Source organism: Haliotis cracherodii, unplaced genomic scaffold (genome assembly GCF_022045235.1).
Source record: "Haliotis cracherodii isolate W230 unplaced genomic scaffold, xgHalCrac1.p SCAF_29, whole genome shotgun sequence".
NCBI classification, from domain to species: domain Eukaryota; kingdom Metazoa; phylum Mollusca; class Gastropoda; order Lepetellida; family Haliotidae; genus Haliotis; species Haliotis cracherodii.
The window spans coordinates 2,321,308-2,465,486 of NW_027266285.1; the positions used below are offsets into that span (position 1 = coordinate 2,321,308).

The 144,179-nt window shown below is 40.6% G+C and overlaps 6 protein-coding genes across 8 annotated transcripts; 4 read left to right on the forward strand and 2 right to left on the reverse strand.

Annotated features, from left to right (window-relative positions):
* Positions 1 to 30,563: 30,563 nt before the first annotated feature.
* On the forward strand, positions 30,564 to 31,226 carry LOC139473425 (autotransporter adhesin BtaF-like). Its single transcript, XM_071255994.1, has 2 exons — positions 30,564 to 30,908; positions 31,191 to 31,226. The coding sequence occupies exons 1-2, from the start codon at positions 30,564 to 30,566 to the stop codon at positions 31,224 to 31,226; spliced, it is 381 nt and encodes a 126-aa protein (XP_071112095.1).
* LOC139473514 (uncharacterized) lies at positions 31,167 to 33,571 on the forward strand. The gene is made up of 4 exons (XM_071256133.1): positions 31,167 to 31,371; positions 32,013 to 32,164; positions 32,443 to 32,500; positions 33,362 to 33,571. Exons 1-4 carry the CDS (start codon positions 31,320 to 31,322, stop codon positions 33,541 to 33,543), a joined length of 444 nt encoding a protein of 147 aa, XP_071112234.1. The 5' UTR covers positions 31,167 to 31,319; the 3' UTR covers positions 33,544 to 33,571.
* A 1,160-nt stretch (positions 33,572 to 34,731) lies between these two features.
* Positions 34,732 to 42,363, forward strand: LOC139473510 (uncharacterized). The gene is made up of 7 exons (XM_071256130.1): positions 34,732 to 34,878; positions 37,139 to 37,290; positions 38,467 to 38,536; positions 38,994 to 39,101; positions 39,926 to 40,045; positions 41,207 to 41,317; positions 41,679 to 42,363. The coding sequence occupies exons 1-7, from the start codon at positions 34,791 to 34,793 to the stop codon at positions 41,897 to 41,899; spliced, it is 870 nt and encodes a 289-aa protein (XP_071112231.1). The 5' UTR covers positions 34,732 to 34,790; the 3' UTR covers positions 41,900 to 42,363.
* A 7,892-nt stretch (positions 42,364 to 50,255) lies between these two features.
* LOC139473533 (cyclin-Y-like protein 1) lies at positions 50,256 to 69,227 on the reverse strand. Its single transcript, XM_071256152.1, has 8 exons — positions 68,598 to 69,227; positions 65,765 to 65,842; positions 63,238 to 63,293; positions 61,289 to 61,501; positions 60,953 to 61,072; positions 60,184 to 60,350; positions 59,716 to 59,878; positions 50,256 to 51,700 (listed from the first exon to the last, which is right to left on the reverse strand). Exons 1-8 carry the CDS (start codon positions 68,764 to 68,766, stop codon positions 51,578 to 51,580), a joined length of 1,089 nt encoding a protein of 362 aa, XP_071112253.1. The 5' UTR covers positions 68,767 to 69,227; the 3' UTR covers positions 50,256 to 51,577.
* A 3,401-nt stretch (positions 69,228 to 72,628) lies between these two features.
* Positions 72,629 to 76,530, reverse strand: LOC139473506 (dynein axonemal assembly factor 19-like). Its single transcript, XM_071256126.1, has 4 exons — positions 76,436 to 76,530; positions 74,401 to 74,552; positions 73,505 to 73,640; positions 72,629 to 73,000 (listed from the first exon to the last, which is right to left on the reverse strand). Exons 2-4 carry the CDS (start codon positions 74,550 to 74,552, stop codon positions 72,629 to 72,631), a joined length of 660 nt encoding a protein of 219 aa, XP_071112227.1. The 5' UTR covers positions 76,436 to 76,530.
* Positions 76,531 to 80,416: 3,886 nt separating this feature from the next.
* Positions 80,417 to 117,287, forward strand: LOC139473465 (ubiquitin carboxyl-terminal hydrolase 37-like). Of its 3 annotated transcripts, none has more exons than XM_071256055.1 (21): positions 80,417 to 80,591; positions 81,744 to 81,900; positions 82,237 to 82,348; positions 82,595 to 82,690; positions 91,107 to 91,250; positions 92,156 to 92,290; positions 92,942 to 93,076; positions 101,213 to 101,342; positions 101,503 to 101,672; positions 101,970 to 102,035; positions 102,289 to 102,420; positions 102,639 to 102,803; positions 103,830 to 103,910; positions 104,248 to 104,368; positions 104,968 to 105,042; positions 107,871 to 107,979; positions 112,498 to 113,127; positions 113,475 to 113,617; positions 113,882 to 113,951; positions 115,104 to 115,242; positions 117,110 to 117,287. In XM_071256055.1, the coding sequence occupies exons 1-21, from the start codon at positions 80,418 to 80,420 to the stop codon at positions 117,135 to 117,137; spliced, it is 3,012 nt and encodes a 1,003-aa protein (XP_071112156.1). In that variant the 5' UTR covers position 80,417; the 3' UTR covers positions 117,138 to 117,287. The 3 variants fall into 3 exon arrangements, with proteins under 3 accessions (XP_071112156.1, XP_071112158.1, XP_071112159.1); XM_071256057.1 differs by having other exon boundaries at positions 113,478 to 113,617; XM_071256058.1 differs by having other exon boundaries at positions 107,874 to 107,979.
* The last annotated feature ends 26,892 nt before the right edge of the window (positions 117,288 to 144,179 follow it).

A 144,179-nucleotide genomic window follows, 5' to 3' on the forward strand; every position in this document is an offset into this window, starting at 1 on the left:
GGCGCTCCGTGGAAAACCAGCTTCCCGTGTGCATCCCTGCCACATCATGTGCTATGTTTGGGCATGTTTACTTGTGCTTTGAATCGGAACACATGATCTGGTGTTGGATAGAGCATGCTGCATCTTCGTATTCTTCCACACAACTGCTTCTTTTTTAATAAGAAACTTATCGGCATATGAATAGGATTCGTCTTTAACATTCAGAATGAATCATATTTCTGTCAGCTTGGGAGTAATGAAGTGGGGTCTCAATTATAGTTTTAGTATATCGTTCTATCGTTCCCAATTTTAGGTATAGAGACACGCACAAACGAAGAAGTTTTAAACCGTTAATTTAGTCATTGCACTTGAGTGTGTGTGTGTGTGTGTGTGTGTGTGTGTGTGTGTGTGTGTGTGTGTGTGTGTGTGTGTGTGTGTGCGTGCGTGCGTGTGAGTGTGCGTGTTTGCGTGTGTGTGTGTGAGAGAGAGAGAGAGAGAATGTGTTGTTTAACTCTGCACTCAGCTACATTCCAGTTCTTTTATGGCGGCATCCTCTATGTGCACCTGACAATCAAGTGATTGATATTGTGAGCTACGATCCATCCACACCGCCGGGTGTAACCTGTCACGTTATCAGCCAAATCACCTGATCCATTGATCGCTTTCCGACCAGCTGAGGATGTAGATAATGTAGACAATTGAGATAATAAAACTTATTATTATTTCACGTCGGAACGAAAATTCAGGGCGGGTGGGAAATGGGAAACTAAGAATCAAATACGGACAGCCTTACAAAGATTTCATTTATTCGTATTTTTATTCACGGCTAGTGTGGGCCCATGATACAATTGATGGTCCACAGAAGACAGCATGGCCAAACAGCGATTCATTGCGTATTACACAAACTTAGCTATATTCCTAGGTAACGATTTGTATCGATAGTAGTATAGGTAATGATGGTTCTGCCGCAACCCCACTGGAGCTGGATTTATATACCTATACCGCTACTACAGAGGGAATTTTTTATGTGTAAATGACTATGCGATTCAACGATAGTCCTGAGTCGTATTAAAATAAACATCAATATTAATTAATAATGAATAAAATTTACTAAAGCCCACGAGGATATTGGAAAGGCTTAGGAGCAATACAAAAAATAGCCACCGCGGCTAAGGTATCTAAAGATGTGGCCATGGATTGGTTAAAGAAACCAAGCGATGTTGCAAATATACTTACCGGTGTCCCGGTATAAACTCTCCCCCGTACAAATTCTCCCCCCGGAGAGTTTATACCGGTACAGATTCTCCCCCGGAGAATCTGTTCTGAAATAAAATCTCCCCCGGGCGGATATGTTTCGCGCCCCCCTCAGTATAAAGTCTCCCCCCTGATTATTCGGTTTGTTGCAATGTCTTTCAGTACTATATTCTTTAAATAGTTATCTTTAATGTAAGGAGGGTTACTTCAAAAAATAGATTATGAAATATGGTCATAATGAATAGATATTTCAGCATATTTTATTTGGTAACTGTACCTTCCATCCTAAAATAATTATAAGACATAATCATACTAAAAAAAATTGAATGAAATGACTTAATGTAACAAATACATGTACGGTTACTGTTGTAACAGAATTCAGAAATCTTATTAATCCTCGCAAACATTCGGTTTTACCACTAACTACGTAAAAACTGTCAACATATCCACGCGCGCCTCCAGCTCAGGCTGTCCGTTATACTCTGATTTAAGATCTAAAATATATTCCTTAATACAGGCTACGATTTGAAAATGGTATGAGTGTAATATCAGTGGCTAGAATATCATGGTGCAAGCAGGCTTCTGTTAAACATACAACATCATAACTATCTAATTCAGTCTACTTTGTCTTTAAGACTGCGTACGTTTAGATATATAATCTTTAAATCTGGACTATGCAAAGGCCCTGGATTCGGATGGATATCACCGCAGCCGAAGAGAAAAAGTAAAACTAGGAATGATAATCGGAAATTAGATAAGCAAAGTAACCCAAAATATAGAGAAATGTGTATCATCTTCCCGAAATGATAAGCGTGTAGAATAAAAAAATTTAAAAACCACCGCAGCCTGTATTGAATAACATCAACCGGCATCGTCAAAGCAAAGTGTACATGTAATTGTTACAATCGGGCTGGCGGTGAATCTTAATGAAGGACACCTTGTTAAAAAGACACACCGAAACTGATTTGCATAACTGATGACCACAACCATCAAAATAGTAAAAATGATACTGTATAACCTCATACTGAAGAGAAAACAAGAAAAAACACAGAGAAGTAAAATAGCACGTCATATAGAAATGAGATAAAGTAATCTGAGAAGGGATTCATACGTTATATACAACTTAAAAAAATAATCTTATGAAAAACGAATGGAAAAGTGCCCCCCCCCCCCCCCCCCCCCAAGAAAAGGAAGAAAAATACCCCGCAAAATCAATAAAAATCAAAATTAACAAATAAAAGGAAACAACCACACACACACACACACACAAGTAACTAAATGTATATTTAGATAAATATATCACCCAGAACAAATAAAGGAGAGAAAAAAATAAATAAAAAAACATTTTTTTATTAAACAAATAAACATTCAAACCTTGAAGAATATGAAAAGCCAATGTGTAATACTAAAGCACGAAGACACGATAAACTGTACCAACATTATAATGTTCCCCGATGTGCATGCTTTACCTGGGCTACATACGGGTGATCTAAGTTAGAATTATATGAATGATATAAATTCTTTATACACGGTAATATCGAATATTCTTGGATTATCTTTTTTTTCAAATGTGCTCCATTCAAGAAAAGTTATATAGAATTATATATTAACTCTCCCCCATGTATTTTGCTCTTTTATGTAAAAGCTTTTTCACCTTACACATTTTAATTACAGATTCCTTTGTTTCGATCTTAATGCAAACAAACCAGGCTTTTGAAATGCTATACAAAAAGTATGCTCAAAAGTTCGGCGACTTTGTTTCCATAGCGCGCGGTTTGGCGCGGTTTCACCAACTGCAAACCGCTAGGGGCTAGCGGTTGGTAAAACCGCGACAAATCGAAACAGTTCATTTATGATGACGATGTAGTATTTCCATTGGCGCGGTTAGGACCGTTCGGCTAAAAAAAAAATCGAACAGTGCTCGATTATCTTGAACCGCGTGTTTAGCCCAGCGGTTCTACCCGAGCCAAGGGTAATTTTACAGAATAAGGCCTAATATCTTGGAAAAAAACCTTGCATAGCGGTTTGACTTAAGGTGCGCCGTTTGAATATATACAGAGTTTTGTATTACATTTCAACCGCCTCCCAAAACGGGCCCCAAACCGCGTGGCGAACTGACTGAATGAAAGTGTTTTTCATTCAAAAGAAACACGCCAGAAAGATATATTCTTAATTGAATAATGAATTTTAATATAGCTATTGTTGCTTGCATTATTTAAAAGTAAGCTTATAAACGTAATATTAATTTATGAATGTAGTACAAACCAACAAAATCATTTTCAAACGAACTATTCCAACGTGTCCGTAGATGACTAGCCGTCAGTTCATGTGGGTGTCACTGCTGGTGTCATCCTGAGAAAATGGGGCTGGCGTGTCACTCCGAGGTGTTTTCATGTAGGGAGGGCGGTTGTGGGCAACGGGCATGTCAAGTTGCTGCCCATCACAATAATACGTGTACAAATACCTAAAGGGTTAGAACAATTGCTATCATTTGCTTGTATCGTTCGTCAACACATTGCCATACAGTTCTTCAGTGTTACCAAATCTTCTCGTGATGGATGCCAGCGAAGTATCTCGCCTTGTAGACTACATCGCCTCTACTAAGTACCCAGAAGACTTCACCAAAGATCAAAGGAGACGTCTACGTGAGAAGGCCGCCTCTTTCACTGTTGCTGACAGAGTTCTCTACCATCTAGGCAATGGGGAGAAGAAGCAGAAGGTCGTCGTTGGTGAAGAAGAGAAGATGAAGATCATAGAGACTCTCCACAGCAGCATTGTCGGTGGTTGTCACTTCGGGCAGAATGCAACCATTACCAAGGTCACCGAGCGGTACTGGTGGCGCAGTATGAGTAATGACGTCCGTGAGTTCTGTAAGCGTTGCCCTGCTTGCCAGAAAGCGAACCCCAACAACAGACCCCAAGTGGCAAGCTTACACCCTGTCCCTGTTAAGGAACTTTTTCATCGATGGGGTATTGACCTTATTGGACCACTTAAAGAAACTGTAGATGGGTTCAGGTATATCATCGTTGCCACCGAGTACCTTACCAGATGGGTGGAGGTTGCTGCACTTCCAGACAAGAAGTCCATCAGCATTCACCAGTTTCTGATGCAGCTAGTGTACAGATACGGGGCCAGTCAAGTACTCCTGCACGACCAGGGAAGGGAATTTTGCAATTTTCTTGTGAAGGAACTCTGTGACATTTTAGCTACTGACCAAGCCACGACGTCCCCGTATCACCCCCAGTCCAATGGTCTCACCGAAAGATTTAACCAGACCATGATCACCCAGCTGATGAAGATGGTTAACAAGGACGCAGACGACTGGGACAAGTTCCTTCAAACCGTTGCGTTTGCCTACCGGACCAACATCCAGGCGTCTACTAAGACGTCTCCGTTTGAGCTCCTGTATGGCCAGAAAGCAAGACTTCCCATCGACCTTGAAGAAGTGAAGGATGACAAAGCTGTCTGGGATGTTGACGTCGAAGCCGTCGCTGACCGCATGACGAAACTTGCTGACGTTATGCCCTCAAGCCGTGCAACAGCTAGAGACAACATCGAGAAGGCACAGTCAAAACAGAAGAGGCGATACGATCTTAAACACAGCTCGCCCGTTTTCCAGGTAGGATTTTTAAGCTCTATTTCAAAACAATCATCTGTTAGTAGCAGTAGCAATTTGGGAGAAAGCATAGCGTGTGTAAAACTAATGGTTACAAACTGTTAAATTAACAAAATAAGTATGGGACTGCGTTATTTTAGAATAATCACTTTCTTAAGAAATATATTCTTTTTGAATGCAGATATATTCTTATGATATTAGGTTATTAGAAATCAGTGGTGCTGAAAGTTTCTTTGTGTTACAGGTCGGGCAAAGAGTCACCATCATCAACAGGAGACGAGAGACAAGGATGGGAGACAAGCTCGCTCCCCGGTACTTCGGCCCGTACGTCATTCACGAGTCCCTTGGCAAGGGGGTGTATCTACTTAGAAGCGGCGAGAAAGTCCTCAAGTCACGCTACAACTCCACTCACCTTAAGATATGGCATGATCCGCTCGTCACAGATGCCCCTGCCGAAGGCGACACAGTCCCCGTTACAACTGATGACGCTGCTACAGACGTTACAGCTAAGGAGGACTCTGCAGATACGTTCTGGGTGAAGGACTTAAACTTACGATTGTCAGACAGAGATGACATTGAGTCCGGGCAGTGGGTAAATGACCGAGTCATTGACGCTGCATCTAAACTTGTGACATCCAGCACCGGGCTAGTGAACCAGTCGTCTCTTCTCTCACAGACAGAATTTAAGCCCATCCATCGCGACGCCGTGCAGATCCTCCATGACAGTGACCACTGGGTGACGGTATCAAGCAACGACCGTGGCGTGATGTATGCTGACAGCACGAAGAGAGCTGTTAGCGACCACATCAATAAACAGTTGAAGCAGATCTTCCAAAATAAACGTGACAGTAGTGGTAACCATATAGTTGAACTGCTTCCTTGCCAGTTGCAGAACAAATGGTTCAGACTGTGGCATCTTTGCCATTGCTAATGCAGTTGAACTTTCCCTAGGTAACAGTTTGCACTCCTGCAGATACGACATTGCAAAGATGAGACCCCACCTAGTGCAGTGCCTGATCGCACACGACGTCCGTCCTTTTCCAAAGACTGTGACGCGTGGACGCCCGCCGAAGTCAAAGATCATCACGTTATAGTTGTGTAACCGAAAGTTGTACTGTAAATACAAACCTAACACTGACATATTTAAACTAGAAATTATGTCCAATGAACATGATGTATTGAAGCAATTGACCTTGAATTTGTTTTCCAAAATATGCTATCATGCTTATGAAAGTGCTATCCATAAATACAGAGTTTGTTGTTTCTAATACAGTTTTTGTTGTCTGTATACATTTTTTTAATATACCAGTTGGAGTCTACATGTGAACACAATCGATGGTTGAAATGTAAGTCTAAGAACAAAACATGAACTAATTCTCAAGAACTCCTTCATCTTTGACTGACTGATGTATTTTCAATCTTTATTCAGCACTGAAGAGGCACCATGTCTATAGTACGAAGCATTAAGTTTATGAAAAATCAGCATTGATTTTGACTCCATAAACTGTCATAAAGTATTCATAAAGTATCAGGGGTCATTTCAACTTGCAATATGATTGACATAGTCCTTTATAGAGCGAGGACTGGGCTGTTTTCCCACCCGATTGACTGATATTACATGGTTTAGAACGGTACAATGAATGGTTAAGCATGCATATTACACTAATACGCGATATTTCATAAGAAAATATCATATCTCCGTTAAAACATAAAACCAATATTTATGAGTCTACATATTGATATAAGACTTTATCACTGTATCCAATTCCAAAATTTTAGATATAAACTTAGGACAGTTCAGTTTAAAATTCTTCAACCTTTAATTCATCACAGGATGTGTAGCTAGACGACGGGAATCTATAATCTTGACTACCGTGTGTAGGGGTGTGATATCCTGGGCAGGAAATGACAGTGTTTTGACTACTCGTCTTTCATTAATTAACGTGTTGGGCATCCCTAATGAACCTTTACTAATTCATGTTAAACCAACACAGGATGTTTTCTGGAAGTGGACAATCGCGAATGGCATAGGGCTGACACGACACGTGTTAATAACTTCTAAAGTTACTAAACAATCTATAGGTGTGAGTCCATTTCATGTTACATCTGTGAGGTTTAAGTTGATCTTGACAGCCCGGGCCAAGTCGGACCGAACACTTGTGAGACAGTTGAGAGTATGGGGAGAAAAGGTCTACTTTAAATAACGTGTCTGCTTTAAATACGATGAACAGTGACATTATAAAGTGGTATTTACTTAGCAATAGTACGTTCCTATAACTATAAACGCCACGCCGACAGATGGAAATTTGTATCAGGATAGCTGGAAGTATTTGATACGTTTCAAATCTTATTTCGTTTAACGATTGATCTTTTACATGTTACCTAGATCAGCGACGCTTACATCTCATTTTTGGTTGGTGCTTGTTCATAAATCTCATGTGTCTATGTTGCATCAATGATATGTAGGTGATCACCGATAATGAAGAAATTAGCCAATAACACTTTGGTCCGTCTTGGCCCGGCTGGCCCGACTTTTAGGCAATACCCTCAACTATTAACTTACTTACTTACTTACTTTTGAGATTCAACGTGCGCATTCCGACTGATGCGTATTTCGCACACGGGCCCGGCCACGCCATTTAATGTGTTTTCGTCCTATGGAAACTCAAACAGCTAAACCTAATCTAACCGATGATGAAGATTTCTCCACTACTGAGGAAACAATAGACACTACTACAACTAAAACAAACCAAAATTCACACTCAGCCCTCAAAAGGAAGAAATAACTAAACCGCAAAACTCCCCAACCAGCTAACACCCAAAACCTAAATAACCTCCTAAATACTCCTAGTATACATGCATAGTCAAAACTCACCAAAAGCTAGCACGAAATCCTTCCACAAAGTAGCTTTCAATATAAAATTAACCGATCTTCCCTTCTTCCTCTTTAACCTCCACCTAAAAGAAGTCACCGAATAAAATAAAAACTAAAAATTAAATCACCAATCACCCGAACCCAATAATGGAAGGACTAAATATTTTTCAGTGGTACGCCTCCCGCGGCCATGAACTAAAAACTAAATTTAAACTAAATAAAGGCCCTCACATTGCTTGTATCCAGGAAACCAAATTCTAAAAAAAATCCAAATCCACACTACCTAACTACAACTAAGTTAGAACTGACAGAGCTAAACCAAAAACAAGAAGAGCCACAGGAGGACTAATCATATTTATCAGGGAAGATATAAATTACGAAGAAATAAAAATAGACACGCCAAACCTAGAAGCCAACTGCATTAAAATCACATTAAATAACCGAAAAATAAACATCATAAATATATACCACTTGGCGGAACAAAAAGTCCAACCTGAGGATCTAAACAAACTACTTCAAATAAGCGATAAATCTACTATATTCCTAGGAAACTTAACGCTCACCATCCTACATGGAGCATAGATGATAAAATAGATAATCATGGCAAATTAATCTCCGAATGGATAGAAACAAACGACCTAGTACTCCTAAATAACAACCAACCCACGAGTTACGATAAGATAAACCAAAAAATGTCGGCTATCGACCTAACCATATGCACTGCAGATCTATCTCAAAGTACTCAATGGGAAGTGCACGACGTCCCGCTAGGTAGTGACCACTTCCCGATAAACATAACCATAGTAAATACAAACGTACCAATCCAAACAGAAAACCAAGAACCAAAATTCTATTACAATAAAGCTAACTGGGACCAATTCCAAGATATCTGCAACGAAGCTAACTTAAACGAAATAGAAAATAATGACCCAGAAATCTATTGTAAAAACCTAACAGACTAATATATAATAAAGGCAGCCAAAACCTCCATCCCCTTCAAACCATCAGGCAAACCCACGGTACCATGGTGGAATGAGGAAATAGAACAGACTAGACGAAAACGTAAATCAGCCTTCAATAAAGCAAAACGCAACTACAAACATCTAAACATAGCCCACGAACTAAACCACCAGGTTCAAAAACTAGTCCAACTAGCCAAAAGTAGAGACTGGAAAAAATTCTGCGAAGGTATAAATAACCATACAGATGCCAGAACGGTCTGGCGCAAAATCCACGCCATTAGAGGCTTAAAACGACATAAAAAAAACTAACATTAACAACTCAACCAACCCCGCCCAAAAAGCAAATAATCTCGCCAACCACTTTTCGGCCGTTAGCAGTAACACCAACTTTAGCCAAAAATTCCAAGATAAACTTAAAACAAAAAACAAACCCACAAAAGAACCAAACAATAACAATCTAGAAATAAACCAACCCTACAAAATGGAGGAGCTCCTCTCCGTAATCCAAAACAGGAAAAAGGGCATAGCCCCAGGATTAGACCTAACTTCTTAACAAATAATTTAAAAAAACACCCTAAAACTATATCCTACTCCCTGGAAACAGGCCCTAGTCATACCAATCCCTAAACCTAATAAACCAGCTAATCAAGCTAACTCATATCGACCAATATCTCAACTTCAAACTTATGCAAAGTAATGGAATCAATGGCTAAAAATAGATTACAACATTACCTAACCCAAAATAACATCAACTATTGAACTGCATGGCAAGTATTTATAAAACGACCGGGGGTGGAAATATTCTGGGGGGAGATTTTATTTCGTAGGGTGGGGGAGAGTTTATTTCGAGAGGGGCGGAACTGTACCGGTATAAATTCGCCGGGTGGAGACTTTATTCAGGGGGGCGAATATATTTCGTGACACCGGCACCGCGTTATATACCGAGGAAGAAGTTTGATATTTTTACAACGAATGAAGTTCATCAGGCTGACCTCTTGTTTCCTCCCCACGATAAGGTAAGATGCAAAACGTATAAATATGCTTTAACAGTAGTGGATGTGGCTAGTCGATACAAAGAGGCAGGGCCAGCCATTAACCTCGAAAGATTCAACAGAAGTAGCAAATGCACTGAGTCGCATATATAAACGCGGACCACTAAAATGGCATAAGCTATTTCAAGTAGATCCCGTTCGCGAGTTTATGGGATCCATAACAAAACTGTTAACAAAGCACAATGTCGAAATCAGGCGTGGTGAAAGAGATGCCCACCGCAGTCAAGCTATCGTCGAAAGATTTAACCGGACATTAGCAGAACGTTTGTTTGGCTATCAGTATGGGATCGAAATGAAATCCGAGCGATTGAGATCAACCGAATGGGTGACACGATTATCAGCCGTTGCATCAGCGCTAAATAATGAAGTAACGAGATTAATAGGGAAGAAGCCATCCGATGCGTTTAAAATGAAATCCGTGACTTCCGAATCTTCAGCACCAAGGAGAGGCAAAGAACGAAAACTTCCGGATAGAGTAAGGGTAAGATATTTATACCAGCCCGGTGAACTCGAAGGAGGCCTACGTCGTGCAACCGATCCCATATGGTCCCTGAAGACGTATAACATTAGTCGATTGGTTACGAAAGAAGGAGAGCCTATTCTTTATTATGTTCAAGATGGACCGGGTAGGGCATTTGTACGAGAAGAGTTGTTCACAGTTCCGGACGGTACGGTATTACCACCATAACCATAAGCATAGGTAGTTACACCATCCTTATCAATCCATCTCTTTGTATCTAAGGGGGATAATGATGTCTTGTTCATTCTTAATCCATATATCCTATGATTGTAACTTCTTAAAGAGTTCATCTCATGTTTGAACGTTCTACCGTTGAATAATGCTTCTTTATACTGTTCGTGTTTGATATGCTTTTTTACAACATACTTCTTAATGCCCTTAGCTTTTCTAATCCCTCCATTATCCGTCTTCTTTATAGAATACATCTTAGGTCTTAATCCTACATACTCCGCTATAGGGGTCCCAGCACATTCATCCTTCATCTTACCTAACACCTTTTATATTACTCTTCTGCATATGCAACGCGGCTAAGTCGTTATCGAATATCTTGCTTCTGTTAAAAGCCGGACTGGCTATAAGTTTCCTGAGTCTTCCTTCCTCATTAGATCTGACTAATTTAACATCAACACGCTTCCTTAGATTCTCCATAGTTTTACCAAATACCGAGTTATTCATGAGCTTATACAGATTCTTTTTTGGAAATCGCTGGTAGCTATCTTTCTTAAATCTGTGTTCAACCTTATATAGGGCTCCATCCAAGGGCTTTGATCGAACTTTAGAACTCTGTGTATTTTCTTAAGTTTCATACCTAAGGATAGATATAACTGGAGATTTCTGTAGTGAACTATATATTTTGTCTTATCCATCAAATTTGGTACGAGTTTTTCTACGTTAGCTAACCTACTATTACCCATCAAGGAGTGTTGATTTTCCGACATCCAATCTTTATTAACCATTAATCTTTCGGGAGCTAGCGTATAACTGTTACTTGGATAAGCCAAGTCAACTTCTAGTATGTACCCTTTATTCTCATCATTATTATTCACATTGACATCATCGACCCACTCAAAACCACCCGTTGGTAAAGGTTGACTCATAGCCCATCCGTACAAATTGTTAGCGTCGAGATATAATATATGCGTGTCGGGTTTACTCAGATCGTATCCTTCCACTTATTTATTATTAGCCTTAGAATACCTTTTCGCTGCCGTCGATATACCACCTCTTAATCCTTTCTCAATAAACAAGTGCATATCGTAATCTGTGAGTAGTTTTAGTTCTACGCCGGTCTTCTTCAACAATGCATCCCACGATAGTCCGGGACTGGAATAGTACCATGCCGGGTCCAAGCCGTATTGTTTTAAACATGTCTTTCTAAATATCTCGAATATATCGGCGAGTAACAGTACATCGGTTTTTAAGTACAGATCGTGATAATCGCCTAAATTCTTACAACCGAAATGATCCCAGACCGTCAGGTTGGTTCATTATCGGCATCTGTTATTTTAGATTCTGTTAAGTTACTATAGAATGATTTGAGGGGTGGTAATTCAGTTTCTTCGAATCTAGACCAATCATCCATATATTCGTAAGGATATACACCTTTTCTCAGCAACAAATGACGAGTTATCTTATCGGTATATTTATTTGTTATCGCAAAGTCATCGGGATTGTTCGCATTAGCTAAATTGTCCAGGGAAGATAAAAGAAACTGTACGGAGTCTATGAATCTGAGCTCATTACTTTGCTTTATTCTAGATTTCCCATCCTTGTCCCTATAATGTATAGGTTTAGTCAACGAGAATGATGTGTATTTTTCCATATTATTAGGAATGCACGTTAAACCGCCGTCGGTCTTTGAGAAAGCTGCATAATGAGATGTGAATCATATCCCCTAAGGTTAAGAAACACAACGGGGATGGGTATTGTTTGAGAATTCATTTTTAGTTTCAAGTTACACTCTTATGGAATCCCCATTCAGGGGTTTATTACAAACATGACAACTAGTTGACTTCTTATGGGCCCTCCAATCATCCCTCGTCATACACATGGGTTTCTTACACGATAATTTTTCCCTGATTAATCTCTCTTCATTTTGTAGATATTCTAGGAATTTTCCCGCTGCATCGGGACCTCTGTAAATCACGGGAGTGTTTGTTTTCCCATCATACTTTACAACTATATATCCAAACCCACAAGGAATATGTTCTTGAGTTTTGTACGTAAAACTACTATCTTGATTATTATCTTGGTTGGTATTTTCTATGGGTTTGATAAGCGCTTCGAAGTCGGCGTAAATTACGTATGGTACTGGCATTTGATTACAGTAATGTTCAAATTTTAATATATTTTTTCCCTCTTTAGGCATATCGATCCTGATAACGGTCTGTCCAACACATCTTTAGTCTTCTTTATGCGCTTCTAATAGATCTTGTCTGCTGTACCCATGTAGGCATCTTTCACAGAAATATTTCTTTCTAGCATGTTTTGTTTGATCGTATAATAGCTTGTTTAAACTCTTTATCCACGTATAATGATATTTTCCATCTTTTTCGATCAGAAATGATTTGATTCTGGGAATATGTTCTGGAGCGGAGCTTATCCTGTGTTCCTTTAGAATGTCCGAAAACATTTATAGCTTTTCCACCTTATCAATTTGTGACATTGGTGTAGGTTCGTCTATACCCTCGTAGTTGAGTCCATCGTTTTGGGAATAGCTAGAAGGTCTATTTGCAATTTTAGAATCTACGGGGAACAATGCAGATCTTATCATCATTCTTAAACAGTCATGGGATTTATTTTTACGTTAATTATGGCTTTTTTCTTCTTATAATACGGGGGTAAATCTATATAAGATCCACCTTTGAAGGGCATATAATTTGCTATATCTAAATATAAACTATCAATTTTATCCACACCCCAACCCAAACCTCTATTAGTCCAGCGTTCTAAAGATTCCTGTATCATCTGAATTGATGTATCTAATGATGCGTTTATAGTATCGGATTCGGTTATAACTTCTTGATTGCTATGGAAATATGCTTTGGTATATTCGGTGCTATCGTCTGCGTAACTTTTACTCAATAACATTTTAATCGTCAGCTGGTATTTTATACTATGTAAATCATCTAATTCCTCGTTAATTTTACTCGATATGATGTGCTTAATATCGTTAACATCCATTTTGGAATTAATATCCATCTTCCAACCTCTTAGATATTTACCAATGCCGTCGGATGTGGGTACAAATATTAATTCTTGTTGTTTATTCTCAACATCATTATCATCATCATTATTATCAATATCTAGCAAAGCGATCAATTCAGCTCTTATCATTTGAGAATAACCTCTCAGCCCACTGTTTCTCGCTTGAGCTTTGAGTTCTCTAACAGTCTGGGGTTTGTTGTATTCCAAACGTAGTAAGGTAATCAATTCAGCTTTTCTCATTTGAGAATATTCACGTAGACCACGTTGCTTTGCCATAGCCTTCAACTCTCTGACAAAAACCATTGTGGTTGAATGGTATATGCAAAATAAGACAAATGTCTAATTGGTTGTTTTTCATATATCTAAATACGTATTCTCCCCCAACCTATTCCTCTCATTGATGTAATCGCTCTTCCTAGCATAAATAATCTGATTCCTGACCCTATCAGCACCGTGTTCCTTACATAAACAATAACGACCTTTGACCCCTATCCCGCATACAAAACACGTATAGTTTATGTTTCCGCGCCTGATGTAATAATTGTGAATACCGCAGTAAATTTCAACACAGCGTTGGTTACATAGAGTTTTTTTTCCAATGAGTGTAAATGTGCAATGATTCATGGTTTATACATCTATCATATCATTTGTCTAAATGCAAATCACATCTACTCTAGTGATTAGCCAACGCTATTTATAGATTAGCTGTCACTCTGACTCACCTAACTAGGTCATGGTTTATGCGTAGCCACAGCTGTCACTCTGTTTATGCGTAGTTATGGTATAGCTGAAAATCAATACAGCAGTCAATCCCAACATGATAAATTTTACCTCGCGGTTATTTTGAGCCTCTTACGGTGTATAAAACTGACTCATTGTTGGTCTCGGTATTGGGTCAAGTTTTTTCCCATAAACGAGGAAGTATTCGTGCATGGCAGATTCGACATCCTTAAACATTTGAATTGAATGTCCTTCCTTACGCATTTCTTCATGAATATAATCTAATCTCTTCATTCTCTGCCGCGTATATTGTGACTGGGCTGTTTGGAGTTGTTCTAAAGCATTGTTATGTCGTTTACGTTCCTCTTCAACTTCTTTAGCGTTTAATTCCTTCAAAGTAGAAAATAAATAATTACTCCCCGAAAAAGCTAGAGCATTAACAATAGCTCCACCGACCATCATCGCAATTGTTGCCATATGTTTAATAATATAAAATATTCAAATGTTTAATTACTTCATGATGTCTTCCGGGATAAGTCGTTGTTTGATGAGCATATCCTTTGTCGCCATTGCTAATCCAATATCCAGAACCATCATACCAATATCATAACTATTAAAATCTAGCTTGGGAGGTGTGGCTTTAGTAATCATTTTAGCTATACGGGCATAGCCAATGGTCAAGCAGGTGACCACCGCTGAATGATACGTTGCGTTTACCAACATTTTACCGTCTGTAACTGGAGTAGTCATGCTTCTTATAGGATTATATGGGGGCTAATCTCTAATTGAACTTGTTGTTGCATTGGGGGTGACGTTTTCTCTTCTCCGGTCTTATAAAAGAACCATACAGCCGCTATACCAGCAACTCCTACTAGTGCCCATGTTTTAATCTGATTAATATTTGAATAATTTATGAATTTCGCTTTGCGCGCCAGTCCTCCCTTCCTCCCAGCTGCTATTTTCAAAGGATTCTTAGTAACTCTGGCTTTTAGTATTTTCTCATTCACATGTTGTGTTTTCTCATTCACTGGTGGTGGTTCCTCATTCACTCATTGTTCCGCAATCTGTTGTGGTTGTGCAGTTATTTCCTCGTTCACAATCTGTGGTGTCTGTTGAGTCTCCATTATTTATTTAAACTTTGTTCTTTATATTATTAAGTGGGCACGTATGTTTAAATTGACAATACTAGCCATTATTAAAGCTGCGGTGAGTGGAGCTAAGAACATTCCATATATATTATAAAACTCACAGCTCAATGAGCTTATGGCGTGTTCGATGAATAGGTCTTTCTCGAGAGATTCGCATAAATACATGCGATGTTCTGCCGGGATAGGGAGAAACGTACTAGCTAAGACTGTGTATAGTTGTAATATAGCCGACCCTATCGTTTTAGTCATGGTAGCTCCCAGTCTAGACTCGTAACGTGCGTACAGTTTTTTAATCTCTTCGTCGGTCATGTTATCAATTTTTTCGATGGTATAATTTTCACCCAAATATTGGGAACATTTTCCGCCGGCTACCAAAGCGGCGAGTCTTTCTCTATGTTTATCTAAAGATTTATCTATATTTTTATCTGCATCAGATTATTTGAGCATTTGTTCGATGAGTTCGTCGCATTCCATAATGTAATACCTAAGGAGATATTTAAGTCTAACATAATATAATATGGCATATCCAATACAACCCGTAATAATGAACTGTTGCAAAAGAATGAGGATTTCGAACCACATTATGTCATATTAACCGCTAATGTTCAATTTATCGTAATTTTGCTATATTTACCACATTTTGCTATAATTTTGCTATAATTTTGCTACATTTTGCTACATTTTGCTACATTTGCTAAGCAATTGCATAAGCAGCTGGTTGATCGGTTTTTAATACGAGTTGACAGTGCTTCGTTGCCGATAACAGTTTTCTGACTTTATCTCGTTCGAGCTTGGTATAAATGACATCATTTTCGCGTAAACATTCCTCGAATGAATCTCGATCTTTGCAATGAAACAGTGCTACCCATTTGGTCTGCTCTCTGAGATCTTTCAGGACAGAGTTGTATTTTTGAGTAAGTACCCAAACGCTATGTTGAGTATGCTGTCCGGAGAATGCTAAATACGAAAGCATATCTTTCTTTTTTGTGAGTTCTTTACTCTCGCTGCAGTCGTCTATTACGAAAAGGGTTGATTCTCCTTTGTATTTTTCATGACATACTCGTAAACAGTCTTGTAAACGATCGCCCGGATCGACTCTGTGTACCCCGTCGTCATTCATTACCCAATCTCTCGATAGGTATGCTTTATTAACACTTATAGTCGGGCACAGAATAATAATATGATCGAAAACGTCCCTATAATGACTTTGTAAAATATCTAGAATAAAAGCTTTTTTTCCACAACCCGTTTGCCTGCATATGATAGCGCAGTGCGGATCTTTAGGTAAAAGATTATTAATAGATTGCATGCACGAATCTCCCATTCTGTATTTTAAGTTGCGCATCCATAATCACGTACAAATATATGTTTAATTTACCAGCTGATTCCTGAAGCTTCGTTATCTGTATGGTGACACCCTCACTAGCATTTTCTATTCTCCTCCCACTGCCGTGTAGTTGGTCATCGTCCGTTGTTCTCATGTCGAGCCATAGCGCGTACTTCGTGGTGAGGTATTCACCCATCGATACACTCCCGAGAGACAGATCTTTCACTACCGCGATAACTTCCGGGGAACGTTTTATAGAAGGAAGTTTTTTAATCTCATCCCACTGGTGATACGCTAGCATTCCTTGGCTATATAGTTGATTAGGAACGCCCTCGATAGTCAATTCTACTTTTGTAATCTTGGGATTGTAGAACTTCTCGGTATTTCTTTTAAACGCATCGGAGGGGTCCTCAAACAACATTAAAATACCCTTCAACGACCTCGTGGGAACGTTTAGATTGATATTCCACATCGTATCTTTTTTGTCCTTCGTGATCTTTTGGTGTCGCAGCACGCGATCGTACAAAATTGCTAAACTTCCCGAATACTGGTTACGAATTTGTCTGGCTAATTCAGGATCCGTTATCATATATTACTCCAGCTGACAAGATATTGTCAGTGGAATAGCTAGCATCTTGACCAGCTCTGATTACTCAACCGTAGTCATTAAAAGTGAGCTCGTATTCTAACCTATCGCCTAGGGATGCTTGATAAAAGGGCATGAGGGAATCTAGTAATTCAAAGTCTAGGGGAACATAGAATCGGTTACCTAATGCGTCGGCAACGGCCTTATCTTTTACGACGGTATCATCACCATTATCAGCGCCCACGCGCAGTCTGAATGTGTTCTTATTACAAATACCTTGGTACTGTAAGTTTCCCCGCTCTTTATCCGTTCTCCAGAGATCCATGTAACAATAGTATACATCGCAATCGTCGATACTCAAAACCTCATTACCGCTAATTTAATGGCGATTTTCTTAACGAAAGCATGATCTATGTTCTGAACGGGCTCCCTGTTAACGTCTGTAGAAGTCAAAATAATCGTAAATGCTAGTCGGACAGTTCCCGGAACTAACACATCGTGTGCGCAGAGATTAGGAAAGCGAACCAGAAGCGTTTGATTCTGATCGATGGTACTAGGGTTATTAGTTATAGTTACAGACTGACGAATTGCTTTGACCCCTAATGGTTCTCGAAGTCTACGTTGTGGGTTTAACTTGCGTCCGTATTGCGAAGACATTGTTATATTGAAAACATGTACCCTATGTTTAATATAAAAATGGATGATTTTGATCTAGATACCTTTGATGAATTTGATAACCAGAATCCAATCGAAGATACTAATGAAACCAGCTTTATGAATCTTAACGATGAACTTTTGAACCCAACCGTAAATGATGAACTTTTGAAACCAGCCGTTGATGATTATCACGATACCTTTAAAGATGATAGTCCTATTGGTCGTGACTATTCAAAGTTTGAGATAGATAGTAAAGGAATATTGCGACTGCATGGCGAACCGGATATTGATCTTATGCATTATCGTACTTGTAAGCCCCTAGCCTTGTCTACGATAGCCCGTAAACACGGTATCAGCACTGCTCATGATAAATTAGGTTTTAGACTACTTGCGGCTTTCCGCGAAAACTACTAAGGTTCTTAGGACTGTGCGTAATAAACTCGTTAACAACACAGATAATTTGGAAGCTTCCTCGATGGTGGCCTCGGACGGACTCGGAGAAATCTTAGATACCTATTACAATAATTCCATGTTACAGGTACCATCCTCGGAGTTTAGTATTAGGGAATTACGAATTACGAGGTCTTGACAAGGCAATGCGAACAATGCAGGGAGAACTCATGAATAATACAGCCAAGATATCCCAAATCGACAAGCATATAGATTACGAGAAAACAAAACTTGAACAGGCATGCGATGAGTTCAGTAGACGCCGCTTAGCGGAAAGATTGCATAACTTAGAAGACAAAAGATCAGCCCGCCTCGAAGCAGCTTCCAGTAATAGAAAGGCACTTTGTTCGCAAATCAGTCGAATTCGAGAAACTATCGATCAAGTCCTCAACGATGACACTACACTGACCAATAAAATTAAAACATTGTTCAGAGAACAGGGAATAACAATTGCCAGTATTTTTACCGCATTGGGATTTATTATATCGACTTTGACTCTCGCGTTAACGTGGTGGAGGATCACTGCCACTGTCGGATGGTATAAAAGAGTGGATAAAAAAGCATTTAAAAGCATTAGGTTCAGCACTGGGAAAGCTAGCTGAGAAAGCCACGGCCGCACTTCCCGGTATAATAGGGAGTGTTGTTTCCTGGCTGTTGAATTTATTAGCTAAGACCACCACTTGGCTTAGTCAAAACTTGTGGGGGCTGATCGTAGCAATTGCAGGGCTGTTGTACGTATCCGCTAAGAACTATTTAACCAAATCATGAGTAAACCAACCGCGACTCCGCCTAATACAAGTGCTGTTTTTTCATCGATATGTTGTTGATTTTTAGCCCCAATATGCGGTGACACTTGTGGTTGTGCGTTAGTAGATGGTTGAGTGATAGTTGGTATTTGTGGCTTGACTATTCCCTTTTCGCGTGTGATTGTTTGCGTTTATTAATTCGACGTTAATATCTGAATTAATACCTGTTTTTTGTTGATCGGTAGCAATAACAATTTTATTATTATAGCCTATCACTTGACCGATCTTAAGTTCCATATTGCTCGGAGACATGTATAGCCCTGGTGTTTAAACGTAGTCTACTTTGGATTGAGCGTACTGTAATACATCTTGAAAACTCTTTATAGACGATGGTATGTCAACTGGTGAATTAATGGTTTGCAACAAACTGTTTTTGCACACCGAGCGCCGTCCCAGAACCGATAATAGACCTTCGTGTTTGCGATTGTGCACCGAGAATTGCCCATACATAAGTTCTTATCGATTCATTAACTCTTACAAATCCTGGGTTAGTAAAATTATTTTCCGTTTTATCATTAAGAAATTCATTCCAAGCATTTGCGGTATCGTTCATTTGTATAAATTTTGTAACAATATAAATAGACCCACTCTTAAAACTCATAATATCCCCTCTCCAATCGTTACTCGAAAGTTCCCAGCCTTTATACCATTTATGTGTTTTTTCACATAAAGTTTGCTGGTACGCACCAACTTAAGAAAATCAACTTTATCTTTATTAAGTTCTTTATATACATAATCGCTTTCTTCTTTGACGGTTATTTTTTCCTCTGTGTAAGGAACACCTAGACCATGGTTTGCTCCTTTAACACGCCAATCTTTACTAGTAGAAACATTAAATTCATGACAAATACGTTCGAATGCCCACCTATCATAATTATTATTTGTGGAATTCCACGCTCGATCATGCGGTAACGGAGCACTAATTTCTTTAAGTATACGTCTAATCTGATAGTACACGTGAAATGTTATAACAGACTTATTTAGCATATATCCTGGGGAATAAAGAGATATGCCACATCCCGTTGTGGCACACCATATGGCAAAGTTTAACTGATTCTGCCAAAATTGCATCGGATTGTGAAACCAATCGTGCACCATTTTATCGCTAGTTGCCGTGACCCTGTAATTTATAGATATCGGGGAATTTAACGAAAAATTCAGCACCAGAGGCAGTTACTATAATCGATTGATTAGTAATGTAAGTTGATTTCATATTTAAGTTATGATATAGTATCATTGTATATTTAATATGTATGTTACACTCCCGGGAATAACAAATGGTCAGTCTATTGAACTGCTTCATACTATCGATAACTCGGATGGAAGTCGCCGTATGCGATGTAACGTATTACCCGCTGTGGACCAATATAAATGCTGCGAAAAGAAATAATAAGATGTTTATACCAGGTGAAAACAGTGGTATTAAAAAATTCATTATTATACCTGATGGGTATTACAGCGTATGCTCACTCAATGATGACATTTTTAAGCCTAATGGAATTAGTATCACACAAAATTAGTCGAATGGGATAGTGAAAATCAACACTGGAGAAACAGGTATAGTTATTGACGAGAACTTAGCAATTACACTTGGATTTGGACAGCCAGTAACATTACCACCCAACAAAACAGTGAATTTATATGCATTGCCCGATTTAGTTCCCTATAGAGAGTTGTGCATCCATCTTGATCAAATAAGCACGACGGATAATATTCAACTAGAAAGTCCTTCAACTCTGCTCAGATCTATTACAGATAAAAATGAAAAATATAATAGCGGTAGAACGGAATCTTTCTCAACATTACAATATAAAAAAATAAAGCGGGGTATTATTTCAGACCTTAAAATTTCTGTATTAGATGTAAAACACCAACCTGTACATATAGGATACTTAAGTGTAACATTCCATATTATAAATAATGGTTGATTCTATATTTAAGTTATGATATAGTATCATTGTATATTTAATATGTATGTTACACTCCCGGGAATAACAAATGGTCAGTCTATTCAACTGCTTCGTACTATCGATAACTCGAATGGTCAGCTCGAAGGCGCTATCTGTGACGTAACGTATTACCCGCTGTGGACCAATATAAATGCTGTGAAAAGAAATAATAAGATAGTGATAATAAATGAAAGAGGTAGTATTACTATACCTGATGGGTATTACAGCGTATGCTCACTCAATGATGAAATTTTTAAGCCTAATGGAATTAGTCTCACACAAAATGAGTCGAATGGGGCAGTGAATTTAAGCACTTACACTTGGATTTAGACAGCTAGTATTATTATCACCCAACAAAACAGTGAATGGAGAGACATTGTCCGATTTAGTTCCCTATAAAGAGTTGTGTATCCATCTTGATCAAATAAGCACGACAAATAATATTCAACTAGAAAGTCCTTCAACTCTGCTCAGATGTGTTCCAGTGAAAAATGAAAAATATAATAGCGGTAGAACGGTATATTTCTCATCATTACAATATAAAAAATTGAAGCGGGGTATTATTTCAGACCTTAAAATTTCTGTATTAGATGTAAAACACCAACCTGTACATATAGGATACTTAAGTGTAACACTCCATATTATAAATAATGGTTGATGCATCAGGCCCTGGAACGCTCAGACAATGTAATACAATTGCGCTTTCCGATCTTGGAGACACAGAAGGATTCGGTAAACCCGGTACCGATGGTAAGTTATACTTACACAATAATGTATACAAGCGGAAAGAAGTTACATTCATGGGTAATCTAGAAGATTTAAGTGATGTCAATGTTAGTAGACTCCTTAAAAACACTTCGTACAATATTACTCGCAACGGTGAGAATAAATGGACTATGGTCGAAGCAAACATCGAGTGGCTATTGAATATCGTGATTACCCAACCTTATGTTATGATGGGTAAGGGACATAATTTAACTAAGATAATAAATAGTGGTATCGTACTCGCGGCCTATATCCCGTCAAAACGAAAAAGTGTGTTAGTCTCTCCCCTGCCAGAAGACCTAGGTCATATGTAATATAGTCGTCCGGCAGTCCAAAATGTTAGATTAAATTTGGTTGCTGAATTCGATGATATTAAAGTTAACTTGAGTGCAATACCTAATATTTCTACTCTTATTAATGAAGTCTTGTTCGGAGATGCACCAGTAGATGCCTTCGAAATATTACCAGGTCTATCAATTAAGTGGCTCAAGAAACACGAGCGTCAACGTTGCAGTATTATTTATATCGGAGCATCGCCCGTTGCAACCCTCGAGGGGGTCCAAATTATTAAAAGTGGTAGTATTTCTCTTACTAAGATATTCTTGCAGTATAATATACATTTGATAAGGTTGATGTATACTCTCAAAACATTTAAGCAAGACAAATTAAAGACTATTATATATTCGTAATATACACTATGAGTTTATATCCAGCGCTCGATGAGGCAATTGAAAAGATGGAAACTGTTGATGGATTTCGATTACATCAAATAAGCGACATAAAACATCGAATAGAGAAGGATAGAGAGTTGAGACTTGGATTGTATAAAAAGTATCGCAGAGCCGTGAATGCTCTTGATGGAGTTGACACCGCGCTTGTAGCAGCTGGCATGGGACTCGGTGGAGCTGGTATCAGTTTACTATCAACTATAATCGCCGCGCCTATCGTGCTCGGCATTGAAATAGGGACTCGGGACTGGCAGGAATAGCGATAAAATTCATTTCTCGTAGGTTACAAAAGAAAGCGTTAAAACACGATAGTATTTGGATACTCGAGAAGCAAAGTTGAACAGCATTGAGGATCATATTTCGACAGCAATGGTCGATTGTACGATATCTGAGGATGAGTTTCGTTTAGTGCTGTCGGAACTCACCAAATACAGCGCAATGAAGCAGGAGATTCGATAAAAATCTCGTAAGACCAATGGTATTAGCGATGACGAGAAAAAAAAGTTCATTGAACTGGGGAGGCAACAAGCGCGTCAATTATTCCGTGCCAAAACCAAAGAACTGGTTGGAGATTAAAAATAGATTGCTTACTATCGTTTGATCACATTTAGACAAATGCTCACATAAATATATATATATAATAATGGAGATCCAAAAAGCTATTAAATGGAGAGAATTACCACAAGGTTTTTTATTGTATCAGTGATGTCAAACCAACCAAATACGGTTATCAATTGTTTCTTATCAATTTACAAGAAGAGTGCAGTTATATAGTCTGGTCTCCTAGTAAAATGAACGAAGAACTTAATATAAATGTTGAATATCGCTTTATTGATAAAAATAATAAAGAATATTTTTATTACCATTTAGGCTCATCTGAAGCAATGATTGGCCCCAGGTATTGGTGAGCTAGAGCCAATTTAACTTAATCTCATGACTATCGTTGAATCGCATAGTCATTTACACATAAAAAATTCCCTCTGTAGTAGCGTTATAGGTATATAACTCCAGCTCCAGTGGGGTTGCGACAGAACCATCATTACCTATACTACTCGGTTTGATATTAGAATACTGAACTTATATAATGCGAGATGGACATGAACCTTGCCTAGAACATACTGGTTTCGAAGGTCACCAAATGTGTTACAAATTAACCAGAAACTACTGGTATATTCATTCTTCACACAGCCCATGGTACACATCTTACACAATCTCAGTGGTGTTATTGTATCTACCGGTGTCAGTATGTAAAGAATGGGAGCTACAGCGGAATCGAGTCATTGTCCGTCTAAACAGATAAATATTATTTGACACAGAAGTTTGATTTATAAAGTGCATAGTGATGCATCTTTGAACTAACCACAGAATGCCGGTCCTTTTCAAAAGCTGATTTCAAAAGTATAACACGTTTAGAAATAAACTATTTAGGCACTCTGACCAAATATATAAAAGAGCAACTTAATTTCAGATGCACATTTACCATTGGCAGCCCCAAGATAAAGAATGTTTTAATATACCTATCAATGATGTGAGGCATTTTACATGTGCGATAAGCCAGCATAGAGACAGTCACATCACAGGAGTGTATTTCACCCACTGCAGGGCTTATATGGCTTGTCAATGCATTTTCAATGGGCGATCGATATCAGCCCTGTTCAAAATTGGGGTTATGTCCCTTAGTGCGTCGTCTGCTCGGCCATCTTTCCAGTGACAATGTCTTCCAAACAAGGTGAAAATGTATTGCATTCACTTGCAAACAGATACATTTTACAAATTGATGTGATATGATAAAAAGGTTAGTATTTGGCAGTATCAACCATCGACTCCCGCTTTAGCCTGCGTGCTGATATGGGGGTCTCGGGTAGATACGGGGTATGATCTGAAAACTGCCATATAATACCCACTAATTATAACCTTTTTCAGGGTAACGAGATTTAAGCATATTTAAAATCTTCACCATAATGAAACAGATCGCTAAAATACTGAGATATACAATGGGTGGCTTTGTCTTGACACTGATTTTTACACCGAAAAACTGCTTACATGCAAATAAATGGACATTCGATTTCTTTTTAAATAATAATAATAATGATAATAATAGTTTTATTAACGTATTACCAATAATATGTAGAGGGCGTCATGGAAAATGATAAATGCAAACTTCTGTGGAATAGGACCGTATACAGCCTCAGACCTTTCCACGCCAACAAACCTGATCTTGTCCCTTTTGATAAATCTAATGAAATCATTTATATCATTGAATTATCTGTCCCTTTTGATGCTGACAAGATTGAGGAAAAACATGGCAAATATGCGGACCTCACTTTCGAAATGTCACGCTTGCATCCCATGTACCAAGTTGTCCGATTCACCATGGTTCTCGTTGCCTTAGGTTTGGTACCTCCCAATCTGTTGACTGGCATTGGTACAGTACCCGGGTGTGCTACCAGGAATACAACCCTTCTGACAATCTGTGTAATGCTGAAGGCTGCAGTGTTGGAGGGTCTTCACATTCTCAGAAAAGTTCTGGGTGGGTTTGACAAGGCAGAGCTTCCTGGGAGAAGTCACATTCACTGTCTTGGCTGCGTGTAGAGGGGAAAGGGCCCTGACAGACGTTTGTGTCGCGCCATATCCACTCACGAATGCATGCGCACAGAGCGTCGTGAAAATAGGATAAAGCATTAGTAAAGCCTGAAAAGATGAGTTCTCAGAGTAGCTTTAAATGTTGTTGGAGATGGAGATTGGTGATGACCAAAGGTAGAGAATTCCACAGTGTTTCTGCTGAGTATGAAAATGCTCTGTAGCCAATGATTTTACTTTTCTCTTTTGGAATTGTAGGCTTCTGACTGTAGTGTACTCATTCATGAGCTCGGTCAGATATTCTACAGCTGTTCCGTTCTTGCAATTATGATTTGTGGAAATATTTTCTATTCAATTCTCGCCTTCACGGGTAAATCAGTGTAGTGTCCTTAGAACAGGTGTGATATGCTGCTTGTGTGAGGTGAGGCAGATGATAGAGTGTTTTGGGTGTTTTGCCGCTTCTGAATGTGTCTGTTGTCGACACCGAACAGAAAACTATTACAGTAGTTGAATCTTGATAAAACCTGACTTCCCACAAGAGTGTGAGCTAAATCCAATAGTATTGGATGCCGGATGTTTCCCATGGACCGTGGATGACAGGAATGCAGCTCCATATAATCAAATTGTATCAAAACTCTTAAAATATACATCATATTCATATGGTGTCACGTTTCTAAGGGACCTACGTGCGAATAAAACCTTCTTTGCCTGTACCGATACATTTGACGCATGTTGATTGCAACTTTTATTTTGTATCTCATTCGTTACATTCAGAATGTTTACTCCGTATTATGCTTAATGCACGGTCCAAAAGGCAGTATACACAATCACAAGGCAGCTTGTCCAGGACATCATTTACTGTGCTCTAATCCCCTTCTTCTCATTGATAGGAGTTACAGGCAATATAGTCACTGGGATAACGCTTCGTATCCAAGGTTTAAATGAATCGATAAACATTTTACTGTTCTCGCTAAATATAGTGGACACGATGTTTTTGAATTTCACAAGCATACGCAAAGTTAACTGTCTCATAGGAGAAATCGACAAAAACCTCGACAGGACATATTATAGTTACTCTTTGCCTCAGTTGCTGCCTCTGTGCAGGATTGGTGAAGCTCTGACTGTCGTTATATCCGCTGAGAGACGCATTGCTGTTACCTGACCCTTTCAGGTCAAACTCTGGTTCAGACCAAAGAAAACGGCATTCCTTGTCATCGCGGCGAACATCTTGGTACTCGTGCTACTTACCCCCATGTTCCTTACGATGACAGTTGTTTGGATAACGGACCCCATAGCAAATTCATCAATGGCAGTTGTCATCCCGACTGATTTCTACGAAAGGAACCGGGAAGCGGTTGATGGTTATCTTCATATCTTCTTGACTGTAACACTCAGGGTAGTTCCTATGCCCACAATATTCATATGCTCTGCCATCACCTTCTGTTCCATTAAACGATCTTCGTCTTTTAGAGAGACGATGATGGCTCACAGGAGCTCACATAGACGACCCATGACGTACAAAGTCACAAAGATGCTGCTTACGATTTGCACCACTGATCTCGTATGCAATATTCCTGGAACCAAGTGTCAGTGTTTATCTTCCCAGTACAGGCCGTACTTTCTTCAACACGATCTCTTTCTAGTCGTCAGCTCCATCGATACTTTGATCTCTACTATAAACGCGGGTTGTAATTTCGTCATTTACATGCTCATGCATGACACATTCTCGATGACCTTTAAAAAGATATTTTTAGGGAAGGTGCGGCAACATTCAACCTCTGTCGTATCGAAGCAGAACTATTAAATCAACCTCGTATACGAGATGACATGTTCTTTCAGGGGCGTGTCTGACAGATTTGTCGATACAGGGTATACATTCATCGACCTTGGCATACCTTTCATATGTGTCATTCATTTAAATAATATATGTTCCTTGATGAAAAAGTGAATACAAAGTACATGCAATTGGATGTGACTAAATATAGGAGCAGAGTGTAGACTAAATATAGGAGGGGAGTGTCGACTGAATGTAGGAGGAGAGTACAGACGGGATGTAGGAGGAGAGTGTAGACTAAATATAGAAGGAGAGTGTCGACTGAATATAGGAGGAGAGTACAGACGGGATGTAGGAGGAGAGTACAGACGGGATGTAGGAGGAGAGTAGAGACGGGATGTAGGAGGTGAGTGTAGACTAAATATAGGAGGGGAGAGTCGACTGAATGTAGGAGGAGAGTACAGACTGAATGTAGGAGGAGAGTGTAGACTAAATGTAGGAGGAGAGTACAGACGGGCTGTAGGAGGAAAGTACAGACGGGATGTAGGAGGAGAGTGTAGACTAAATATAGGAGGAGAGTGTCGACTGAATATAGGAGGAGAGTATAGACGGGATGTAGGAGGAGAGTGCAGACGGGATGTAGGAGGAGAGTACAGACGGAATGTAGGAGGATAGTACAGACGGAATGTAGGAGGAGAGCGTACACTGAATATAGGAGGAGAGTAGAGACGGGATGTAGGAGGAGAGTGTAGACTAAATATAGGAGGAGAGTGTCGACTGAATTTAGGAGGGAGTACAGACGGGATGTAGGAGGAGAGTACATACGGGATGTAGGAGGAGAAAACAGACGGGATGTAGGAGGAAAGTACAGACAGGATGTAGGAGGAGAGTGTAGACTAAATATAGGAGGAGAGTGTCGACTGAATATAGGAGGAGAGTATAGACGGGATGTAGGAGGAGAGTGCAGACGGGATGTAGGAGGAGAGTACAGACGGAATGTAGGAGGATAGTACAGACGGAATGTAGGAGGAGAGCGTACACTGAATATAGGAGGAGAGTAGAGACGGGATGTAGGAGGAGAGTGTAGACTAAATATAGGAGGAGAGTGTCGACTGAATTTAGGAGGGAGTACAGACGGGATGTAGGAGGAGAGTACATACGGGATGTAGGAGGAGAAAACAGACAGGATGTAGGAGGAGAGTACAGACAGGATGTAGGAGGAGAGTGTAGACTAAATATAGGAGGAGAGTGTCGACTGAATATAGGAGGAGAGTATAGACGGGCTGTAGGAGGAGAGTACAGACAGGATGTAGGAGGAGAGTGTAGACTAAATATAGGAGGAGAGTGTCGACTGAATATAGGAGGAGAGTATAGACGGGATGTAGGAGGAGAGCGCAGACGAGATGTAGGAGGAGAGTACAGACGGAATGTAGGAGGATAGTACAGACGGAATGTAGGAGGAGAGCGTACACTGAATATAGGAGGAGAGTAGAGACGGGATGTAGGAGGAGAGTGTAGACTAAATATAGGAGGAGAGTGTCGACTGAAGTTAGGAGGGAGTACAGACGGGATGTAGGAGGAGAGTACATACGGGATGTAGGAGGAGAAAACAGACGGGATGTAGGAGGAGAGTACAGACTGAATGTAGGAGGAGAGTACAGACGGGATGTAGGAGGTGAGTGTAGACTAAATATAGGAGGAGAGTACAGACGGGATGTAGGAGGAGAGTACAGGCGGGCTGTAGGAGGAGAGCGTACACTGAATGTAGGAGGTGAGTGTAGAATGAATGTAGGAGGAGAGTACAGACGTGACGTAGGAGGAGAGTACAGACGGAATGTAGGAGGAGAGTACAAACGGAATGTAGGAGGAGAGTACAAACGGAATGTAGGAGGAGAGTACAGACGGAATGTAGGAGGAGAGTACAGACTGAATGTAGGAGGAGAGTACAGACGGGATGTAGGAGGTGAGTGTAGACTAAATATAGGAGGAGAGTACAGACGGGATGTAGGAGGAGAGTACAGGCGGGATGTAGGAGGAGAGCGTACACTGAATGTAGGAGGTGAGTGTAGAATGAATGTAGGAGGAGAGTACAGACGTGATGTAGGAGGAGAGTACAGACGGAATGTAGGAGGAGAGTACAAACGGAATGTAGGAGGAGAGTACAGACGGAATGTAGGAGGAGAGTACAGACGGGATGTAGGAGGAGAGTACAGACTGAATATAGGAAAGAGCAAACTGAGTATAAGAGAGAGCAAAGTGAGTATAAGAGAAAACAGACTGCATTTAGTGGAGAACAGACTGTATATAGTGGAGAACAGAGTGAATATAAGAGAGAACAGAGTGGATATAAGAGAGAACAGAGTGGGTGTAGAAGAATACAATCTGCATATAGTAGAGAACAAACTTAATATATTAGAGAGAACAGAGTGGATATAAGAGAGAACAAACTGAATATAGGAGAGAACAACAAACTGAATATAGGAGAGAACAGACTTAATAGAGGAGAGAACAGACTTAATAGAGGAGAGAACAGACTAAATATAGGGGAGAACAGACTTAATATAGGAGAAAAAAACTTAATATAGGAGAGAACAAACTAAATATAGGAGAGAACGGACTGAATATAGGAGAGAACAAACTGAGTATAGAAGAGAACAAACTGAATATAGAAGAGAACAAACTGAATATAGGAGAGAACAGACTGAATTTAGGGGAGAACAGACTGAATATAGGAGAGAACGGACTGAATATTGGAGAGAACAAACTGAATATAAGAGAGAACAGACTGAATATAGGAGAGAACAGACTGAATATAGAGAGAACAGACTGAATATAGGAGAGAACAAACTGAATATAGGATATAACGGACTGAATATAGGAGAGAACGGACTGAATATAAGAGAGAACAAACTGAGCATAGAAGAGATCGAACTGAATAGAGGAGAGAACGGACTGAATATAGCAGAGAACAAACTGAATATAGAAAGGAACAAACTGAATATAGGAGAGAACAGACTTAATAGAGGAGAGAACAGACTCAATATAGGGGAGAACAGACTTAATATAGGAGAGAACAAACTGAAAATAGGAGAGAACAGATTGAATATAGGAGAGAACAAACAGAATATAGGAGAGAACAAACTGAATATTGGAGAGAACAGACTTAATATAGGAGAGAACAAACTGATTATAGGGGAGAACAGATTGAATATAGGAGAGAACAAACTGAATATAGGAGAGAACAAACTGAATATAGGAGAGAACAGATTGAATATAGGAGAGAACAAACAGAATATAAGAGAGAACAAACTGAATATTGGAGAGAACAAACTGATTATAGGGGAGAACAGATTGAATATAGGCGAGAACAAACTGAATATAAGAGAGAACAAACTGAATATAGGAGAGAACAAACTGAATATAGAGAGAACAAACTGAATATAGGAGAGAACAGACTGAATATAGGAGAGAACAAACTGAATGTAGGAGAGAACAAACTGAGTATAGAAGAGAACAAACTGAATATAGGAGAATATAAACTGAATATAAGAGAGAATAGACCGAGCATAGGAGAGAACAGAATGAATATACGAGAATTCAAACTTACTATGGGAGAGAACAAACTGAAAATAGGAGAAAGCAAACTGAATATAGGAGAGAACAAACTGAATATAGAAGAGAACAAACTGATTATAGGAGAGAACAAACTGAATAAAGGAGAGAACAGACTTAATATAGGAGAGAACAGAATGAATATAGGAGAGAACAAACTGATTATAGGAGAGAACAAACTGAATATAGGAGAGAACAAACTGATTATAGGAGAGAACAGACTTAATATAGGAGAGAACATACTTAATATAGGAGAGAACAGACTGAATATAGGAGAGAACAAACTGAATATAGGAGAGAACAAACTGAATATAGGAGAGAACAGACTGGGCATAGGAGGAGTGAGTGAGTATGGTTTTACGCCGCTTTTCGCAATATTCCAGCAATATCACGGCGGGGGACACCAGAAATGGGCTTCACACATGGTACCCATGTCGGGAATCGAACCCGGGTCTTCGGCGTGACGAGCGAACGCTTTAACCACTAGGCTACCCGACCGCCCCGAGCATAGGAGGAAGCAGATCCTGTTTATTTTGACATTACACTGGGAATGTTACTTTAACACCAGATTATGGGCTTGTGATCCTTATCACTGGGATGAACAAACGTTGACCGCATTTCAGGACACTATGCTTAGCAAGGGCATATCAAGAAAGTAAAACTGTCCGTACTGTGATCTTTAACAAGCCTGTTTGGCGTTTGGGCATTGAACGGCATCCGGACCACATCAGTGCAGCACACTGTCAGCAGAGATGTTTGTGGCTGTCTTTGTTTGCATTTCTATCCTCGTTGTGTGTGTACAAGGTGAGTGAACCTCCATTCCACGCGTGAGTTGGGTCAACAGGTGGTGTCTACCAAGATAAGACCTTTGTTTCATATTATAAATTATCCGTCACTTTTTCTTACAATATCTATAGTAATATTTCTAGGGGTGAGGGAAACTATTGTCCATTACATGTATGTACCGACCCTGGACAAAGAACCAATGCAATTTGGCATTCATAATGTCTTAAGAGTCCCGGACCTGTTACATTAATTAGTCATGCAAAGCTGATACCAGCAAATGTTTTAATTGTTTTTCCCGTCGGGGTTGTTTTCATCGGCCCATACAATATATTGATTTTTATCAACATTCAGTTAAGCAAGAGATATTTTCAGCCATACGTGTGCTTATTTATGGTGAAGTTAGGAACCATTCTAATCAAAACTGTGTTTATTGCTATGTACATATTTACTTATTCTGTCTTTTGTTTTTATTAAATTCATTGGGAATGAAGAATGTAAACGTTGGAACAAATACTTGATTGCACTGACACTCGGGGATTTTTCTCCAGATAAGTGTAATGTGTGAAGCCCATTTCCTGGTGTTGTTCAACGTGATACTACTTGAGTATTGCAAAAAGCGGCGGAAAAAACATACTCATTCACCTGTGTTACATTGGCAGGCTCACTGGAGTGCTTATGTGCAACTGTGGAACTTCAAATTACGTTTGATAAAGGTCCACCATTGCTACCAAAGGACAAATGTGCAGGAATTGTTGACGACGTTAAAGGGGTAGATGGGAGCGTGTGGTACAAGGTTAACTATAACAATCAGGTATGTACTGTTTGAGCATTTGCTGGAAGCGGCCGTCAGATATCCTAGTTCTTTCTGGGTGTAGGTCCTTTCTGCTAAATATCTATAGCGCAACATCAGACAACAAATATTTTATTCTACTCTCTCTCTCTCTCTCTCTCTCTCTCTCTCTCTCTCTCTCTCTCTCTCTCTCTCTCTCTCTCTCTCTCTCTCTCTCTCTCTCTAATATCCTCCTGTCATGGATGAAGACTAGTAATTCAGATTATAGAAAATAACACACAAATTGTGTTCTCTTTCAGAGTGGCTGGATACAAGCAGATACCAGCATGATGTCGATCTTGCATTGCACAGACATAAGTACTGATATTACTTCTTTTACACGACCGCTACATACCACGTTTAATACCTGATGCAGGAATACGGGTGATAACACCAGTAATACATACTGATACCAATCCGTTGTTCTATGTAGCAGTACATTCTCGTAATTAGAATATAAGTATTATTGAACAATTCTCAAAGATAAGATGACCATTCAGTCGGGGTGACCATTGTAAGTATTGTACTATGTGACCACTTGAGGACATCTGTATGCTATGACCTGGCTGACCCTGATGTTCGCACCAGCCACCACAGTTGTGCCTGAGCCTGTCACATACACTATTAAGTGCTCGTCTTTTTCGCATCTTTGTTTCTCTTCTCCCTGTGGTCCTGAACCACCTCAACACTGAAACAAATGAACAAAAGTTATTATTTCCACTGATTGGATGACCTTAATACATATTTCAATCTAAGAAAATAACAAATTTCTCGTTTCATGATAATTATCTCGTCTATAGCGTCGTATTTTCCTTCTTGTCAGCTCTTTTGACTCGCCCTTTTCAACACCGACCCAGCATTGGTTGCACTACGTAGAAATATAGAACATTAATGTCCCCATGTGTTTATGAGCACATTCATTTATATTTAAGGATTCAGTTTTGAACTTGTAAGACCAAATCCTCAAACAAATTTTATCTATCTATATTTAACAACCGTCCGTTCCCTCCGAGTAGGGCAAAGAGGAACGCACATTATATACAGTATATATGGATGATCTTAAACATTTATCCAGAAAACAAGCAGTCTTATGTATAAAGACAATGAACTATGTCTTTCTTACTTTAAATGATTTCTGCTGCGACTATCGTAGCTTAACAAGTTATGCTCTGTCTTCAGATATATCCACTACTACTGCCTTACCTACAACTACCTCTCCATGTAGAGACATGGACGGCATCAACTGCCAGTGGCTGGACGCCGGCAACAACATATGTAGCGACAAAGCATCCGCGCAACAATTTTGTCCTAAATATTGTAAAATATGTGATAAAGGGGTTACGAGTATATTGGGACGGTAGCCTCTCAGCATTTTAATTTATTCATAAATAAATTATTTCTTCATATTATTTTGGATTGTTTTTATGATTTAACAAGAATATCGACTTATAATATATAATCTAACCAGAAGATCAATGATGCTCGTACTACTGATTTTAATGCAGTGAAATTACATATTTATGGCGGCATCGGTCCCATCAACAACGCCCAGAATAACACATTGAATATAGTCTGTTCCATATGTGGCTGGGTGCCCAAACTTGATTGGTTTTAGGCCCAGAACAACTTCTGAACAAAAACACTCTGAAAACTGTTTTTAGTTACAAATTGATTAAATGGTGGTATAGTATGCTTTCACGAATATTCGATTTACTACATACACCGTGTTGTCAGTTTATTTTATCATTGAAATTCAATTACATTCTTAACCTATTATCTGTTCTCACACCTTTCTATAGTCCTCTTATACATGTTGAGAGGAAACTGGTATATCATCCACTTCTTCATTAATAATTCATTTTTTTATGTTTATCTGCGAACAAACTGTTCAAGACATTCTTTTCAACGAAACGCTTTCAAACGCATATTAACTTGAACAAGGTATTCTGACCGGAAAGGAAATTGTTGTCCCTCTGACCATCACTTCTGCAGCTTCATCGGATCATGGCGGGAGACACCAGAATCGAACATGGGTTCATTAGCAAACACTGTAAACCTATAGGCTACCGAATCGCTCACAATACATACGACTTGAGCTGTGAATTTTGCAGAGCACGAACCCAGAACTAGGACGACACGTCATTGTTTGCTTTTTAAACTCATTTAATCTTAGATTGTCCTTGATATGGTAAGACAAACAGACTGTTTTTTGATAACTTGAAGGAGACTTGCTTGGATTGCCAACTAGCCAGAGTCTCTCCAAGAGGGACTATAATCTAAAGCACCTTTTCATCCAAGGTCTATATATTGTGATTAATGCCATGTGTGCGACATAACCCCCACTAATTTGACATTACTACCAACGCAACCTATCACAAGACAAATATGGCTATCAAGGGACAGATAAGCCTGACAAGAACCGTTTCTGAACTTCATAACGTGACCGTGTTGAATGTATTCCGGCAGTTGCCTGGTACACGAGTGTCTCTATCATACCCACGCCTAAACACACTTCCTACATATGCCGAATGAGGGCAGTAGACAAGACTGCCCGATACATGGATACATAAAGTTATAAAGATAAGTTGTCCGGGGGTGTTGACACGGAATGACTTATACAAAAGTTGTATACCACAGATTGTTTATTACGATGTTCATAGTCATTAACTTACTTCTTGCCATTTTGCCTGTCCAAGGTAAGTGTTACTATGTACAAGATATAGTTATTATATTCTTACAATGATCCCACATAAATACTTGTCAATGTCAAAGGCGGATTCGGAAAATTAAAGGTAGGGGCACATTGGTAATTCTTAACGTAACCGGGATTACGTCATGTGATAGAGCATACATATTATTTTTCATCTCGTTAATACAGGTTAATCTTTTCATTTGACTTAGTATTAGGAATACGGTTTTTGCTAAGACACATTTAGCTAAACGTTATAATTAAAAGAATACGGGTAAATATTGTTAAAGCTTGTAAATTCTATTAACCTCCTTAAAGAGGCTGTAAATAAAATTGATATCTCATCTATATAAGGAATAAAGGACAGCTGGTCATTTATCGGACGGGGGCAGTCGTCTAAGGCGCCGCAATTCGCTGTGCAGATTTGCGTCCCTTGAGCACGCCAGAAACCTATGATTGTGGGTTCGAATCCCGGTTCGCCCCGATTATGTTTCTAGGTTTGTCAGCACCATACCCATGCTCGTTGGTTTCACCGAAGTGGTATACGTCTGAAACCTGCATCACTTCGGGCTTTCCTCCCACAATAAGCTGACACGCAGTGATATAACTGGAATACTGTTAAAAGCGGCGTTAAACTCAACTCACTCACTCACTCTCACTCATTTATCGTACACTAAAACACTGCAGGTAGAAGAGGCCACTCGGGGCTTCGACTCTCGTGATTTATTCTCCCCGAAGTGTCTTATTGTACCATAAACAATTACCAGGAGACGTGTATGTCTTATAGAGATGAAAGTCAACACGTTCGTAGGCATATAGACTGACGGCCGAAAGAAACTTTACCACTTTATAGATGAAATTGCAAAGATTTAAAAACACAAGTTCATACTACATCAATGGAAAACACACCGTCCAAACACAACAATGCTCCATGACACCCGAAAAACGCGAGTGGGCCCTGGCTATGATACAGATGCCCACCCATGCCCACGTTGTTAAAACTTTTGGTTACTGACGTGATGCTGTTACTTACCTCATGCAACGTTATAGAAAGACCGGGCAGATATCAGACAGGCCGTGAATCAATCTTATTAAAATCAGATCTGAGTTCTCGCTGCCGCTAAACAAAGATCTGAGGACATCCCTTTACGGATGCTGTATGACTGTCATTTTAAATTTTGATTTTGTGGAGATTTTGATCTTTTGATACATTTTACTTCATGCATCTATATATATAGGGGGCGGTCGGGTAGCCTGGTGGTTAAAGCGTTCGCTCGTCACGCCGAAGATCCGGGTTCGATTCCCAACATGGGTACAATTTGTGAAGCCCACATCTGGTGTCCCCCGCCGTGATATTGCTGGAACATTGCTAAAAGCGGCGTAAAACCATACTCACTCACTCATGCATCTATATTTGTAGTTTTAAAACAAGAGTGATTTAATACTATATTAAAGTTTAATTTGGTCGTCAGTTTCGATAAAAGTGAACACTTTTATTATAGAAATATTTTGATTCTTCTTGCAGAGTTTTACTGTACGATAAGCAACGACCACGAGTCGTTTATTTCTTATATGAGATATCAACATTTTGTACAGCCTTTTTAAGGATGTCAATAAAATGTACAAGTTATAAAAACAGTTACCTGTATGTAAATAATGATGACTCCCTGAATACAATCCGACCTCGGCAATGTTGGACACGTCCATTTTATGTACAGGGGGATTAAGTTTGGTATATAGATGATAGTTACAATTTTATAGATATATAGATGATAGTGCACACGTTAATAATTATATAGATGATACACGTGTAGGCATACAAGTCATGTGCACACATCGTGACTGTGAATATTAGTTAAGAAATAGTTGCCATGGAAACGTGTCCCAGTGTGTTTCACGCCACGTGTTCACGTGCTTTCATTTAATTTACTCAGCCTCTCTAAACAAATTCAAAATTTATGAAAACAAATAAAAACTGTATAGAACTACAATTTCACAATCAGATCCGGTTATAACGAACACCATGGGATCAACATGTAACTTAGTCGAAGTTTCAGTCAACTGAGTACTAAATCATAATACCGCTTACGAACGAGAAGACATTTGTTTGTTATAATCGAATACTTAATAGTATTTGCTCTTTCCGACTTCAGTATCCCCGGAAGTGTAGTTTAATATGTATAGCAGTAAATTCGTACAATATAGAATATTTTAGTGCCCGCTATTTAACTGGGATAGACTAATGTCAGTGCTTATGTTATTTACAGGGGCAATAGATTGTCTGTGTGCTAAAGAGGATCTCAGCGTCCCCACGACCACTGGGCACTTAGTGGTAGCACGTGGGGAGTGTACAGGCATTGAGGACAAAGTTGGAGACAGTCACCAGGCCGTGTGGTTCCAGGTCAAACACGACAATGAGGTAGGACAAAAGCCCCAACACGTGTACCAATGTGTAGAAATGTTTAAGAAGGTAGAATTGCCTACCCTCGTATTTTTCTGAGTGGTGGCAGTTCCTCCTGATCATCTCTCTTACCGTCTTGAATACCTATGCCCACCTCTCGACAGCAGCGGGGGAAAGAGTATCACCCCCTGAACAAGTTGACACCATGTCCGCATAGGTGGCTACTGGAGTTTCAGTTGGAGAAACTTGGTGGCAGCGCGGTAGCCATATTTGTCCATTTTTAGCGACAGAGAATAACTTGTAACTTTGACGGCTGTAGAAATCTGCTGCCTGGTTATGTATGTGTTTCCCATGCAGCCTGTATTGTACTTCTACACGCAATAGTGTACGATACATCCTCGTAGTTGGGATCAGAACTTTTCAGCCACCCCTCGTAGTTTTGATCAACTGACAGCGCTCGGATACATAGGAACAGCCTCATATTGATACTGAGTACCACTATCTATTTCAGACGGATGGATTGAAAACCCTCATATAGTGTACCACTATCCATATACGAAGGGTGGATTGAAAACCCTCATATAGTGTTCCTCTATCCATATACGAAGGGTGGATTGAAAACCTTCATATAGTGTTCCTCTATCCATATACGAAGGATGGATTGAAAACCCTCATATAGTGTTCCTCTATCCATATACGAAGGGTGGATTGAAAACCCTCATATAGTGTTCCTCTATCCATATACGAAGGGTGGATTGAAAACCCTCATATAGTGTTCCTCTATCCATATACGAAGGATGGATTGAAAACCCTCATATAGTGTTCCACTATCGATATACGAAGGGTGGATTGAAAACCTTCATATAGCATTCCACTATCCATATACGAAGGGTGGATTGAAAACTCTCATATAGCGTTCCACTATCCATATACGAAGGATGGATTGATCACTCTCATATGGGACGGAAGGACTGAAGAACCTCATATATTGTACCTCCATCCATATAGGAATGATGTGTTGAAAACCCTGGTATAGTGTACCAGTATCTATATTAGTTGGATGGACTGAACCTCTCATATAGAGTACCATTATCAATGTTGGGTTGAAAGCCTTCATTACCCATTATCTATTTATACGGCCGCTGTTGTGTTTGTTGTGCATTTGATGTTACAAAACGACTTGGTGTTTTTCAGACTGGATGGATTAAAGAAGATGCAAGCATAATGTCTGTTCTACCATGCTGGAATGTAACGAACAAATTAAGTAAGGTCTACTTTTGCTAAATCGATGCTTACATTCAAAAGAATCATTCTGCTTTCTGGCTGTCATAGCGCAGAATAAAGCCAGCAATAGTAGCCATAGCAATAGTGAGCAGCAGTAGTAGTAGTAGTAGTTGTAGTAGTCTCAGTAGTATTGCTAGCCCAATAAGATACCCTGCCGCATGTAAAATAATTCCCCACCCAGACACTGTATACTGAGTCCGAGCCGACCAGTCCTTGTTTTGGCCCCCTAATACCGAAAACATGTCACAACTTTTGGTATGATGTGGCCTGGCTCTATCCAGTAGACCATAGAGGAGGTCTAGTAGTAGTAGTAGTAGTAGTAGTAGTAGTAGTAGTAGTAGTAGTTGATTAGTTGATGTAGAGGTGGTAGTGGTAGTGGTAGTGGTAGTAATAGTAATTTTCGTCAAAATCTCCATTGTGACTTTATTTCATTTCAGAACCAACATGCACAGATATATCCACTCAGTGTGCCGTCTACGATAACGTCTGTGTCAAAAATACTTTCTGGGCACACCAAAACTGCAAAAAATACTGCAATGTCTGTGGTGAGTATTACACGTAACGTCTTACGATATATGCATCTGTATACTTGCAGCTATAGAAATTACAGCACAATGACTACTTTGCGACATATCACATCTAGAGAACACTTACTATATATATATATAGAGAGAGAGAGAGACTTATGACCACCTAGAGAACACTGGGATTGGCACAGACATATGCCCTGCTAGAGAACACTAGGATATATGACTACTTTGCGACATTTTACATCTAGAGAACACTTACTATATATATATATATAGACTTATGACCACCTAGAGAACACTGGGATTGGCACAGACATATGGCCACCTAAAGAACACTGGGATTGGCACAGACATATGACTACCTGGAGAACACTGAGATATACACAGACATATGCCCACCTAGAGAACACTGGGATTGGCACAGACATATGCCCACCTAGAGAACACTGGGATTGGAACAGACATATGACCACCTGGAGAACACTGAGATATATACAGACATATGCCCACCTAGAGAACACTGGGATTGGAACAGACATATGCCCAGCTAGAGAACACTGGGATATATACAGACATATGACCACCTAGAGAACACTAGGATATATACAGACATATGCCCAGCTAGAGAACACTAGGATATATACAGACATATGACCACATTGGGAACCCTGGTATTGGCACAGACATATGCCCACCTAGAGAACACTGGGATTGGCACAGACATATGACTACCTGGAGAACATTGAGATATACACAGACATATGACCACCTAGAGAACACTGGGATATGCACAGACATAGGACCACCTAGAGAACACTAACGTAAGGTCCGTGTTTCAGATACACATCTCACCATGTGTGGTGACGAGGAAGCTAACTGTCACCTGTACGGCAAGTCGGCGTGTACTCAGTATGGCGTGTGGGCGCGTCAGAAATGCAAGCAGTATTGTGGTTTCTGCGGTATGTGAAATGTATAGTTCAGTTGCAGACATTAACGCTAAAGGTGTAGTTGTCGTGTACGGTACAACAGCAATATATTCTGGCGAAATTCAGAAAACACAGAAAAGTACCCTAGCTGGCCACATAATATGGCACTACAACAGCTGGGCGAGTTCTTTAAATGGTGCACCGGTTTGGATTGTACTTGTAAGGACAAGGTACACGCCTGTATATAGAACGGTATCACTTCTCTGATACCCTACGCCATAACGGGCCCGTTCAGTACAGTGAACACGTGAGAAACAATGGAATAGTTTGACATTTGAATAAAAGGAAAGAATTAAAATAGCCATGCGTTAATTTAGTATCAACAGTCAAGTTTGACAAAGCGGTCTAAGGTGCCGCAATTCGCTGTGCAAACGTACGTCCTTTGGTATGACCGGGTGCATAAGTCCTTGATTAAACCCTGTTTGATTCTTTTTAACATTTACGTGGTAAAATGTCTACGTTATTTCGTCTTTTCCTCCACATTACGCTAACACGCCACGATGTAGCTCAAATACAGTTCATAGCGGCGTTTAACCTTAACAGTCACTTACTGACGTCACAACAACATGGAAGTGAAAGTCTGTTATACATTTCTAACAAACCGGGCTATGATGAAGATTATTTGTAATACGGCTCTAAGGAATGTTTTTTTTAAACCAAATAACGAAAGAGCAGTAGTAATATAATACCAGTCGATTGGAACACGATTGTCATTTCAATCACAATTTGACGACAAATTGTTAAGTCGTTCACTCGTGACACCGACGGTCAGGGGCTGATTCTTCACAAGAATATTGGATGTGAATGTGAATGGTTATCTTTATACTTTTTAACATATAAACATGCCGTTGATAAAAAAAAAAGACACTGCATGGTGCTGACTTGAGTTTAGGAAAAAACGGTAAACGGTTTCACTCAACTCTTTATTTAAATATAAAAAAATCTATATAAATAATTCCTGCATAAAATGATTATGGATGAAGGAAAGGAAGAAACAGTACTCTTCTAATAGGTAAAAATAGGACAGAAATCCAACTGTTTCAGTGCATGTCATCATATTGCTCAAGAACGCTAGAAAATGTTACGGGGCGTTTTCATTTCCGCTACCATTTTCGTTTCTTTATTTTGCTTCAGATGAATTTTGTTTGGATAACTTAAAGGACTGTTCATCGTACGGCAAGTCTGTGTGTACACAGTATGCGTCGTGGGCCTTGACTCACTGTCAGAACTTTTGCGATTTATGCGGTAAGTACACCTAACGAATAACAGTCAACAGGACCAATGCCACACCGGACCAAATCGACTGAGAGCAAAAACGTGCCAGCTAATGTTTTAGTTGTAGCCAAACAAACTGGATATCTTGACCAAATCGAAATGTCCGACACCCAATCTCTACGTGAACTTCCTGTTCTTACTTATGGTTATTTTTATGTAACGCAGAGTATATGTTATAAATAACCATACCACATCCAAATAACAGAAGCGAACTAATGGAAACACTTGGAATCAATTCTTGAGGTCATAGATTTAGGAGAGGTGACCAAGAAACCATATATACTGAGAGGAAACGCAGCCGGTTTTATATCACATTTCTCGTTACTTTCAGACGTAACACCATCAACAACTACTACTACTATGACTACAACGACGACGACAACAACTACTGTCGCCACAACGTTTTCAGGATGCAAAGATATGGACGGTATCAGCTGCAAGTGGCTCGACGATACAAGTGACATATGCTCCGATGAAGCCTCGGCACACGAGTATTGCCCCAAATATTGTAACATCTGTGGTGAGAGGACAGCAGTACTTTTTGGGCGGTAGCGTGATGTTATACAGTTGTAACAACGCCTACATCGTTATAATCATTTACCTGCACTAAATTATACCACCGCGTTTGACTGTTCATGTCACTGTCAGATACAATTCACAATGTAGCTGACCCGTGAAGATCCGGGTAGAATAGGTTTTCAGCAACCCATGCTTGCTGTAAAATGCGACTATGCTTGTCATAAGAGGCGACTAACGGGATCGGGTGGTCAGAATCGCTGAATTGGTTGATGCATGTCAATTTTGGTGTCATTAGTTCCAGCTTCAGATTCTAAGATGGTCTCTGGGATGAAACGTTCTTAGAGATGATATAAGTTATTTTTATCATACACGTATCAATCATATGAGGCATTTTGCATGTGGCGAGAGCCAATATACAGACGGTCATATCACAGGGGGTGGAATAACCAGACAGCGTATTGTATCCACTGCCGGGCTGATATGGCTTTACAAAGGTATGGCATATGATAAATTCATTATATAGAATTTTCATATACCCCATATCAACCCATACGAAGGTCTCGGGTTGATATGGGGTATGATATGAAAACGGCCATATAATACCTTCAAGTAACAAAAGTTAGGGAGTGACACACGCATGCCCTTACAAGCACATTTCAGTCCGTTGTCTGCAAGTGAGTGTTTGAGCGAAAAAAGCATTAGTCGGCATAATGCAAGTACCACTGCAGAGTGAATATGGCTTTCAGACGCTTGTACGAGAGATGATTGAAACGTCCTGAACCTCAAACAAAAAGACTTGACCTAAAGGCATTTAAATGATATTATTTTTCAACATAACCACCTTCCCCATTGATACACTTTGCCAACGATGTTGCAGGATTTTATCCCAGTTTCGTAAAGTTCTTATCTTGACGATCCAAAAGGTTCTCCACAGATGCTGTGAGTCTAGTCGAAATGGGTTTCGGCAAGAGTGTTTCTTGATGTTTGGAAACAGTTGGACGTCTGACGGAGTCAGATCAGGAGAATGGAGGCGATGACTCGGGGTTTGAAGCCATGGCAATGACTGATTTGTGCACTGGTGCATTGTCCTGATGAAACAGTACGTCTTAACTCGGCCTCTCACGTCTCCTTGTCCTAATTTCATTCAATAATTGACGCAATTGCAGCATAACATGCTCCGTTTGTTGTCCGGCCTGGGAAGACAGTCCATCATGATGACACTCTCAGTATCTTTAACACGGGACCATAACCTTTCCAGCTGATTGGACATCCTTTGTCTTTTTTATGGCCGTGATGTCAAATGCTTCCACTGTTCAGACGTTCAGTCATTCGCCGGTCAGTCATTAATATATCAAGGAATCCTGGATCATTTCTTGTGTTGCTCATGTGACAGGACTTCCAGGACGGTGATCGTTATCAAGACTCCCCTTTGAAGCTTAAACTGTGCTGTCAACCTCTTAAAGGAAGCACAGGCTTGCCTGGTGTTGTACTCATATCTTCATGGTAGCTTTCGGTGTTAAGACGGTGTCTGCAAGTTCCTGATCACCGCACGTCCCTCAAGTTTGTCCATTTTCCACAGGTTATTTACCCCTGCTTGTACGAAAGAGGGCGAGAGAGGCTAAAATGGGATTCAATCAGTATAAGGAAATGGAGTCTGGGCCTTCGGGGCGATGAGTGACTACTTTTACTACTAGGCCACCAAACCACCTCTACATATACAGAAACGGATCCTTGTGTGGTGTTGATCTTTGTTAATACATGTGAGGGGGGTTGAATGAAATTTGTTTCAGTAATTCATAATAGATAAATATATCGGAGTAAGAGATTGCAAACCAGCCATTTAGAAAATCAGCACTGCTCCAACAAGTCTAATCACAATTCCACACAATGTGACCGATAGCTATCATATCACACATGCCATGTTGGAAAACCTACATCAGGTTTCAACACAATCTCGACATCAAAACATAATATTAAGACTGCCGCTGACAAACCAATGACTGACTATACCAGCATAACCCCAGCACATCTTGTATGCTTATTCAGTCAATCAACAGTTTTGTTGCCCATCCTTGCTCTATCTACAGTCAGCATTTTGTGGCAAACAAATAAACATTCCAGTCACCTACCACATCGTGATATCAATCAGTAATAACATCAACCCAAATTTTCCTGATAGTTTATTAGTCCGTGTTAATCACAAACATAATCAGCTGTGTACAAACTTAAATACATTGTCATGTTTTTACACAGTAATACAAAATGGCTGACTGGTTACCATGGAGACAGATCAATAAAATATCCTAACGCACTCTATTGGTCTCATATTTGTAACCAGTATCCAGACAATGCACAGCTTGATGCAGTGTCTTACATTCTAAAGTTACTCATGCGAGTTGGCTTGAAGCATTTGTAGCAATACATTGCATGGGTATGTCGTTATACATAATAGTAGCTTCTAAACGTGCCTAGCTTCAAACACTGGTTATACGGCTGTCATAGTCTACCATACAGTCCAAGCAAGTCAATAATAGTGGGCAAGTCCAGATTACTGCAGTTTCAGAAAATGAAGCATCTCTGGGCTCCTTTTTATTATATTTTAAAAAGATAATCTAACAACTGTCTTTTCTGTAAAATATGTTCATTTTAGAGATATGATGTTAGTCTACAGCTGTCAGACAACATTACTTTAGGCATAGCGTTTCCTTCACTTACAATATATCAATAATCTCAGCAGATAATCTGAGTAATAAAACTAGGCAACATAAAATAATATAATAGGTACTTTATCTCCCCTTTCCACTTAGATTCCTACACATTTTCCAAATATTTGTGGTTCCAACGATGTTCTACTTGGTAGTCTAATGCAAATATGTAAAGCAGGTTCTATATGCAACATCATGAATAGCATCGAGTCTGGTCCACACAATCCAGTGATTGATATCATCAGCATCGATCCACGCAGATGGGATACGATGACCCTGCATCAAACCAAGTCAGCGAGTCTGACCACCCGAATCCTGTAAGGCGCTGAAAACCAATTCTACCCCGGATGTTCACGTACATTTGTGAGAGTAATTTGATTGGACAAATGGACAGCTATGTTTAACAATTCAACCCAAGAGTGATAGTGGCAAACTGGTCCAAGGTGTTAATCATAATAGAACAGGGACACAATACACTGGATATTCCAGGATGCCTTTTTTGACGTGTATGAAAAGCATATTAAGGTTGTTCAATGTATTTTGCCTTGGAATCCACATGGCGACAAGTAGAGATAATACATACAGTGCTCTGGTCAGCAGGATTATTTTGTTCATGAGATCTGTTTTCAAATTAAAGGTAAGGAGGACAAGTTCTGTGCCAAAATGACAACATGTGTTACCTTCAAAGACAATCATGTCCTTCACAGATATACAGAGGTTTACATGTTACTTATATTAGTGCTAATAGTGAGCTTATTATGACACAATACTTTTTGCCATTTAAAGTAAATATAACCTATATAACACAAAATCTATTCAATATCAGAAATCTAGACAATAACAAAAGCAATTTCAAAGAGCAAATGAATGGGGTTCTTTGTGGCCTTTAAAGGTTAAGTTTTTGGACAACCTGCTCACTTTTGAAATAAAAATAAATAAAATAACAGATTATTAATAAATAAAAAGTCAGACATTGTATAGCTATGATTTGGATCTGGGTATTATCCTATCAGTACCATGACAAACCATCTCAAAATGAATGGACTAGCTTCAAGATCTCAATAATGAGATCCAACATATGTACATAATGTCAATGATTAAATTAGTATAAATGAAATCAATCATTATTAAATAAGTATAAACAAAGCACCAATTACAATGTGCTCATATGATGCAAGCTGTTATGCAAAGACAAATGTGTGTAAAAATAGATCAACTAGTGTAAGTAATATCAAAATTCAAATTAATTCTAAATAATATTTCCCTTTCATTTCTTATAAAACCAGTAATTCTATAGCTAGACTAACATTACATTTTGGCCATTTTTAAAGCTTTACAAAATACCAGTTTGCATAAACATCATGACAATGACAATGATATTTGAGAACATGTGCAATGTTCTTGTAATGACACAAGCAATGAGATGCTGACATGAATAAAATAGCATTGTTTTACAACTCTTCGGGTTTATGTACAAGTAACATACAACAAAGTATAAGAGAGGCAGTATTTGCCAAAACATTCTGAAAGACATATCAATACATAAAAAATATGTGTATCCACTCAAGGATGAAATATTTTCTGTTAATACATACACCGTTGTGGCACTAACACTTACTGATCAGGCTGTAAATAACAATTGGTTCTCAGGCAACAACTTTCGATAATGATGCAACAGATCTTCCTTTTAAGTTTTAGTGATAAAAAGTGTGTTACATTGGTTTCAAAATTATGATATTTTGTCAGTTAAAACGGTTTCCCAGGTTACCGAGAACCAAATCAGCTGACAAGTAGGTAAACATACATGCAAATGATTTTAAGATGTGTTTTGAAAAGTTGTCATGAAGACTAGATACAGACTTGTGGACAAATATTTGTGTAGGAAATAAACTTATTGGTCAGTTGGGTTACCAGAAATACAGGAAATGATGAGGTCGGCCTTGTGATTGCAGCGGAGAACCAAGAAAGGTATTTTACTAGCCCATCATCACAGAATCCATGACACTGGAATAGCAACCTAAATACTTGCTGTCACTTACATTGATACTAGTGTAAGAAAATATTTTGTAAAGCACTAATTATATTTCGGATACATGTTCATAATACAAAATTCCTACATGAATTTCACTCTGAGGTAAGAACAAATCAATATCAGTAGACACTTCCAAATACCGACACCAATTAATATCCTACCTCACCTCCTGTTACCAGTTGTACATTGTCTCAATGACTTTTCCCTGAAGTCCATGCTGACATGAAAATATGGGTAAAAACCCCAAGATATTAAACATAAATTAGTTTACTTCACTTGTCACCTTTGCATGACAAGAAACCACATGCCATATGATACTGAGACTAATACAATTCTTATAAAAGTACACATTATGCCAAACAATTCTACAAAATCTCTTTACATTTCTCCCATCATATATTTCTGGTTAAGTTTCGTTTAACGCTGCTTTAAACAGTTTTTCATCATGCCTACTTGATGTGGTAGAAAGAACTATTTTACCACTAGGGTGACACCAGTAAGCATGGGCTGACTAATCCAGAAACATCTGGGCCAATCTGAGATTCATGCCGAAGGAAATCTACTAAATCTATCTAAATTGAGGTGCTGATCACATACTCCCTAATATAGTTTGATGAACCAGGAGATGAATTTCCTGTTTTATGAAAACATAATTTTGTGAAAATTATGGGACAACTTTTGTTGTTGAAATATGAAATTACTTACAATCTGACTACAGATTTCAAACATGATCAAAACAGTTGCTGTTTTACTGATGACATCCCCTCGTAACCATAATTTGGGATGTTATATCCAGAAAACCTGCTCTGACTTCAACATCCAAACTGTGTACATAGCTGAAAGGGAACAGAGAAATGTCCATACATGAACACTGACTTCTAAGAACATGCAGATACTCATGAAACAATAATATAAACAGATCACTAGTGACAATGCAGCAACACTTTACAGAGAAGTGAAGACAGAGCTAACCATGTAGGCCCTTGTACCACACTGGGAATGCCTGTGTCGTGTTGGTCAGACTGGTGTCATTCATTGTCTGGCATTGCAGTTAGTCTGACAACTCCAGATCAGTGTGACCAAACTCAACATATACTTCAAATTTTCTCACTACAGTCTCACTACATTCAATCTTGTACTCCGATACAATACATCTCTGCATGAAGATCTGAGGACGCCTCCATACGTGGTTCCATCAGGTGGACTTTCTATTCAGCCAATCGGCATCAAGGCTTCTAAATACTTGCTACAAATTTGAAGCAAGTTCTGACTGCCTCAAGAACTTGCACACTTTTGTCTTTGTGGTTAAAGTTGGCTCAGTGCCCGCCTGACACAACCTCCTATGGAGGTGTCCTTTGAAATTGTTTCTTCTTACATTTTCCATGTGGTCCAATGCATGCTACAGGTCGACCTGTAAGAGTCTAAAAAACTTAAAACAAAATATTTAAAAAATCCATTATGACAAAACTACATAATATGTTGAGCACGTGTTCGCCTGAGCTAACAGATAAACCTTCCTCACCTAAACATATATCAGATGTCTCAAAGTCTTCATCAAGGAACCAGACACTGGTCGCTATCAAATGCAGTGAAAGTATTCTATTTTCTGTATTCTATTTTATTTGTAAACAGAATGATCAAGGCATCTGTTTACATTAACACATGTTAACTGTATGAAACATGGCTAGGTAGCCTACTGATCAAGTAAAGAGAAGGGAAGATAACATGTCACCATTTTCTTCATCTGTAGGATGATTTGGGGATGATTTGATAAAGGTGGTTGGTTGTGAGATAGGTACAAGATGAACATCAAAATAATTCATTTATTGTGGCCTAAACAATCAAATTTCATACAACATGGCAGACTCCTAAAAACTATCCTGTAATATGTCACTGATACATGACAGCGTTCAATACTCCCAAGATGTCAGGTATTCCAGCAGACCTTGCTTCTCAATGTCTACATTTAATGCCATACCACTCATAACATCAAATCATCTTTAAAACATACATGTTTAATTATTTGCGATAGGATCTTAGATGAAACATTCCTTTGAACTGATTTACCTCAGCTGTGGTTTGGTTGTAGTGGAAGATGTGCATCTACTGCTTGATTTGCCCTAAACATATTTTCTTGTCAATAAATAAAGGTCTAAGCTCAAATTTTGTTTGTTTGTTGTTTAAAGTCTGATGTCTGACGTCTGGCTTTATGACGACGGTCTGTAAAAAATCAAGTCTAGACCAGACAATCCAGTGACTGACATCATGAACATCCATTTACTTTAACAGAATATGATGACATGCATCTAAGCTTAAGTTGAATAGCCAGTCTATTCATAGTTGGATGATGTTAACACATGGCGGAACAGGGTATTACCGACAATTCAACACCTGCAGCCTCTAGTCAATGCTATCTCAATATTCACTATCTGAAATCATGTAATGTTTGTCTGCTAATTCACCCCATCTCAACATATCAATAAACATAGTATGGATCCTCCAGATTTGGTCCCTTCTAAGTTCAAGCCTTGAAACACTGATTGCACATGATGTGGTTGATAGAAACATAGCCCAGGAGCGGAACCTTTCTCAATATACCCGCAAAAGAACAATCCCTAAAACAAATCTATTAAATGTATTACCTGAATCTTACAAACATCTGGTCCCAAAACAATTCCTATTCCAGCACTGAAAGTGAACCATGCTGTCCCATTACCAGTCAGTATGATATTGAACTTCTGTGAGAAAGTCATAGGGCCATAAATGACTAATTTGGTTATAAGAATCGCAACCTTTTCATAATATAAACCCAACTACATCGAAATTTGGTACTTAATTACAGATGAAATAAATGGGCACAAAAAGTTTCTGCTAAAGCTGGTACAATCCTAACATGTAAACCAATACTACAGGGAGAGCCACATTAAGTGAGTGAGTGAGTGAGTGAGTATGGTTTTAAGCTGTTCTAGCAATATTCCTGTAATATCATGGCAGGGGACACCAGAAATCATCAAATGGGCTCCTCACATTGCACCCATGTGAGGAATCGAACCCAGGCCTGTGGCATGACAAGCAAACACTTTAGCCATTATGCTACCCAACCTCCCACAGCAGCACTGAGATACATTTAGCAACAGGTTTATGCAACATGCTTCAAGCTACATTTCTCTACATTTCCACTCATCTTCTTTTTTTTTAAAAACCCATAGTTATAACCAAAGATTGTCCACTTCCGGAGAACAAATTATACATTAATAATGGTCTAATTACCACATTATGTTGAAACATAAAAGCTGTAATGAATTATCAAAAGCTGTTGCAAGGAAAACTTATAATGTTAGTATCACTTATTCTCAAATGCCTGTCTGATTACATGTCCACTAGTTATGTAATTCTTGAGGTATGCTCGAAACAAATATAGTAAAAAAACTATGGGCAATAAATGAAGAGTTGAAAGTGATATTCTACTGTCTTGTCAATCAGGGTTCACTGTTGACTTTGATCTTAATACATGTCTGGAAAAGAGTAGGTGAATTATACAGCTACACTTGTAGACAGTCAAGGCAGCAGAAGAGGAATTTTGCAATACTGGGTTATTCCACCTTTTGCACACATGGTCGGTCGATATATATATAAAAATATATGTCAATCATTTATTTATTTATTTATTTATATGAAAGTCATTCTGCCATGGAGTTAAAACTGCAGGTGGCCTCTTCATTCACTGATAGTGATGTAGACACAGAATCTATATATAACATTTTGTATTGTAAAAGAGGATATATATATATTTTTTTGTTTAATTTCTTTCTTAGACTAAGAATGCTTTTCAGTAGGGACAGCATGCCTGTGAAATGATAAAAAAAAATGTGTGGCCTAAAGTAATCTAATATCAATGTACAGCCAGATGGCTCAATTCATCCTAAAAAAAGGATGACACACTATTTACCACAGTAATCAATGTGAAGTTAGGGCTCTTCCTTATATAATTCATTTTGAAATTTGAACTCATTTGGGTCACAATAAATACACAAGTATTTGGGGAGGAATGTCCTTGAAATAACATACACTTCGGGAGAGCAACTGTTTTTTAGTAAGCTTGTCATAAGTATTTCATGATCAGTCACATGTAAAAGTTAAATCAAAGCCTGACATGTAGCCACAACAAAAACTATATGTAGGTTCACTGGCACTCCAAGCAGTGTCTGAGTCTTTGCGATGTAAATTTATAAAAACATTAAAATTTATGTCACAATTCACAAAAATGACCAATGAAAAAGTGTAAATCTGCAAACAAACAAATAGTAGAGTAAGGGCCTTGACTCCATTCGGCTGATGAGACACTCAGGCTTGGTTCCTGTATAGCTAGGGGCAATGTTGATTTACCATTTTGATCACACATCAAGACTAGAAGCTTCTGACTGATGGGGTGGGAATATATAGAGATATATGATCCTAATACTTTCTACATGATTCCATGAGTGCATGCCTAACCTCTCTCATTCACCCAAACACTTCTTCCATCGGCTGTGTCAACAAATTCCAATGTTTTTGGCATACATTAATACTCAATGATTACCTGTCAGTGGAACAACCACTACCTGTGATATCAACAACAACAAAAACACTGATCAAACAAAAACACCTGTTAACACTGAGCAATATCCTCCATAAAATTTGTTCAAATTCAAGATTTCTGGAAGTAGCTTACAATACGTAATATATATCATGTACATTTCATTGTGGTCCTTGCTTATATCTAATCCTGCCTACGATTCACTACCAGTATCTTTGTATGTTGCATGTGCATTCCACTGCAAATGAACCACCTGCCAAGTGAAAAGTTACATACCGGTATACAGAGCCTGTGGGCAGAAACGTTTAGACATTAATGATGATTGTCACCTGTCAATCATCCTGATTGACCAATCAAAATTTTGGTTAACATTTACGACTAAGCAATCACATTGGTGATCAAGAGAGGATAGCCTTGCTGCCTCTATTTGATACAGATAAGCCATCTAGACTAGCAGTTCGGTGGATCTTCCCCGTCTTCTGCCAGGCACGCACCTTGTCTTCGCACACACTGCACATGGCCTGAAATAGAGAAGACATGTCACTTTCTCTGCCCTGGAATACTCCTACCTCCCACCACAAAAGCCATACAGCACCATCAGCATCTCATCTCTATCACACAACCCACTGCTTCCTCAGATGTTTCAGTGTCCCAAACATCATGAATTTTTTGACAGGCATTTCTTAGACATTGACAGATGAGACAGGAGACAAAAAATAAGGATGGCTTCTTTAATATACTGTTATAGCAATGTTTTGGTAAAAACCCTTATACAGTTGACAGCACTTGACAATGGAACATAGCTATAACAGCATTTTAAAGAATTTATCCATAAATTGTGTCTACTTTATGATTTTGCCCCAATGATGTTTATGAGTATTTTAATGAAAAATGGAGCTAGAGAATGTTGTAGAATTTTCCTATTCAGAATATTCTATAAGTAATACGTTACCACTGTTATACCGAGGCTGTTGTCTCCCACAACTGCTGCTATAGCGAAATCTACCACAGAGATCTCAATTACCTCATGCAGCACGTGCGTAGCCACCTAGCTGCCATGTGACACCCTTCACTCTTGTCTCTTGCGAGAGCAAGTGCTCGGGGGACGGACGGGCGGGCAGCAGCCCAGTGGTAACGTATTACTTATAGAATATTCCGAATAGGAAAATTCTACAAATTACATTAAGTAATACGTTACCACTGTTATACCGAGGCTGACTACCACAGTAGGCGGTGGGGAGCACCTACAACCCGAATCCTGACTCCTAGCGTTCCTTCCGACCAGCAGAAGTAAACACCAAGGCGGAAGCACTCGATGCGCATGCACCTAGCTAGGCGTTACCCTATAGGAATACCAAAGCACTGTCATGCGCAGACTGTAAGGCTCAATCGTCATTGCCAAAACGATTGGTGACTCCAAACGGCCCAACTGGATAGGTATTTCATCGCCGCAGCGGATGAGAACACTGTATCCGCGTGAGCTAAATCTTAGATCAGGTTAAACAGTCGAAAGAGGGAAATTAATTTCATTCAGACCGTATATCCCCGAGCAAGCCTACTAAATGTATGCATTAGGCGCGTGACCTAATTCCAGTATTCGTAAGCATGTATCACAAGGTTGGAATACACGACAGACAATTAAATGCATAATTGTCAAAATACAAATAAGGACAGAACACACAAAAAGCCGCCTCACCTGTGGTGTGAGTGCGCTGGTTTGCAGGACCCCAACTCCTGTACCCATGACGTGGGAACATTGGAGACGACCCAGATTGACCACCGTGCAAGGACTGACGACTGCGGAGTTTGGAATTGCGCTGGACACACCCCCTAGATGACCGCTTGTGCCGCGATCAGCAGCCCAAGACGGTGCACCCCCTCCATGTCTTCATCAGAAACCTTTCTGAGGTAATGATTGGCAAAAACCGAGTCAGAACGCCAGTAACAACCTCCTTATATTCTGTGAACAGAGATATTCGAGTGTAGGGCAAATGTTGCCGCTAGCGCCCTGATCTCGTGCGGGTTTGACCCCGCTACCGGTAACCCCCGAGACCGGTACGCCAGATTGATGACCGAACGAAGCCACAACGCAATCGAGTTGCGAGTTATGTCAACCGTGCGATTAGGGTTACACGATATGAACAGACGGTCACGCCCTTGTCTACGTTCATTCGAAGCCTTAAGATAATACTTAAGGGCCCTAACCGGACACAGCACTCTGTCCTCAGTATCAGCAGGATGTAAGATTTCTTTGAGTGATCTTACAGTGAATTCTCTCTCCGTTTGCCTGATTCTCTGATTCTTGGCGACGAAGCCCATGAGCAGGCCCAGGCGGACCGCTCCTTCGTCACCCCTATCGAATCGTACCTTGGCGACATCGAGTGCATGAATTTCGGATACACGTGCCGCCGTGGCAAAGGAGAGGAGAAATGCTGTTTTCCAAGTCACATGCCGGAACGAAGCACTATGCAAGGGTTCATACGGAGCTTCCGTAAATGATTGCAACACTAAGGAAAGATCCCAGGCCGGTGCCCGAAGGCGGCCCTTCTTAAGATCGTGCTGTTTGAAACCCTTGATAATACCCCGTATCACCGGCTCTTTGGAGAGACTGGTACCCATAGCAACGTCCCGTACCATAGCAACGGACCAGACATAGTTGGCAATGGAACCCCCAGAGAGTTTACGGGTCTCTCGCAAGTGAGACATGAAACGAGCAATATCCTGCACAGATACCTTATCTGGCGAATGAATGTGATGTTTACAACACCACTTCGTGAAAATAACCCAACGTGCATTATACACCTTCTGGGTAGAATCACGATGCATACTAACGTATGCCCGAGACGCCCGGCGAGAAAAACCTTTACTCGTCAGACGCTCGGTGACAACATCCACGCGTGCAGATTGAACTGCCCTGCGTTTGGATGAAGCTGACGGGTGTGAGGGTGGATCAAGAGATCCGGTCTCACAGGCAGTGGAAGTGGCGACTGCGTGACCTGGGTCAGCAAGTCGGGGGTACCACGATCTGTTCGGCCACATGGGCGCGATCAGTAACATTCGACAGCGAACTCCTCGGAGCCGGCTTAGAATGTGTGGTATCAATGCGGTCGGCGGGTAAGCATAAGCGTCAAAGCCCGTCCAGTCTAACGCGAGAGCATCGTGATAGATGACCCTTGGGTCCGGGACAGGTGATACAAACAACGGGAGTTGATTGTTGAACCGCGTTGCGAACAGGTCGACCATCGGACGACCCAAACGTTCGCACAGCCACTGAAACACTACTGGGTTCAGCATCCACTCTGTGGGGCTCGGATCCTGAGGCCTCGATAGAGCGTCGGCCAGTACGTTCCGCACACCAGGGATGTGACGGGCGCGTATCTGGCACGGGACACTGTCCATCAGAGCGTAAAACTCGAACGTGAGATCGAGTAGCGAGTGACTGTGGGTTCCCCCCAGCCCACTAGAGAGGCGTCTGTATACAGGTTCAACGTGGCCCGGTAGGGCCGCATAGAGACTCCTGATAAGACATTATAAGGGACCGTCCACCACTCCAGATGCGGGAGGGCGACGGTCGCACTGTTCACCTCCGTAGCTAACAACTGGATTAAAAACCGTTGCAGCGGGCGGAGTTGGAGCCGACCCCGTTCGGTGCAGGCCTGGGCTGATACAAGTAGCCCTAACAGCTGTTCCCAAAAGTGAACAGTCTGTTGCACCGCTAAGACTTTGGCAATCATCGCCTGAATCTTGTTCCACCGGTCTGGGGAGACAAAGAGGCGATGGGACACCGTGTTGAACCGACCTCCGATGAACTGCAAGTTCTGAGAAGGGGTTAACTCGCTCTTGGGGAGATTGATAATCCACCCCAATTGCTCCAAGAGCCGACGTGCGAAAACGAGATGGCGTGACAGGGTGTCCGTCATTCGATTTGCTACTAGCGAGTCGTCCAGGTACGCAAAGTACCGGACACCCCTCCGGTGGAGGAACCCCACTATGGGGGTGGTTAACCGGGTGAACAGCCAGGGAGCGGACCAAAGACCGAATGGGAGTACAACCCATTCGTAGTGCCTGCCTTGAAAGATACTTGTGATGATCCGGGTGAATTGGAACATGCAGATAAGCATCCTTCAGGTCGATCGAAGCGAGCCAGTGGGCCGGCATGATCAGTGCTTTCAGGTCCCCCAAGCTCAACATTCTGAACTTGGGCGGCTTGCGCAGGTAGAACTCGTTGAACGATTTCAAGTTGTGAATCATTCTGAGTTCGGCACTGTCCTTCTTGGGAACGAGAAATATCCTGCAGTAAAACCCTGGTGTTATTTCTGGTAGAGCTAACTCCCGAACTGCCCTCTTCTCCACCAACCTGCCGATGGCATCGGCGAGGAAGGGAAGATCGGTTTCCGAATAGAAACCTGCCGACGGGGCAACGGTGAGCGGCGGATTCGCTTTGAGATCGAGCCGATAGCCGTACCGAATCGTGTTGACCACCTACGGGTTGTCGAACACTTGTTCCCAATTCTCCCAGTAAGTCTGGAGTCTGGCTCCCACTGGGGAAGGAAAGGGGGGCCTGACAGGCTGCGGCAGGCGCAACTGTCCAGGGCCAAGTGACTTACGCTCGCCTCTCCAATGAGAGTCACCTGGAGGGGCCCTTGCCGTCCTTAGACGACTTGGGCTTCCCTCAGTTCCCCTTCTTCCCGCGAAAGGGCTGCTGAGAACCCTTACCGGAGCCCTCAGTGCGGAGCTTCTTCCCGGAGGAAGAAGAACCCGACCCCTTAGGCCTGCCGGACGCAGCATCCTGGGGCACGCTCCGCTTCGGAGCGGCACCCAGGCGCCTATGCAAGGACCCCACAAGATCCAGTGTGTGCCGAGAGGCCTCGGCAGACACAGCGGCCTGTTGTTCCTTCAGAACCCCAGGGATCTTGTTGTTGAACAGGGTCCGAGCAGACCAAGGCTGCGAAAGGAGCACCTCCTGATTGGCAGCGTCCAACCCTGAAGCAACCAGATACGACTGGCGCCGAAGAAAATGGCACGTGCCGGAAATAAAGGCCGAAGCCCCGGCAACGTACTCCAGGGAAGCATTTAAACCGAGCAAGCAGTTGTAAATACGCTGGTCTCGGTCCGTAGGAGAACCTTCGACCAGACTGGCCGCTGCAGCCAGGTATGTGTCTCCGTGAAACATCGCCAGCATGGATTGTCGAGCGAGGGTGTCCAGCTGTTGCAAGGTACCTTGTGGTACCGTGGCAACCGGTGGGGCACGGACCCCCAAACGCTCCACATGGGCTTCCGCGGAAGGACCAGCCTCGGGAAAGGCAAGGTCATGTACCGGGAAAGACCCTTTTCTCCACGACGGTGGAGGTAACAGGAGACCCCGCGAAGGCCTTCTCCAAAGAAGGCTTAATCCCACGCAGCAAGGTTGATGCTGGGAAAGCCTTGTCGGACGTCTCATCATACACCTCGGAGGAACCCACGGAACCGTGGATTCCCCGCGGTATCGGCAGGGGCTTTGGCATGTCCTCGAAGAGGACAAAAACTTGCGGCAAACTCCGCAACACCGAGGAGCAGGGGTAGAGGGGGTCGCAAGTGGAGACATTTACATGTCAGACATGTTTGTTTAATTCTATGAACAAAGAGCAAAACATGGTTACAACGCACGCACCACAATGATTCACAAACCAGCATTTTCACAAGAAAATAAACGAACAATGTGAACATATAACATACACATATAACATAAAGAGAAATAAGTGATGTTAACCCCTAAAACATACAAGAACAGGGGAAACGTAAAACACAACGTGCATACGCGAACCCCGCAAGTATAGAGAAAAAAAGGGCGGGAAAAATTCTCCGTTTGGCGGGAGAATTATAACCAAGCGTAGCTACCGCAACGCCCCATAAAAGCACAGTTTATTAGAGAATAAATATCACCGAATATTTGAGGAACGCTTCTGCAGAGGATTACACGTCTTGCTATGCAAGCGAAGGAGACAAGAGTGAAGGGTGTCACATGGCAGCTAGGTGGATACGCACGTGCTGCATGAGGTAATTGAGATCTCTGTGGTAGATTTCGCTATAGCAGCAGTTGTGGGAGACAACAGCCTCGGTATAACAGTGGTAACGTATTACTTAATGTAATTATCCACACAAACATTCCCACAGTTTTAGAAGAAAAACAGATCCTAAGAAATGCAAAAAGTTCAGTGCCTCCTACACAAACAGGAAGAAAGCACCCGGAAATTACTGTCCTGAAACTAATCAAACTTCAGCAAACTGCAGTCATGTACAGGGAGCGGTTTCATTACATCGTCACATGCTCAAGTAGTGTGACATCACAAGAAGGAAACTTCCACTTAGCATCCATGGCTATGGATTGTCTTCATGATCTTAGCATGTGATGACTCATGGGTGCATCCTGCACATGAACAACAGCTTACCATAATCATCCAAATTTTTAACAGATTACCTCGAATGATTTACAGCCAAGCATGTCGCCCACAGGAAGTGTTTTATATTTTTCCAAGTGGTCGATATCGTTGATATTCAGCAATTAGTCCTGATAAACTTGTCTAGATAGTACAACTACCTAAATTACAGTGTAGGAACATTCTATAGACAGTATCATTAAAATCAAACCAACACCAGCTCACTTAAGCCACTTAACTAACAAATACGATTCTTTGCCATTTGAAAATGATAAATCCCTTAGTCAGCACCTAAAGACAATACATTAGTCCATCTCCACGTTTAACTAAGAACAATCAGAGATAAACATCTCTGTTAAATCCAACGGGCTGTACTACAACATACCTCCAGCTTGGGGGCCCTGTCTAGTACTGTACTACAACATACCTCCAGCTTGAGGGACCTGTCTAGTACTGTACTACAACATATCTCCAGCTTGGGGGCCCTGTCTAGAACTGTACTACAACATACCTCCAGCTTGGGGGCCCTGTCTAGTACTGTACTACAACATACCACCAGTTTGAGTGCCCTGTCTAGAACTGTACTACAACATACCTCCAGCTTGAGTGCCCTGTCTAGTACTGTACTACAACATACCACCAGTTTGAGTGCCCTGTCTAGTACTGTACTACAACATACCTCCAGCTTGAGTGCCCTGTCTAGTACTGTACTACAACATACCTCCAGCTTGAGTGCCCTGTCTAGTACTACAACATACCTCCAGCTTGAGTGCCCTGTCTAGTACTGTACTACAACATACCTCCAGCTTGAGTGCCCTGTCTAGTACTGTACTACAACATACCACCAGCTTGAGTGCCCTGTCTAGTACTGTACTACAACATACCTCCAGCTTGAGGGACCTGTCTAGTACTGTACTACAACATACCTCCAGCTTGGGGGCCCTGTCTAGAACTGTACTACAACATACCTCCAGCTTGGGGGCCCTGTCTAGTACTGTACTACAACATACCACCAGTTTGAGGGACCTGTCTAGTACTGTACTACAACATACCTCCAGCTTGGGGTCCTGTCTAGAACTGTACTACAACATACCTCCAGCTTGGGGGCCCTGTCTAGTACTGTACTACAACATACCTCCAGCTTGGGGGCCCTGTCTAGTACTGTACTACAACATACCTCCAGCTTGGGGGCCCTGTCTAGTACTGTACTACAACATACCTCCAGCTTGAGTGCCCTGTCTAGTACTGTACTACAACATACCCCCAGCTTGAGCGCCCTGTCTAGTACTACAACATACCTCCAGCTTGAGCGCCATGTCTAGTACTGTACTACAACATACCTCCAGCTTGAGTGCCCTGTCTAGTACTGTACTACAACATACCTCCAGCTTGAGTGCCCTGTCTAGTACTACAACATACCTCCAGCTTGAGTGCCCTGTCTAGTACTGTACTACAACATACCTCCAGCTTGAGCGCCCTGTCTAGTACAACATACCTCCAGCTTGAGTGCCCTGTCTAGTACTGTACTACAACATACCTCCAGCTTGAGTGCCCTGTCTAGTACTGTACTACAACATACCTCCAGCTTGAGTGCCCTGTCTAGTACTGTACTACAACATACCTCCAGCTTGAGGGACCTGTCTAGTACTGTACTACAACATACCTCCAGCTTGGGGGCCCTGTCTAGAACTGTACTACAACATACCTCCAGCTTGGGGGCCCTGTCTAGTACTGTACTACAACATACCACCAGTTTGAGGGACCTGTCTAGTACTGTACTACAACATACCTCCAGCTTGAGTGCCCTGTCTAGTACTGTACTACAACATACCTCCAGCTTGAGTGCCCTGTCTAGTACTACAACATACCTCCAGCTTGAGTGCCCTGTCTAGTACTGTACTACAACATACCTCCAGCTTGAGGGACCTGTCTAGTACTGTACTACAACATACCTCCAGCTTGGGGGCCCTGTCTAGAACTGTACTACAACATACCTCCAGCTTGGGGGCCCTGTCTAGTACTGTACTACAACATACCACCAGTTTGAGGGACCTGTCTAGTACTGTACTACAACATACCTCCAGCTTGAGTGCCCTGTCTAGTACTGTACTACAACATACCTCCAGCTTGAGTGCCCTGTCTTTACTGAGAGGCTCCAGGGGAAAGACCAAATCATGAGCATCAGCAAGAGATCGAAGGTCAAAGTAGTATTTGGCATAGACACTTGAGGGTACATTGATGTTGAACTGTAACAACTCTAAAAACTGCCGCTCTAGTTCATTCCTGAAAGAAGAAATAGATGATAATACAACTATCCCAGCAATCTGCAGTAACTAGAATGTCAGGTTTTGACATCTTGTCGCACAACACAAAGATATATTCAACTTTGAAACTGCTACAAATTCAAACAGTTTCCCTGATAATGAGCATTATAAGCTTCAGAGCTCCAAAATGTTTCAAATTTTAAAGAAGATTTTTCAGTTTCACAGGCAGACCAAACATGTGGTGTTCATACTCATTGTACATATATAATTACATGAGAAGCAACTCAAATCCACAATCATGTACTGAATTTATTGACAACTTACATGTCTTCAACGGCGACATCTTTGAGAATCTGACAGAAATCCACATTCCACACGGCCTGATCATCCCAGACTTTTGAAGCAAGAAGGATGGCACCGAGGACAATCCTCCGCCAAGTGGCGGGAGAAATCTCTATCTCAGCGTATGTTAAAAGTCTTTCCAAATACACCTGCAGACAAGTAAATAGATGAATACATTTAGTTCAGGCCTGGTCACAATCATGGCAAGAAGGGATTCAATCCCCCAACCAGTGAATCCCAGCAGCCATAAACAGGTAAGGGACAAAGTTACTGGAAGCAAGCATCTTCAACAGTCCCCCTGTAACCATGTTTATGTTGCTGACCGGGACGGATGGGTTGGATCCACTGATCAGCCTTGCTCCCCTAACATGGAAATATGGCCTGTTTTCAACCAGCGAGTGTAAATGAGGGAGCTTAACACCCTTCTGAGCAGCATTTCAGCTGATGTAACTTAGTGAAGACCACAATGTTTCCTAGTCACAAAATACTGCGTAGAACACTTGCAAAATTGAGAATGAATGCAAATAATATGCCCCATGAGACACAAAACCATATGGCCATTAGAATCATGGAAATCATTAAATTGCAGCATGCATGCTTAAATTAAAACATTTCTATTTAGAAAAGAAATACAACTGAATTTCATTCTGCCCTTTCCAACATGATAAATAAGTACCATTTCAACAACCCATCCATAATTTGGAGAGAGAATATGTATATTTGTTTTACTACAATCATGTCATGTACTCACTAAGGTAACTATTGCACATTCTGCTGTGAGCTGGGCAGCACTGAAAAGGTTCCTAACAAAGCGATATATAGTCTTGTGCTCAGGATCCCTCTTGTTGTAGTCGTCTGGGACAGGTTCCTTCTGAAAGGTCAAGCTCATGGAGTTTACGATCAAGGTGTTTCAATACTCTAACAGGCCTCACAACTATTAGGTTAAAATACTGAACATGGTAAAATTTACACACAAAATTCTGAATACATACAAACTTTTCTTGCTGTTTGAAACATATCCTTATACTTACAGTTTTATTCAAACTACAATCAAGTCTTGAAATATGCTCCCCAAAATAACACTTACAGACAAAGGGTGTTTTTTCTCATCAAAGATATCCTGTATATGTGATTCTGTGTTGTGAGGTGGCATGATTCGATCACGGTTCCGGATGTGGAAGTAGATGGCAAGTGCTACTGCTTTGATTGTGTTCTTCAGATTGGGTTGAGACACTGTGGAGTCATCAATGAATATCGTGGAACACGAGCTGAATTTCTTCAGTTGTCCATACTCATCTACCTGAAAACAAACAAACTTGTCGTGAGTGACTCGGATTCAACATCACTTTGATTTCGTTACATCATGGCATGTCAGTATAATGTAGAAGGAAAGCCCACAGGGATACAGGTCTGAAGTCATTTGATCACTTTGATGAAACCCATCTGCAAGGGGGAGATGCAGACAAACCAAGAATCATGAGCAAGATACCCATAATCAAGGGAATTTGGCAATCAAAGGGATGCAATTCTGCTCATCTAATCGCTGCAGCATTCTCACATGAATCACCAATGCCATCACAGTACGTTGATACTTCATCAGTGAGTGAGTGAATGTTGTTTAATGCTGCGGTCAGCAAAAATCAGCATTTATCATTGAGGCCTGCAAATAATTGTCTGGGTCAGACAAACCACTGATTTATATTTTGAGCAACATCAGGGTACAATTACAAGCAATCATCCAAGTCAGACCACATGAACCATTTCAGTCGCATCTTGCTATAAGAATCTGCAACTGGGGACTAATTATATGCCTGATAGTATGCCCCACATGGTAATGCTCAGCACGCCCAGTCGTACTGTTGTACAGTAACCATGGGAACTATCGTTCGAGTTCTACAACTGAATATATACATCTTGTAGCCCATAACAGGGAGAGATGTAACGATATGCCAACCTAAGGTCACAATACTTGGTACTTTTAGGGTTTGTATGACAATGCCAACTGCACCACATTGCATGAAATACTCCAGTTTGTTTCAGGAAGTAAGGTAACACTAGAGCAGTTATCAGATCTGTTTTCACAAAACCTAAATAATGTTTGGAAAGTCGATACAGACTCAAATATGAATTGATACATTGGTGTGTATATATATACTCATCGTCAAAAGAAACGCAACCATAGTTACATATAGAGAAAAATGCACAGTAAGAGGAGATGTTTCCAATGTCTACAAAGTATGACAAAACTAACACTCAGTCAAGTGTAACCACAGTGTCTTTATTCTTATCACATTATGCTGCACATGATTTCCAAACTTTACACACTAATCCTGCAGAAAGACAAATGGTGCGTCTCGAGTCATGGATCTATGATGTCACTTGTGATGCGTTCATGAGCATCAGTTGACACAACATACCAGTATGTTCGTCCAATCTGATATCTCTTGCATATGAGTGATTCTTCATATATTAACCAACATATGAGGCATTTGTGTTTCTTTTGTCAGTGGGTATATATGCTCGTTGGTAAGCTTACTGCCCTGGACCTCCACTTACTAATGAGGAGTTGTGGCGAGGCTCCCGTGTGTCAGTGAGTATATATATGCTCTCTGGTTAGCTTACTGCCCTGGATCTCCACTTACTAATGAGGAGTTGTGGCGAGGCTCCCGTGTGTCAGTGAGTATATATATGCTCTCTGGTTAGCTTACTGCCCTGGACCTCCACTTACTAATGAGGAGTTGTGGCGAGGTTCCCGCGTGTCAGTGAGTATATATGCTACCTGGTTAGCTTACTGCCCTGGACCTCCACTTACTAATGAGGAGTTGTGGCGAGGCTCTCGCGTGTCAATGAGTATATATGCTCTCTGGTTAGCTTACTGCCCTGGACCTCCACTTACTAATGAGGAGTTGTGGCGAGGCTCCCGCGTGTCAGTGAGTATATATGCTTGCTGGTAAGCTTACTGCCCTGGACCTCCACTTACTAATGAGGAGTTGTGGCGAGGCTTGCTTGTGTCAATGACAACAACACTGTACTTACTACATGATGGTGGCCTTCTGATGTGATGATCTGACTTCTCCTCCTCATCTTATTATCTGGAGAGAAAAACATTGAGTAATGTAATGAAGGAAACAAGCCTTGAGCAGAAGATAACAGTAACAGCGTCAAAGATTTGAGCAACAACAAGTCTGACTGCTATTGAAGCATAATCATAATGATAAATTATCCCAGTGTGTGAGTGAGTGTTAGTATGTGTGAGTGTGTATGAGTATGTGTGAGTGAGTGTGTGTGAGAGTGGGTGTGTGTGTGAGTGTGAGTATGTGTGAGTGAGTGTGTGTGAGAGTGGGTGTGTGTGTGAGTGTGAGTATGTGTGAGTGGGTGTGTGTGAGAGTGGGTGTGAGTGGGTGTGAGTGTGAGTGAGTGTGAGTATGTTTGAGTGGGTGTGTGTGTGAGTGAGCTGGGTTTAAAACCACAGTATATCAGTAACATCACATGTGAGAACACTGTGCAAGGCATTTGTGACCAACACATGTTATTCCAGGAAATGACCAAAAGCGACTTGTGCCCCTCTTGTGGCAATTTTTGCAACTGTGTTCCATCTAAGTGCAAACGCGCATAGCTAGAAGACTTGAGTGAGTTTGCTTTTACGCTGCTTTTAGCAAAATTCCAACAATATCACGGCAGGGGACAGCAGAAATGGGCTTCACACATTGTACCTATGTCAGGAATTGAACACGGGTCTTCAGCGTGACGAGCGAACGCTTTAACCACTAGGCTACCCGACCACCCCATATAGCTAGAAGAACAGTAACTCGTTGCTTAATATACATATATTTCCCCCATATGTCATATATATTCCAGATGCTATCTAAAACACATTGGGTCTTACGGAATTATACAGACATTTACCTGTATCTTGGGTATACCGTTATATCATGTATATATCAAGTCAAAAATTATTCCTGATGGATTCCTTGACCAAAGTACTTGAGGTCATATGTGCATTCTGATTAGTTTGTTGTATTTTCGCACATAACATTCATCGATAGGGGGATGAGTCTTCTCGCAGGTTACGGAAATGAGCAAGTGGTGATGAATGAGTGCAAGACCCAAACTTAAGACAGGTGAAACCAAAGCGTTACACTAAAAATCAGGCAACTCTGTTTGACAGTAAAAATATATGTTTCAGTTATATCCATCTTCAATACTTCCAGGGTTTGTATATATTTCATTCCTTCATCACCACCGTGATTACATATAGTTCATTTGCAGTGTCGTCACTATGTTCCACTCCTGAAGACACGACTTGGATCACTGAAGAAAACAAGTGAGTGCTCAGATCAGTGAGCCCTCAGATTAGGGCCGGGACGAGTCCAAATTTACTACCCGGATACCCAACCCTAACCAGGTACCCACTGTAGGTTTCAAGTGATAGGTACAAAATGTCTGATTGGGAATTTTTTACCGTAGCACTGGCAAAACAAATTTAGATACATGTATTAAACAATCTGGTCATGCATACACTGAAGTTGACTCAAGTTATATCTTTATTAAAAAATAAGAATAACCGGAAGGAAAGGGTACATAGAAATAAATGCGAACATTTGTTACTTAAAGTATAACCATAGAGTTTAGATAATTTTTGTCATTAAACAATATATGACGTGACTAACCACGGGTCCGGGTAGTCCTGGGACGTGTAAATTGGGTACCCGGGGTGGCTGGGTACTAACTGGGATCGGGTACCCACTGGACTACCCAGACCCGTGGGTACCCGATTTACACGTCCCAACCCTACCTCAGATAAAAAAGCACAAAATGGCAATACCCTTGTCTGACCTGTGAACATTACTAAATCCACAGGTCTTATAGCAGCAATCAACAACTTGTCAAGACTTGTGAAAAACTTTCAGCCCCTGGCAACTACGATGAACATGGAATAGGACAAGAAAGCAGCAATACAAAGTACACCACAGACTTAGACATGCTAGAGACCATTTCTTATATGTACGCCTGAATAGCATATCATGTACATTGTGGGAATAAGCAGATAACAAACACATCCGGTTATCACCCAGAGGGAGCATGGTTGGTGAGTGGTGACATATACCACCTGGGTGAAACCCACTAGCACAGTGTTCACAGACCAAGCAGTGCTCCTGCTGGCATTTGAAACTGCCAGTCCCGGTCAACTGGCAACTCCAAAAATTACCAATCCATCCAATCTATTTTTGTCAGTCTTAACTTTGAACAATTAACAAAATGTTTGAAATTTACCTGGTTTCAATTCTTCAACATAATGTTCAACCTTTCACTTTGGTTGAGTCTCTAAATGTTTAACCTCAAAGCAAAGCCAAATGTTATTTTCTTGTAATTACGAAAATGGTACACTGCCAAGGCTCATAACTGACGCAAATCTGGGATTCACCCCCAAATAGGATATCCTGGCAGCTAAGGGGATGTAACTGTTAACAATGAGCTTTGTTGAGTTGGACCAGTGGGCCATTCATGTGTTTTCCTGAGAGAGGATGGATGCAGGTTTGTCATCAACATTAACAATGCTCACTTTTCTGGACTTCATGTTCCGAGCGTGTTGAGAAGAGGGGTCTGGCAATAGGATTGTTGGATGGGTCGGCATCCATTTCTGGAAAAGAAATTACACATCATGATTAGACAGGAAAATATATTCATTACAATTATTACACCACAGATAGTGACTTATTGTTTTTATTGTCACCACTATAAGATGATAACTGAGTGAGTGAGTGAGTGAGTTGAGTTGAATGCAACTTTTAACAGTATTCCCGTTATATCATGGTGTGTGGGAGGAAAGCCTGAAGCTATGCCGGTCTCAAACGTTTACCACTTTTGTGAAACCCACGAGCATGGGTACAGTGCTGACAAACCTAGTTTCTAATCGAGATGAACAAGGATGAGAAACCCACAATCACAGGGTTCTGGCATGCCGAAGAGACGCAACTTTGCAGGGTTAGAAACTAACAGTTTTTGTCCACTAGTCCTTATAATGATAACATATAGCAAAACCCTTAAAATGGGCCAATTTCTACAAGTGCTTGGGATACCTTTACTATTGGGTAGTTTGGTGAGGACTACAGGACTAGTACCAATTTCTAATGCTGCTTTGCACAGTGAATTGCAGCGCCTTAGACAACTAGGACACCTGTTTTCCCAGATGATAAGTAGTGAACTTCTTTGCACCATGCGACTCAATAATTACATATTACACTCCAATACTAATCTAACTTTATCAGGTTCATGGCACTTTAGTGACTAGTCAAAGTAATATGGAGTACAGTGTGTGTGTGGGAAGGGTAGGTGGGGAGAGAGAGAGAGCTCTGCACATTCAAGACATAATGATTTCCAGGCTGAAATGTAAACCATTAACCTCCCATGGGCATGGTATATTCACAGGTGAGCAAAATCAAAGCTGAGTTAGCATAAAGTAACCTGACATAACTTCACCATTTGCGTTTTGTAACATATACCTTATAGAAGAACTAAAATTTGTGAAGTAGAATTTTGTTAGCAGTTTTGTCATTGCACTGAAACATTTTACATTGCATGTTCATATGTAACAATGATAAAAGTGGGTTGACAACATGGTTTATCGGGACTAAAGATAACATAAATAAAGAAAAAACAGTTAACATTATTAACCAAGTTGTTATTTGAGTGAAGAATGCTTTCACTTGAAACAAAAATATCAGCTGTACAACTGCAGTCAGCATAATCTGTACCAGAGACAAATCAGTTCCTCGATCAGTTGGTATTTTTATTGACCAGTTATATGTATACAAGTGAAACCTTCCTTTTCCTGATAACTTGCACAACACCTGACTTAGCCCATTAGGGTACTTGCAAGCATTAAACTGCAAAAATTGTTTGTCTGCTGCTGTACTGTAAAAGTCCAGTTTCCACCCTTGCCGGAGTAGGCTGGAATTTCCAGTCTCAACCATAGCGCCACCAGTGGCTATTACGAGTTATGTCCCTTCTATGTTCCTCCTATTGACCAATAAGATTTCATCTCTCATATTACTTATACTTGCTTCAAACAAAATGGCATCACCCAGTCGCAGTCAACCGAATTTGTACGTTGAAATTCAAGTTGTTTACAAACCGGATGTCTAGTTCGTTACCCGATTTTGATTGGACTATACATTAGACTTGTTAGTCCAGCCAAAATGAAACTCCATAATTGCAGCCTAGTTCGGCAAGGGTGGAAACAGGACTTAGAGTCAGTTAACTCCCTTGCCTCGGGAAGATGGATTCTAAGATGTAAGTTCCTAAATGTCACAATAGGGCCAGAATGGTTGGCATTTTGGCACATAAATTGTACTACAATTATTTCACTAAGGAGAGCTGTATTGCGATACATATTTCAATATGTATTAGGCCCCAAATTATATATATTTGTACTGTTCAAATGGTACGTCTTAATTAAAAAAGATCCAGATTGCAAGATGAGTTGTGGGGATAAACAAGACTAGCTATTACGTTATCAATCTGGAATGTTCAAGTAAACAGCTCAAAACATGTTCTGTTTGCATGGTTTAGATAGGAACCCAGTCCATTCAAATACCTCAAGATAGTAGATATAATTAATATAATATTATTAATTCTTCTTCGGATAATATCAATACGCAAGTGTTGCATTATTGACAGTCGTAATGCAATATACCGGCATACTAGTGATTTTATACACCCATAATTGAAAGCACTATTAACATCAATAATCTACATTTCAGTTTATTCATTTGTGTGATACTTATATGAACTCAATCTGACCATACTTTATTTTCTATATAATAATTTGTGACGTGAAATTTTTATTTCACTTGAAAATTTCATGCTGTAGCAAGTGAGATAGTTTATCACTGTACAGTATTTAGGAAGTACTTTTTAGACGACAATCCCTCTTTATACTGTTGATTATGTACAAACAAGGGCTATCTTAGAATGATGACATATATAACTATCAGTATGATCCCTTAAAGGAAGAATTTGCTGTACAACAAGGGTTAACAATCAAGTTTCAACAAATTGGTGATGATTGATAGAATGCATACATTTTCTATTTGGCAGTTAGGAATATTTCAGCGATCTCACTCACTGTAACATGTAAATAATTGAATGTAGATTTGTAAAACCATTGGTGGGATATCCAAAGCAAATATAAACACAAAAAGGGTATGATTATGCACAATCAGTCGGCTACACAGTAAGCAATTAATGTTATACTCTATATTAGTTTCTAATGACTAGCATATATATGTTCTCAGGGTACCTTTTGTATCATTCCTCCAATTTTGTACCGAGCAACAACAAACAAAGCATAATACTATTCCTAACTGAGATGTGAATATAAATGAGATCTTCACCTTCTGGCTCCCTCTCACTTATGTGTGGCACACCAGGTAATGATGCTGTGCTCTGTGGCTGAGGCAACATGTGAGATTCCTCTTGAGTTGGCTGGTAAATCTCTTCTCTCTTTGACTTACGCCCACCTTTAGGGCTATGGTAAATACAGCAGGATTGCTTGTTTCCCATTTTAACCAGATCTTATCCTTTCCTGATTATACAACACAAGGTAAAGTGATTGAAATTAGGTTCCAATCTATGAAAATATTTGATAATCTAGCATTTAGATCCATAGAACGTACTCGACTCTTCCACGACTGCCATAGTGCACAAGCCACGATGGGTTATTTTCATTAAAACTGAAACGGTAACATAAACAATACAGTTAATTGATGGTATCGCTAGCGTATAAGTGAACAGTGTGCGTCATCATAGAAAACTGCAAGAATCTTGGCACTGCTTGCTGCCTTTGTCACAACAGTGAAATTTGGCTGCATCATCACAATGCACAGTCCTAAACCGTTAGAAATATCCCCAATTTACATCATCCATGTCAATATCTTCGTGAAAAGGAATACATTGGTCTTGATCATACTCAAGCTCCAATTTTCACATTTGTTCGAAGCGTAAGTTCTATATTCTAGTCACCGGGAGGCAGCGGAAGTGAATTTGATGTCAATTGCCTCTTAGCAATAAGTCGCACTATATGATTGGCCGCCTTTAGGAAGTACTAAACTATGATTGGTTAAGTGTAGTAAGGTGCGAGAAGCTTTATAAGACCTATTTTGGTTGGTGTAGCCAAGTTCTTGAATATCTTCATAACAACTAATTGCAGGCGCGTGTCGTTTATGTCATCCACAAGATGAATTTGACCGAATACAAATTAGCTGTGATCACTAAAAATTGATACTAATTATGATGATATGACTTTGTCTACAACAACATGCTACATTTGGTTTTAAAGGGGAGCGTACGTTATTTTAAGACATTTTGTTCCACTCCATATTTCTGAGAGATTACCTTATTAAATGGAAAGACCTTTCAACGAATGATTTGGTGATCAGTACAATGTCTACTACTCGGCTTTAAGTGTGGTATATTGTTTTAACATACCTTTTATCGAGAGATATATTTTTTTTTGTCCACTTTTTCATACATGGATATGTTCGACTTCCGCACCAACCTCATGGGGAGTCCGGGTTAAGTGAGTGAGTGAGTGAGTATGGTTTTACGCCGCTTTTAGCAATATTCCAGCAATATCACGGCGGGGGACACCAGAAATTGGCTTCACACATTGTACCCATGTCGGAAATCGAACCCGGGTCTTCGGCATGACGAGCGAACGCTTCAACCACTAGGCTACCCGACCGCCCCTGTCCGGGTTAAGAGTGACCCCCGGCAACTATACGCCAGCCAGTCGTACGAGGCAGGACTTAATGGATTACTCGATTACTAAACTGGCGGGCAAAAGAAAGTAAACACTGGAACATTGGGTTTGACAAAAATAAAATAAAAGATGTAATCAAAACATTATTTGGCTGAAAACAGTCATAAAACAAGTCAAAACACAACCATGATAACCATATCAAAAACATCACCATCGATCGAATATCGAGTTCTTATTTGTTTCATTTTTAGTAAAAATCAAACATGGATGTATACTTCTTTTGTCTGGCAGTATATTTACCGACGGCGGGTATCGTTACATAAAGAATCAAGTTGATCGCCTGGTCAAGATTTTAACAGACCTTCGTCACATAAACCGAGGTGCACAAGAAACTGTACCTCTCAGGTGATTTTATCATATGCTTGATTTACATTTAAAATATGTTAAGACAGCGATATTTTATCCCCCAGATGAACTGTAGTGACGCTGTCAGCACTCACAGATTACTTCTACATGGTTCTATTCGTTCAAATATATTTTGATTTGAAACTTTTAAAAATAAAAAAAATATTGTATTATGCACAACTGCTGGTGGGAATCTTAGACATCTTAAATTTGAAAAAGAATCAAATTAACTTTTTATCAGCACACATTTACAACATTTCAAACATGGTAGAGGTCACAGATTACCTTTTACGAACTTTTGCAGGAAAGAGTGATGTTTAGTTGACATAATCATATCTAACAACTTCTTTCAATTTTCAATTACTTAAAAAACCCTCAATATACTTGGTTTCCCACACAAAAGGCTCTTGATTTTCCTTTAACAATAAACATCATACTACAGCATAGCTACCAGTGTTGTGCGAAAAGATGGCATAGTTGCCTCAATTTAAATAATCCATGGAAATGTTTATTTTCTCAAATCAGAACACGTACAAAAGATATTGAACTATTAGATTTTCAGTGCAGATTCATTACTAGAGTTATACATGATTGCATTTAAAGAGAACTTTTAAATGAAGGACATGTATATTTGGATTTTAAAATTGTAAATGAAGTTTGGCTGAAAGTTAAAACTTTTATTAACGAAAATAGAAACATTATTTTGCCATTATCCAAGCACTTTAGTTTAAAATTATATCATTCTTATGGCTAAAATATATGTATGTTACTTGCATCCAACATCAAAACACTATCTTGTCATTGGATAGATTCATAGCGATAAAGAATGGTTTACAATGTACCACTACCAAGTAAAAGTGTACATGTTGTTTGGTGGTGGTGGTGTAAATAAAGGACAACACAGTAGATACAAAGTATTTACCCCGTGTGGATTGCATGTTAGAATTGGTTCCCAGCAACCCGTGCTGGTCGTTAGGGCGACCAAATGGATTGGGTTGTAATCGATGACTTCGTTGATGCCGCGTGAACTGGGCGGATCGTTGCTCAAAATATCAAACACTGGATTTTCTGGCCCGGAGTCGATTATTAACAAACTACACACGAGCGAACACAGTGTTTATACACCTGGAAAAAAGCTCCACTGAGATAATGAATTATAACGTGTCACGTGTAATTTCAACTGTTTTGGCAATGATGATTATGACTTGTTCCATCGTAAAGGTTCGTGTTTGACGGCGATGGCTGAACTCTCCGTGGCATGCACGTGCAGCATGCTACTCTTTCGATCTACAAGATTCATATGTTCATGCATTAAATTTGGTAATTTAAATCTGCCGTTTTCCAAAAAAATCAAACTTGACTGCCCTTCAAAGGTATCGGGCCTCAACTGGGCGATCTCCTTTAACATCACAGCTTGACGATAGGACACTACACTTTGATAATAACGACGATAGCAACGACGTTCCGTCCACTACAGTGGAGCCCTACGCAATCGACGTCTGTCTAGAACATCGAGGAACCGCTCGAGACCAGAGGGAATGGCATGCTGGAGAGTAATCAAACCCCTACTACTGGCAGATCACCATGAGAGGAATGAGTCTTGTAAAGGCACAGGAGAGTAACTCAGTAATTGTGTGTGACTTTACACTGCTTTTAGCAATATTCCAGCAACAAGTAAGGAATCGAACTCGGGGCCTTCAGCGTGAAACGGAAGCTGGGAATTATTTCGGGTTGTGTCTTACATTGGTACATCCCAGAGGTCCTGGAACGAGGATGATCATGCCAGACTTAATCCATGGGCGGATACAGCTTTTTTTAAAAGGGATGTGTGTGTGCACAATTAAGATCTATTTATTGGCTTTGGTGGTAATTTATACAGAAATGAAGATTTTTTTTCGAAATAAAAAGGGGGGTGCGCACCCCACCCCACCCCCCACACACACCCCCTGCCCCCATCTGTATCCGCCCATGTAATCATTCACAGCAGTGACAGCCCACCTCTAGAAAATGCTGTGACGACTTTGCCTGGGGCTGCCATGAATACAGGTCTCACTCCGCTGGAGTGAGTGTCAGTACTCTATTACTGATACTGGTTGTGACCACATAATTATCTTGTATGTGCTATAAGCTAATGTTTGCAGTCTCATGGACTCATAACAAAATAACCTATGTAAATCTATCCCCCTATGAATCATGACAATATTTTCTATTGACTTTCACTGCAGGGTAGCTAACAGAATACAGTTTTTTCATACAATTTTATTTCTTCAAACCATATACACTTCTTAAAGATGTTATCCTGTCAGAACATTCATTCAGGCCTTCAAGTTTTTGAAACAGTTTTTCACAAGCTTCCTTTTCCCTCGAACTCATGAACTGGAAAGAGAGACTGAACCGATTGGTCCGACTGAAAGCTTCCAGAATGTTCAGCACAATGTGTAGCTCCTCCTGTGATCCTTCAAGCAAAACTACAAGAAAATCACCAAGCAACCCAAAACTTATTTCAGGTTTAAAAATGTTTTCCAACTTTTCAGGCCCAATTTCGGTGAGGAAGTGGTATTTCTTATCCAACGCCAGTCTCCTCCATTCTCTCACAAATTCCTGGCTGTTTTGAGGCACTTTGGTTGGTCCCTGATAAACAAGAAGATAAATCTATGTAGAAAAAGATGTAATTATTTGGAGAGGGTGATGGTCGCCTGAACGTTATTGTGTCTGGATCACACGAATCATTGCAAGAGCAGTCATCCAGCCTGATCTGATGAGTGATGTATTGAGTTGAGCTCTGCTTTGAACAATATTTCAGTTATAGCAGGGCATCTGCAGAACGTGGGAGGAAAGTCTGAAGTATTTATTACTTTTGCGAAACACTGACAAACCCAGAAACATAATGAGGGTGAATCTGGGATTTGGAGCCATGATCACAGTCTTCTGGCACTCCCACGGGACATAACTTTGCTTATATAATTGCAGTGCGTTAGATATAAAGTGGCCCACCCATACCTGGCCAGTTCATTTAACCAGCATGTGTTAACTTAGAACCTATTCTGATCTGGCTGTTCCACAGGGTACCCCTTCTGGGGGTTGACAGTGTCAGGAATGATGTATTAGGAAGCTACGATCTATGTACATATTCACCTCTTTTGTTTCCGAATCCTTGGAATGCTGTGGGTGTTTTTTCTTGTCTGCATGCATGTTCCATGGCTGTACAAACTTGCCTTCGATCTTGTCCCCTTTCTCAAGGGGTTTCAGATGTGATGCCATAACTATTTCCCTGTGAACAATACAACTAGTCTGTAGGTTGTCTTCTGAACAAGAGTTTACATTTTCACAAAGGCAAAAGCAACTGTGATCTTGTTCTTATGTAACTGACCACAGTTTAATGATGTCAAGCCCAAGACAGATTGACAAATTACAAGAACACAGGGATTTGTGGTGTAGTTTGACAAAGAAACTTAAAAGGTATTGTGTTTGTGTTCAAATGTTAACTTTGTGTGGACATTAGCCAGATACAAATTTGAAATATTTTGATGTGCACTTGGTGCATGTAGACATAACTATTAGGTTGCATTTGTCAATAATAGGTTGCACTTTTGAGATACATACCAGATATGCTGGTCTGAATGTTTTGCTCATTCCTAACGATAATTTAGAAAAGTTGACACTGATTAGAAAGTTTACCATCATGCACAAATATATCATATCGACGTCGAATATCTGATTTTAATGAGATTAGACCAATCATTAATTGATCATCAATTGATATGGTCAAACCAATCACAATTCTTCAAATGTTGACCAGTTTCAAACACTATGTGAATAGTTAGCAGCTGAGTACATGGCTGGAGTAGGTATTTAAGCACACAGATGAATTTGGTGAAATATTTGAAGACATATATTTCAATGATTTTATATACACATGACTCACTGCACACGGTTACTTCTTATGAAAGATCCATATGTAAGTAATATTAAATCAGTGATACTAGAACATTGAGCTGCACATTCAGGTATGAGCGACATATGACAGTTACCTGAATTCATCATAGCTGGCAACTTTTTGATGAACAGCTCGGATTTTGGCATCATTTTCCCTGGTGTACTTTTCATCAGCTGTCACAGCAGCCTTTAGTTCCCGCTCCAGCTTGTTGAAGTCAAAGTGATCATCATCATGGGAGACACTCATCTGCAGACACAAATACATCATCGCTACTTTTAATGGACATGAACATATCCCTTCCATCAAAAATATGTTTGAGGACTTTGTCTTGCGTGTCAGTTGAATTTCTCGCAAACTCAATCTGAATCAATGGGACTGGGGACTCACATTCTGAAGGGTATGTTTCACCAAGTAGCGTAGGCAATCAGATTGGAAACTGGAAATCAAGGGCGGGTAATTCGTCATATAGAACTACAGGATTGGATCCATGTAAAGGTTTACCGAAAAGCTAGCCATGGAGAGACAGAGGATGAGTGACATAGAAGTTGGACACCATCAGCATCCAGACAAGTCTGAGCTGTCATCACACCTAATATTCTGTCATATTCAGCATTCAATATATGCATCATAGTCTTGAGCAAATGCATGGGTAGCTTATTGTGACTGTGCAATGAAAACTTAATTCAAACACCATTAACTAAATACAAATGTTACTTAAGACAAAAAAAACATTCTCCATCTCAGTTGCAGCTGGCATCAAGGAGCCCATAAGTAAATGTCAATTGAAACCCCAATGAATTTGTACCCCTAGAAAGGAGCAATTTCGTACCCCAAATCGAAAGTAATATATTGTAGCTCAATGTGATAAGCAATGAATTACGCTATATCTTATAATAAGTTGATAGATCCAGAGCTCCAGATAAGCTATTGGTGATGTGGGTATTTTACAAATGCATTTTAAAATCATTGGGTATCAGTAATTCTATCTGGGTATTCAAATTTCTGTTACCCACTAGTTTTTACACATGTGGGTATTTAAGTTAAATGTTTAAAAACACTATTCATCTAGTCCCTGCAAACTGGTGCCGTGTGGGTTCGAGAGCTTTAAAGGACTCAAAAATACCACGATACTTCCACAAGAAAGGGTGATGGCAAATGATCAAGATGTAACTGTCATCGTGGAGTTTGGCAAGGTTGACGGAATGCCCGTTTATTATTTCAAAATAAGTTGCTGATTTGCAAATCGAATACGCAGGGTTACTTCACAATATTTTTAATATGCGCACAAGTTTTTATTTTTGTAGCGTATCTGTAATGTTCGTTGCGCATTTGATACGCTTGGATTTTATTTTACTGCGTATTTCTGCATTTCTGATGCGTATTTTACGCAGATACGCAGCTTAACTGGAGCTCTGTAGATCTAAACAACATATAATGTAAATGAGAAAGGGTGATATTTATCATGACCAAGGACAACATATGGTTAAATACGGGTAAATATTTTTTAAAGCATGTACCTTATACTAACATCCTTCAAGTTGCTGTAGATAATGTTGATATCTCATATAAATACTAACGACTCATGGTCGTTGTTTTTCAAACAATAAAACACTGCTGGGAGAATAAACCACTCGGGGGCTTGGCCCCTCTTGGTTTATTCTTCGTGCAGTGTTTTATGGTACGATAAACAACTTGCACTCATCGTTTATTTCTTAAGTAAAGGAATATATTGAAATACAACATAGGGTTATGAAGTTTCTAATTTAAAGGGTAAATGAATTACGAAGGGGTACGAATTCGTTTGCGTTACGAAATTCAAGTAAGTAAGTAGATGACTGACACCTGCATGTGTGGTGTTGGCAATGATAAACGTATCCTCAGGTCTTGTAGGAAATGCGTAAAATTTATCGAGGGGTGGCCTTACGATTTATTCATATCAATATCAGGGCTAGTTGAATTCTTAGAGTTATTTCTGATATTGCACGGTCACATATCATACACTAAGGCAATCAAGTGATCGAATAAATATTGATAACTGAAAATAGTACTTAATTATCCACGAGGATATGTCCTTCTTTTATGAACGGTCAAAGACACAAAACATATACAAGACAAGTGAACATACAAACCTTAGTAGTAAGTGGCGACCGTCACAATGTTGAGTAAGGATCCAACTCTAATTCTACTCCCGGTCAAGTGTTTTTCGCGTCCCTACCAACAATCACAGGCCACCATCTTGTAAAAATTGTTAATCTCGAACTACTTTGTTTGATTTTGAAAGAAATATATCAGTAAACACACACAACAATATGTTTAATTTAAAACAAATTGAGTTGAAAATACGTTTCTTGTAGTGTTGTGATTGGATAAACTGACATAGATACTATTTTGTAAAATACGCGAGCATATAGTCTCGTCGAAACAAGTAAAACATATACCCTGCGCGTGCTAGAAAACGCCAAGATATAATATTCATCAAAGACGGTCCCAAGTTCAAGAGAGCAGGTGCCCGCTTAATCGACTTGGGTCCAGTCTAGCGATATATGTAAAGGCGCACATACTGCGACCAGTTACTCCGCTCCCAGCGATTTGCGGCTACTGAAAAAAAAGGCAAATTTTAGCTGAGCTGTTACTCAAAATATCACCCCTTGATAAACATGTATTATATTTTTTTAATTAATTCGTAATAAACAGATATGCCTCTCCGAGAAGTGTTCCATCTATGGAGATCTAGGCGATCCATATTATTTTGAACTGTAATCCAAAATGTTCCTATTAAGTATAAACCTCTCTATGAGTTTTAGGGATCCATGCAAACAAATTTCTTTGGGTGAAAATGATAGGACACCGGACCGCTTGGTGTATAGATTGATGTTTTAAAATGATTAATATACTTCCATGACAAACAATCAAATTCCAGAACCATCTGACGTCACAGTTTATTATGTACAGGATATTGTACCGAGAGTCTAAATCTAGATCTATATCAAGTTAAATTTCCTTGGTGCTATAATTTACGATGACGACACCAATTACCAATATTTAAAAGCAAAGATATTCATATAAATGTAACGTGTGGTCTTTAATTACGTGTACACCCCTGTACCCGCACCCCCATACGTGCTCTTCCATTTCATAAAGGTTACTCTATAACTTACATGTTTGCATATTAGATACCAATATACAATAATATATTATATTAGATCTACAGCTTAAAATGTCTGTATATGTACAATAACATTTGTACCACACTTGTATACAACAATTTAAGAGAGTGAGGTTAGGTGAAGTATGTCTATCTTCATATATTTCCCAGTATGGTTGTGATTAAATACAGAAGATTATTAATAAAACTGTGCAGGTATTTGTTGATTTGTTGTATGTATTGCTCAATGTGCCGATGGTGAAATTTAATCTCCTGTAAAATCGACCTAATAAAAACATATATTAGAAACAGTTCTGTGGAATATACCTCGGAGTAGCAGCAGACCACTTCCGGTAAAGTTACCCGCGAAAATTGTGGAAGAACTGTACTTGTGGGTAAACCAGTGTTGATAAATAATGATTATCTAATTTCGACTGATTTCCCTCTACCAAGGTAACTATGTACTGTCGTGTTGTAATGTTATGACTGTGAACTGGATTTATCATTCCGTACCGGTTAACGGTGAAGGGACACTAACACAGTAAAATGTTTCGCGACCAGCTCACCTAGCCAAGCCTACCGGGCAAAGCATTCTTACAGCCTCAGTAAAGGTTCCCTAACGTGATAGCGGCCAGCATCACCGGTAGTCATTAATGGGATGCAAACTTGGCAGGCATTAAAAAAATGGAACAAAACACGTGCTTGTTTGAAGAAATTATCGTAACTTCATAATATTGACAATATTATTGTTAGGAAGTGTAGTTTGATTATCCACATGTGTACGATTATGAACTCGGTCGTTTGCTCAAAAGATATAGATTCTATAAAGAGTTCTTAGAAACAGTTACGGTACTTCCGTTAATGTCTGAGGAAAACAGGTTGAAAATCATATTTCGAGGTTATTACTGCATAAGATGCAGAAGTAAGGTAGTGAGGTGGGCGTTGTCACTTATATTTTGGCAGAATGGCTTCTTTCCTCTCGGATGTTCTGGACTTCTTAACTAAGTTATAGCTTTAAGCAAGGATATAATTTGACCAGGAAAATCTACTAGCTTGAATATCGATTACATATAGGCCTAGCTTCCCCCCAAATGTTTTGAAATTCTACTAGCCCTTAAGATACCTTCAACATTTGCATGATTAGTAAAATTGTTCTGTGGTAGTGCTAATTTCCATCCCTGCAGAGATAATTCAAACAGCAATTTTATGGAACAGAACACCTTAATTTTATATGTGATATCCATACCATATTGGTTGACAGAATTGTTTGGCTTTGTGTCATGATGACAATTCAAATCAACAGTGATTTTTCCATACTTAAGATAAGTTAACATGACCAGCTGCTAATGTCAGAACATGTGTTTTCATTCTCCAGATTTTGCATTAATCAACAGTCCTTGAACACAAATTCTGCAGCTGAATTAAAAACAATATTTGTCCTGTATTGCTTAGCATCCAGGGGTTTACTTAGGTCCAAACTAAGTGCATTTGGCAGGCAAATTGGAAACGAAATGTTATTTTGTTCAAATTTTAATTCTTTTGTTTCGAGTTCCCATTTTCTTTTTGTCAGAGGTATTTAAACATTGCATTCAGTACAATAATGTAACATTGAGCCTCTATTGTTTTTGGTCCTGTTGTCAATGGAATAAAAGTCATCTTGACCAAGCCATCACTGATCATGTACATGCCATTGCCAATTAAAGACTTTAAGCCATGACATTAATTATGACTGTATTTACATGAAGTAGGAACTTCTTCATTCCCATTTGGGAATTCTTGACGGGGCAGACATCATCTGTTCTGAAGATTTGTATGTAAACAGTAGCAGATAACCGCCATGCTTACTCTGTTCTGCTCACCTTATTCTGTTTCTGCTTCAGTGACTGAACTTTACTCTTGTTTCAGTTTGTAAACACACACATTTTTTCTGAAGTATGAACCGACAGACCCAATGCAAGCCTTTGGGTGTGCTTTACATATTGTTTTGCATTATTATAGACATATTCAACTACATCTGCGACTGAGGTGCATGACAATATAGCTTTACAAATCAAAGTGACTGTATATCACTTGCTCTCTGTAAGGTATCAGTGACAGGATGTGGATGAAAAGTACGCAAATGAAAATAGTTTTTAGGATATTTTCTCAATGAATGTTTAAATATTTTGTGATGACTGTGTATCTAAATGTGTAGACTCATCCTAGATGGAACAGATGAAAAACACATGAATGGACTTTGTGACGATGTGACAGAGGAACTTGGCTGGCTCTAATCAAGCTGGCAATTAGTATTTTGTAACTCAGACGTAAGAAAAATACACAAGCTTTCTCTTAGATTTGCCTCTATTTTAAAATAAAAGACTGAAGCAAGTTTACTCTGCGCAGCGCTTTATGTTGTTGGCTTCACTGTGCAGAACTATATTGTTTGGTTTGGAAACAGAATCGGGCAATTGCAGCATTTGAAAGCACACTCAGAAATAATTTCATGCATGATTTAAAAGCACATGAAACAGTCGATGCACATTCCCTTTAATGACAATTGGTGTAGACCTGTGGCTGAATATTTGCTCATGAGTTTGTCTTGAAAAATCCTTGAGTGCCACTTTCAGTCGATTTTAGTGTTATATATATGGACTATATAAACTTTGCTTACGAGAACAATGGTTTCAGACTCGTGACACAAACTGCTACAAGCTACACATGTATCTTGTCAAATAGTAGCTTCAACTTGGGTATGAGCATCATATTCATTAGGTTATAATGTTGTATGGACTCTTTAAGTCTATTATTAACTTTCCTTACTAGACCAGACTTTGTCACTCAGGTTTAGACTTGCGGCTCACATGACTAAAGACTGGCTCCATATACATGTTATAGATATTTTTATTCAGTTGATGAGTGTCGAATAGTTTCAATGATATTGACATATCCAGTTTTCTGATTGAGAACTGTTTTCTTCAGACAAGATGAAAGACCCTGGTCTGTATGCTGAGGTTCGGGGTAGGGTCAAATACAAGGGCGTGGGGTCATACATTGGTGACTACAAGACAGGCAAAATGGTAGTGGCACCCGAAGGTGTCCATTGGAAATGTCAACTTTGGATCAACACCAAGAGAGAAAGTCCCGTTGTCAATTTGCAAGTAAGTCAGCCTTTGGTTTATAAGTATGGTGTCTGTTACTTCTGATCTAAAAACATGTCCAGCAATAGAAATGAACAGTTTTATTCCACCAGTCCTTAAAGTGATAACATATGACAAAACCCTTAAAAAAGGCAAATGTCTACTTGTCCTCATGATCTCTTAACTCTTGCCAATTTCTAAAGATGAATGTTCATATTACTGGACCAACTTTTGCCTTATGTTTGTTTCAAGGTCTTGATTCAGTATGTATAAGATGTCAACTATAAGCTCCTTATTGTCAGAAATTGACAAAGTAAGAGGCCTCAAAAGCCTGATTAAGGTACATCCACAATATCTACTGTGAAAGAAATTACTCTATGTAAAGATTCTAGGTTAAGTTATCCCAGCAAGTTCTTGTTTTACTTTAAACTACTGTCTCGTATGTTATCATAATCATGACTGGTGGCTGCAGGTCAATGCAGCCAGAGGTCCATACTGCAAACAATTGGTAACACTGTTCCAGATTGTAATTTTGCTGAAAAAGTGTCATCCTTGAATAGAGGTGAAACAATACATCGGCACATCGTGAGTTTTCATGTGACGAGACGATACACGATACGTTTTTGCATACGCTTGCTGAAATAAATTACTTACTACTCGTTTGATGACCCCTGGCATTTTTTATCAGTAAGTTTTAGGAAAATGTGTTGTAATTAGCGTTTCAAGTTCATTACTAAAAATAGCCATTATGAACATGTGTCTACAGCTAGCTTTTCCTTTTGAACCTGCTCAGAAATATTTCTTGTCAAGAAGTTTCCATGTGATTTTGACGTAAATATGTGTTTCATGATACATGTCATATTGTGACCTATGTATCGTGATATGGATTGTATAGTGACCTTGCTGTATCATTTCACCCCTATCCTTGAACATCCAGTGTTTTTCATTTTTAATACATTCCCTAGGTCCATCGAGCTCCATTGCGAACTCAAGTCAACAGGTCAAGGCATAGTTGTTAATATGTCTGGGGTATTTATCATTATAGAATGGAGATCTAATAATAATACACTGGATAATCTAGGCTAGAACAGTGTAAAACCTCATATATCTACTCTACATATATTTGATCATGTTAAAATGGCAATTACTCAATCAGATGTTGTTTCCAAACAGATAAACGATAAGATAAAGAGTCTGATCAACCGACCCGACCGAGTGATCCTTGACTTAGCCACCGGCTACAACATTTATGTGATAGCAGACCAAAGTGACCTGGCGCACCTCAAAAAGGTGCAGGAATTGCTTTGCAATATCAAACAAGGGAAGACAGGTTTGTAGCAACAAAGCATTGTATTGATTCATGGGGAAAGTTCTGAACACAAATTTGCCAACATGTTTATTCAAGAATTATGTATTTTATGTAAGTAGATTTATTGTTGCATATATTGGTTATGATTAGTAGTGTACTTAAGGCAGAAAGAAAGATAACCAGATCTGAAATCTTGTCTAGTGGCTAGACATAGCTAAATACAATGTTGAAGTTAGAGAGTTCTGATATTTTGGGTGGAGAAACACATGGTTTGACGGCACCTAAATTTGAGGGTCGTCATGTAATCAGTACCATAATAACATTACTAGAATTATGTTTGATGTCTTTCCCACACAGTTCATGTGAATGAAAACAAGGCTGAAGTTGGTGGCCACAAGAACCATGTGTTGACAGCTAGTAATGTCTCACCAAGAACTAACTCCCCAGATGTGTCTCCAGTATTCACCAGGTTTGTCCACCTTATCCCAGACTGAAACGAGCCAGCCTATCAGTCAGTATCAACATTGTACATATGTTGATTATGTTAGTGCTAAGTAGATGTTTTTAAATGAAACATTGTGTGAGAACTAAGTGGAATGCTTATTTGTTGGAATTAAATTGATCATTTTCTGGCATGAAATGAAATTATTGAAACTTTATAGAAATTGACATTGATCAATGACCCAAATAGTCAAGTCAAACTTTGATGTTTTAGTGTCAAGGAAAGTAGGGGCTCTAATGGAGACACTAGCTCTTTAGGACAGTGTCTCTTTGAAGACGACGATATGGATTCAAAGGAAAATTATCACAGGTAACCAATTATATTATGTTTTTGAAATGTTTTGCGATGCCCAAGTAGTACAGCTCTTTGTGTAAAATAATTATTGTCTTACATCTTTTAAGAATATTGTTTTCTGTATTTTTTCTTGTACACACATATCTTTGAACATTTTTCTACTGTATACAGTTACCTATGGAATCATGAAGATATGTGTAAAGAACAGGTCTTCAGCAACCCAAGCTTGTCGTACTTGGTGACTAAAAGGGACAGGTGGTCAGAATTGGTGACTTGGTTGATGCATATCCAAATTGTGTAGATCAATGCTCATAAGGTTAATCACTGGATTGTTTGGTCTAGACTTGATTACTAACAGGTGGCTGTCATATAGCTGGAGTTCCTCGTTAAACAACAAACAAACAAACAAAAAGCCTATAGATTCATTTATTGCCATGCATGTTAGATGGGACAAAGAGGACAGCCACATTATAGGATGAGAATGATCAAAATGCGTTTGGCTGACCACCATGGAAGACAGATATGAGCTGTAACAGAAACTGGTTGATGTTTGTGTGGCTTGCTGTGCTCACACCATTGAACACTGATCTTCCTAATTGCACTGCAGGCTCCAAATGCACAGATTATGCTCATAATATCAAAAACTGGATTGTCTGGTCCAGACTCGATTATTTACAGACCACCGCTATATAGCTGGTATAGTCCTCATACCGTGTTAAACACAAAACAAGCAAACAAAAGATTTAGTCTGTCCGCTTGACAAAAAATCAACAAAGTGCCGCTCCTGAGTAAAGCTTGTTATTTCACTGCTTGATCATTGCCAAACCATCGGCAACAGAATAGAAGCTTCACCAAGCAGCATTACAACTGGCTATAAAGGAAAAAGGTAGCCCATAAATAGACCTATTTCCAACCAGGTTAAGCAATCAGATAACAACATTTGTGTCATCAGTGCCAGACCCACTAGCCTAGTCAGTTGATGCTCTGGCAAAGTCATGGGAGGGCCTAAACGTGTGTGTGTTTCCCCACCAGCCTTGATACCACGGATAATACAAAAGATATTATACCTCAGCAGCCTTCAACTGCTTTTGGTAACACTTTATTGGCCTGCGAGAATTTGGTTTCCAGATCTTGTCAGACAAGCAGGGAATCCAGTACTTGGGCTCCCGAACTGGCCAAGTCTGCTGTTACATCCTCACTTCAATGCGGTCCTTCCAAGACCAGAATTATACAAGCATCACATATGAAACATATCAAGATCAGTCTCATTAAAAGAGGATATTCCATTAGCATGATTAGAGCAGCCAAGGTAGTTGCCTTAGAACTTCGTAGATCAAATGTCAAGTGATGCTTACGAACCTCTCCCACAGGCTGACTTTGAACACCTGACACAGAAAACCCTACTTCCTCTGTCATTAACTACGGCAGCCAGAATGTCTAAGATTACATTTGACAGCGACAACAACACATCATCGCACATCAGCTTAAGATGGGACTTTATTGCGAAGAAATGATAACCAGGCCAAATTCAGTGTTGCGACTCTCTCCTTATCCCTGGTTCAGAGGATACAGAGGATTTATCTCTATGTCCAGTCAGAGCCTTGCGAATATACCTACAAAAGTCTAAACCTAGAAGACAAGGTTTCAAAAGACTTTATATTCCTTTAGTAAGGACTACACACACCAAAGTCTCCAGAACAACTATTTCATTCTGGATGAAAGCTGTCATTCTCAGAGCATACAAAGCAGCATGCTTTGACACCCACTTCAGCCTTCAACTCCCATGAAGTAAGCGCTAAAGCCTCAATACAACCATTTCACGGTAACTGCTCCATACCAACAATCATGGCAGCCTGTTTCTGGAAATCGGATACAGTTTTCGCCAGTCACTATCTCAGAGACTATATAATGCAGCACATGAGTTATACACGATTGTGTAAAGTTTATTGCTCTTCTCTTAAAACCTTAATCATTTAAGGCGAACAGGATTCTAGAAACTATGTAAACCACACAAATCCACAAAATCTGTATCATTTACATCCATTTTGGTTGCTCACAAATAGTAAGGTGGCACCCCAATAGAAAGATAGAGAAAACAACCGAAAAACGTTCTTATAGAACAGGTCAACGTTAATCACACATGCAAGTGGAACCCACCACTTATTGTAAGATTCAATCATAAGTATGAGTCAGGTTAAGATAAAATATGTATTTTTTTTAGTAGAAGTATCATTTATACTTATCCTGACTCATACACTTCAGCACCTTCCCCTCTCTCAGCTGATGTGTTTTCGGACCATTAAGTAGGAAAGTAGAGAGAGTGGTCAGTGGGCTTGGTCAAATGGTTCCAGTGTGTATGCGTGGAGTAAGGGTGCCTTTGGGTGAGCTGTTTTCTCTGTTCTCTGGCAATAGCACAGGAAGTTTCCATGACCTATAGGAAAAGATATGGATAAACATAAGTATGAGTCAGGATAAATATAAATGATATTTTTACTCTTAAAAAATATGTAACTTTACAAATGGATTCAAAGCTGGGTACATCATGTACATAATTGGTTGACCTATTGGTTCACTACTTTTACAGTGATGTTAGATGTTTGAAGAAAGGTATTAGATATATATAGATTTGCTCACACTAACAGCTATGTAAGATGCTTGTCTCAAGACTGTTCATGTTGCGAACACCAACTTCGAGATAAATGTACAAAATTATATACCCCCTGCACTAAAGTCAAACTTAGGACCCAATCCAGGGTTCGAGATAGCGCTATGCATTTTTGACTCGATTTCCAGTAATGCGGGCAAATTTATATGTATTTACGTTGTGAGGCATTTGTTTCTAGAGAATAGGTTCGACATTTTGGTACATTCGAGATAACAGGGTTTGACTGTATTTGTATTTTCCTGATAAGTATGTAAAACATTTCATAGTTAACAAAGTATAAAGCCCAGAGAAGATAAAGTCATGTTATCAACAACCCATGAAAGACCAATGCAGAAAAGCAAACCATCGTTACTCACCAATAAGAAGGAGATAAGTAACACCTGTTATTACATTAAGTAACACGTTACCACTGTTACACCGAGGCTGTTGTCTCCCACAACTGCTGCTATAGCGAAATCTACCACAGAGATCTCAATTACCTCATGCAGCACATGCGTAGCCACCTAGCTGCCATGTGACACCCTTCACTCTTGTCTCCTTCGTCTGCGTAGCAAGACGTGTATCCCTACTGCTGAAGCGTTCCTTGAATATTTGGTGATATTTATTATAGTTTATTCTATAATAAACTGTGCTTTTATGGGGCGTTGCGGTAGCTACGCTTGGTTATAATTTTCCCGCCCTTTTTTCTATATACTTGCAGGGTTCGCGTATGCACTTTGTGTTTTACGTTTCCCCTGTTCTTGTATGTTTTGGGGGTTAACATCACTTATTTCTTTATATAAAAGTTATATGTGTATGTTATATGTTCACATTGCTCGTTTATTATCTTGTGAAAATGCTCGTTTGTGAATCATTGTGGTGCGTGCGTTGTAACCATGTTTTGTTCTTTGTTTATAGAATAGAAACAATGTCTGACATGGAATTGTCCCCAGTCTCCACCCCCTCTACCCCTGCTCCTCGGAGTTGCACGGTACGTCCAGTCCGTCTCCACCCCTGTGGTGGCCGGTTCGTCCGGTCGGGGTCCCCGTGCGAGTACTACCCTCTTGGCTGCGGCGGATCCCTTTGCGGCCCTCGGGCTGTCTGGGGATTCCATCGCCGCATTGTTGTCGAAACTTGTGGACTCCAAGCTGGCGGCCTTATCGCAAGATAGGCTGCTGGCTGTTCCGTCCCCGGCCTCTTTGGTGGCCGCGGGTTCGGACGCGGGGTCCACCGGTACGGCGGCGGCTGCCGTGGTTACTGGTCCTTCCCCCGAACCGTTGCTTCCGCTATCGGTTAAGGACCGCGTGGCCATGGTTGATGACCTCTTCGAGGACGTGCCAAAGCCCCTGCCGATACCGCGGGGAATCCACGTTTCCGTGGGTTACTCTGAGGTGTACAACGAGACGTCCGACAAGGCTTTCCCGGCATCAACCTTGCTGTGCGGGATTAAGCCTTCTTTGGAGAAGGCCTTCGCGGCTGCCTCCGGTCGGGGTCTCCCGTTACCTCCACCGTCGTGGAGAAAAGGGTCTTTCCCGGTACATGACCTTGCCTTTCCCGAGGCTGGTCCTTCCGCGGAAGCCCATGTGGAGCGTTTAGGGGTCCGTGCCCCACCGGTTGCCACGGTGCCACGGTGCCACGGTACCACAAGGTACCTTGCAACAGCTGGACACCCTCGCTTGACACTCCATGCTGGAGACACATACCTGGGTGCAGCGGCCAGTCTGGTCGAAGGTTCTCCTACGGACCGAGACCAGCGCATTTACAACTGCTTGCTCGGTTTAAATGCTTCCCTGGAGTACGTTGCCGGGGCTTCGGCCTTTATTTCCGGCACGTGCCATTCTCTTCGGCGCCAGTCGTATCTGGTTGCTTCAGGGTTGGACGCTGCCAATCAGGAGGTGCTCCTTTCGCAGCCTTTGTCTGCTCGGATCCTGTTTAATAACAAGATCCCTGGGGTTCTGAGGGAACATCAGGCCGCTGTGTCTGCCGAGGCCTCTCGGCACACACTGGATCTTGTGGGGTCCTTGCATAGGCGCCTGGGTGCCGCTCCGAAGCGGAGCGCGCCCCAGGATGCTGCATCCGGCAGGCCTAAGGGGTCGGATTTTTCTTCCTCTGGGAAGAAGCCCCGCTCTGAGGGCTCCGGTAAGGGTTCTCAGCAGCCCTTTCGCGGGAAGAAGGGGAACTGGGGGAAGCCCAAGTCGTCTAAGGACAGCAAGGGCCCTTCCAGGTGACAGCGCCAACTTCGGTTGGCCCAAGGGGAACCCGAGTCACTTGGCCCTGGACCCCCTCTCCTTCCCCAGTGGGAGCCAGACTTCAGACTTGCTGGGAGAACTGGGAACAAGTGTTCGACGACCCATGGGTGGTCAACATGATTCGGTACGGCTATCGGCTCGATCTCAAAGCGAATCCGCCGCTCACAGTTGCCCCGTCGGCAGGTTTCTATTCGGAAACCGATCTTCCCTTCCTCGCCGATGCCATCGGCAGGTTGGTGGAGAAGAGGGCAGTTCGGGAGTTAGCTCTACCAGAAATAACACCGGGGTTTTACTCCAGGATATTTCTCGTTCCCAAGAAGGACAGTGCCGAACTCAGAATGATTCACAACTTCGTTCACAAATCGTTCAACGAGTTCTACCTGCGCACGCCGCCCAAGTTCAGAATGTTGAGCTTGGGGGACCTGAAAGCACTGATCATGCCGGCCGACTGGCTCGCTTCGATCGACCTGAAGGATGCTTATCTGCATGTTCCAATTCACCCGGATCATCACAAGTATCTCAGGTTTGTCTTTCAAGGCAGGCACTACGAATGGGTTGTACTCCTATTCGGTCTTTCATCCGCCGCCTGGCTGTTCACCCGGTTAACCACCCCCATAGTGGGGTTCCTCCACCGGAGGGGTGTCCGGTACTTTGCGTACCTGGACGACCCGCTAGTCGCAAATCGAATGACGGACACCCTGTCACGCCATCTCGTTTTCGCACGTCGGCTCTTGGAGCAATTGGGGTGGATTATCAATCTCCCCAAGAGCGAGTTAACCCCTTCTCAGAACTTGCAGTTCATCGGAGGTCGGTTCAACACAGTGTCCCATCGCCTCTTTGTCTCCCCAGACCGGTGGAACAAGATTCAGGCGATGATTGACAAAGTCTTAGCGGTGCAACAGACTGTTCACTTTTGGGAACAGCTGTTAGGGCTACTTGTATCAGCCCAGGACTGCACAGAACGGGGTTGTCTCCAACTCCGCCCGCTGCAACGGTTTTTAATCCAGTTGTTAGCAACGGAGGTGAACAGTGCGACCGTCGCCCTCCCGGATCGACTCCGACCGCATCTGGAGTGGTGGACGGTCCCTTATAATGTCTTATCAGGAGTCTCTATGCGGCCCTACCGGGCCACGTTGAACCTGTATACTAGTGGGCTGGGGCGCCCATCTAGAGGGGGAGGTGAGCTCGGGGCTGTGGTGCGTAGACGAACTAGGTCTTCACATCAATTGTCTCGAGTTCAAGGCAGTGATCAACGCAGTCAATCACTGGAAGCTGGCGCCCGACAACACGACGGTAGTGTCCTATGTGAACAAACTGGGGGGGGAACCCACAGTCACTCGCTACTCGATCTCACGTTCGAGTTTTACGCTCTGGTGGACAGTGTCCCGTGCCAGATACGCGCCCGTCACATCCCTGGTGTGCGGAACGTACTGGCTGATGCTCTATCGAGGCCTCAGGATCCAAGCCCCACAGAGTGGATGCTGAACCCAGTAGTGTTTCAGTGGCTGTGCGAACGTTTGGGTCGTCCGATGGTCGACCTGTTCGCAACGCGGTTCAACAATCAACTCCCGTTGTTTGTATCCCCAGTCCCGGATCCGAGGGCCATCGATCACGATGCTCTCACGTTAGACTGGACGGGCTTTGACGCTTATGTTTACCCGCCAACAGCGTTGATACCACACATTCTAAGCCGTCTCCGAGGAGTTCGCTGTCGACTGTTACTGATCGCGCCCATGTGGCCGAACAGATCGTGGTACCCCGACTTGCTGACCCAGGTCACGCAGTCGCCACTTCCACTGCCTGTGAGACCGGATCTCTTGATCCACCCTCACACCCGTCAGCTTCATCCAAACGCAGGGCAGTTCAATCTGCACGCGTGGATGTTGTCCCCGACCGTCTGAGGAGTAAAGGTTTTTCTTGCCGGGCGTCTCGGGCATACGTTAGTATGCATCGTGATTCTACCCAGAAGGTGTATAATGCATGTTGGGTTATTTTCACGAAGTGGTGTTGTAAACATCACATTCATTCGCCAGATAAGGTATCTGTGCAGGATATTGCTCGTTTCATGTCTCACTTGCGAGAGACCCGGAAACTCTCCGGGGGTTCCATTACCAACTATGTCTGGTCTGTTGCTACGGTACGGGACGTTGCTATGGGTACCAGTCTCTCCAAAGAGCCGGTGATACGGGGTATTATCAAGGGTTTCAAACAGCACGATTTTAAGAAGGGCCACCTTCAGGCACCTGCCTGGGATCTTTCCCTAGTGTTGCAATCACTTACAGAAGCTCCGTATGAACCCTTGCAAAGTGCTTCGTTCCGGCATGTGACTTGGAAAACAGCATTTCTCCTCTCCTTTGCCACGGCGGCACGTGTATCAGAAATTCATGCACTCAATGTCACCAAGGTACGATTCGATAGGGGTGACGAAGGAGCGGTCCGCCTGGGCCTGCTCATGGGCTTCGTCGCCAAGAATCAGAGAATCAGGCAAACGGAGAGAGTATTCACTGTAAGATCACTCAAAGAAATCTTACATCCTGCTGATACTGAGGACAGAGTGCTGTGTCCGGTTAGGGCCCTTAAGTATTATCTTAAGGCTTCGAATGAACAGGAGTGGGGGTCCTGCAAACCAGCGCACTCACACCACAGGTGAGGCGGCTTTTTGTGTGTTTTGTCCTTATTTGTATTTTGACAATTATGCATTTAATTGTCTGTCGTGTATTCCAACCTTGTGATACATGCTTACAATTACTGGAATTAGGTCACGCGCCTATTACATACTTTAAGTAGGCGTGCTCGGGGATATACGGTCTGAATGAAATTAATTTCCCTTTTTCGACTGTTTAACCTGATCTAAGATTTAGCTCACGCGGATACAGTGTTCTCATCCGCTGCGGCGATGAAATACCTATCCAGTGGGGCCGTTTGGAGACACCAATCGTTTTGGCAATGACGATTGAGCCTTACAGTATGCGCTTGACAGTGCTTTGGTATTCCTATAGGGTAACGCCTAGCTAGGTGCATGCGCATCGAGTGCTTCCGCCTTGGTGTTTACTTCCGCTGGTCGGAAGGAACGCTAGGAGTCAGGATTCGGATTGTAGGTGCTCCCCACCGCCTACTGTGGTAGTCAGCCTCGATATAACAGTGGTAACGTATTACTTAATGTAATTTGTAGAATTTTCCTATTCGGAATATTCTATAAGTAATACGTTACCACTGGGCTGCTGCCCGCCCGTCCGTCCCCCGAGCACTTGCTCTCGCAAGAGACAAGAGTGAAGGGTGTCACATGGCAGCTAGGCGGCTACGCACGTGCTGCTTGAGGTAATTGAGATCTCTGAGGTAGATTTCGCTATAGCAGCAGTTGTGGGAGACAACAGCCTCGGTATAACAGTGGTAACGTATTACTTTTAGAATATTCCGAATAGGAAAATTCTACAAATTGTGTTTCATTAGTACGAAAGAGACCCAAAATTCTTGCCTTGCGCTGCAGTCTATGTGGGTTATGTGTGTTATGTTTATGGTTATGTTTCCTGCCTTGTAGTGGTCCAAGGCGGTCTGCTGAAAAGTTCCTCAAGCAAGGTCAGGAGAAGTGCAGGGAGACGCTGAAGTCATTTGCAGCCTCTGGATTCTACAGTAGCACTCCAGCTTCACAGAAAATATATTCCAGGACCTATGAATCATCTGCGTGAGTAACAGGCTTCACTAACTGCATGCTAAACTTGATATTAGGTTTACCGTATATTACTGAGTTTGGCTGTTTTGTTTTAGACCAAATCTATCAAAAGAGGCCAGTCAATACCCTGAACTAATTAATGTTCTTCGAAAATATTTTGCAAGGTCACCAGTCTACTGAGAATAAAGATAGAAATCTGGAACTAAATATGTTATGTGTCCATGGCCTGTGTAGGTATTTATCTACGAAACCCTAAAAATCATTACTTTGTTCAAAACAAACATAGTCATATTTCTTAAGTGTTATTACAATGCAATAATGGAACATTATGTATTAAACCCTCGTCCTCTTTATCATGTTTATTGATATCGTTGTCCATGAGTCGTTTCCAGAAAGCCTTAACACAAGTAACACAATTATAACGACATGTATTGGGAGACTTTGAATTCAAATTTTGGAAAGTACACTGATGTTTGCTGATTTGGGGCTGAATATCAGCCTCCGAGTTGGTCCAGATAAGTACCTGCTGTACTTATACAACCCGTGAAGATCTGGGTTAGAATAGTTCTGTGGACTTTGCTTGTCGTAAGAGGTGACTGACAGGATCAGATGAAATATCATTTCAAACCTTTAAACTAATAATCAATTCTTGAGGAAGTGTCAAGATACAGGTTGTTATATGTGCTTAATTATCAGTTCAAAGTTAATGTTTGACATAAACTTTATACTCGTTCTATAACCCATTAAACACCTCAAACAGTTGGAGGGACAGCCTGTATCCCAGATCAGCCAATGTAATCATCGTCTGTATTTCAATGTAAGTTAGATTAGTATTGCATGACAGCCTTACGTGTTCAGAAAATACTTTTTTATGGTGCATCCAAATGAATTTGTTTCTGTAAATTGTTTAAATCCAGGTCAGTAAAGAGACCAGGGATGATGCCACTTAATCCAACTCCACAAAAACGACCCCGGCTGTTGTCTGACCTCAACTATTCCTGGGGAAAGAAAGGCAATCAAGACTCCAATAACCATCAGCAGTCGCTACTGGGGTGAGTCATCCTTCCACTTGACACACTTGATGTATTTTGTCATTTTCGGTGTCATTTGGAATATAGGTCCTATTGGTCCCTTTTAGCATGCCAGAGCAGTCTTTGCCACAAACGTTTATGTCAACTAGCCTGGACTTGGCTATGGGCATCATTTTCTGTAGATTTTGATGTTATTATGAGACGTGCTGCGCACTAGACTGAACAGAATTTTTCTAGACTTAATCTACAGACTAGTGGCCAAAGTCTGGGACTGCCAGAAGTGTATGTGTATCAGCACCTTACAGGTGCAAGTGTTTTATGTCTGGGACTTGTATCACAGTTAATCCGACATTAAGCTGACATGCCATGATATCACTAAAACACTGTTCAAAGTGGAGTTAAGCCACACCCTCTCATGGGACAGTCTCACTCACTCACAGAACAATTATCACTGAAACTTTAAGACCTATAGACAAAGAAAATTCACAATAATTTACAATCATGGATACCAGTGTTTGTAATTAGTGATCAAAGTTAAAGTGTTGTCGCATTTACCCTAATGTTAAAAACCGAGATTTTGCAGTTAACTATGGCTATGGTTATGGCTACTGCTGCAGATTGGTATGGTTTTCGGCTGGGAACAGATTGTATTTGAATATGTTCTGATTATAGATTCTCCAACATCGGTAACACATGTTACATGAACGCTATCCTACAGTCCCTGTTTGGGTTGAATCCTTTCAGCAATGATTTGCTCTACTCCTTCAAGAAAAAAGGACGGTCCTTCTCGCCCAACTCTCTGTACTGGTGAGAATGTAGAATACAATACTCTTATGTAGTTTCACACTGAACACACTGCTCAAGGTACTTGTAGACATTGTCTACCGATGTGATTCACTTGAGGGTGTATTTCATCAAGTGAAGGCAAGACGTACAAGGCAAGACGCGAGGTTTTCTTGGTCTGAGAATTTCTTGGATGGGTGTTTGGTTGTGAAATGGGGGGTGATAAAAATTGAACATCTGATCTAATAATTATTTTTTATGTCCCAACGAAGGTCCCACAAACAAATGTCTCCTCACCTACATGTGAAAATATAGTATACTCTTTAAATTAATCCTAAATCATGAGACAGATGAAACACAGTGATTGCCCGTTGTTCTGCAACCCTTGAAGAATTATGTATTTCTTCCATCCCCCCATCCCCCCATCCCCCAAGGGAGAAGGGAGACATTGTTTTTGGCTCGGTTCCCGTTGGAGCCTACAAGCACAATACAATGTAATCTATCATCCAAACTGCTGTTACAAGTTCAATTGTCCAATCTGCCATAAAGTGTCAACATGGCGTCAACTGTAATGCTGCATTATTACTGCATTAATCATAATCTCTACTAGTATTATATTTCTATTATTGTTTTTTTGATTTGCAAACACATTTATGGTAACAACTTGAACTAATGTATCAAATAAGAGGAGGTAGGAGACATCGGTTTTTATGAGTAAAAACACATTATTGTTCCTCTATACCATTCTTATTATTCTGTGGATGATATGATGGTGAACTATTGTGGTCCTTTCAGGTTTACATTAGCGTTAGGGGGGCACGGATGGCCCAGTTGTCTAAGGCGCCCCTATTCGCTGTGCAGAGTTGCATCCCTTTGGCATGCCCGAAACCTATGATTGTGGGTTCGAATCCCGGTTCGCCCCGATTATGTTTCTAGGTTTGTCAGCACCATACCTGTGCTCGTGGGTTTCACCGAAGTGGTAAACGTCTGAGACCTGCATCACTTCAGGCTTTCCTCCCACATTAAGCTGACACGCCGTGATATGACTGGAATACTGCTAAAAGCGGCATTAAACCCAACTCACTCACTCACTACATTAGCGTACATCGTGCGTGTGTTGTTCCATCCGCCATCTTGTTTTTGCCATGTCATGTTTTGCATGTCTTGTGCCTTGATATTTCAATATGCTTATCTTGTTCTTGTGCTATCAACATTCCTATTCTGGCGTCTTTAAGTGTAAAGTGATACTCTTTATGTATTAACTTTCTAATTACTTGCCCGTTTCTCTCTGTTGACACATGCCTTCTTTGCTTGCAGCGTTTGTCTATTTCATTAAAATTATATGCAACATTGCTTAAACTGTTGTGGCAGTAAATCAGCTAGGGATCCCAACCTCCGATTCAGTGATTGCACTGACCCTGTCTCACAATGCCCTCATGACTCATGCAATCTTTGCCGCTCTCTCCCCCCTCGTGACTTTACTTGAGAAAACGACACACCCATAATGACCACATGGACACTTCTCTGACTACAGAGGTTACCAATCACGTTGACACTACAGCGTCACAAGTTTCACTTTTGGAGCACTGTCTCTCCTCCCTGCCATCGTTTACAGCATTCACGCCCACCGTTTCCGCACCAACGGTCACCGCCTCTCACATGTCCTGATTTTCTCCCTGCACCGTATCTGGATCCCGCCTCGGTTCATCATATGCAATCCATATTCCCGTCATCCGTGGCTCAGGCGGTCTCTAAAGGCACCTCCGGCCTCTTCGGAGCCTGTGGCCCCCCCCTCTGGTCTTCACTGTTCCCACACCGGTGCCCTCTACTCTGGCACCATCGGGTTTCAACCATTAATCAGCATACCGCTTATGCCTGTGGTGACTGCCTCCTGCTGCTATGCTATTGGCACCTCTTATGCATCAATATCAATACATCCTTGTTGCCAGTAACTATGACTACCTCATGTCCGTCCTTAGCTCCTTTTGAGGATGCCACTACTTCTCATTGACCTCAAACACATGGCTCTAACTCTCCCAGGTCTTCCCGCCGTACTTCCAGATCTTCTCGCTCGTCCTGTAGTCAACCCTCTTCATGGGCAATGCAACAGCATCAAATCGACTATCTACTTATCATCTCCCAGCGGCCACCTCGGTTATATCGCCTTAACAGATTTTGAGTTTGAGTTTAAGAGGCAACTCCTGCATCAGCCTTGGAGTGCATCCTCACTCTTCAAACACACGCATGTCACAGTCTCCAATCAATCCAAATTCAAACCATTGAAGGCAATTATCAACCCATGCGTGCTTCTCTCAAAGCTTCACCCAGGCTTCTTCTTTCTTTCGTGGCAAGGGTCAAGACCGTTCAAAGCCACAAGGAAATGACCGCAGAGGCAGGTGCTGATGCCCTGGCGCTCAGCGCCTGAGATCTCCCATTCCCAGTCGTCCCAGTCATAGACACTCCCGTAGTTTCAGTGTTGCATCTAGCGTGCGTAATTGCATAAATGAAGCATTTTTTATGACATTGGCGCAAAATAAAAATAATTATGTGCCACTTGCTACCCAAAAACTACACCGATGGGGCATTTTTGACATTACCGTGCGTATCAGTATGTTAAACTTTCAAAAATCAGCTGTTCTTGGATACCGTATATCGCTGTGTATAAAACGACCCCACGTATAAGACGACCCCCTGTACACACCTTCAAAATCGACACAAAATCCTTTACTCCGTGTATAAAGCGACCTGGAATGATGTGCGCACACAAACCTTATATTGGCAATAAAAATATGTTTATCTTGTGTTGTTTTTTTCTACGATGATTGGTCGCGTGCGTAACTCCAGCACCCGTCGCCATTTTGTGTTTACACGGTGCGACACCAGATTGGTGCCAGTAAAATATAATTCATTTATGATGTAATAACATAAGAGACAGTGGTGAGTAATTTAATCGCCAATTAACTATGTTGATACTAACTAGGCTTATGTTTGCTTCACATTCAGCGTGTTTATTCAACATTCACTTACACACACCGTCTCCAACAGTTGTTAATACAACTGTAAAAACAACGGGAATTGATTTCAGCTTCACTGGTTATCACATGTTAAGTCACATGTGCCATATGCAAATGCTTACCGAAACTTCCGGCTCTCTACTCACGGATGTTGATTGTTTTACCGTGTCAGCTGGCTTGACAATCTGGATCGAGGCGAGGGTCATTTCAACTTTATTTGCAGAAAATATTCAACTTTATTCAAGGAAAACTGATACAAATCATGTTTATGTTTGGAAATAGTTATTGGAACAGTTATTTCGGACGAAATGCAAAGTTTTATTGTCAAATGCTGGGCTGGCTATCGAATGCCTCTTGACATCGCCAGTGAAAGCTGAAAGTGACACAACTGGTAAGTGAAAGTTGGGGAAAACCGAAGCTAAAAATAGTGCACTTCTTGGAATTCGCTAGAGGTCGCTTCTATTTGCTTTTGGAACTGATCGGATGTGCAACGGAATCAAACGAAGCATAATTACGATTAATTTGATTGGTTAATGTTTCCCGCTAGGTGGAGTCGGTATGTGGGCAGTCATTTTGACACTTGGAATTAGGATTCTTTGTATGTTTTGTAAATTCATGTACTGCGTGAACGCGAACATGTCAGTGCCAAAGAAGCGTAGAATTACTGACTTTTTCACAAAAACGCCGTCTGATCGGTCAACATTGGTCAGTGTGAATGAAATTGTGCCTCCTCCTTCGGAACACATGGTGGACAACATCGTGGATAGTTCTGATAGCGATAGTGACAGTGACAGTAAGAGAAAGTTTGTTCACAAGTTTAGAACTGAATGGCTTAAGAAATACGACTGGCTGGCATTTGATGATGAAACTGGCATTTTGACCTGTGAACTTTGTATGGAAGGCAATTTAAAAAATTTGATGACTTCAATGTCATGTAGAAGCTATCTGGCATCTACGTTAGCAAGACATGTCAAGCTACCGGATCATCAGAATGCTCTGAAAAATCAGTTATTAAAGAAAAACTATTCTGTAGCAGCAGATACTGCCATTTCTCAGAAAACTGCAAGTATTATTTCTGCCATGCGTTGTGTTTATTGGTTATGCTAAGAAGGTGTGGCTACAATGAAATACCCTTCTTTGTTATCACTCATGAAGCTTCAGGGATGTGACAATATTCAGTCATTAGCTGCAGGAAAAAATGCAACATATGCCTCAAGAGAAACGGCTGATGAATTTCAGGATACATTTGCTGAACTTATTGAAGAGCACATAAACTCAAATTTGAAAGAGAGTGTTTTCACATCTGTGTTGGTAGATGAGAGTACAGATATTAACATAACCAAAAAGCTTGTTGTGTATGGACGGATTGTGTCAGACGATCTTGAACAAGAAACCCACTTTCTTGGAAATGTTGGAATGAAGTGTGTACATGCAACTGCTGAGATCATCTATGATCATTTGAAAGAATTCTTGAATTCTCGGGCCCTGGAAGTTAGTGACATATATGCCTTTGGATCGGACGGCGCCTCTGTCATGACTGGCAGCAAGGGAGGAGTGGCTACTCTTATAAGAAAGGAAAGCCCACATTGCATTAATATCCACTGTTTGGCTCATCGCCTCAACTGATGCACATCTAAGGCAGCTGATGATGTGGCTTATGTTGGAAAGACATTTCAGAAAACTCTGGTGGACTTATTTTATTACTTTAAGAAATCAGCATGCAGAGTTGAGTCAGGTGCAGGAATTACTTGATGACCCAAAGATCAAGGTTAAAGAAGTTCATGAAATCAGGTGGTTTGCAGTGAACAATGCTCTCAACACAGTGTATAGGACTTTGAGATCTTTGGTCAAGTACTTCAAACAGAAAGAGAAGCCTACTTCAGCAGAGAAGGAACTACTACAAAATCTCACAGACTATAAGTTTGTGTTCATACTACATGTGATGATGGATGTTATCCCAAAGTTCACAGAACTTAGCCTTGTCTTCCAGAAGGTGGATTTAGACATCTCTTGTGTCCAGCCTGCAATTGATGGCTGTTTGACAAGTGTGAAAAAAAGCAATCAGTGGTAAAAGCTAATATCAGCTGTTGCTGAAGGACAAACTCAGAGTGAACAGTGATAAGGAGAAGAAAGTTGCCACTGTGACGTACTTGGGTGAAAAGCTTTCAAACTATGATGTCAAAGATGCAGAAGCTATCAGACACAAGTTTCTTACTGGGCTTCAGGACAGTGTCAACAAGAGATTTCCAAGTAACAGCACATTTGTTGCAACTGCCTTCAGTGTCATGGGCATGAGGAGTATATCATTTCTATCCAAGGACCAGCTTGACTTGTATGGAAGAAAGGAAATAGAAACACTCATCAATCATTATAGTTCAGACCTCACAGGTTCCAGTCGGCATCTTAGTAAGGCCCATATTGACAAGCAGGCCACTCTTGGGGAATGGGATTTTGTCAAACAAGTTGTCGTGAATGAAATGTATCCAAGGGACAATTTCAAGACACTTTGGAAGTTGATACATTGCCATCACAAGTCGATGTTTCCAAATCTTTTGACACTAGTCAGACTAGCGCTCATCATGCCCTTACAGACAGCCGATTGCGAACGTGGTTTTAGCTGCCAAAATGACATCTCATTCACCAACCAGAAACAGACTTATAAGTGACACACTCAACAAGCTTATGTTGATCAAGCTGGAAGGTTCATCCATAGATCAGTTTGAGTTCACCAGAGCTGTTCAGAAATGGAAATATGCAAAGGACAGAAGAATCTTTCATGCCACAAATTAACTTTGGTAGCCAAACTGACTTGAACATGTTGAACATTGAAGCCCTTAGAGAATGTTTGGGTGAGTAAATGGTTGCAGTATGATTGCTTCATGTATTAATGTAATCAGTAGGCATTGAAAGGGGGGAAATGAGAACTGGTTAACAATTACTTAAGTGGCCCACCAAAAGTGATGGGCCACTTGGCCCAATCTGAGCAAACCCTAGATGCAGCACTGTAGTTGGGAGATAAGGCAGGTTTGGGGCCAACTGGACAAGATACTCTTCAAGATACTTTTGTCCCCTATATCCTTTGTCGGGGGTACCAGCTCTCTCATAGCAGATCCATGATTGACCTCTTACCCTCTTACTCGTCAGGCTCAGCTCTTGCTCCATACCTTCAAGCTTCTGGTGCTCAAACGGGCGGTCAATATTGTTCCCGATCCATTGGCGCATCCTGGCTTCTACTCTAGTGTTCATGGTGCCCATGAAGGATCTGTCCAACTTACATATGTCTAAAATCTCGCCTCTTCAACAAGAGTTTCCTGAAATGTCATCCATATTGTTGCCTGACTACGTTGAAACTAGTCAGAAGTCAGAATTCCCAGATCAGTCTCAACATCCTGGATGCCTTATGTGCCCATCCACCCCAGTTGCAGGAAGTTCCTCAGGTTCCCGTTTTCCAGGGTATCCACTACCAGATGGGTGGTCCTCCCATTTGGCATTTCCACAGCTCCGTGGTTATTTACTTGGATTACCAAGCCAATTGCCGCATACTTGCACCTGAGCTATGTTCAGTTTGAGTCTTACATCGACGACTGCCTACTGAAACATCAGGACATGGAAACCCTCCACTTCACAGGGATTTCATGCATCGTCTACTCGCACAACTGGGATGGATCGTCAATGAGCTCAAGTCACTCCATCCTTCAAGCTCCAACTCATAGGCGGCCTGTTCCGCCTGGTACCCAACAACAGGTGGCACAAACTACAGCACCATCTCCTTCCTGCCCTTCACCAAGCTCTTACACTTCGTAAATGGCAGGTATTAATGGCTGCTCTCATGTCAGTTCAGGATCTGAATCGTTCAGCGTTCTCTGGACAGGCCTAAAAGCGTAAGCTTCCAGCCACCCGTACTAATTCCCAGGTTTCTGCTGAATATCAAAAGCACACCGAAGCTATCTCTTCTTCTGATCGCGCCTTGGTGGCAGGCATGGAACTTGTTCATGGATCATCGAGATCTCGCCAGTCGCGACCCTTGGGTGGCCACATTTACAGGTACATCCCCACAGTTATGGCAGCTTGAGTTAGTGAGTTACATGCCGTTGATGTCTCCTAAGTACAGTTCGAGCGCAAAGGGCATGGTACTGTCCATCTTAGGCTGTGCTGGGATTTCATTGCAAAGAATCAACTACCAGAACAACCATTCTACGTTTTTCTTCGATAGTGGGTTCTAAGGACGAGGATGAACTTCTTCTGTGCCCAGTTTTGGCCTTACAGGTTTTCATCCATCGATCCAAGACACAATGTTGATCTCGGAAATGACTGTTCATTCTAGTCTCGCCTACATCCCAGACGGAAGTCAATTGTAACACTATCTCACTGTGGCTGCGCTCCATTATCCTGCTGGCTTACAACCATGGCTCTCCACAGCAATTGTTCTATCAAGTCCCTCATGGAGGGCTGTTTTTTGCACTAGGGTAGTGTCTTTGCCGGTCATTATCTCTGAGACATGGCTCTTGAGGATGTGCAAGGTGTTCATAGTTTTCGGTCCCCTGATGGTGGCGCAACAGGTCTCAAAGCCCAGACCATTTTGACTTCTACACCTTGGAGCTGACCTTGTGACCTCTCTGGTAGAAATTACCCCAGACTAGAGGGTTTCATGCTTCTGTTTATTCCAGCTTCTTGAATGGGAATTTAGAACTTGGACGCCACCCGTTTTCTATTTTTCCTTTTTTCATGACTGGCCTACACACCTTTTACTCTCACTTGTGTGGCTCTATCGGACAGGATAGGTCTGTGTTTTCCGTTCTTTCCCTGCCCATGATGCTCTGGTTACCTGAAATTGTAGAGGGTCTATCCCCCCCCCCCCCATTAAGGTATTAATGCAGGATAAGATAAAAATTGTTTTAGTAAAATCAAAAATATTGTTTTTCATTTGGATACCTATCCTGCATTACTATGTCTATCGTGCCTGCCCATCACTTTGCTACCTCCCCGTGAAGTTTTCAGGTGTTTGTACTCGCAGTTATGACTTCACCACTTCCTGTCACATGGTAGCTGTTCAGAGAGCAAATGCAACACAACTGGTTGGTTCTAGTCAGAAAACAGCAGTAAAAGCATTACGATTTTACTAAATTTGATGTTATTATTATTCCAGCTCATTGGCAAGGCTTGTCAAGATTCAAAGAAGACCTGGGTCATCTGATTACAACAAAAGGGAACTACTCCGCAATGTGAAAAGTGCAATATCAGGAACTGCCAAACGCTTCTCAGGGTACCAGCAACATGTAAGATTGGAAACATGTCAAAGAATTTGAGTTTATGTCATGTTAGTTATTATGCAGTTACAGAAATGTGATTCTGAACAGTTAAAATTTCTTTCACATCTATTTTGATCTAGTACAGTACTGAGAATAGTATAAATTTATGGTTTTGTTTTTTCTTCAGGATGCTCATGAGTTCCTCAGTCAAGTCCTTGATCAGCTGAAAGAAGAAATTGTCAAATTTAACAAATCAACACCAAGTCCAACAAGAGACCCATCAGAAGACATTGATCTTGTTAACCCAACCCTCGACAATTTTGAATTTGAAGTACTGCACACGATAACATGCCTGAAGTAAGTCAAAATACAAATATTACTGATCATTACATTAACTGGACATAATTTGCCATCACCTTGACTGATGTCAGAAATGCATATGCTGCACTAATTGACCTTGCTATGACACTGATCCACAAAGGATTTAGTGTGGTATTTGCTTGTAAAGTTGAGTACTTTGATGTAACCATTGGAATTGCAATTATGTTCAGAAACCCAGTGTAAAGTTTGTTGTTTTGTGTGTTAGCAAGTTGTACATACTACATGAGATGACGTGATGGCCCCTGAACTAGTTCTATGTCTGTTGTTTTTCAGATGTGATGAAGAGGTTGCCAAGTCCGAGCAGTTCAATGATTTGTCCTTGGAGATGCCACAAAGAAGGTATTGGCTGCTTTTCATAAGGTGCAGTTAGTCATGGCACACAGGTCACACTATGCCTCCAATATTGAAAAGTTGAAAAGTACTGGAAAACATGTCTACACAATCATGGCACAATGAACTTTAGAAGTGTGTAAGTTTCCTCATGATCAATGGAGAATGGTTTGATTCATCTAGTATATTGTAGTGTCCTTCCTAGCATATTATGAATATTTCTCCCGAAACTCTTAGCAATAACATGCTATTTTCATTCTAGTCACCAAGGTTACCCCAAGTCTCTGCAGGATGCTTTAGATGTGTTCCTGCAACAAGAAGAAATTGATTACACATGTGCGAAGTGTGGTCACACCAAGTCTAAAGTCAAACACAAGTTCACAAGGATACCCAGGTGTGCTTCAATAAGTTATGACACTAAATATTTTTTCTCAGCACTTAAAACCAGAAATTCATTATTAATGGATGTAATGTTTGACATTTAGGTCTCAGATGCAGTTTCCATATTTGTTCATGACCATGTTTTACAGATGGAGGTTTCAATTTGACCTTTAGTTGTCAAGCAAAGAGATATTTGTGAATGACATTATTTTTTGTTTTTTATTTCTGCAGGATTTTGATTCTACACCTTAAAAGATATGCATACAGTGCTGCAATATCCCTACATAGCAAAATGGGTCAGCGGATATTCATTCCAAGCTATGTGTCCCTGTCCTCTCATGTTGATCGTGATGTCCAGTGCCCTCCACCCATACCATGTGTGCTGCCACAGTCTAGGTAACTTCAACACTCTACACCAGTGTGGGGACTCCATGGCAGAATAGGGCTGTTATAAAGAAAAGCCAACTAGTGATTTGTTTGTTATTTAGTGTCACACTCAGTGATATTCCCGCTTTATGGTAAATGATTGAGCCTGGACTAGAGAAACCAGTGATTGATATCCTTACCCAACGAAATATTCTGTCCGAGTACAATGACACTCAATCACTACATCTGACTACTCAATCCGTTTAGTCGCTTTGGATAGCTGAGGACCAATTCTAAGTGTGACTACCCAGTGGATAATGATGACAGGGTGATTACAATCAGTTTTCTAAACAATTTTAAAACCCAACAAGAGAGTTGGGCATTTGACCCATTAATGTTGCCTGCCCATCTTCGAGGTTACCTGCCCACATTCAGACATTGAGAAATTGCACACAAAAATAGAGACAAATTGCATCTGGCTTGAGAATCTACAGGGAGTTATAATAAACTGAATATATAAGTAGGCTAAATATTTTCTGCCAGACAGTCAGGCAGGTAGAGGAAAGTTTGATCATTGCTGAAGTGATGGCTCAGACTTGAATGCTCAACAGGCTCCCATGAATTTGACCGAGACTGGTCATGTGACATGAACAATGTGCACTAACTCACTCAACCTCTCTACATTTCTGCAGCCTGTGTGCCTCATACTAGGAATTTGTCTAGGTTTTTACAGGAGCCAATGTAATAATGGTAGTCTTAGACTTTGGTCACTTGTCTGATATATATGATTTATTTTTCTTTTCTAGTAAGATATGCTAATAACAGTCAATAAGACAAGCAGCTCCTGAAAGTGGAGAAAGAAAACATTGATACGGATATATTAACGTCACTAAGGCACTAGACTTTCCCAGTTGGTGTTATAGTCATATTTGGGAAAATATGAGGCATAATCCCAAAATATTTGCCTTATCTGGAACATGCGAAGGAATCATTTATCGTGTTTAAGATCGATGTAACCCTAACATGTCTCATGTGATCATTTCTTTTTGGCTTCAGTCCCATGAAGTCCCTTCCAGACTTGGATGATCGCAAGGGAGATCACTCTAGGAGGAAACTTGACTATACTTCTGACTCAAAGTAAGATCATCACTATGTAGTATTGTTTCTATCTTGTCTGTTTCACGGAGAAGATTAACATAACCTACAAAATGTATTTCTGACTAGTGCCATGGGGAGAGACTCTATGGCAGTGTAACAAGCACACTGGTTGAAGTTATTCAGGTCCTTTGACCTGTAATGTATTTCCTATCCTGTGTACGAGACAAACTTTAGATTACTCATGAAATTAAGAATCCCTTAATTTGTGTAAGTATCTTTATGATAATATGGTGTGATTGCAACTGCATCTTTTATAGTTAAGTACGGACAAGCTAGATTAATTACAATAAACTAATCAAATGGTGTTGTGTACCAGGTACACTTTCAAGTCCCTACACAAGCCAGGTGAGGGGAGCACAGACCAATCAGCCCCTGACATGGAGAGGAGGAGCTCTACAGATCTGGAAGACAGCAAACTGTTTCCCAGCTTTACATTGGTAAGTTATAGCAGAGAGCAAGTACCGCAGCTGTAGAAACTAACATTTTTTCCGCTCCTCCTTATGATGATAACACATAGCAAAACCCTAAAAAATGTCACATTTCTACTAGTCCTTATGATACCTGTTGGGCAGTTTGGCAAGGACTACGGGACTAGTGCCACTTTCTAACGCTGAGCACTGACAAAAACATATTGATCAGATTGTTTTCAAGAATATTTTAATTGTAAATATTTGAAAATATATTAGAAAAGTGAGCATTTGCATGGCAGCCCAAAATGTTAGGTGGACTCGTGTCAGTGATCAGTCCAAGTGTTTATATTTGGTTTGATAAGTGCTTATGTTATATACTTCTGCAGTGTTGCTGTATTATTGGGGTATTTTGGACTTTTTTTAAGACTGGCTTCACATCATATACAGTTAGTAGGAGCTGTTCAACCTGCATTTATTCTCCATGTGGTTACAATTAATCCAGTGTTCTCACAGTGTACAGCTGAAGATTGTCTGACATAGACAATACTGCAAAAACTATTTAGACTTGCATACCATTAGTTGAACTTTTTCCAGTCTTGTAACCCTGGTAACACTGATGGTTTCAGGATGAATCTACTGAAGATGCTGACATGGCACGTGCCATTGAGCTAAGTCTACAGGATGCCAAGAAGCAGGAACAGGTGAGTCTGCTGTCAGGGATCACTGGAGGGACCAGTGGACATTAGTGTAAGGATTTGTTGAAGTACAAGGATAGGTTTATGATCAAACTTCAATGAATATATACCTTGTGAGAGCTTTCATTCTTTGAATATCTTTATGTATAGAATAAAATGTAGCAAAACTTTGAAGTGACGTCTAACATTCTCACCATCAAATCATCAACCAGGAAACATTGCAACATCAGCAGGCCCTAGAGCCTGGGGTATTATTCAACTTTTCAATCTTCATACATGTTTATTATCCCTGACAAACTCATTATAATGAATTATTTAGTGCAAATCATTGAAAAACATGTGATCACAGATTTCAGTATAGTTTCATTGGTTATTGATTGAAACTAATCAATTATCAATTAATTATAACAAGACTACTGGGATTTCTTTCTGTAGATATGTTTTCTACATAAAAATACTTTAACTAGAAACAGTAGCTTGTTGTTTTTAGCTCATCAAAACATGTTAGTGTTCTTGCTTCATCTATATTCAAGAATGTCTGTTGCTCATATTACTAGGAACTTTTACCACCTGCTTTGCCTGGATAAAAAAAAATTATGTCCTGGTGGGGAGCATTTCTGGAACTATTGCCAACTATTGCTGTCAAGTTGCCAACCTTCAACACTACCATGATCATATATAAATCTTTGGACAATGGATGATGTCTGTGATCACATATCAAACTTGGGGGCAATGGATGATGTCTGTGATCACATATCAAACTTGGGGGCAATGGATGATGTCTGTGATCACGTATACAACGTGGGGCAATGGATGATATCTGTGTTCACATATAAAACATGGGGCAATGGATGATATCTATGTTCACATATAAAACATGGGGTAATGGATGATGTCTGTGATCACATATAAAACAAGGGGCAATGGATGATATCTATGATCACTTATAAAACATGGGGCAATGGATGATATCTATGATCACATATAAAACATGGGGCAATGGATGATATCTATGATCACATATAAAACATGGGGTAATGGATGATATCTATGATCACTTATAAAACATGGGGCAATGGATGATATCTATGATCACATATAAAACATGGGGCAATGGATGATGTCTATGTTCACATATAAAACATGGGGTAATTGATGATATCTATGATCACATATAAAACAAGGGGCAATGGATGATGTCTGTGATCACGTATACAATGTGGGGGTAATGGATGATATCTATGTTCACATATAAAACAAGGGGCAATGGATGATGTCTGTGATCACTTATAAAACATGGGGCAATGGATGATATCTATGATCAGGTATAAAACATGGGGTAATGGATGATATCTATGTTCACATATAAAACATGGGGTAATGGATGATATCTATGTTCACATATAAAACATGGGGTAATGGATGATATCTATGTTCACATATAAAACAAGGGGCAATGGATGATGTATATGATCATGTATAAAACATGGGGTAATGGATGATATCTATGTTCACATATAAAACATGGGGTAATGGATGATATCTATGTTCACATATAAAACAAGGGGCAATGGATGATATCTATGATCACATATAAAACAAGGGGCAATGGATGATATCTATGATCACGTATACAACGTGGGGGCAATGGATCATATCTATGATCACATATAAAACAAGGGGCAATGGATGATATCTATGATCACGTATACAACGTGGGGGCAATGGATCATATCTATGATCACATATCAAACATGGGGTAATGGATGATATCTATGTTCACATATAAAACAAGGGGCAATGGATGATGTCTGTGATCACTTATAAAACATGGGGCAATGGATGATATCTATGATCACGTATAAAACATGGGGCAATGGATGATATCTATGTTCACATATAAAACATGGGGTAATGGATGATATCTATGATCACGTATAAAACAAGGGGCAATGGATGATATCTATGATCACTTGTAAAACAAGGGGCAATGGATGATATCTATGGTCACTTATAAAACATGGGGCAATGGATGATGTCTATGATCACGTATAAAACATGGGGCAATGGATGATATCTATGATCACGTATACAATGTGGGGGTAATGGATGATGTCTGTGATCACGTATAAAACATGGGGTAATGGATGATATCTATGATCACATATAAAACAAGGGGCAATGGATGATATCTATGTTCACATATAAAACATGGGGTAATGGATGATATCTATGATCACGTATAAAACATGGGGCAATGGATGATATCTATGATCACGTATAAAACATGGGGTAATGGATGATATCTATGATTACGTATAAAACATGGGGCAATGGATGATATCTATGATCACGTATAAAACATGGGGTAATGGATGATATCTATGATTACGTATAAAACATGGGGCAATGGATGATATCTATGATCACGTATACAATGTGGGGGTAATGGATGATGTCTGTGATCACATATAAAACATGGGGTAATGGATCATATCTATGATCACGTACACAACTTTGGGCAATGGATTAGGCATACCTTAAACAACTGTATAGTCAAAAGCTCAAACTATTTGTTTTAATGAGGTATTATATGTAGGCTTTGTGTGTACAAGACCAGAAACGTGTAAAACGACTCACCCAGTTGACATGGATATGTTTTGGTTAGTCAGTGACTATTTAGCTTGATAGGAAGGTGATGATAGAGAAGTGACTTGTAGACTTGACTAGCTACAAACTAATTATTTTCCACTTGATGGTGTGCTGTTCAGTTACATCAAGGAACATTAGGTTTCTCCTGTAGTAAATGTATATCTGTGTACATATGTTGGCAGCAGGAAACTTACAAGGACAGTCCTAGTGAAGATGAGGACAACAATATGAAAGATGATGTGATGGAGATTAGTCACCTTCCTAAGGCAGGGCAGCAGATTGACATCAGTGGTAAGTAGATTGCTGTTTGTTAATTAATCTACAAAGCTTGAGGAATAATGGAGACATTTACAATTGTTTGGCTTATGTTGCTGAATAGAATCAAATGTGTTACTTGTAAACTGATACCTTAAACACCATATTTTTAACTTAATCCTACATTACTCCTTAATGCATTTACTGAATACTTTTGACAGAAAATGAAGCAGTGGTGAGGAGGAAAATTTGTTCCTCTTACAGAAGCAGGGTCCCAATTACCAGCTGCCAAGTCATACTAGAAGTGTTGATGTCACAGAAATCTCTGTTGGTCACAGGACAAACAAGTTGTGTTTATAAATTGTTCCCCAGTTTATTGCTGACTTCGGCTGTACCCGTGGTCTTCAAGCTTTCAAACAACCAAGTCTTTTCCTTCCTGTGATTTGTGGTATCTGTGTTTGATGTTTATATGCAATAATATTTATATTAGCATGTGAATGTGACAGTTTGACTCTCACTTGAACGTCACTCCAGCATTCAAGGTGCACAAATTCAAAAGGGATTTTCCCGTTCACGCATTTGGGGTGACAGCCGTTTACTATCAAGGTCCCTGACAACCATTTTGCGGTCCTCCAAACCATTGTCAGAGGCAGATAAACCACATTCGCAATCATCTCAAGGCGTCCTTAGATGAGGTTAACGCCACCCACCGTCTGGGTTATGTTGCCTTGTCCAACTGGGATTCCAAGTTCAAGCACCAGCTTCTTTGTCAACTGTGGCCAGCGACAAAGCTTTTCAATGGCCAGATCTGTGACATGCACACCAAGGTCTTGAGTTATGCTCAAGACGAGACAGCGCTCAAGGCTCTGGAGCATGTGTCTCAGAATCTTGGCCAGCACTCGTCTAAGTCAGGCAATAATCAGTCAAGGCACTCATCCTTCAAGCATCAGGCCATGGATAAATCTTTTTTTCATGGCAAAGAATGAGGCAAGGGCAGAGGCCATGGCTCCAATCAATCCTGCAGGGGTTATTCCAAGGGTAGGAGTGGGGACCGGAGGGGGGAAACATTGGCCCAGTGGACAATCATGACTGGGTTTCCCACCCGATAGTCGACACACTAGTAGGTGGGAGACTAGGCCTGTTTTGGAGAAATTGGATCGGTATGGCTTTACACTATCAACATCATAAGGCACGGGTACCGTCTCAACTTGGTGCCAGACCCACCACTGACAACGACTCCCATACCATGGCTCCATCACGGGAAACAACATAAAAACTCTTGATGGAGAAGAGAGCCATAGCAGTTGTGCAGACCCCAGCCTTGACGCCGTGGCTCTGCTCTCCTATCTAATCTTGCTCGTACCAAAGAGGGAGGATTCCAACAAGATGCGGATGATAAACAACCATGCCTTGTTGAACTATGTTACCTGAATCCCTGTCTTCCCTACTTCCAACTCATAACCTTGAGACTGCTCAGGGGCAGCATCAATGCTTACGATTCCCTGATCAGCCTCAACTTGCAGGATGCTTACCTGCATGTTCCTATTCACCCCAGTGACCGTCGGTTCGTCTGGTTCCAGTTCAATGGAATCCACCTGTCTGCGCCTGAGAAACATCCGGATCGAGTTGTACATTGATGACTGCATACTGAATCAACTAGATGCAGCAATCCTAGCCTGTCACCGGAATTTCACCAGGCGCATGTTATATCAATTGGGTTGGATAGTGAACTAATTCCATCCTACCGACTGCAGTTCATAAGAGGCTTTTTTTTAGACAGATCTGGACCTTCTAACAGTGCCATGGAACAGATGGGTCAAGATCCTACACCATGTATACCCTGCCCTTCAGCAACGAATGGCAAGTGCTCCTGGGACTGCTTACGTCAGCACAGGATATGATGATCAAGGGTCTGTTACACTTGCATGCCCAATTCAACAGTTCTTGGCTCCTTACATCAGACGGCAGGACCTGTCTGAATCCATCGCTCTGCCATCTCACCTCAGGACTTACCTCGGTTGGTAGATGGTAGAGTCAAACTTCTCAGGAGGTGTTGAGTATCTGGAGGACCAGACAGCTTCAGGGCATCATCAACAACGTAGAGATGGAGGCACTCAAACTGACGATAACACATTGAAAGGAGCACCTCCAAAACACTTAACTCGCCATCTCAACCGACAACATCACTGTAGTATGGTGGGGACAACTCACACTCTCTTCTCAAACAGACATTCAGGTTTTCAGTCTGGTGGATCAACTGGGTCTGCGCTTCCTGGTCTAGCACATACCTGGTTGTCGTATGTGTTCGCAGACGTGTTATCCAGGTATGAGTGGCGCCCAGGGAGTTGAAACTTCACCCAGAGGGATTCCGTCTCGTATGTCAGAGCCTAGGTCAACCAAACCTCGACCTATTCACCACACACACAAACTGCCAGATCTAATCGTATGTCTCACCGATACTGGATTCTGCAGGCATGGGTGGTTGATGCGCTCAGCATCCCATGGGAGGGGCTTTTCCACCCCCGAAACATCTACCCAAGGTGATGCAAAAGGTCCCCCTTGCGTGGGATTTGAATATGTTACTTTGATGTTTTTGTGGACCTCCCTTTGAGCCGCATCACGCAACATGATTGTTTAACCTCACCAAGAAAACAATATTTCTCTTGGCGCAAGCTACAGCGACAAGTGTGAGCGAGCTTCTTGCGCTCAACATCACTCGTGTACGCTTTGAGCCTGGTATGCATGGAGCGGTTCACCTCAGGCTGTGCTGGGATTTTATAGCTAGGACCCAGCTTCCTGGATAGCCCAACCATTCTTTCACCATCCCACCTTTATCATCAATTGTGAGCGTAGAAGATGAGGAGGAACTCTGATTGTGCCCAGGCTGTGCACCACAAATTTTCATCTGTCGCTCAAGGACTCGGCGTGGTGTGTTAAAATGGTTATTCATTCCCGATTCTCAGATGTCCACTACCGAAGTCAGAGGCAACACTATTTCTTTATGGTTACATGCTATCATCCTTCAGGCTTTACGAGATTGTCAATCTCGAGCCACCCAGAGCTATTAATCCCCACCAGATCAACCGGTTGCCTCCTCGATGGCTCTACACAGTACATGTGCGGTTAGAGCTATTATGGAAGGATGTTTCTGGAGGTCAGACTCAGTCTTTGACAGTCACTACCTGAGGGACATGGCATTACAAGACCTCTGTAGCTAGGCAGGTTGTAAAAACAATCATGTCCAGAGCCAGCCTTACCCAACTCACGTAGTCATGCTTGATCAGTGGGTTCTTGCTGTTTTGCAGTTGTGGCTTGGTGCTCCAGTCTCTAGACTCAAGTGCATGCTATTGTCTATTACTGTTTGTTTACCCGGACTTAATCATATTCTCGTTACCTTTCCACAGACAAGATTAGGTGATCAGTTACCGATGTATGCAGACAAGTTGCGCCGCACGGTTGACACAACTGCAGGTCATGAGAGTGTTTACTGAGTTCAGTATCCCACCTCCATACCGTCGGATACAGATGCATTAGGGAGTAATGCAGGACAAGTTGAAAAACCTAGTAAAATCCAGATATTTTTTATATTTGTATACTTATCCTGCATTACATCATCACAGACCTGCCTCCCTGCGATATCTTCAACAAGATTAGGTGTGATTAACAGTAATATGGAGTTCTGTGACGTTACTACTTCCAGCTGGTGATTGGGGTCCAGCTTCTGTCAGGGGAACAACATTTTTTTCATCAGCTGGACCCATCACAGCTTCAGGTTTTTTTTTTTCGAAAGTTAGCAGTAAATGTGTTAAGGAATTAAGTAGGATAAGTTTACAAATATTTAATATCTAGATTTTACTAGAGTTTCATAATATAGTAATCAATGCTTGATCTGCTTTGAAGTTAATCAATCCTTGTATAGCTCATGTTCCTGAGTCAAGGGAGTTAACTGATTGTTAAAGTCCTGTTTCAACCCCGCTGAAATAAGCTGGAATTTGGTGGCTCGATCATAGCATGTGGTTACATGGCAAGATAAACATCTTTGGTAGACAATAAACATTTGTGGTACAGACATCAAGTGATGGCAAGAGATTTACGTTCTTGGTATTATTCTAAATGTACAAAGGTATTATTGACCATAAATATATGTATAGTGCAAAGGATGCACAAGAAGTTGTTTGAATAGTATTGATCAGTGCAGCAAAGACCTAATGAAGGAGTTAGCATATACTCCAAAATGTTGTGTTCCTCATAATAAAGAAGTTGACATCCATAAATTCTCTTCCTTAATCAAGATCTTAATTGTAATAAAAGGGGTCTTACCTCGCAAAGTGCAAGGGTAAAATCTGGACTTTCATTGTCAGTTAACTCCCTTCCCTTGGAAAGATGGGTATTGGTCATGGGTTTGAAACCTAGATTTGACCTTATTATGTTCTTTGGGTTGTCGGTAGCATACCTGTGCTTGTTAGTTTCACCAATGCTGTATCTTCAGAAAGTTACTCCAGAAATTTATTGCACAATAGCTAGTTCAATAGGTTTTTTTATGTGATTTTGCAGCCAGTTTTACAGAGACAGACCTACAACATATGACAGAAGAGCAGAGGATAGAAGTTGCAATTCAGCAGAGCTTGATGGAGTCTCAGGGTCCAAGCACATCCCTCAGCACCTCTGACACTGACTTGAGCAGAAGCCTCATTGTGAAGGAGTGCAGTGGAGCATTCCTTGCTTCTCAGACTGATGAACCAGAGTCTGCAGCTCCAGAATTTCCTCTAATTAAGCAGAGAGGTCAATCAAAAAGGGAGAAAGAAAATGAGCTTGTTAATGGTGAAAGCATGACAAGAGACAGGACAGAGTGTGAGTTGAGGGCAGATGTTGGTGGTGAAACTAGTCAGGGACAGATGTGTGTCAGTGGGGTAGAGACTGGTGTGGGGAGGGCTGAGGACAGTGGTACGTTTGATGAGGTTGATGGGGCTGTGTTGGAGCAGATATTCAGTGAAAATGAGGAGGATGTGTTTGGTAGTGAACTCTCTGTGATAAAGCCATCTGTAAGGATAACAAAGGATGGATTGACTCCAGGAGAAATAGAGCACATATTTGGAGATGAATTGACGCCCAGATCAGATTCACATAATGATCGGGATAAAGAGAAAACAGACAGGAAAAAAACAGCTCTCAGTGAAGAAGTTGGTGAGTATTTTGTTCAAGGAAAAAGTGGCATTAATTATGAAATTTGGTGGTCTGGAATTGGTTGATGAATAGTTGATGAAATGTTTTTCCATGCCAGTTTGCCTTTTTGTATGTTTAATAATAAATGTATGTACTGGACAAGTTTAATTTGATCATGAGAAATGATTTGTTGGAATAATGGGAGGAGTACAGTGCTTCATCTGTTAATGATGCCAAATTAAAAGCTTGTGTATTCAAAAATGAATCACATATGACACATTTTGAATATTCTAAGTTCTTTATTTGTAGCCTAACATACAAGTTTTGAAATTAAATTCTTTTCTGAAGAAGTAAAGTAACTGTTTCAGTAGATCTCACATGTTGGGAGGAAAAAGAGAATTTGAAGCCTGAGGTTGAGTCTAATGGTGTTGCAAAACAGGATCATGAATACCCAGAGGAGCCCACTCAAGAGGAGATCCTATTGATCAAACAGAAACGATCTCAGAATGAGGTAACCCTTAGACAGAATAATCAGGCCACTTTTCTATCATACTGTTTGTTAGCAGGAAACTGTTGACTATTGCAGGCTTTTTATAGCAGTAATATGCTGTCACTAATGTCAGTGGTGTCAAAATTGCATTAGCTAAAACTTAAACACAATCTTTGTATCATTATCAGAGAATGAGCGACCATGATTCTGCTGATATGATTTATTATTCTTATGCCCTTGCAAGGAGAAGTATCTTTGATAGAAGTATCAACTGTATTGTTACAGAATGGTGTGTTGCCCTGTTCCTACCGGCTGGTCAGTATAGTCAACCACATAGGTCACAGCTCTTCAGCAGGTAGGTTGATTACAGGGAGGAACACAGGCTTCTATGAAGTACGTGAAGCATGTGTTGTGTATTGACTGAAAATCCACAAATTATTCTTCTCATAATGGTTGAGAAAATTTGCATTTCAACCACACATGCATATATACCTTTAAAGTGAACATTTGTTGAGAAAAGGATAAAGCAATATTCTGAAATCTGTTGAAAGTAATTCAACATCAGTTTTCTGTCAAAACGTCAATATTTCCAGTGGGTGCCATTCTTGAACAATCATTGGGCTATGTAGAATGCAAGCATTGGATTATGACATGATCAGGTAGAGAAGTGTTGAAGAAATTCATGAAAATATTGACTTTCAAAACATATTTAAATTTTAATGAACCAGTTAATTGGACCAGTATAAACTTGTCACCATGTGTTTGCGTCCTTCACTGAATTTAGCTTGGGACTAAGACTGCTAATTTTCAAATATAAGAAATGTGTCACAAACCTCTAAAAAGAGCCTTTTTAACTCTCGCCTTACCACTGTCAGTCTACATTTGATGTTGGTTTAAGTCTTCTGGGGTGATGTGGTAGTCTTGTGGTTGAAACATGAGTTTGCTTCTGCACCTCAGCACACTTAGTCAAGCCAATTTACAGTGTGGGCCCTAATCATATATCAGCCTATAGAATCTAAATGGTGTGTTGCAAATAAAATATATAAAAATGTGTGTTTCCAGGTAACATTGATTATTCTATAACCATTCTGGGAAGTTTGCCTCTAGTGTGAAGAGTGCTGTATATTTTCTTTCTGTCTACCAATTTTTTCTGAGGGACTACAGGTGGCACAGTTGTCTAAGGCACTGCAATTTTCTATGCAGAGTTGTGTCTTATGGGCATGCAAGAAACGTGTGTGTGGGTGTGAATCCAGGTTCACCACATTGTGTTTCTAGGTTTTGTCAACACCATGTCAATGCTCCTGGGTTTCAAAAAGTGGTAAATGTCTTGGAGCTGCATCACTTCAGGCTTTCCTACCATATCAATATCATGATATCACAGGAATACTGTTCCAAGCAGCATTAAACCCAACTCATGCACTCTCTACAATGATGCAAAAACAAAAAGTTCAGGCAAGCCGTCTTAAAAGTTTTTCACAAACTGAATCAGTGTTTACTTCTTTTACAGGTCATTATATCAGTGATGTGTACAACATGAAGAGGAAGTCTTGGCTCAGCTTTGATGATGCTCATGTCTCTAAACTGCCGGAAACGGAAATAAAAACCCGTCGAGAAAGAAGTGGATATATATTCTTCTATATGTGCAAGTAAGAAAGCTAACTTGTAACTTGTATAGCAACTATATCTCATTAGAATTAGAGTACAGTACGTCTTGCATGTGATATGTAAGAGCGGTGATGAGGATCCGTTATGTGTGATCTTGTTCTGTTTCTTTGCACCCCAACTTGCAGCTTGAAACACTTCTCACTCACACATGAGAAGCTAACATAAGCTGATATAACTACAACCATATTTAAATTCATTCACTCACACTGATGGTGGAGGGATTAGTTTCTGTACAAGAACATTGTGTGATCTTATTTTTTGTGTGTCTTATTTCAATACTACCCCTTTCTTTATATTGTGAAATAGTGTTTATTATTTGGAGTACTGTTTAGTGTGGAAGTGTATAAGTGTCACAGTCTAAAAAACAATATCATCTGCGTAGATGATACTGTTCACATCTACAAAGAAGATACTTTCATCAATGTATATATTGATATCAACTATCTATTAAAAAAGTATCTACTGTTGAATTATCGACTTTTGTAAAAATATTTTCTTGAGTAACTGACTGTAGTCAGTTATATATAACCTCTGGGTTAATTAATAATGACCGATTTGTTTGGCTTTCTACCTTGACATATCTTTATTGAGGTACTATCTAAACATTAAATGAAGTAAATGTTCATTTCAATGTGTCAAGGTGACTGATGCATGACACACACTGCACTCTCTCACAACCGTAATGAAGAGAGGAGAGTCCCAAATGGTCTCTAAACTGGAAACAAATAACTATAGGTCATTATTAAATTTTTTAGCAAAATTATATGTCAACCATAGCATAGTTTAAGTCTGAGAAACTCTTGAATATGTTGATTATCCTGATTTCTCCATTATGAAAATTAGGTTTAAGAGGTAAAACATGAATATGAAGGAGTGAGAATCACTCAAACTATAAAAACTGTCACAAACAAATACTCGTCATCATTCTATGCAGTGCTGAAGGTACAATTCAGCAGTTTGTGATTTTATTTTAGTGCTTATAGTTAGACATTTTGAAATGATCTCGGTGTGTACCAACACACTCCCAAACATTTAATTAAATTAACAATAATTAAGTAATTACCTGTATTTACAGTGTAAATGGTCGTATAAACTAATATCCAACTATGGTCGCAACTTCGCAATACAATGTCATTGTCTGAGTAATGATACATATGATTATAATATCACATTTGTAGACGAAAGTATCTTCTATGTAGATGTCAGTATCTTCTCAGCTTCTCGAGGCAAGGGAGTTAACTGATTACAAAAGTCCAAAGTTTCCACCCTTGCTTAACTAGGCTGGTCTTATGTAGTTACATTTTGGCTGGACTAACAAGTCTATGCACAATCCAATCAAAATCGTGCAACGAAATCGAAATCCGGTTCGTAAACTGTTATGCAGATTTCGGTCGATTGCAGGATTTGCAAAGCATGTGCACCGCTAACTCATTGTCAACAGATATTTACCTAATCTTTTCATGTTTTTAATAAAGGTGCTCTCGAGGATTTGATGCACTTCGCGATGTAAGACCCGTTTTATCATAATATAGATCTTTATTATCAATCAGATCGTCTTGACTGGCGCCGCCATTTTGTTTGAAACAAATGCAAATGATATGTTAGGTGGAATTTTATTGGTCCATAGGAGAGGCACAGAATGGACATAACTCATAATAGCCACTGGTGGCGCTACGATCGAGCCCAGAAATTACAGCCTAGTTTGGCAAGGGTGGAAACTGGACTTTTGTAGTCAGTTAACTCCTCGGGAAGATGGTATCAGCCTCGTAGATGATAAAAAAAGGTTACAGACTGTGGCACAAATATGCTTCCATAATTCTCTTTAAGAACTTTCACTGTCATTTCTAGGGAGGTGTTCGAGGAGTTGGAGAGTTGACATACAGCATCAGTATTGAGCAAGGAGAGCTAGAAGAAAGGGTGTTTCTTTTTAAAAAAACCATGTAATTCATTTGTACATTGTCCATGTATGAGGCTCTATTAGATATATTTCTACCAATGTTCATAAAATTATGTTATATTTGATTGATAAAATAACTTCACCATGATACCATTATTCTGTCTGCTGTTGTTTGTTCATTTACCAAAGCTGAATTATTTCTGATGATCCAACCAGGCAGCATTTGTTTAATACCAGCTTTTGTGTCGGCTTGATTGTGTGTGATCATACCCGGATGGGGTGAGATCTTGCTTGTAATATTAATCAGTGCTTTGCTGGTCCAGGCTTGATTTTTCATTTTCATAGTGTGCTATAGCTGGAATATTGCTGAGTGCTGCATTAAACAATAAATAATAATTGAAAATCATTCTTTTAACGTCATTTTATTATGACACCAAAAATATCATATAAGTAAGGTATTTTATGTATATATTGGCACGCAGTAAGGCCATGCAATGGAATTTTGGTGAATGTTTTGAACCACTGAGTGACCTACACCAGTTCAGTGGACACTGACCTGTCAAAAGGGAAGAAAGATATATGAAAATCAACTCTAAGTTGAGTTTTTAGCCTTATCCACATTGATAACAATAGTTTCTCTATTAGACCCATACACCTACCCTGAGGTTGGTAAACCTTGACTACCTGCTTCACTTTGGACTATCCATGTGCGGTTCCACCCAGGACTGATCGAATGTGTCCCCAGCACTCGATTTCTTGTAAGAGGCAGTTGGAGAGGTTGGTCATGCTCGCAACTTAGTATTTGTGAGTCCTGGTCCTGGAAGGTGAATAATGTCGCTCATAAAACCGGTTTGTGTGGCTCGGACTATTATTTACAGGCTACTTGCGGGTCTGGCTCGGACTATTATTTACAGGCCCCAAGTAGCTGGATTATTGCTGACTGCTGGCAGTCTAGACCAGACCGTCCAGTTATTGTCATCATGAGCATCAATTGATGGAAATTGATATGCTATGACACTACATTGACCAAGTCACCAAGCCTGATCACCAGATCCATTTAGTTGACTCAGCAGACTGCAGGTTGCTGGGGACCCCTATTCCTGCTGGACATTTCCATTGGTCAATCTGGATGGGATGCCGCTCCTCTTTAACCAGTGTAATAATAATAAGACAAAGCAGTCTGCAGGCACATTTATTTCCACGTTCACTCGAGGCAATGTACATATTATGAAACTGTTGGATCAAGTCATCCAAAATACATGGTCTTGATACTAGTTTTGCAGCTCCTTGTCACTGTGTCCAGACATTGCTTTCCAACTGCTTTGAGAAAATCATATTGGAAATCGTGTTATATGATATTCAATTATATTTGTCGTTAACAATTTGTAAATATGATACATATGTATCAAATGTTCAAACAGTCCCCTCCCTCGTGAATTTCCATGGACAAGATACCGTTTGTTGAAATCTTTTTTGGTTCAATCTTGTCCTCTCTGATGTATGTGACTCTTTTCTTGTTGATATGAATCTAAAAAAAGGATTGTGTAACATCACATTTCAAATGCCTATACCACAGAAGCAATGAATGGCAAAAGAGGCAACTTACCATTTACTATAAGGACTGTATTTCGGGGTAAGTAGAGGCAGTATAAGTATGGTAACTGTAAAGAATGAGATGGACACATCAACATCTAAATGTCTTAGTAACCCACGTCAGTTTAATGATCACCAGTCACTAGTTCACCCATTATAATCCAGGTAAGACAGGTCTTTAGCAACTATACTTGCCGTTAGAGTCGACTAAGTCAGCGGGTGGGCAGGGTCGCTGACTTGGTCATATCCCAATTGCATAGATCGATGCTCATAATGTCAATCACTGGATTGTATGGTCCAGACATTATTTACAGACAGCCGTCAAATAGCTGTAATATTGCTTAGTGTGGCGTTAAACAACAAACAAATAGATCAGTATCCGGTGTTGCAACCCTGTACACGGATCACATTCACAAACCTCTCACCATGCTCAAAATCGGACACCTGATTCTCAACTGAGGGATGTGTTGCCATTCCTCATGACATGCCTTGGTCATCTTTGAATATGCTGTACCTGATGGTCGATGGCTCTAAACCTACGTCCCAACTGATCCCATAGGTGCTCGATTGGACTTCAAGAATGCCAAGGCATAATTTCAATGGCGTTCTGTAAATGGTTAGTCACAGTTCGTGCCCGGTGGGGTTGGGGCGGGCATTGTCGTCTTTTGTCCATTTAATGTCCCCCTGATCTGTGACCAAATCAACTTTACAATCAAAGCAGCAGCATCTCGATACACCACATGCCCCTTTCTCCTGGATGTTGCGCTGATCAGATGTTTCCCCTTGCCGCCAGACTCAAGTCCTACCTTTAGTTTGGTGCAATAAAAACCGACACCCAAGTTCCAGTCTGACACCAGGTCAAACGGTCCTGTATTGTTTGGGGTGAGAGGAGTGGACGTTTTATTGGTCTTCTCGCCCTTAATCCTGCTGCATCCCGGCTAAGGGACACTGGTGTGGGGATGCCAGTGATGACCCAGAACAGTGCAAATTGAAGTTGGCAGCCCTTTCGCCAGGCATACAAGGACCCTGTCTTCTCTGGCACTGGTATTCCGTAGACGTTCTCACTTGGTCCAGTCTATGCAGCGTTAGAAATTGGCATTTGTCCTGTAGTCCTTGCCAAACTGCTCAATAGTCAAAGTATCATAAGGACTAGTAGAAATTTGCCCTTTTTAAGGGTTTGGCTAAAAATGTTAGTTTCTACCGCTCCAATGTGTGTTTTCTAGTGGCTGATTTCAGAATGATGCCATTCACTGGATTGTCTGGTCCAGACTCGATTATTTAGATCGCCGTCCAAAATTTGGAATATTGCTGACAAACAAAGCATACGGTTCGCTTAAACTCGCCCACAAGGTTGGGCAGTTCAAGGGGCTACCATTCTACAGGCAGATGATGTGTCAATATAGTGTACCATTTGAAAATATCTACTTTGCAAATGAAAAATAACCCTTCAAATTTGGTGGTGTGGTTCTTTTCACAAAGTGTATAGAAGCTACAGCACAGATGCCCCTCCTATATGTTTGGACCGAAACACTTTGAACTGGTTAGTGAGATGTCAGCTAAGATATCCCGTTCAGAACTGATACCCATCAACCTTTGCTTGTGAGGCGCTTAATGGCTCGCCTAATAAGCATGCCATTGTACCCTGACAGCGAGATGCTGCTCATAAACTACCACATGAGAGTCCGTTAAATAGGATTTCAATGATCAATGCTTAAGTAATCGTTTACTTACGGTGTACTTCTTCGCACAGATAAGTACGCGTACTTCAAATTTCACAGAATCCTTCAACTGCATGCGTTTTTGCCATTTGCCATTACAACGAATGTAAGCATATATGATATGATGTTCCTTTAATACTGAAGCTGCCTTCGGTTTGACTTTAACGTGTAGAGGTGTCTTTGAGCCTTGTCGAAAACTCATTTTGAAACTGAAAGCAGAATAGAGAACTGCTAAAACACATGACAAGATCACTTAAATAAATCTTATTTCCACTGGGAAGTCACGACATACAACCAAACAGGAATATCGTCCTCCGGCGATGGGAAACATGAAGGTAAATCTAAGTCGGTTTTAGCCAGGTTCATCAATTAGCTCTTGAGCAACTCTTGCCTTTGGTACCAACAGCAGGGTACCCGTGAAGATCCGGGTAAGAATTTATCTTCAGCAAACCATGCGTGTCGTAAGAGGCGACTAACGGGATCGCTTGGTCAGGCTTACTTGGATGATTCATGGCATCGTATCCCAATTGCGTAGTACGATGCGCATGAAGTTAGTCACTGGGTTGTCTGGTCCAGACTCGATTATTTACAGACCGCCGTCATATAGCTGGAATACTGCTGAGTGCGGCGTTAAACAAAAAACCAACCAACCAACCTGCCGTGACCCCTACTTGACGCTAATGGTGGACACACGAGATCAAGTTCTCTTAACCTTGACCTTTGTCAGTTCCCATGCAGTGCCTTCACACTGTTGTCCTGTTTGCAATACGTCATCACTCATTAAGTGTTAGATGTGCAATAAATATGTGTTACATTTGTAACTCTCGCTGTGCGTTTCGGTTTTTAAAAAAGTACATAATTCAGACGTACTCACGAGTCTTCGCTTCAGCCTGTACTTCCAATGCCCAAGCAAACTTGCACGGCAATGCTGTCACTACTTCGCCCTTCTAAATACAATAAGAAAACAGCGTTAAAATGGTCCCCGGCCATGTGGCATATTAGAATTATGTTGGTTCATATAATGTTTAATATACACGGAGAAAGGGAGGGTAACTCAGCACCCATACCTAAATCCCCCCCCCCCCCCCCCCCCCCCACACACACACACACTCACACATCGTGAGAACTGTTCACGATATTGGTTATCTTTCATCCCCCGACTCTTATCCAGCTGCAACAAATCAATGCTTATATTTTATTGCTCGTTGCAGACAACACGGGAGGAAAGAAGTACTGGCGGCATCCTTATTTATTCCTGTCATTGCTAGTATTTGAGCTTTTGGCTATCCTGGCGAACAGCCGTACCATGGCTGTATTGCTATCTTGAAACATGATGTACAGTCGTAGTGAATGAAACATGATGCTAATTGAATGTATTTTATATGTTCTTACCGATCGGATAGCTATTTTTGATCTCACACATTTGCCGTTTGGTTTCTCCCAGGAGCCATTCTGGAGACACTTTACCTTCTTTTTCTTCCCACAGAAGAAGCCCTTTGAACAGCTGTAGACTACCCATGTATCAATCCCGCTAAGAATAATCTTTGGAAAAGCATTTCTTACTCTTAATGCGCTGCCACAATTCGCTTTGCCCGTCGTGGAGACATGTGCTGTAGATTAAACATATACAGTGATTGTCAAGCGATGTAAAATCAAGATGTACTGTAGATTAAAAGGCATACATTGCTTGTCAAACGATGTACTGTAGATTTTAAAGGAATACAGTGCTTGTCAAACGATGTAATATCGAGATGTGCTGTTGATTGTCAAAGCGATGCCCAGGTGTCAATAACATCGTTATTCCCCAGCTCACATGTTGTTCCTCATTTTCCCATCAACTTCTGAGATCTTGCTGAACTTAACGGACTTAAAAGTTGAATTTTCAAAATAATGTAGTATTTTAATTGTAAAGTGTTCAACACATTTTCAACAAGGCATTCAACTTAGTATCGAGAAATGTCAACAGCAAATTTGATGTTATTTTGCTTTAATATACACCAACACACGCCTCCGACGGCCACCCTAGTTTCTTGTGATAACAGACAAGTGTTAACATCTGTAAAGCCAAATGGTCCATATAATTAATATGTTTCAGTTGATAAGTACATTTATAGTTTATTTTGCCTTTGAGTATATGATCAGTTCGAGCAATAATACAGATTGTTTTATTGTAGATTGCACTTTACCTGCTGTGGTGGTGCTTGTAGTCACTGTTGTCGTTGTTGACATGGTACAGATGTGGATGCATTCATCACTTGAACATTTCCCGGATGTATCCTTTGTTTCAAAAATTAAAACTTTATTCGAAACATGTTACCGGGAAATGCGACGTAAGTGAATATACTTCACGTCAGGAAGGTAAACCTCTCGTTCCGCGATCAAGGGTTATATGAAAACCTTAAGAATAAATTAGATCCCTCCAAGCCGGGATCTAATTTTTAAAATTTGACAGTTAGACCCTGCGATACGGCGGGATCCAACTGTCAAATTTTAAAAGTTAGATCCCGGCTAGGAGGGATCTAATTTATTTAAACCATGTCCAACATTTATAGCACCTAAAATGCTTAAAAAACATTGTTTTGTTAAAGGTATTTTGATAGATATTCGGGAACTCTATGCTCAACTGTGCGAACACTGTGTGATTCGGCCATGCATGAAGCACGTGAAACGTATTCCCCGAGCCTTTCCCACGTGCACCTCGCACTTTGCCGATGTGGGTTATGAAATGCATGTCCCGGGGCAAGTATAACATTCGTTTTGGACCAACTGGAGCACATTTTGTCAATCAACTAAATATTACTTGCCCATGTTGATAGGCATATTATGAGCAAATATAGACCTGATCAAGATAATAGTAATTTCTTTTCCGTCTGTTCGTTTCAAAATCACAAGTGCTGTACAAATGCTAGAATGCATAGAGTAACATACTGTATTAAATTTGAATAATACACATTTCGCAGTTCATAAAGGGATAAGAAATTGGTACTGGTTGTTAATTTCACACCCTTTCTCCAAAGTCGCCGTGGCAGAAGACTACATTCGTTAGACTTTTGTGCGGACTTCAAGGGTTCGAATCCCGCTGTCGACAAACGTTTTTCATGAAATTGTTCTATCATCAAGACAATGATAGGGGAAAAAAGAAGTTCCGTCATTGCCAACAGGTGTTTAACTAACAATTCAGTTAGTTAGACCACGGTCAAAGACTAAGGAGCCATGGTTTAAAGCAAAGATAGCTATATCACAGCGGCCTGTAAATAATCCATTCTGGATCAGACAATTCAGTGATCGATATTGTGAGCAAAGATCCAAGTGTTCTGGGCAATGTGGCACGCCATCAACAAAGTCACCGAGTCTGTCCACCCTGAAATCGCCTGTTGTGAGTGAGTGCGTGAATATGGTTTTACACCGCCTTTAGCAGTATTCCAGCAATATCACGGCGGGGGATACCAGAATTGGGCTTCACACATTGTACTCATGTGGGGAATCGAACCCGGGTCCGCTGCATGACGAGCGAATGCTTTAACCACTAGGCTACCCGACCGCCCCTCACCTCTTATGACCAGAAAAGGTCGATGGGGACCAATTCTAATCCGTGGTTGAAGGTAGCTGTCGAACATATGGTCTTAACATATTTTAACGAGGTTTGACTGCATAAATATATACTTGAAATATTATACCAAAGGAAGACGTGCGAGGAACGGGACACATTTGCCATCTGGCTTTTCCCATGTGCCATTCTGGTGGCACCATACTCTCATCTTCTTCCCACAGAACACGTGACCTGTGACGCATTGGACCAGAGCAGATTGAGGGAAGTCACGCTGTATTTTCCAAGTTGTCTTCTCTACCGGAAGTGGTGTTCCACAATTTGGCTTCGCCATGGATGTTTTGGAGACTGTTTGATAGATAATAATCATCGTCTCTTTAGCACAAATTGCATATAACATTCTAAGTTAGATATTGTAGTTTCTTTCACGTTAGGTTAAGGTTTAAGATTGTGCTACTTAGAAAATCTTCTATCTTTACTTTTCATAAATTATTGGGATTTTGCTTTGAGATTAGATATCTTTACAAAACCAGTTGCCGGCCTCTGTGGTCTAGTGGTAGGGCGTCCACCCGGAGAGCAGAAGGTCCGGGGTTCGAACCCCGGCGGCGTCATATCAAAAGACGTTCAACGATGGTACAATGATGGTACCCTGTCTGGCGCTCGGCATTAAGGGTCAAAAACAAGGACTGGTCGGCTCGGAGTCAGTATACTGTGTCTGAGTGGGGTATTCTTGTTGAACTGCTGCATGGTATCTCAGTGGACTAGCACTATAAATCAGTCCGGACTAGTACAAGCAGAAACACACACACGTGCATACACGTCGCTATGTAAGTGCAATAATCTTGGACGCGACGTTAAACCCCACTTCACCTCACCTACAAAACCAGTTATTTAATTAATAAGCCTGAATTTATTTTTAAGGCAAACCCCTTGCAACAAAGTAAATTTCGTGGCGTCAATTTCTTTTTTTTTCTTGACAGCCCGACGGGTTCCTTTTCTATTCGCCTTCAGCGCCTTTGCCTACACTATGAAAAATCTCCCTTACATTAATTGTGGACTGGTCCAAAGTATTTTGTATGTTATTCAAAGCATTGTTATTCTTTTCAAGAATTTTTAGGGACAATTTATATATTTCCGATAAAAAGAAAAGCCCCATGCCTCCCACCCCAAGTTTCCAAGTAATGATTACCTTCGGCACAGACTTGACGTTGTGTTTTACTCATGCCACAGTCGTCCGAACAGTTAGTTACTGAGCACCGTCCTGTAGAATCCTTCATTAAGAAAACACAAAAAAACTTAAATGAAACGATACGCACTTTTATTCAGGTTAACATGATCATTTATTTCAAGGGTTAATCCACAGATGCCTCTTCACTGTAAACTGACCTGACTGAGAGCCCTGGTGTGCATCGTCGTCTGCAAACATCTCTGAAACCCATGGTTCAATGAAGCCGAATATGCACATGCATGTTACCACCTCAGTGGTCAGAATTCTATTTTAAATATGGCAGGCTAAGCAGCCAAACATATGAACGGCAATTACTTGGTAGACCATGTAATATAACACTTAGTTAGTATAGGGACTTTCAACACACTTGTTCCGCTTTTCGCGATACTTTAAAATCTGGCCTTGGTTCGACCTGTGTGTTTTGACCATGTTCTTATATTTTATGAGTATTTTTTAAGTATACTCTTCTTGAGTTATGCTCCATGGTATAACAAGAAGGTTAGAAATCGATGGTTTTCTGTGAACACTCAACGTTTAAAACGTGGCAATCATCTGACGTGATCCGTGATCCAACGTCTTTCTATGTGACGTCGAAATGCGGAGACACCACGCCCCATAATTGTCAAGCATCAAGTATCAGACGACGAAGTTTCGAGCACTGAAAGTTAAGACGTGCGTAAGGAAAGGGGACTTGAAACCTAGACCACACGTCAACGTCAACAACTAAAGGCCCTCAAGAAGACCGGCCATTTGGCGTCTGTATGGAACGTAAGCATGTGACAAAACTTCGTAAAACACCAACGTCGGCGAGGCAGGATGTCCGCAATCAATTAACGAAACACCGTCGAATAGTCAACTTCCATAGGACGATGACTGAGGCCTGGATAACATATCGCGTAGATGTAATAAAACGGTGAATTATGAGTGCTACTGGGAGTGAAAAGGAGAAACAATTATCTGAGTATCTGGTTGACTCAGGCGGCGTTTGTATATCTATCCATCGTTCAATTTGTAAGCTTTGCAGGTTAATAACATCAGACATTGATAATTTACTCTGCATCGCCGTATTCTAACAATAGTAACATTAAACTGATTTGATCACTTTTTAAAAGAACACCTTTCAGAAATTATAGTTCTTTCTGAGGATATGAACAGGTGATCAAAACAACCAAAGCTTACTTTGATATTGCTACCGGTAAACACAACATCCATTTAGTAAAGAGGAAGATATACCTGTTGATGATCGTAAATCCCAAGAAGGTGTGATTAACCAATTTGGTCAGATATTGTTTGAAAACAATATGTGAGGTGCTGGACTTCTTTATTGATAGCATCTGTAAAATGTCGGGGTGGGGGCATTTAGGCAAGAAGTAGCATCCCCATAGGCAATAACTGTGCTCCCCTTTCAGATGATCTGTTTCTTTTTGCATATGAATCAGAATTTCTGCTCGGATTGACAAAATCGATAGAAGGTAATTTGGCCAAGATGTTTAACTTAAGCTTCAAGTACTAGCATATCGATAATCAGATATCGTTCAGTAACCATCAAATAGCCAATTCCTTTCCACGGATTAACCCACCTGAACTGGAAATAACGGAGACCAGTGAGATTGCCTCATCTGTTTCATATTTAGATCTATGCATAAGGATTCTAAGTGACAAAATACTGTCCTCAAGACTGCATGACAAGAGGGATGACTTTAACTTTTCAATAGTCAACATTACATTATATGTTGGCCAAGATTCCAGCAGCTCCAGCCTTTCACATTTCACAACTTTTGAGAGACGGTCGAGCATGCTCTTTCTTTCAAGATTTCAAAGTGTCATAAAACTCTTGTTCAAAAAGTGTTTGATCAGGGCTACAGCATTCAATGTCTTCTTAAATCCACGCAAAACTGTCATTAATGATGTCCGATACAATTCCCTATTTTGACTTACATGTTTCCGTGTTTTTTTTCAGGTGAACAATTGACTTGCCTTCGCATGTGTTTGTGACGGAGGCCACCGCTAGGGCAAAATACGCTCACAGTTTCGCGAACACCTTGTGCTATCACTATTTGATAGTGATTCATACACACATGATCAGGAAACAGTAGGAATCGTACAATTAACTCTGCTTTTAACAGAGATTTCTTGTAGGTATGGAAAGGGTTTTGTCGCAACTTATATTCATTCCATATATTTATTGTTACTGGCTGTGTATATGGAGATGCAGAAGGGGTATATTCCTATTGTGGTCACCAGGGCTGAAGTGTGAATTATTGTTTTATCTGTACTTCGATTATTTTTGCCAATACATTTTGTTAAACATCAGGGATCGTATAGATTCAGATCATTTACCATGAGAATTGCCATGTAAATTCCCTAACATGAACAGCCCATTCATACAGACCGCCGTCACATATATGGAACATTGCTATTAAACAAATATATTATATTGCATTGAATAACAAACACTTTACCACTATGGTGAGAACAAGGTTATGTTTCCACGTGAAATGACGAATAACCTTTTGTTTCATGGAAATGTTAAATCAATAACGGGAAACCAAATCCGTGTCTAAGTAAAGCTTTGGAGGGGACAACTGAATATATGTTATTAAATAGGAACATTTCTCTGTCAAGAGATGAAAATATCACGTTTCACCTCATCTATAAAATAAAATTCAGATTGATTCCTTGGTGAGTATATGCTCCCTGCACGTATGCACTGACGTATTCATGCATATTCAACCAGCCACCTGTGAAACATGACCAGTGTCATGTCTTTACCGTCACCGACCGAGCTAAACATCCACATAACTGACACCACATGACTCCGGCAATGTTTCTGACATTGAAGGTAAAAGACACTACACGAACCCGACTAACATGTCATGCTGTGGAACCCCAACATTGAAATATACATTTCTGTGGTCCCATGTTGAAGACTTCAGTCATTCAGTATATTACTACGGGTATGTTCCGGTCGGGCAATTATGGTAAATGATGATCAAACTAATGTTTCCAATCATCCTAAACTTAGCAACTTGAAAATGATGGTTATTGTTGTGATCACTAGAGAGTTCGGACAACTGCACAAGTAGAAGTCTACTTGAATTCAATAGGAGCAGGGGGGCGCGGGTGGCCTAGGTGGCCCAGTCGTCTAAGGCGCCGCGATTCGCAGTGCAGAGTTGCGTCCCTATGATTGTGGGTTCGAAACCCGATTCGCCCCGATTATGTTTCCAGGTTTGTCAGCACCATACCCGTGCTTGTGGGTTTCACCGAAGTGGTATAAACGTCTGAGACCTGCATCACTTCGGGCTTTCCTCCCACATTTAGCTGACACGCCGTGATATAGCTGGAATACTGTGAAAAGCGGCGTTAAACCCAACTCAGCACCGATGGGGTTGACAGTTCAGTGTTTAAGATCCCGTGTTCGCTTTTTTTGTACAAGAAATGCTTTAAAGGTTTATGACCATAGATATGGTCCCGTGACACTAAGGGCGTGTGGAAAGTGAGGGACCATAGATATGGTCCCGTGACACTAAGGGCGTGTGGAAAGTGAGGGACCATAGATATGGTCCCGTGACACTAAGGGCGTGTGGAAAGTGAGGGACCATAGATATGGTCCCGTGACACTAAGGGTGTGTGGAAAGTGAGGGACCATAGATATGGTCCCGTGACACTAAGGGTGTGTGGAAAGTGAGGGACCATAGATATGGTCCCGTGACACTAAGGGTGTGTGGAAAGTGAGGGACCATAGACATGGTCCCGTGACACTAAGGGTGTGTGGAAAGTGAGGGACCATAGATATGGTCCCGTGGCACTAAGGGTGTGTGGAAAGTGAGGGACCATAGATATGGTCCCGTGGCACTAAGGGTGTGTGGAAAGTGAGGGACCATAGACATGGTCCCGTGACACTAAGGGTGTGTGGAAAGTGAGGGACCATAGATATGGTCCCGTGACACTAAGGGTGTGTGGAAAGTGAGGGACCATAGATATGGTCCCGTGGCACTAAGGGTGTGTGGAAAGTGAGGGACCATAGATATGGTCCCGTGGCACTAAGGGTGTGTGGAAAGTGAGGGACCATAGACATGGTCCCGTGACACTAAGGGTGTGTGGAAAGTGAGGGACCATAGACATGGTCCCGTGACACTAAGGGCGTGTGGAAAGTGAGGGACCAGAACACGTCCCTTTTTAATTCTGGAAACCCATTTGTCCAGAAACTTTCCATGCTGTGGCCAGTCTCAGTCAAAGGTATTTACAAAATTGACCCTGCTGTTCCCATGAAGTACATAAGAAGGAAGAAAAAAATGTAAAAACAATCTTTCGAATCAACTCAAAATTTAAATTAAGTCTCCCATGGGCCTGTCCATTAAGTAAAAGTAAAATACAAAAATATGAATTACCTGGAACACGTCCCATTTTCATTCTGGAAACCCATTTGTCCAGAAATTATCCAGAAATGGCCCTTGGGCGAGAATATTTTCCTTTGCTTTTTCTTTGGGAATACATAAAGGTGTCTCTACAAGCATCATGACACATGATTCAACTCATTTTAATTTAATTCAACTTATGTGTGGCGTTAATAAAATATTTCCGGACTCGGTTAAAACAAGAATTGCAGTTAGATCCGCTATCTGTTGTAGATCTGTAGCCAAGAGATGCAAAACCGAGGCCAAACTATCTCAATTTCTGAGGGATGGACAGTTACTCCTACATATTTAAACAGAGCAGCCTAAGATAATAATGAAATCATATCATTACGAAAATAGAAATCATATCAACACAAAAGGAGAAAGTTTATGAATACTAAAACTCGCAATAGATATGTGTATCCTATCCACACACACGAGTCCCATTCGTCAGTCTACAACACACTAAAAACTGTCCAACAAGTTTGGGGACCGCTTGTGCACAGGCAAGTTGTTAAGTTCAATAATTTTCTATTAAAATCTATTTCAATTTGTTTTCACCATTTCCCCTATACCCTTTAATGAATGTTTATGTTACCCAATCTTATTGCTCATGTTCTTAAGTATTATAACACACTTTAATGTTTTTCCTTCCTAATCTAACTTTTTAACATTTCAGACCATTACCCTCATCTAATACACAAGAGATGATACCAAGATATATTTTATTCGGTTTTATTGTCCATGCGGTCTTAAAATTGATTTTATTAGTCTTTAAATCTTATGTCTAGTGCACATTTTAACAAACAGGTCCGTCAGCTGATAGGGAATGAAACATCCAGTTCATTTTCCAGTTGACGTACTTACTGTTTTTAGTTTTTATCAAATAAGAGGACTGTATACGACATACATTGATACGTGCTTCACTCGGTTATATGAACGGCATTGACCTTGTTGATTGTTACTATACGTTGAGGATTTCTGTGGCCACTGGCAGACGTCATTCAAACTCCTTCCACACTGACACTGCATCAAAGATATTCGATTCATACCTCAATAGACCGAAAAAATACACAGTCTATCCTTACATTAACCGACAAAAATACTCAGTCAATGCTTATAATTAAATTCGACAACGAAAACATATAATAGTTTAACCAAAAACAGTTGTTAATATCAAAGCAGATAAAAATGACGAGATTGATAAACATTTCAGGTGTAGGAATAATATTATTCATACTGCGGCGTGACACGAATCGGGTGATTGTTTACTTTATGCACAAAACTTGACACGCCCACAAAGTCAGTAGCCAATCAACGGAGAATAGGATTAAAACCAAGTTGTCAATCAAGGCAAGAGGCGAGAAGAACTGCAACAGGCAGACTGTAACGAGCCGGAAAAAACATGTCCGTGAGAAGGCGGCTGTTTCAAATGACATGGTCAGTTACCGCCAGATTCGAACATTAGTTCCCTGAGAGCGGGAAGACCCAGTTGTGAAAATGCTAGTTAGAAATGAAACCCGAACACATGAAAGTTGTGGAACCGAGGCGAGCGGGACAAAAACAAAGGCAAGCGAGCCTACACGTTTGCTGTTTCATTCCTTCTCGGCCTTCGGTCTCAAGTGGTTATTTGGACAACGAATATGCATGAAGTTCGCTAAATGTCCTGTGCATGGAGATGTGCCACTTCAACAGATTTAAGACTGCAGTGGATTACCCATCAGAGACTCTCGACGATGACATTAAGGGGTCGCCTCAGAGCGGCTGGTTATAACGCCAGAAGACCAGTAAAACGTCCTCAACTGACTGAGAGGCACATGCGGAATCGTCTGATATGGTGTCGTGCCCCTAGTCGATGGAACTTGGCCAACTGGAGAAGGATCCATTCGTCTGACGAATGTCGAATGCTGCTACGAACTGTTGATGGTCGAATACGTGTTTGGAGGCAACGTAACACCCGAGTCGTTTTGCACCAAGGAACATCCAGAAGACCTTAGCATGTGGCGAGGGGTCTGTCATGATATGGGGTTGTGTTTCCTTCGGCTGCAAACTTCGCTGGCGACAATTCGTGGAAACCTGAATGGCCAACAATACCAAGATGCCGTTCTTCGTCCAGTGGTAGTCCCTCATTTTGACAACCATCCTCTTCAGACAAGACCTGTTTACATGGACGACAATGCTAGATCACACAGATCTCGGGCAGTTTTGCGTCAAGAAGCTATTGCCACTATTCCTTGGCCAGCCTGTAGTTCGGATCTTAATCCGATTGAGCATCTTTGGGACATTTTTGGCCGGAAAATCAGACATCGTGATCCCCCAGTTCAAAATCTCGCTGGACTTGAAGCCGCACTTCATGAAGAATGGATCCGTTTGCCTCAGAGAAGCATTCAACGACTTGTAATGAGTATGAGGTGTAGGGTTGAAGCTGTGGTCAATGTCCGTGGATCATACACACGTTACTGACGTTTCTATCTTGCAATAGACTCAGCACTCCCTAGGGTGTCTATGTGACACCTAATATGGTCTGCTGATAACAAAAAAAGTTTTTCAATGTTTTCTAATCCTTAAAATTCCTTTCTGCTCATATTCTTTTGTAACACAAGATAAACTTGCTTTGGGACAACTTTTGCATTACATGAGGTTTACATACACGGTTTATAACAATCGTACATCTCGTTATAATAGTCATCATTAAGTGCCAAAAGTAACAGCTCACAAATATGGTGGGTGGCGCTTAACTTTTGTGCAAGTGTATATTTCATGACATGCTAGAGATAGCGTTGTCTAAAGCAATACATACATTCAGTTTCGTATACTTCTGAGATTGACTCGACCGACATCGACATGATATCTGTCTCATACTGTTCCAAGGCCAACTGTCACGGGAAGTAATGTGTCAAAGTCTGTATTAGTTCCAGTACACTAGGTTCAGTTCCTACGAATGGTGCAGTATTGATTAGCTCTGTCAGGAACTCGGGATGAAAGATTTACTACATGTAAACTGCACCAGCTATGGTGTTATTGAAACGTTGAAACGTATAACATCTATCACCGGCCGCGTCATACCAAAAGATGGTACTTGTTGTTACCCTGTCTGGTGCTCGACATCAAAGGGCTAACACAAGGACTGGTCGGCTCGGAGTGAGTATACTGTGTCTGAGTGGGGTATTTATGATAAACTGCGGCATGGTATCTCAGTGGGCTAGCACTATAAATCGGTATCAGTGCGGACACACAAATATTAGAAACCTTGTCATACTAAAAACAACCCACAAGTGAGTTGATTTATGCCGCTTTCCAGCTATATCATGGCGGGGTACAGCAGAAATGAGCTTCATACATTGTATCGTGTGGGAATCGAACCCGGGTCTTCGGTGTGACGAGCGAACACTTTAACTACCTGACTACCCCACCGACCCGACATTCCATGAAAAGATAAAACATAGAAGAACACCTTTTTGTGTGGCGTAATGACATGTAACACATCTTTTTAACATCAGGACAGAAGAAACGACAGCAAAATGACAACATGGTTTAGCAGCGTTTATTATTTTCATAGCGACGCATTTCCATAACCACAATAATAAGTCTCTGATAAAAGCAGAGACTATTGTACGATTCCGACTATATTATGGCCATGTGTTTATGAATCAAAATCAAATAGTGATGATTTCAGGTGTTCGCGAAAGTTTACTGTGTTATGAAATAACACATTTGAAGAGTAGCCAAATGAAAAGTTGAGTGCCTTTCGGCTTTCCATTTGTGAAACCCTTCCTCCGGTGTAAACGATGTGGATATTTGGGTTATAATGTCTGCATATTAGATTAATATGGGATAAAGACCAACATGAACGCAGGTCATAGACTTTTGACCGTTTCGTGCCGTTGGACCAAGCAGACCCCAGGACAACAAAGGGACGTAACTCTGCACAGAGAAACCACTTAACTACCAAATGTATAGATAACATGTTGGAAAATGTATGGACGATTAAAATGTGTTTTCAAGAACATCACAAATACCTTTGTCAATTGGTCAGGGAGGGTTTTCGTGGTCCTTCCAGTTGCATCCGCCTGGTCACGGTACAATTCACACCCAGTCCCTTCTATGTCGTACTTGTAGGACGAACATCCTGGATAGGTCTCACACAATGTCCGACACTCCAGTAGGCATGAGCCAGGAATCACTATAAATACCTCACCCTTGTTTTCACCTGGTGCCAGGGACACTTCAAAACAAGTGTGATCCACAACAGCAAGACAATGGCCAACAATGACAAGCAGCGGAAACAAGGAACCCCTCGGCATGACGGCGAGGAAGCAAATGGAGAGAGTGCATGTATTAATATGAAAGGGGAATTTCTCCTATGAAAGATTTAGTAGCTGAATAAACGTGAACGTCGGTGAGTTTGTAAGTATGGTGACGCATAAGCGCTATCGGAATTGTCTTCACACAATTCAACGTTGCATGAGTTGATCTTTCTGATTGATCAATGTTTATATGCAGATACATGTAAAAGTTTTGGCATTGGTTAGAAACATAATTTGTGCAACGCCGTATTCCAGCTTTACGACGACAGCCTGCGTAAAAATATTCGAGCCTGGGCCAGACAAACCTGTGATGCATATATTAAGAAACGGTCCACGTCATCGGGATACGATGCCATAATCCACAAAGTCACCGACCCTGACCCCCTGATACATGGAGCCGCCTCGTACGACAGGCATGGCTTGTTTGGGCCTAATATTAATACGGACTCGCCACGGAGTGAGAATAATGTGGTTCTATCTTACTTTTTGACTTTAATGCTTTTAAGGACTTCGAGAATCTTTCCATTTACCCAATCTACCCCTGATTGCCACAACTGTCAATTCTTTCGGGCTCCAAAATTGAACAGATTATGTAGCATAACGGTCATAAAACCAACTTTATAACAGACAAACTGACTAACAAACTATGATATTCTATATCCATCATGACCCGAGGAGTCGATCGTCTCGCAGGCCCCAATCACGGCCGACATACACTGATTTTAGATTTTTTAATTTTTAGTTTTAAGTTAGAATTTCCGCTGAATGCAGATGTTTCTAGCTTGGTTATGTATATATGTATGGAATTAGGAACACGATTTTAGAATCGACATCATATCGTTTCTTGTAATCGATCTTGGATAAAGCTGCGGATTATATTTGTCATGTTGCACCTTTAAAAAAACAGTTTATGGTCGAATCACCAGCTTTGACTGTTGTATTTATACGCCACTCTTATACAAACAAGGATCTACTTTAGAAAATATGCAAAGTTTAAGTGAGTAATAAATGAATTAATACATTCGTCCCCATTAGATACCGTTACTATAACAATAGTATAGTTCAAAATACATCATAACTACACTCATTTTAATAGAAACGGCATCTAACGAAGACTCTTTTAGTAAATGTTTTAGTACATATAGGCTTTCATTCAAACTGTAAATTTATTGCGCAATACATCTTCTAATTTCTGAATCACCCTTTAATTGACGTCACTCTGGAATACTGCCGAGTAACTAAATAATTGATGTTAACCTGACTCCCACCAAGTGTATGGAGTGGAGGGAAAGGTTCCTTCGTCTTTGAAGTATTTCCGTCGACTTAATACAATATTCATGTCGAGTATGTCCTGTAGAATATCTTAGGTGTAAGATGTTCCTATTTCGAATGAACCCTATAATGGACGGGATAGTCGTTTGGACCACTGATTTTTGTAAATTATGGAAGCATTTTAAAATATTTTAGTCAGATTATAATGCATGATCATGTAACTGACAACAAGTATGGTTGTCTTTTCCACGCTTGCAACATTTGGATGTTTGACATAATGTATTTCTGTATGTTTAAAATGAGTGAAAAGACCAATAATAATATCTATAAACGTAAATGTTGTTTGTTGTTGTTTAACACCGCACTCAGCAATACTTCAGCTATTTGACAAGGGTTTGTAAATAATCGCGTCTTGACCAGACAATCCAGTGATTGATATGAGCATCGATCCATTTGTTGTCATTTGGTTTGTCTGTCAGGGATGGAATCTCAAATATTTTCGTTTGCAAATAACTCGTGTTCTATAGGGGGTGGCGCCAAGTAAGCTTGAAATGTCAAGGGCAGAAACGCTGCTTTGATATTGGTGTTGTGGATTGGGCGAAACAAGAAATTCAAGGTATTGACACCCTCACACGAAGAATCATGGCAGATAATAGATTCCACCACCCTCGCTCTTCCCTTAACCGCTTATACTTACCAATCATGATTGGAGGATGTGGTTTGATTAATGTGGAGGCTCTTCATGGCAGAATTGTTTTGTGCACTTTTGCACACATTTATTTGTTTGATGATCCTCTTGTGAAGCATGTCAAGACTCATGATGAAAACAAGGCATTCCGCAGTTTTCGTAAACGAGTCAAAGATGTGGGACATAATCTCAATGTCAGTGTTGATTTTGTTGATAGTTCTGTACTGCTGGACGGTACAGAAATGAGTATCAACCAAGCGAAGTGCCATATCAGATCGGCTCAGACTCTGTCTTTCAAGGAGAGGCTATCTGAACGACCACTGCGTCGAGTTTATGTGCAGTGTGTTGAGAGGATACGCAACCCTGAAATCGCTTGGATGAAATCGGTTGGCCTGAAAAGTGAAACAGAAAGCTTTCTGTTTGCTGCTCAGGGCCAGTCACTTCACAATCAAAATCGACAATATGTGATTTTGCATCGAAATGTAAATATGAAATGTAGATTGTGTAATGAATTTAATAAGACTGTTCAACACATTGTCAGTGGATGCCCCGCTTTGGCACAGACACAGTATCTTAAGCGACATGATGGTGTGACTCGATCATTTTATTGCCGTCTTCACCATGCTTGTGTTTTTGACACAGAGGTCCATCCATCGTACGACCCAGAATATGTAGAGGGCGTCATGGAAAATGATGAATACAAAATTCTTTTGAATAGGCCCATATACATCCTCAGACGTATCCAGGCCAACAAAACTGATCTTGTCCTTTTTGATAAATCCAATGAAATCCTTTATATTATTGAATTTTCAGTCCTTTTTTACACTAATGTGATGGACAAGATTCAGACCTCGCTTTCGAAATGTCAAATGATAAATAAGATGTTCTCCTGCATAAATAATATGTTCATTTGTAATCTTATCCGGACCTGGAGATTTATTCTTGCCGCTCTTATCTCTTGACATGTAAATTTTTTTCCCAATTCCTCGTTTAAATATCTGTACCCTACTAGTTCTTAGTCCTCCTTATGTTCTTTAACTACATCATCAAATCTGTCAGAATGGTAGGGTTTGGCCAAATCTGAAACCATATTTACCACTATTCTGCAAATAGCTGGGGGCGTAGGGTTCTTAGTTTTTACAAAATCAGTAAATACGCTGTCTCAAAATATACTGTTACTCAATTTACACAATCGATCGTTTGTTGACGTCACAACCTCAACTTAATATCACATATGCCGTTCTCCAAGAAGGTCATTGCCTACACGATACATAATTTTTCCCCTTTTCAGATAAAATAATGTTTCACCTCAAGAGAAATGTCAAGGCAAGCAAGTAATTCTACCGTTCTCGTTACTGGAGAGTGTGATATTCCGTAGTGCCACGTTATTGTAGCTCACCTGGATATGTAGTTAACAGTTTAAGATGTCAACAAAGACAGGAACTTCACAAACATTGCTGCTTGATTGACATTCAAATATTATGCATAAATACTGAGAACAATAACAAGCAACACAATAATTATGATATGCCAAATAGTCTTTACGGAAGTCGGATAAGCAGCCCACGACATAAGCTCACTTGACTTTTAGTCAGGTGAGCTGTACATGGCAACTCAGAGTTGTGTCATCACATATTCATGGGACTTTTCGCTTTGATTCTGATACTTATTTCTCAGTTCCCAACGTTCACAAGGACGCTACATTCGGCAGAGCGACATACATATGACACTCATTAATATTTCAGTTTGACAAAATTTTATCATCTTCGCTGAAGTTGATTTTTACCAGAATTAATAATGATGGATGAGTATGATGAAATTAACTATATCATAATACCGCTGCAACCCATTTTATTTTGGAAATATTCAAATTTAATCAACACGAACCACGTAACTGATGATCAGAGTCTGATTGTTTAGATGTTTAGCGGAAGGTCTGAGGTTCGATCTCCGGTCGCGTCAAACCCAAAGACGTTAATAGATGGAACCTGTTGCTACCCTGTCTGACGCTCAGCATTAAGGTGCTGATTGGCTCGGAGTAATTATATAACTTACTACCAAATGCACTCATTAGTTCAATTACTACCAAATGCATTCATTAGATAAATTGCTTCTAGATTCACGCATTAGATAATTTGACGACATATGACGCCGCTCAGACTATTGGTATCTGAGATTGTTGCTGTTAAAAGTCGCTTTCAGTTAACTAACCTTGAATAATCTACCCTAAGTCCTTGAGGCTAGGGACTTGAGATTTTCTTCTGGTACCGAACACGGTGGAATAATAAATGATAATAAACAGAACGATTACAGTACAGGCTTGGAACCCTAATACAATTCTGAAACTCGAAATAACGATTTCTTTTCTCTTTGCTTCAATTTACTCCTTATTTTAATTATTCTCTCGTTACTTCGAGTTTGTTTCTCGTTATTTTGATTATAACGAGAAATTTCGATTTAGAAATAATAACTTAATGGTACCAAATTGGCACCATAAGAATTTTGTAGTTTTCATCATTGTATCAAGTAACAAACAAAATTGCGGACAGATAGGACGCACGGCTGTCAGCTCCGATCCGATTCTCAAATATCTATTATTAAATACGGTTCTGTAACTTCACTACGGATCGACTGTGACCAGTCATGGATGTCCACACGTTGTCTCAGATTACCTACTTGTCAGGACAGTCAACAAAGAGAATCATTCTACAATTATACTCAGGATCGACTGTGACTAGTCATGGATGTCCACACGTTGTCTCAGATTACCTACTTGTCAGGACAGTCAACAAAGAGAATCATTCTACAGTTATACTCAGGATCGACTGTGACTAGTCATGGATGTCCACACGTTGTCTCAGATTACCTACTTGTCAGGACAGTCAACAAAGAGAATCATTCTACAATCATACTCAGGATCGACTGTGACTAGTCATGGATGTCCACACGTTGTCTCAGATTACCTACTTGTCAGGACAGTCAACAAAGAGAATCATTCTACAATCATACTCAGGATCGACTGTGACTAGTCATGGATGTCCACACGTTGTCTCAGATTACCTACTTGTCAGGACAGTCAACAAAGAGAATCATTCTACAATTATACTCAGGATCGACTGTGACTAGTCATGGATGTCCACACGTTGTCTCAGATTACCTACTTGTCAGGACAGTCAACAAAGAGAATCATTCTACAATTATACTCAGGAGTGACTGTGACGTCAATATGGATGCCAACATAGCTTGGCAAACTCCCGCTCAGTCAACTCACTCAAACAAGACGGGGAAACACAGCCCTTCTGGGCTCGAACCGCCAGCTCTAAGACCAAGAAATATCTTCTCAAATGAGTGTGAGTCTTTTACAGAGGACGAAGTGTCCGAGGTCCTGACTCAACTTATAGCTAACGAAACTTTCGTCAGCAAACTGATACTGATCATTGTTCCTAAACTAAAAACCTAAATCATCCAACTGATGGAGGAATCAGTCGAACGAGCTGTAAGGTCAGCCACATCCGCCCTCGTTGACAACAAACAAAACTCAGTTATTACTGCTCAAACAAACTTTATTCATGAAATTCAAGGGAAATTAGAAACCATTGAGTCTGAACTTGAACGGTCTGTAGTCAGATGTGAGGACCTTGAACAACACACTCGTAGGAACTCTTTACCGTTCATGAATGTTCCTGTTACAAGCGATAAGCCTCAAACCGATGTCTCGATGTTTAGGTTTCACAGCGTGATATTGATCGCTCGCACGTTATCGACAAGATCATACATGGTCGAGCACAGGTCGTTGTTGAGTCAGGTCAACATGGCAAAAAATATACTAAAAGGTCACTCCTCCAGAATAATTGTAACGGAAGACCTCACAAAGTTCCGCCATGACTTGGTGAAACAAAACTTCTAAATCCAAACAAGGCCACTTCATTGTATTCATTTTGGACCCTCGACAGTAGGATATTTGCTTGCAAAGAAAAAGATGGAGAGCATTTCATGATAAGAAACAGAACTGACATGAAAAATATGTTAAATAGTTAAAAGTCGAATCAAGAAGACAACAACCACTCCGATCTCACAGCCATATACGGGGACACGGGTGGCCCAGTCGTCTAAGGTGACGCGATTCGTTGTCCAGAGTTGCGACCCTAGGGCACGCCAGAAACCTATGATTGTGGGTTCGAATCCCGGTTCGCCCCGATTTTGTTTCTAGGTTTGTCGGCACCATACCCGTGCTCGTGGGTTTCACCGAAGTGGTAAACGTCTGAGACCTGCATCACTTCGGGCTTTCCTCCCACATTAAGTTGACACGCCGCGATATTACGGGAATACTGTTAAAAGCGGCGTTAAACTCAACTCACTCACAGCCATATACAATTACTTTTAATTGTGAGACCCAAAAGTTGCAATAATATGTATAATTACATATGAGATCTAGCTCTGTGCACCCAAAATGAGACACCTGTACATCAGTCGTGTGCATCACTCATGTCATTGTCCTATCACATGTGCTGACCATAACACAAACAGCCAGTGTCCACCAACATGGTTTGGTATCACAGTGTCAGGGGAGATGTTTCCCTTAGTATTTGCCTTGTTATGTGATAAGAAGCAGTCAACGCATGTTGTGATATAAGAATATTAATTGTGAAATTCAATCATGTTCATGTGCTGTGATATGGAAATCATGTGAAATCCATGACTGCATGTTTGTTCCTGCTCCTAGTCATTGAAATCATAGTGTGCCCATAGAGCGTCGGTCACCTCTAAACAGACAGTGGGATTAATCCATTAATCCCTGTGTTGTTCTAAGTTTTCCAATGTTGGGAAACCGGGAGTACACCGCCAATAAACCCTAATATTCTAAACCTATAAAAACACACAAACTCCTTTTAGTCTCTCCCCCTCTCCCTCTCTGCTTTTAACAGTATTCCCGTTATATCTCGGCGTGTCAGCTTAATGTGGGAGGAAGGCCCGAAGTGATACAGGTCTTAGACGTTTACCAATTCGGTGAAACCCACGAGCACGGGCATGGTGCCGACAAACCTAGGAACTTAATCGCCGTGAACCGGGATTGGAACCAACAATCATAGGTTTCTGTCGTGCCCAAGGGACGCAACTCTGCAAAGAGAATCGCGGCGCCTTAGACGACTGGGCCACCTTCAACTATTCAAACTGCTCACAAGATGTACCACATATTGGACGGTTAACACTACGTTGTTTGGTTGCTATTCTCGAATACATTGCTAGAACCCACGCTTATCATAACACTAAAAATACCATTGAGCGATACCCAAAACCTGTTGTTGTGGTCACAGCTTTAACAACAATATTGACGCCTTAATGCGAATTCTGGACCATAATGCAATCGTACCCAATTTGTGTGTCAAGCCAAAAAAAACTTCGATTCAGATCGGATGTCGTGTGACTTGGCTGTGCTGTTTGATGCCACACTCAGCAATATTCCAACAATCGTCCAAACATTCGAGTCAGGATCAGACAATCCAGTAACTGACATTATGAGTAACGATGCTGTTTAAGAACAATGACACGCAATCAACCATGTCACCGAGTCTGACCATCTGATCCATGTGGTCGCCTCTTACGACCAGCATAAGTCGCTGAGGGCCTATTCTTCGACGGAATCCGGAATTGTTCCGGGTGTAATTGTTTTGGAACTTAATCATTCTTTTATTTAGTCTGTTAACCATATTGTCGTTTGTGAGGATGTTTTGAATTTGATACTCACGTCAATGCACAAAGATAACACACATGAATGTACTTTGCACTACGACCATCGACTCACATGCATCCTAACACAGGCAATCATAACAGAGTTGATGACACGTCAATATCATAACCCAATAGATCTCAATATAGAAAACAAAAGAACAAGTAGTTTGAATCAAATTCTACTTTTATTTGATAGCTTGATGAAACCCAAATTCATATTTGAAACGTCATATATACTCATTATCATTGGGTCATGCAGATAAAAAAGGGATCAAATAATATAAAAATCATGTTTTCGATTAGGAGATAGGTTACCTGTAGATTTAACCGCGCTAAATTGATAGCTCTACATTGAAAACACAGTATGTTTATCTCCATTCTACCATGACTAAATAAAACGCGAACTCTTTGGTGTTAGCAAATATAGTGAGTGAAGCGGCATGGGTTGAGTCCAGTGTTTTGAGTGGGTTACCAATCTGAATTACGGAATCACCGAACAAAATATGGCGCTGTTTATACTCAAGCAGTTTGTTTACACCGTAATACTTCACTCGAACATATGACAGGCATTGACAGCATATAAGAAGGGCAGCTTGGTAAGCTAGCGTGAGGTGGGCATCCCTAAAGAGAAAAACAAAGCCAAGGTTTCATTGGCCAAATGGACATTGCAGATTTGTTAAGGATGGAACTGTAGCTGGCTTGATAAGTAAATACAAACATAATCTAAATGGTAAATTGATCAATAAAATACAGATTTGTCATCAAACAATTGTCCCCTAACTAATACACCGACACTGTGTTATATGGCGGTGTATGTTATTGTTTAACAGTGATTGTAAGTGTGCTTCTGCGATTCGGTAGATGCTAATTGCATTGTGTTTGAACAGTGATCAGTCGTCAGGAAGTTACTATATTTAGATGCTGGAAGTGTGTGTAAACTTCCGGCCAGGTATGTAGCGACCAGAACTGGGATACGACCAGAACTGGGATAAACACCGTAGAGAATTATATCTGTGGTATGCAACTATGTGTTTAATTGACAAACATTTAAAAAGAGCAAAATCATCTGCACTTCTTGTGTTTTGTATTTTTACTCCGTTCTGCAAAGTGCGCCAATGGCAATGCTACTGACTCGATGCCCGACATTTGCAGCTAAATATAGCAGCGTATAAAAGTGGTAATGCGGAACTAAAGCGGAATACAATTTCTTCTTTTTATGCATATTGCTCATGACAAAATGCAATTCCTATAAAAATGGTCGTGTTGCTTATTATCTGTAATTACTGCCCATTGCCATGTTTAATTTCTAACCATGATATCAGTCCCAAATGTATTATTTAATTGTCTATCATATCATAACCTTTGTGAGGTGGTGACATGTTTAAAAACAGAGTAAATTTTCTGTTAAATAGATATCTTGGCCACTTCTGAACACAGTGTTTCCTACAAAATAGCAAAAGCCAAATGAAAATAAAATTATTCTCTAATTTATGTATTTTAAAGTTGTTATGCCACTCATTGGTGGGGATACAAGCGTAATAATTCAAGTTCCTAGGATGTTTGTGTTATGCAATTTTGCAAGAGTTATGAGAGTTGGACATATTTCTTCTCATACACAGTAAAACAGCAGGTAAATGTCTAGGAATAAATACTCATGACATTGTACAATAGGCCATGATGTTCACAAAATATATGTGGGAGGGTATGTACATCAATATAATAATATTAATTATTTTGAATATAACTAAGTGTGTCATTAAACATCAAACAATGAATACTCAAAATGTCAGAGTTGAAAGGGGTACAGTTAAATTTGTACTGTTCAAGGGATTTCTGAGCAACAACACCTCACAGCCCTCTGGCAACTGATGTGTGTATTTTTGTTTGTATTCTCAAGTCCCAAAGTCATTTTTTGTAAATATTACTATCATTAGCATGTTAGATTTTAGTGGTAACAATTATTAAAAATCACTCCATTTGATTATTGTGTACATGATGATAAAAGCAACTATTTTCTTATATTAATGGTGGAGGTACATGTAACTGCTTCCAGGCATAGCAGATGCAGGATGTGAGAAAGTTTGTGCTTCATCTTAGAAGTCTAACTTAAAAAATAAAAGAAACTAATTACATAGAGAAATATTAGAGTAGAAATTGTTGAAAAAGATTTCTCTTTTTAAAAAAAGATTTCTTTAATGTTCCTTTGATTCACCCACCACCCTATTCTTTTTCTCATTGTTTTAAAGGAAAAAATACATATGTAATACCCGGTATGACAAAATCTCCTTCCTGGTCAGTATTAAAATAACTGGGAAACTCATTGAACCATTCCTGGTAGGTTATTGACATAAAAATGTTGAAGCTTTCATAACCATTTTGCCAGCAAAATGTCCTCATATTTCTGGGGAGACGATATGGACTCTAAATGATATTATTTAATATGATTGAAATATTTAGAAAGGTTTCAAAATTACCAACTTAAGACAGATAACATATATCTAATAAATCCATTACTAATAGAGAACTGAACTTGTTATCTCA

Coding starts and splice junctions, on each gene's coding strand:
- LOC139473425 (XM_071255994.1), top strand. CDS start 30,564: ATGGGAGAGAACAAACTGAAAATAGGAGAAAGCAAACTGAATATAGGA. Junction 30,909..31,190: donor ACAGACTGGGCATAGGAGGA/GTGAGTGAGTAT, acceptor ACCGCATTTCAG/GACACTATGCTTAGCAAGGG.
- LOC139473514 (XM_071256133.1), top strand. CDS start 31,320: ATGTTTGTGGCTGTCTTTGTTTGCATTTCTATCCTCGTTGTGTGTGTA. Junction 31,372..32,012: donor CCTCGTTGTGTGTGTACAAG/GTGAGTGAACCT, acceptor TTACATTGGCAG/GCTCACTGGAGTGCTTATGT. Junction 32,165..32,442: donor AGGTTAACTATAACAATCAG/GTATGTACTGTT, acceptor GTTCTCTTTCAG/AGTGGCTGGATACAAGCAGA.
- LOC139473510 (XM_071256130.1), top strand. CDS start 34,791: ATGACTTATACAAAAGTTGTATACCACAGATTGTTTATTACGATGTTC. Junction 34,879..37,138: donor TGCCATTTTGCCTGTCCAAG/GTAAGTGTTACT, acceptor TGTTATTTACAG/GGGCAATAGATTGTCTGTGT. Junction 40,046..41,206: donor GCAGTATTGTGGTTTCTGCG/GTATGTGAAATG, acceptor ATTTTGCTTCAG/ATGAATTTTGTTTGGATAAC.
- LOC139473533 (XM_071256152.1), bottom strand. CDS start 68,766: ATGGGAAACAAGCAATCCTGCTGTATTTACCATAGCCCTAAAGGTGGG. Junction 63,294..65,764: donor GGAACATGAAGTCCAGAAAA/GTGAGCATTGTT, acceptor TTTTCTCTCCAG/ATAATAAGATGAGGAGGAGA. Junction 51,701..59,715: donor ACAGGGCACTCAAGCTGGAG/GTATGTTGTAGT, acceptor TCTCTATTTCAG/GCCATGTGCAGTGTGTGCGA.
- LOC139473506 (XM_071256126.1), bottom strand. CDS start 74,552: ATGAGTGTCTCCCATGATGATGATCACTTTGACTTCAACAAGCTGGAG. Junction 73,641..74,400: donor GCCAGCTATGATGAATTCAG/GTAACTGTCATA, acceptor TATTGTTCACAG/GGAAATAGTTATGGCATCAC. Junction 73,001..73,504: donor AGGATTCGGAAACAAAAGAG/GTGAATATGTAC, acceptor CTTGTTTATCAG/GGACCAACCAAAGTGCCTCA.
- LOC139473465 (XM_071256055.1), top strand. CDS start 80,418: ATGAAAGACCCTGGTCTGTATGCTGAGGTTCGGGGTAGGGTCAAATAC. Junction 82,691..91,106: donor TCAAAGGAAAATTATCACAG/GTAACCAATTAT, acceptor CCTGCCTTGTAG/TGGTCCAAGGCGGTCTGCTG. Junction 102,036..102,288: donor TTGGAGATGCCACAAAGAAG/GTATTGGCTGCT, acceptor TTTTCATTCTAG/TCACCAAGGTTACCCCAAGT.